General features: G+C 39.6%; 3 long non-coding RNA genes across 3 annotated transcripts; 2 read left to right on the forward strand and 1 right to left on the reverse strand.

Annotated features, from left to right (window-relative positions):
- Positions 1–22,844: 22,844 nt before the first annotated feature.
- On the reverse strand, positions 22,845–40,223 carry LOC121027294 (uncharacterized). The gene is made up of 4 exons (XR_005788646.1): positions 39,606–40,223; positions 29,948–30,094; positions 24,137–24,270; positions 22,845–23,827 (listed from the first exon to the last, which is right to left on the reverse strand). It is a non-coding gene; the product is annotated as an uncharacterized LOC121027294 (long non-coding RNA).
- LOC121027295 (uncharacterized) lies at positions 24,529–26,550 on the forward strand. The gene is made up of 2 exons (XR_005788647.1): positions 24,529–24,614; positions 26,262–26,550. It is a non-coding gene; the product is annotated as an uncharacterized LOC121027295 (long non-coding RNA).
- LOC121027293 (uncharacterized) lies at positions 39,186–74,946 on the forward strand. The gene is made up of 6 exons (XR_005788645.1): positions 39,186–39,349; positions 40,001–40,063; positions 43,499–43,508; positions 50,882–50,939; positions 51,079–51,187; positions 74,854–74,946. It is a non-coding gene; the product is annotated as an uncharacterized LOC121027293 (long non-coding RNA).
- Positions 74,947–144,179: the final 69,233 nt, after the last annotated feature.

Genomic DNA, 144,179 nt, shown 5'->3' on the forward strand with positions numbered 1-144,179 from the left:
AGAAATTGTGATGAGCCATGTAGAAGATGGTGGATGAACTGTGAGACAGGTTTGTGATGACAAGTAGGTTGTGCTGGAGATAAGTTGGGTTGATTGCCAGAAGGAAACTTTATTTATTTGTTTGTTTGTTTGTTTAGACTGGTATATATGTAACTTACATACAGTAAACTATATAAATCACACATGTACACATTTATTAATTCCTATAAATGAATATTATACTTGTTTGCTACAGAAGCCATAATAAAATACCACAGAACAGACTGGGTGGCTTAAGCAAGAGAAATTTATTTTCTCACAGTTCTGGAGGCTGGAAGTACAACATCAAGGTGCTGACAGGATAGCATTCCTCTGAGGCCTCTCTCCTGGCCTTCAGATAGCCACTCTCAGTTCCTCTTGACATGGTCTTCACTTTGTGTGCTTACACCCCTGGTGTCTCCTTGTCTTCATGTAAGGTCATCCATCATATTGGATTAGAGCCCCTTCCTAATGGTCTCTTTTAACTTAATCAACTCTTTTAAGACTTTATCTACAAATACAGGATTGCATGAGTCAATCGTGTAGGAAATGACATCTTCATATATTAAACTTTCTCATCAATAAGCATAGGATTTCTTCTATTGATTTGAATTTTCTTCAGATTCTTTCAGTCATATTTTGTAATTTTTAGGGAACAGGTCTTGCACATCTTTTGTTAGATTTATTTCTAAATATTTGCTGTGAGCTCCTGAAAATCAGGAAGACCATGTGATATATCATATTCCAAGTATCTGGCATAATGCCTGGCATATAATAGGCACCAAGTAAATATTTGTTGAACAAAATGAATGACCAAATGAGTAAGTCACACATAAGTAATGATAATTTAAAATTTTTATGTTCTTGTTTGGTAGTGTTTTATATATTTATACACACACACACACACACACACACACACACACACATATATATATAATTATACACACACATATATATATAATCTATTGTATATAGAGTGTATAGTTTGTGTGTGTGTGTATATATATATATATATATATATTTGTTTTTCTATATTGATCTTCTTTCCAGTGACCTTGTAAAATTAATTTATTATAATTTATTTGTAGATTTTTTCATTTTTTACGTGAGCAATCATCATATATAATGATAATTTTACTTCTTGCTCTCCAAACTTTATAGCTTTTATTTTGTTTTCTTGTCTTATTATAATGGCTAATTCCAGTGCAATGCTGAATTGAAAAGTCACCACCTATTATTTGGTATTTGTTTTGGAAATACTAGCCAATGCAATTGAATAAGAAAATAAAAATAAGGCAAGAAGGAAACAAACTTATAATTATTCGTAATTGATGTAATTGTAAACCTTAAAAATGCAAATACTCCATGCTCAGCATGAAGCCTGCTTGAGATTCTTTCTCTCTCTTCCTCTGCCCTTCTCCCCCACTGGTGTGCTCTCTCTTGCTCAGAATAAATAAATAAATTCATTAAAATTAAAATAAAAAAATACAAACAACTTAAAAATTATTTCAAGATATAAAAGAATTCATTAAAATGGTAATCACAAATTTAATATAAACGCCAAGTCAATTACTTTACTTTCAAATAATGATTGTCTCTCAGAAAATAGAATGGAAAGAAATGTTTCATTCACAATCACTATGAAGAGGTGAAATTCCAGGAATGAATGTGATAATAAAGCATAGAAATTTAAAAGTCCTCTGATATATATATATAAAAATTTAATAAATGTAAAGACATCCTTAATTTGGATAGAGGATTCAATATTTAGAATGACATCAGTTATCTTTGAATCAATCGAAGATATGAACAAGGCTTTTCGATTTTTTCTTATTAAAATTTTTTTTAATGTTTATTTATTTTTGAGAGAGAGAGAGAGAGAGAGAGAGAGAGCACGCACAAGTAAAGAGAGAGGGAGACACAGAATTTGAAGTGGGCTCCAGTCTCTGAGCTGTCAGCAGAGAGTCCGACATGGGGCTCGAACCCACAAACTGTGAGATCATGATCTGAGTCAAAGTTGGATGTTTAACTGACTGAGCCACCCAGACACCCCAGGACTTTTTTTTAAACTTAAACTAAATGATACTAAAATACATATAAAAAAATACATGTAAGAGGGGTGCCTGGGTGGCTCAGTTGGTTGAGCATCTGACTTTGGCTTGGGTCATGGTCTCATGGTTCATGAATTTGAGCCCTACATTGTTAGGTTCACTGCTGTCAGCTTGGAGCCTGCTTGGGATACTCTCCACCCCTCCTGCACATGCTCTCTCTCTCTCAGAAATAAACGTTAAAAAAATACACATCAGAAAAAATTCTAAAATAGAAGACTCATGAGGGAAATAATAGATAAAATATTTAAAACTGTGTTTCCCTGATCTTGGACTAGACAAACAGATCAATGAGACAAATGAGAAAATCCATAAATCATCCTCATTATCAGAATTTAATAAATGATAAAAGTTGCACTTTAGTAAATGAAGCAATATGAATTGTTGAATAAACAATGTTGGTAAGACTGGCCAAATGCTTAAAGAACATAAAGCTGAATTCTCTTCTTTTCCTTCCATACTAAAATATGAAAACAACAACAACAACATAAAATATATAGAAGAAAACATAGGATAATATTAGTTCACAAATAATTTTCGCATGGGAAAGACCTTTCTGAGTATTTTCAAAGACATCAAGGGGCACCTGGGTGGCTGAGTCGGTTGGGTGTCTGACTTCAGCTCAGGTCATGATTTCACAATTCGTGGGTTCAAGCCCCACATCGGGCTCTGTGATGACAGCTCAGAGCCTGGAACCTGCTTCGATTCTGTGTCTCCCTCTCTCTCTGCCCCTCCCCTGCTCACACTCTCTCTCTCAAAAATAAAAAAAAAACGTATGAAAAAGAAAAGAAAAACATCAAGCTTACAGGAAAAGTTAATATCTGAAATTATATTGTAATATTTTAAATTTGTATCAATTTTAAAACTCTATGCAGTACAAAAGGAAAGACAAAAACTGATTGAAAAAAATATTTCCCATACATATGACAAACCATCTTTAATATAGAAAACATTCTCACAAGTAAGTAAACAAAAGATAAGTAACTCAATAGAAAAAAATTGGTATGGGGTTCATGGAAAAAATATTTTAGACAATTAATGTGAGAAGAGATACCCAACCATATTAATGTTTTAAAGTGTACAAATTAAAACAAGAATAAACTGTCATATTTTCTGTACAATTAAAAAATTAAAAGATTAGGTAGGCTCAAGGCTGAAGGGAAATAGGTATTTCTGTGTATTAATTGTATAAGTTATTACAAACCTTTTATAGAGAATTTATAAATATCTTTCCAAGTTACTAATGAGCATATCCTTTGATGTCCATTTTGACATTTATCCTTCTCGTATACCTGCAAAAGTTTTCAGATGTATGTACAGGAATTTTACAATTTTGTTGTAGTATTGCTTTTAATAGTGTTATGGGCCGAACTGTCTCCCCCAAATTCATGTGTTGAAGCCCTGAACCCCAGAATGTGATTGTATTTGGAGATAGGATGTTTAAAGAAGTGGCTAAATTGAGATGAGGCACTTAAAGTGGCCTTAATCCAATCTGACTGATGTGCCGATAAGAAGAGATTAGAACAGAGAGGAAAGAGCACATGAAGACCAAGGGAGAGAACAGCCACCCACAACCTAAGGAGAGCTGCCTTAGAAGAACATGACCCTGTGAACACTTGGTCTCGGGCTTCTGACCCCAGCACTGTGGGAAAATAAATTTCTGTTGTTAAAGCCACCCGGTCTGTGGTATTGTGTTATGGTAGCCCTAGCAAAACAAATACAAATAGTAAAAGTGAAATATTTTCAATGGCTATAAAAGGAAGAAAATGTTACCAGTGGTTTTCTTCAGAAAGTAGGATTACAAAGTACTAGGCAGGGAAATTTTGCTTGACCTTGTACCTTTCCATTCTGTTAATTTTTAAAATATCGAACCTGTACTATTATTGTAATAAAATAGCCAATTTTTAAAAGCCATGGGAAGTTTGTGTTGTGTGTGTGCGTCAGTTTTTAAAGTCCCAGAAAATCGCCAAGAAATCTTTGAGAACATAAAAAGTTTCTCTCGTTTTACTTATTTTTGACTTACTATTTCTTCATGATCTAGCTTGAAAAATAAATGCAATTCACTTTGAATCTTGTCTGGTTCAATTGCAAGTAATTCAGCAGTATTGTTTTCTATTGTTTTTCTTTCATACATCTCTGGATTTATTTAATCTTCTTCCAAAACTTGAGAAATCGTAATTTTGGCACATAAGAATTGCATTGGGGTATTTAGAAAAATGCCTCAGCTTAAAGTTGAGTTTTTTTTTTCAAGAGGACATCAACCAACCTACTGTAACATGAAACAAGTAATAACCATGAAGTTATAATAACCCTCTCTTTTAATTACAATCTAGGCAAGAAGGGTTAGGGATAAGTATATAGTAGACAGCACTATTATTGGGCAATATTCTACTTTAAACATAAGTCCACGCCTCTACTTCATATCTCCTTAGAAACATGATTCTCAGGTAACTTAAGGAAATACAAAAAATAGTATAGTCGCTAATTATTATTTGGCCTTAGTATAACTTGAGGCTAACATTGTTTTTTCTTTATTTGGGGAGCACGTTATTGAAGTCTAAGTAACTGTCTCACTCTGGTTAAAAACATGATAGGATGCATTAGTTAATAAACGGAGAATGTGAAGTTTAATTAACAAACCTGAAATTGTTCAGATGTTCTTGAAGCAGAGAGATAACAGAGTAGGAGTGGATGAAATGTACTAACTGAATGGCAGGAATGTCCCTGGGGCTTAAACTCCTTAAGCCTTTTCACAATTGGCTTGCATAGGTAAACCGGCTTCAGGGATGTTATAATCCAAATGAACAAGTGTTTTTCTTATGTGCCTCCTATGGGTCTGGAGCTTCTGTTAGGTCCTGTGGGGGCTGCAAAAGAAGTAGATGAAATCTGAAAAAGCCAGGCGCTGTGGAGAACATTAGGGATCAGGTGCTAGCAGTAGCTTTGGCCTGCTGTGAGCACCAAGGAGGCCATCCTTACTGCAGCACCTAGCCTCAGGAGTAGAAATCGCAAAGTAAATGGACAAGAGAGGAAACATTACATGACTGGTTTGAAATTTTAAAAACCACTAACTTGAAGGCTCATGTTTAGGAAACATTAGTTACTTACGTGTAACGTACTCATTCCTTTTGTTCAACAAATATTTACTTGGTGCCTATTATATGCCAGGCATTATGCCAGATACTTGGAAAATGATACATCACATGGTTTTCCAGATTTTCTGGAGCTCACAGGTAAATGGCATTGACAGATAGTAAAGTAGTGACTAGGTTTTCCAAGTTTTGAAAGATAGCTGGAGAAGTCCTATATTCATGTGCAAACAGGGACTTTTTAAATCCAGAGTGGGTTGTTGAGAAACTGAGCTTCTCTGTGTTTACAAAAATGTTTAGCCCAAGGTTAATAGAAAGGAGAAGACAGTGAGAGCCATCTGGACTTGAGCCTCAATTCTGCACCTTCCTAGGTATGTGAATTTGATTAAAGTTTTAGAGTGTCTATGCTTGTTTCTTTATCTGAGGATAGCAAACTGAGGATCATAAAAGTGCCTAACTCACAGAGTCATTAAGAGGATTAAATTAGCTATAAATGTGAAGTTTAAGCACTATGTTATATTTACAGTTGTGTATTTCAGACTTAAAGAAATATTATTGGCTTTCACATTCAAAAAGCAAACTGTAAAGTGAATTAATTACAATTAGGGTGCCTGGCTAGGTCAGTCAGTAGAGCATCTGACTCTTGATCTCAGGGTCGTGAGTTTGAGCCCCATGTTGGGTGTAGAGATCACTTAAATAAATAAAACTCAAAAAAATAAAGTAAAAGAGGGGCACCTGGGAGACTCACTGAGTTAAGTATCCGACCCTTGATTTCAGCTCAGGTCATGATCTCACAGTTTGAGTTTGAGCCCGCATCAGACTCTGCACTGACAGTGCAGATTCTCTCACTCTTTGTCTCTCTCTCCCTCTCTTGTGCTTGCATGCTCTCTCTTTTACTGTCTCTCTCTCAAAATAACTAAACTTTAAAAAAAGAAAACAAAACACCAAGTTCTCCCTTTCTTTCTCTCTCTCTGTCTCAAAATAAATAAATATTAGTTTAAAAATGTTTAAAAGGGGCACCTGAGTGGCTCAGTTGGTTAAGCATTGGATTCTTGATTTTATCTCAGGTCATGATCTCAAGGTTAGTGAGATCCAGGCCTACGTCAGGTTCTGCAGTGACAGCCAGGAGCTTGCTTGGTATTCTCTCTCTCCCTCTCTTTCTGCTGCTCCCCCATTGTGATCTCTCTCACTCTCTCTCTCAAAATAAATAAACATTAATAAAATTAATAAATGTGTAGGCATCAGTAGAATCTAGATGCGGTCATTTAACCAGTTGCAATGCAATTTCATTCATCTACTCAAGAGGGAATACAGATACATTCTGTTTGGCATAACATGGGGAAAAGCTTCCAATAGTTAAGTTTCCAGGTATCACAAAGCCCAGAAAAAGACCAATATCAGGCCCTATACTAAGTACATTACTGATCCACAATGTCTTAACTATGAATGTGAAATCCAAAATGTTCTGAAAACCAAACTATCATGAGGTTATTTATAATATGTGTTTATCCCACTTAATGTGAATATATTTATGTTTTACTAAAGACAAGGCAGCATGTATAATAGATTTGAGTACTTTACAGAAATAATTCACTTGCTTCCTCCTAAAAAATATTACCCTAACTTCGGACTTAGCCATATGACTTGCTTTGGGAACATGACTGGAGGTGATGAGAGCAGGGCAAGGGCTCTAAGTCACTTGTGGGATTTGAGTTTGGCTTGTCCCTGTGTCTCTTGTTCCTATGATTTGACATGAGGAAGCCTTCCCCAGGAAATTGCTGATCCAAGAAGAGTGAGAAGAGTGAGAGTAGTGAGAGGATAGCCTCTCCAAACTGCAATCTGGAAAAGACACAGCCAATCCTGGCTGAGCCCAGATGACCAGCAGCCTGAAGCAGTCATCCCTTCTGACCCACAGATCTATAAGTAAGAAACACATACAATTGCTTTTGTAAGCCTTTGAGTTTGGGAGTGTTTTGTTAATGTGGAAATACTGAGGCAATAGCTGACTAACACAATGTATTTGATTTTGGACTGCTATCCCAACCTCTGTTGGAGGTATTGCATAATATACAGTATATAAACTATATTTCCTTTTGTAAACATGCTCTCTAAATTTTGAAACACACTTGGCCTTAGGGTTTTGAATAAGAAACTGTAGTTTTGCATTTTATATAATCATTATAACATGCAATGAGATATTCCCATTTTACAGATGAAGAAACGGAGTCTCAGATGGGTTATATTAACTTGTTAAAGGTTTTATCACTAATAATTGGCAGAGCCAAGATTTGATTCCAGGATTCTGACACAGATCTATATTCTTCAACATTAGGCTATTCTGCTTTACATAGGTGGTATTAGTATCCAGTAAAATATACAAAACACACACAAAAAATGATTTTTATTGCAGTTACCCCTGTTATTTTTCCTGCTAATAAGTTTCTAATAACTTCTAGCCTCAATTCTTAGGGAAAAAGTCATAAACATTTTGCATTTGTTGAGACAGTCAATAGAGGCTTTTCCCTTAACAGGTTGAAACATAAGCATTGAAATATAAGTTTGAAATAATCATTTTAATGGTGGAAATTAATTAAATCCCTGAAAGCTATCATGTTTTAACTATTTCTTGTCTAATTTTGCTGTACTTAACTGCTGATATTCAGAGTTCACAATAAACCAGTCATCTCTACCATGAGGGCAAATTTTGATTTCAGTCTCATTGACTGATTTCATAAATTATACTGAAGAAGATTGCTGTGATATTTCCTTTTGGGGATTTTAATTAAATAGTAGAGTTCCTCTGACTGATGTTAGTCATTAGTCAATCTTTTTTAGAAATTATCTGGTTGTTAAATATCAAAAGTAACAAATTGCCTTAATGGTTATATCACTATCAGAAATATGAACCTTCCTTGTTTAAAGAAAATGTGCCTAAGTCCTTGCTTCATTTCCTGGTCAGAATCAGGTGCCCAATTCTTTAACTAAAACTTCATAAAATGATGGGGTGTCTGGGTAGCTCAGTTGGTTGAATGTCTGGCTTGATTTCGTCTCAGGTCATGATCCCAGGGTCCTGGGATCAAGCCCCACGTCGAGCTCTGCACTGAGCACAGAGCCTGCTTGAGATCCTCTCTCTCTCCCTCCCTCTCTCTCTCTCTCTCCCTCTCCCTCTGCCCCTCCCCTGCTCTCTCACTCTCTCTCTCTAAAATAAAAATAAAATAAAGTTCATAAAATGAGTATAACCAAAATTAAATCAAATTATGAATTTTAGCTTCCACTAGAGTTGATTCAGGCTCTTTCTAGGTTGAATAATTTGGCTCTTGTTACCTTCCTGAGACTTACTGCATAAGAGGAATATTCAATTTTGTGAAAGTAGGCTGACTTCAGAATTATGATATCTTGCCAACACAGATAGATTTCATCAAAAAATTCTAAGATTAATTGAATTGAACAGCAGAGGACAATGGCAAAATGAACACATCCATTCTTACATTTCAGATTTCTTCGGAGCTTGGCAAAGCAGTGGGATCAACATTTTAGTACACACATCGGCATTGCAATGATAGAAGTGACTTTATAATATTTTATTTATTTTTCTAATTTAAAAATTCCAATTTTAGTAGTATACATTAGTCAAAAAAATGTTTAAAGTAAAAACAAAGCAATTGATCATCCACAATCTCACATCTAAAACATAACAAGTGAAGATTTCAGTGTATTGTAGAAAAGTATCAATAGGAGAATAACTCATAGTTCAAAATAAGCTTGACCTTGGGGTGCCAAGGTTGGGCGTCCAATTCTTGATTTTGGCTTAGGTCATAACCTCATGGTTTGTGAGATCGAGCCCCAAGTTGGGCTCTCCACTGACAGCGAGGGATTCTCCACTGACAGAGTTTGGGATTCTGTCTCTCCACTTGGCTGCCCCTCCCCCATGCATGCTTGCTCTCTCTCTCTCTCAAAAGAAGTAAAAATAAACTTTAAAAATAGAATCAAATAAGCTTGACCTTTATTCTTCATTTATGTAAGCTATGCTTAGACTTGGAAGATTTAGTGACTTAAATAATTTATTGTTTGCATTAGTCATTATAGAAATATGATGGAATTCTCTGATCTTGTTTTCCTCATAATTTGGTTTCTACATGTCTATATATCTGGTTTCTATACATATAAATGACAGAGAAGGAGTTTCTAAATTAACTGATTCCTCATGCTGTCTTTTCTTAGTGTCCTATGAATAGAGGATAAATTATTGGAGGCTAAGAAATGGGAAGAATTTCTAATGTTTGCTTGAAAAAGCTGGGAAATCTGGGGTGCTTGGGTGGCTCAGTTGGTTAAACATCTGACTTCGGCCTAGGTCATGACCTCACGGTTCATGGGTTCTAGCCCTGTGTCAGGCTCTGGGCTGACAGCTTGGAGCCTGGAGCCTGCTTCGGATTCTGTGTCTCCCTCTCTATCTCTGTCCCTTCCCTGCTCATGCTCCATGTATCGCGCTCTCTCTCTCTCTCTCTCTCTCTCTCTCTCTCTCTCTCAAAAACCTGAGAAATCTTAGTTTTATTAGTCACTGGCTTAAAATGTTTCAAAAACAACAATAACAATAAACCTAATAATGATTCACAAATCACTCTTTTCAAATACTTATCAATCAATATATACATATCTCTGTTTAGAGCTTTTCAAATTTAAACAGAAAATGTAGATTGAGGAATATCTCTGAGGGAATGAAAAGGATTAAATGTTTGTATTCTTTGGAAGACAAATGTGTCCCCTGTGTCTGTAAGGAACAAGGGTTAGTACATTAATGACACCCACTGGTTTTGTTTGTTGGGTTTCTTTGCAGGGAGAGGAGCAGTGGAGGAGGGTGATTCATTTGTTTCTTTTATAAGCGACCCCAAACTATTAACAACAGAGCACCAAGACTCAAGGACAATTCTATGCAGTTTAGTTAGCTTGTAAATGACATTTGTTTGGGGAGTTGAAAAACATATCTGCATTTGATTTAAAACTCTGTACCAAAATAAAATGAAGATGTTTTAAGTTTACTTAAACTACTCTCCTCCAGAATGAATTGGCTTTCAAACTGACATTTGCTTTTTTTTTTTATAAAACATTTTTTTTTAACGTTTATTTATTTTTGAGACAGAGAGAGACAGAGCATGAACAGGGGAGGGTCAGAGAGAGGGAGACACAGAATCTGAAACAGGCCCCAGGCTCTGAGCTGTCAGCCCAGAGCCCAATGCAGGGCTTGAACTCACTGACCGTGAGATCATGACCTGAGTCGAAGTCGGCGCTTAACCGACTGAGCCACCCAGGTGCCCCTGACATTTGCTTTTTTAATACAAAACTCACTATTAGCACTGGTATAGGTGCTGATTAATCAGAAAAGAGGCCAGCCTTCAACCACCACCTTTAGGCTGAACTAATGGTACCTGCTGACTGTTAGTCCTATAGGCTTCCTCGATCTCATTTCTCTTTTTGTCCAGAAAATCTTCATAAAACTTCAGAACTAAAAGTAAAAATAATAGAAGTAGAAGTCATAATAAAAACAACAACAAAAAGGACTAGGCTCTCTGAGATCAGGAATAATATTATAGAATTATTGTCTATTCATTAAAAAGACTCCTATTATTAATGCTAAAAATACCCAGGGCAATTCAAGTCTATAATCTGACGCCTGCTAAGTCCCTAAAGAATTGAGAATGTTAGGTTTTGGTCTAATAATTTTTGTTGTGTCCTCATTTCTCAAAATCTTTTTATAAATCACACTTATGTGTCTGTTGACACTAATGTCAATGGTATATGAGTTTGTTCACTCTTTTTGATACTAGGAATTACTTGAATCAAGAGAAAGGTAGTCTAGCCCATTGACAGCAGAGTCTTGAAGCTTCGTTTCCACAAAGGCTTATAAGGCAGTACTGTTCATACACAACATGTCACTAATTTTCTTAACCCTGTGAGATTGTCCCTAGTCACCATAAAGAAATTTAGGCTCATGGGGCACCTGGGTATCTCAGTTGGTTAAGTGTCCAACTTCCAGCTCAGGTTGTGATCTTGTGGTTTGTGGATTCAGGCCCTGCATCAGGCTCTGTGCTGATAGATCAGAGCCTGGAGCCTGCTTTGGATTCTATGTCTCCCTCTCTCTCTGCTCCTTCCTCCCTCATGCTCTCTCTGTCTGTCTCTCTCTCTCCTAGAAATAAATAAACATTAAACAATTAAAAAAAAAAAAGAAATTTAGGCTCAGAACTAAATGACTTGCTATAAGGCACACATATAGTAAATGGTGGTGCAAGATTGCCTGCCTTTCAGCACATGCTATCTCGTAGAGAGACAGAGTGGACTGGGGATACAGAGAAACTCCTGGGGCTGTCACTTCTGAATCGTTAGGAAATAACACAGAAAACTCATGCTCTTCCTGTCCCCACACTGCCACCTTAATATTTTCCACCCAGTATACTTGACTGTGGAAGTCAGTCTTCTTGGGGGAAATAAAGTAGTGTCATTAGGAATATACCAGCTTGGGTAGGGAGAGCTAGGTTATGGAGATGGAAGAATTGGTGCTAAGTAACCAGTCCTGGTGTCGGCAAGATGACAAGTATAGATGTGCCCCACCTCATAGCCAGTGCTGGAACTTATTCTCTGCTGCCTGGCCTCAGGGACCCCAAAGTTTCCCAGCCAAAGAACCACCTCAATTTCAGTGACTGAGAATGGTTCTGCTGATCTACTTTCCATTCCGTTTTCCTGGTTCTACAAAAAAAAAAAAAAAAAAAAAAAAAATTGTTGGGAACACTCTCACTTTAGAATAGACAAAAGAACCTTTGAAAATCTCTATAAGCAGAGCTGTACTAGTTGTTAACAGTGGTTACTCCTGGGAAGGGGAAGATTTTCACTTTTAACAAGTTGTATAGTATTTAAATTTTTACGACAGCATATTAGTTTGCATTAAATAACACAACTAAATACTTTAAAATCTATATAAGCTCTATCAACTGTGCAATGAAAAAAAATCAGTATTTTGCCTTTTGACATTTCTTACAAAAACTCTCATTGATGTCTATACTATTACTTTCCTCTTCACAACTTTATGTAAAAAAGCACTTTGAAAGACAGCACAAGATGATATTAACAGTCTACCATTCAAAGTTGACTGATACTAATTTGTGTCCTGGCTCCCTCTATAATTTGCTATGTAACCTTAGGCAAATCACTCAACCTCTCTGGACCTTGGTTTCCTATGATACAACTTGACTAAAGAATGCTTATAGGTTCTCCCTTATAACTCATTGATAGATTAGGTGATTATTTCTATTATGTTGCATGGTTGCTAATAGTTCCTTGGTATCCACTCTCTTTGCTGTTTACTAGAACTCCCAGCTACAAAAGATATTCCTCAAACTTCCTTGTAGTCAATGCGATATGAACAGAAGTGATGTTTGCAGCCTCTGGGTTGTACCTTTAGAAGCAAAAAGCATGTCTTTCTGCTGAATCTTGCCCTCTTTCTCTTTGCTCAGATGCTGACTAAGGATATGTATTAGCAGTTCATCTTCAACCATGGGGAGAGAACAACACCATCCTAAATGGCAGAGACAGAAGGAACTTCAGGCTTTAACATTAAGAAGCTACCTTTATTATCCCCTATTTAGTTAGGATGTTTTATGAGAGAGAAATACACTTATTTTTTTTTAACTTATTTATTTTTTGAGAGAGAGACTGAGAGATAGAGAGAGAGAGGGAGAGGGAGAGGGAGAGGGAGAGAGAGAAGGAGAGAGAGAATCCCAAGCAGGCTCCATGCCATCAGTGCAGAGCCTGATGTGGGGCTTGAACTCATACTGTGAGATCATGACCTGAGCCAAGATCAAGAGTGGGACACTACCAACTGAGCCACCCAGGCACCCCGAGAAATACACTTCTACCTTGTCTAAATTACTTTGGGTAAATTGGGCATTTTGTTTTGGCAGTTAAAGTTGGAATTTGGAATTGCAAGGAAAAACCAGGTTTATTATACTCTACCCAACTATGTTTCAATTTGTCTTTCTTTAATCCCTTAGTTTAACCATGTCTACTCTTCTTAGCGGCATTGATTCTCTGTGGATTTATTTTTATTTTTTTCAAAGAGAGAGAGAGAGAGAGAGAGAGAGAGAGAGAGAGAGAGAGTGGGGTAGGGGCAGAGAGAGAGAGGGAGACACAGAATCCAGAGCAGGCTCCAGGCTATGAGCTCTCAGCACAGAGCCTGACGGGAAGTTCAGACCCACGAATCATGAACCTAAGTTGGATGCTTAACCAACTGAGCCACCCAGGTGCCCCTTTCTCTCTGTGGATTTAAACAAACATGTGGTCCTATAGCAGGAAATCATAATCATAAACTCTAAGTATATCCTTGTTATGACAGATAGTTTTTTTTTTTATTGTTGGTTGGTGGCCAGGTAATTATTTGTGTATATGTTTTATCAGACACACAGGATAGAGAGTAGAGTGAAGGACCTGTATCTTGTTCTTTTTATCCACTATAGCAGTCTACACAGAGCCTAGCATATTGTAAATGTTCAACGAATAAATGCATAGTTCTTTTTAAGTTTATTTATTTAGTTTTGAGAGAGAGAGAGAGACTGCATGTGCACATGTGTGCAAGTAAGTGGGGGAGGGGCAGAGAGGGAGAGAGACAGAATCCCAAGAAGACTATGCACCATCAGCATGGAACCCAATGTGGGATTCGAACTCATGAACCATGAGATCATGACCTGAGTTGAAGTTGGATGCTTAACCCACTGAGCTCCCCCAGGTGCCCCAATAAATGCATAGTTAATGCTCTTGTGAAAGAGGGTGCATCTAGTAAAGTTGGATAAGAACCCTGACCTCTGGCTTTTATAGATCTTATGATTGAGGCTGATGCCACGTAGCTAGTCAATAGGGTGGTGGCTGCATCATTTAGTTCAGAGATGGGTATATGACAAGGCCAGGTCAATCAGAAGCAATTATTACAAGATTTTTGTTTAAAGTGTGGGCAAGAAAAACTTCCACTCTGTCGGGGTTATATCTTGGAGCTGCCAGGAAACAGTTTTCTCCCAGAAGTGGAGATTCTTCGTGGGAACAGAGACCACCTCATGGAACAGAGCTCACTCAGAGGCCAAATCAGGATAACATTGTCTCAGCGTCTGGATTCAGCCCTACCCATGAATTTTTCAATAAAATGAGCCAATACATTACTCTTTTTGTTTACTGCAGTTTCAGTTCATCCTGACTAATATATAACACGTAGGTTCTGGTACCAGATTGTTACTCTTGGGGAATCATTTCACCTTTCTGAATGTTGAGCATTGGATTTGATTTCTAAAGTGCTTTCAAGCTGTAATTTCCACGATTCTTTCTTTGTGTGTATATGATTCAGTTAGGGTAATGCTAGTTGCTTTAGCAGATAGATACTAGCATCTCAGTAACATAATACAAAAGATGTTCATTTCTCACTCATATGAAGTCCAAAAGAGGTATCTGACTGGCAAGTATCTCTCCTCCAAGTAAAGATTTAGGGCTTCTTTTATCTTGTGGGTCTGCTATTTTGACCTGTGGGCTCCCAGCTCACCATGCTTCTTGTCACTAAGCCAGGGAAATAGAAAACAAAGATGGTATGTTATGGAGGGATGGAAGGTTATTGGACAGGTCTACAATTAGCACTTATCACTTTTGCTCACACGCCATTAGCTAAAAGAGGATCACATTTAATTACAAACGAGGCTGGAAAAGCTTCCAGGAAGGAGAAAAAATAGATTTGGTGTATAGCTACTCAGTGTCTGCCACAGTAAGCCCTTGACCCATGCTTGGTAGCTGGGCTCTGTATCTGTAATTCAAGCTGGTTAACTATATGTCATATCCCAGAAATTAGTCCTGTTGGTCCTGAAAGGGAATGCAAGGAGAAATATAGCCATCAACAAGTTGAACAAACAGAAGTTTGTTAGTAGAAAATACTGAAAGGAGGTCTTTAGGTCTGATTGAGGTTCTAGGCTTGGTTGCTATGAAGTGGTAAGAGAGGGATGGTTGGACCTTCAGGCTGTGTTTACATTTGAAGGGTGGGGGGGACAAAGACATAAAAACACCAATCATCCATTCATCCAACAAAGCTTTATCGCACATCACAACTCTGCTGGGAAGCAGCACATTTAAAGGTTATTGATAGTGTTGGTGGCATTAGGTAGAGCACAGAAAGGGTGAATACCCAAGTGCAGCTCTCCTCCACAGTACCACCAGTGTTGCCTCCTAGTGGCTTCCTTGCTGGTTTCATGCCTTTCGCTCAGGCAGTAGGGAGTCTAGAGAAGTGACCTCCTGTCTCAAGACATGGTTTATAATTCCTTGAAATGACAAATTCATGCTCTCTTTCAGGGTGCCTCGGAGGCAGTGGGCTGCTTCAGGATGAAGATGAACATCTCTTTCCCAGCTACTGGCTGCCAGAAACTCACTGAAGTGGATGATGAACACAAACTTCCTACCTTTTATGAGAAATGTATGACCACAGAAGTTGCTGCTGACTCTCTGGGTGAAGAATGGAGGGTTATGTGGTCTGAGTCAGTGGTGGCAATGAAAAACAAGGCTTCTCCATGAAGCAGGGTGTCTTGACCCTTGGCTATGTCCACTTGCTGCTGACTTCTACAGAGCAAGGAGGACTGGAGGAAAAAATGCAAATCTGTTCAGGGTTGCATTGTGGATGCCCATCTCAATGTTCTCAACTTGGTCATTGTAAAAAAGGGGAGAAGGATATTCCTGGATTCACTGATACTACTGTGTCTTGTCACCTGGGGCTCAAAAGAGCTAGCAGAATCTGCAAACTTTTCAATCTCTCTAAAGAAGATGATGTCCACCAGTATGTTGTGAGGAAGCCGCTACACAGAGAAGGTAAGAAACCTAGAACCAAAGTGCCCAAGATTCAGTCTTGTTACCCCATGTGTCCCCCAACACAAGTGTTGGCATATTGCTCTAAAGAAACAGTGTACTAAGAAGAATAAGGAAGACGTTGCTGAGTATACTAAATTTTTGGTCAAGAGAATGAAGGAGGCCAAACAAACCCACAGGAACAGATTGCCAAGAGATGGAGGCTGTCTTCTCTGGGATTTTCTACCTCTGAATCAAGTCAAAAATGAGATTTTCTGGGGCACCACAGTGGTTAGGTTGGTCAAGCATCTGACTCTTGATTTTGGCTCAGGTCATGATCTCACGGTTCATGAGTTCAAGCCTCACATCAGGGTCTATGCTGACAGCACGGGATTCTCTCTCTCCCTGTCTCTCTTCCCCTCCCCTGCTTTTGCTCACATGCTCTCTCTCTCTCTCTCTCTCTCTCTCTCTCAAATAAATAAATAAATAATAAAAAATCTTAAAAATGAGATTTTCTAAGAGTAACAAATAAGTTAGACATTAAAAAATGACAAATTCATCTTATTTGGTACCTTGCAACTTAATTAAGGAGTATTCTCCACTATGGTGAAACAAACCAGAACCCACATTTGAAAGAAAAATTCTCTACCCGATGTGCAATATTTAAAAAGTCATATATAGAAATGCCTGACCTTGACCACTCAGCCCCTCATTTCTCACTTCACTGTCTTTATCTTATGCATTACCATATTTATGCTTCCATTTGAGTCTCTGTGGCTTAAGGCTGCATTTGATTTTTTTCTTAGCTCCCTTTCCTGCATAATGTTTTTTTTTTCATACTTCTCTAGGCTATGTGATTCTGAGTTAACGCCTTCCATATAACATTCCTCTCCAGACACAACCCAAACTCTCATCTTGGAGGGCAGTTCCTGCTCAGACTGCCAATATCACTGGGGTAAGTTCCACACACATTCCACACCACTCTAACAGCTTTTATCACTTGTCCAGTATGATAGTATTTGTATTTTTGTCCGCCCATCACTCTTACTCTCCCTGCTTCTTCTGGTAACAGAATCCTACATAGGAATTACCAAATGATGCAATAAGCTTTATGGTCACAATGGACCAGAGTTTACAATCTATTTTTTAATGTCTGCCAGAGCCATGTGAAAAAAGATAAGAAAGGATCTTATTTCTTTTCTGAATATCTCAACCAGTTGTATGCTTCCTTCATTTAAAAGAAAAGCATAAATGGAAATATATAACACACTGAGTGTTTCTCTTTTTTTGCTAGAGAAACATCTACAATGTTCTATGTGCATACTGTGACTTCAGGGCAAGTGATCCTCAAGTAGCTGGGTTTTTTTGTTTTTTTTTTCCTAAAAAAAGTCTGCATAGTTCACAACATTTTCTCTCTTTTTTTTAATGTTTATTTATTTTTGAGGGAGAGATAGAGCACAAGCGGGGGAGGGGCAGAGGGAGAGAGGGAGACACAGAATTCGAAGCAGGCTCCAGGTTCCGCGCTGTCAGCACAGAGCCTGACGCGGGGCTTGAACTCATGAACCGTGAGATCATGACCTGAGCCCATCTATTGTCCTGGCATAATTTTAACAATGCCACTTTCAATCTCAGAAGAGTTCCAAAGTAGTTACTTCAACTAGATTAGATACAAAAGGGATCTTGTGAAAATAGAAGATAATTAGAGGTGCCTGGTGGCTCACTCGGTTAAGTGTCTAACTCTTGGTTTCGGCTCAGGTCATGATTTCCCAGTTTTGTGGGTTAGAGCCCCGTGTCGGGCTCTGCAGTAATAGTGTGGAGCCTGCTTGGGATTTCCCTCTCACTCTCTCTCTCTGCCCCTCCCCGGCTTACTCTCCCCCCCCCCTCTCTCCCTTCCCCTCAATTAAATAAATAAATAAATATTAAAAACTACAGGATAATTAAATGTTGAAATGCGGTGGGGATATCAGAAAAGGTTATGTAATTTTCTTTACTGGACATTCCTAAAATTAATAGTCAGCTGAAGGTTCTAAGAAAATTTGTCTATCCAGAGGGTGGACAATGAATTCTGTTTCTGATGCTGTCAGAAACACATAAATTTCAATAGAGGTCCTGGGTAAATTGATAGTCATAGAGATATAAGTTCATATTAAATAATTCCAGAAGTTCCTAATTTATGCTAGAATTATCTTAACATTTGGCCTAATGTCTTCCTTAGTTATGTTCTTGATTTTTTTTTACATTTATTTTCTCAAACCGCAGGTAGGTATCAGAATCCACCCACTGTCTCTAAAAGTCTCTGAGTTGTTCTCACTTACCTGTCATATTTTCAGGACCCCCAGGAACAAGTCACAGAGGTTGTTCAGGCAAAACAATCCAGAAGTTAAAAACAACATGGAAGGCTTTCACCGCCCCTTGGCTTCTGATCCAACAGCTTTTCACTAAAACTGTCTTCACAGGTGTCAGAATAACACCTAGCTCATACATCCTACTTCTTGGTGCTTCATTTCATCCTATTGCTTGAATAGAAGCTCCTGCCTTCTTGGTTTTTGTGGTGCAGGCTGCTAACTGTTCCCCAATATCCAGTCTCTCTTTTCACCATGGTGATAGCGCCTTTCCCCTCTATTCCACACTTTGTTGCTGGTAATGTGGCTGCAGCTAGAGATTAAGCACATTTGCTAGCCGCCCAGGCTTTAACTTTTTAATGTAAACAGAAGGTGCGTATATTATTTCCACATTGTTTGCTGAAAGGAAACTTCTTGCCCTGGACTTGTTCTCTTTTTCCTTCCTGAGAACTGTAAACAAGATGTGCCAGCCACCCAGCTTTGACCATGCACATAATGACAGTGCTCTAGGGCTCTGCTGCCCAAAGCGTAGTCCTTGGACTAGCACCATCAGCATCACCTGGATCCTTTTTATTTCTTTATGATGATTTTTTTAAGTTTTTTTTTTTTTAATTTTAGTAACCCCCAACATGGGGTTCAAACTCATGATCCTGAGATCAAGAGTCACATGCTCTTCCAACTGAGCCAGCCGGGTACCCCCTCACCTGGATGCTTTTTAGAAATACAGAATCTTGGGCCCCATTCTAGGCCCACTGAATCTGCATTTAGCAAGATCCTCAGGTGATTTAAATGCACATTAACATTTGAAAAGTACTGCTTTAGTAGAGGATGATGAATCAACAGGATAGAAGGAAAGTAGGTCTCAATTATTTTGTTAGAGCACAGCTGTCTCCTAACCTGGTCTGCCTACCTGTAGACTATTATGAGAGAGCAGATAAAATTGTATCTTATTTAAGCCATTGAATTTGCGGGTCCCTTTTTGACCTCTACCCTAACTTAATATGGTTATTATTCCTTGTAAGAGCAAACCTCCTTTTTAAGCCTGGGCTGAAGTCTTATGGAGAAAGAGATAAGAAAGGATATTTCTTGGGGTGCCCAGGGGGCTCAGTTGTTTGAGCGTCTGGCTTCAGCTCGGGTCATGATGTCACCCTCCGTGAGTTCAAACCCTGCGTCGGGCTCCATGCTGACACCTCAGAGCCCAGAGCCTGCTTCAGATTCTGTGTCCCCCTCCCCTGCTCACGCTCTCTCCCTCTCTCTTGAAAAAAATGAATAAATGTTAAAAAAAAGTAAAAAAAAAAGAAAGGATATTTCTTTTCTGAATATCTGGAGTACTCACTCCACCCCTTAGGAGAGTACCTATATTTAACTCAATCTATGTTGATTTATCTGGGACTGGGAGAGTGGGGAGTGCTCTTACCCCATCCTCCAGAGTATCACTCTGCACATTGCAATGATCATTTTTGGTCTCCTTGAGGATGCTGAGTTAAGAAGTTCAATATAAATATTAAATGAACTGAATACACAATGTCTCCGGAGATGGTTTCATTATTTTTTTTCCAGAAGACCCAAATTCTAACTAGCAGCATTAATCAAATAGACCACATTCATCTTAAAGTACATTAGGGCAAGCATGCTCTCATTTTAATATATAGACTCTCAGACACTATTTAATTTAACAACCACCATTTCTTCTTACTTCTTCCTTTCCATCTCTAGTTTGGTAAATGTGTTCTCTAGACTTGCAATTCCCCTGCTTTAATCCAACAAATATTTACTTAATGCCTCTGAAGTGCTAAGCATTATATTAAATGCTGGAAAAACAGTAGTGAATTAGATAAAACAGATCTGGTCATGTATAGCTTACAGTCTAATTGGGCAGAAGACCAATGAACAAGTAATTACACAGCTGAAGAATGTTAAGAAATGGAAAGTACTTAAAATACTTGCAATAATGTTCATTGACTGAATAAATGAAGAGATAAATTAACCATTAACACCTTCACTCCATGCCTCTATGGAGATAAAGAGCACAGTTCCTTTATTTTTCCGTTTCTTGCCTCCCTCATTGCTTTGGGTTCATATTGGTCTTTGGGCCTGTGCAAGAGAAGTTGGATAATTAACCAGCTAAAAATAAGGGCTTACAGTTAATGGGCATGGAAAATGACTGGAAAGGAACTTGGCAAATGGAGATAGTTGATTGTGGCTTATTTTATTCTTTTCCTTGTCATTAAAATATTGACTGTACAATACATTAAAACTGGGAATAAAAAGGGCATGTTTGTGTGTGTGTTAATCTTCTTTATCATTTTATAAGGCAAGTGTGGTTGTATTTCCTGTGCAATACCAATATCTCATTGGGGGCTACTGAGACTGACTAATGTCATTTTCCTTCTTCTTTCCTTCCTTCTTGCCTAATGCAAGCAAGCAACTGTGACATCCGATTTCTAATATTTGGTCTATAAAGGGCCCATCTTTTCATTTCTCTATTGCCAAACAAAGGAGTTTTACATTGCCACCTACCTAATATGCACATCTGGTAGTCTTCTCTGAGGGCATTAAGGTCTTTTATACAACATCACTGATCTTCCTTGAAAATCCATGGATAATAGTGGGGTGCCTGGCTGGCTCAGTCAGTTAAGCATTCAACTCTTGATTTTGGCTCAGGTCATGATCTCACAGTGGTGGGGTTGAGCCCCACATCGGGCTCTGTGCTGATAGTGCAGAGCTTGCTTGGGATTCTCTCTCTCCCTCTCTCTTTGCCCCTCCCCTGTGTACTCTCTGTCTCTCAAAATAAAAATACAAACTTAAAAAAAAAAAGAAAACCCATGGATAGCAGATAGGACAGGTAGTGGAGTGGCAATTGACAAAATAAAGAGGAAGTTGCTCAGGACATGAGATAAAAACTGAGACAAAACTGTCTCTATTGGATAGCCCCTTCTGAGGCTAGAGTTCTGCCCAGGGAAAACCACCCTGTTGATCAATTGCAGACTAGGGAACATCCCCCAAATTAGTGGCTTAAAATAACAATAACCATATTTTTGCTAACGACTCTCCAATTTTGGCAGGACTTGGTGGTAGCAGCTTTATCTCTGCTCCATATGGTTTTTGCTGGGATGGCTCACCTGGGCTGGATGATTTCAGCTAGCTTCACTCACATGTCTGAAGCTCCAGCTGGGGTGGCTGGAATGGCCAGGGATGGCCAGGCCGATTTCTTTCCATATGGCTTCTCTTTCCTGTAGGGTACATGGACTTCTTTACATGGTGTCTCAGGACTCCCAGAGAGTGAGAATACAAGCTTCAATGCTTCACAAAACTTGGTGCAGTGTTATTTCTGTTCCATTCTCTTGGTCAAAGCAAGTCACAAGGCCCTCCCAGATTTAAGAGAAAGGAAAACAGACTGCTTCTAGATGAGAGACCCAGCAGATGTGTGGGAATAGGAAGTGTTGTTGCTGGCTGTGTTTGCAGATAATCTACAACACAGTGTCACCCTCAGTACTGAAAACCCACTGAGCATCTACAACCATTGTGAAGATTACAGTGGAGAGGGGAGATTAATGCCACCAATGGTGTGGTGTGTAAGTAGAAACATGAAGTTACGCTACTCACCTTTAAGATTACGATTATGACTGCAACAGCTAAAAGGTTTAAAATGTGTTAACCTTGAGGCACCTCGGTGGCTAGGTAGGTTGAGCATCCAACTTCGGCTCAGGTTATGATCTCATGATTTATGAGTTCGCGCCCCATATCGGGCTCACTGTTCTCAGTGCAGAGCCTGCTTCTGATCCTGTGTTCCCCTCTCTCTCTGCCCCTCCCCCGCTCGTGCTCTTCCTCTCAAAAAAAACTTGTGTTAACCTTAACAAGTTAATATCACATGCGATACTCACATCAACCTGTGTGGCTGGTGTCATTTCTTAACTTACAAATGAAAAAACTGAGGCTTTTTTCTTTATCATAGCTTCTCATCTAACCTATATTTTCTTAGTACTTATGTGTATGAATATGTTTTGGTTCATTTTATGTATTCTTATAAGCTGTCCTAACCATGAGATGGATATATAAATAAATCAATAGTTTGGTACATAAATGTGTTACTATTTATCTATTTTAAATCAGGTTCAGGTTTAATGACTTGATCAATATTGCATACGTAATGCGAGACAGAACCTAACTCAGTATGTATCTGGACCCAAAGACCTAAAATAAGAAAATCCTAAGTGTATTCTCCATTTTAGATTTTCTTAAACTCCTGGGTTACACAAGGCTCACATGATTATTAAACACAGAGAATATGGAATATAGTAAGTAATTTTATAAAGTAATATCTTCTTTCAACTTCAGTTTAATTGAATTATATTCAGTAGATATTTATTAAGTGATTGTGCAGGGATCTGTGTGCTTGGAGCACATCGGTGCACAAAACAGATATTTTTGCTCTTGAAGAACTGAGTTTCTAAAAACGGCATCTTGTAAATAGAAAAAAAATCATTTCGTTGTGTGAAAAAGGATTTGCAAATGCACTTGTGCAGGAGATTGAGTATGAGTTTACGATGATGATTTTATTGTATTATTTTTTTGTTAAAAAAATTATGTCAAAGGAAATTGAACTTTGGCCTGTGTTCCCAGGGATCAGTGTGAGCTTTACTCTCGGCAATAGTTCTCTCAGCCTTGAACTCCTCTGGACATTTGAGTCATAGCAATGATTTTTACACATACTGACAATTCATAACCTAAAGATTTCTTCATGTCTCCTACCACCACTCTGTCCATTTTGGCAGAGCCTGAGAAGAGAATCCCAATGTTTCATGATAACCTTGCATTTTATTCTTATCCTCCAAAGTTGAATGCAGATATAGGTTGAAGTTCAATGAACATTCAGTTGAGGATATAGATCTGCCATTTAGGTGATGTTTTTTATCATCTCACCATCTTATTTATCACTTTTTTTTTGTCACTGTTTTGCACTTGTTATAAAATTAGAAGGACAAATGCAATAAACTATGCATATAAGAGAATAAACAAAAATGGTCGTCATCCTGGCAAGAGACACCACCATTTGAGAGTTCAAGTTCTTGCTCATTGGGTGATGTGTAGAAGTCTGAAATTAGCTCAGAACTGTCATTTTCGGAGTGTCAATGTGTAGTGTATCCAGTTTCATACATTGAAAAAATACCAATTTGAAAATTTGAGAACCACCTTCATGAGAACTGCTTGTGATCCCAGAGTTCCTACAATTTGGCTAAGAAGGCCAGACAGATACTGTAAACTGAGAGGTAACAATGCAGGGCAGCATAGGACAAAGGCCAAATAAATGATATAAGGGCTAATGGATGGGGCAGGAAACAGGATATTTTGATGCAGATGTAGCACTAGGTGCTTGAAAACATTGTATCATCTAATCCTCCTTACAATGGTTTTACTGATTAGACTGTTGAGAGAAACACAAGAGACATTAGAAATGCTTATGGACACATGATTAGAAAAAAATAAATCCAGTCAATCTAACTTTAAAGCTCAAATTATTAACATTTGAATTGATCAACAACTCAAAATGCACTGAATTCCATTGAATTGAACATTTTCCAGGTCTAACTTTTTCATAAGGCTTTGAAGATACCATAAAGGAATGTACTTGGAATTAGAAACACCTGAGCTTGAACCCTGATTCTGCCATTTCCCAGCCCTTTGGGGAAGTAGGTTTTCATTTCTTTAAATAGAAAGGATGATTGATACTCACCACATATAGAGCCTATGGACTTAACGAGACACCTCGGTGAATGAGACGTGCAAAGTGCTTGGTAAAGAGAAGGTCCTGAGTAAATGAATACAAAGAGGAACCTGGCATGATTGTTATTCCCATTCCATCTGAGTCTGGAAACAATAGAAGAAAATGAACAGTTATCCCAGTCTGGTTCTTACATGTTCACAGGCTCAAGAAGGAGCTTGAAATATTTTTCTAAATGAGGTTTGGGAATTCTTTGTGGATTTTAATTACCCATCCTATTGCTGGACCTCATTAGCGGACATAATTGAAAACTGACTCTGTGTAATAAGGACGACTGGAATCCCCAGCTCCAAGGCAGTTACTTTGGTGTTCCACATTCCCCATTCTCTCAGAACACACCCGCAGCCACCCCTCAAACACATCACCTTAGAAGTGGGGGAGAAAAAACTGAAATTCTTCCAATGCTGTATTTCCTGTGATTTCAGCCCAGGTAGGAGCTTTTGTTTCATTTCATGTTTTGTAACAGGTGGATAAACAGTGGCAATATAAAAGGCCTTGAGAAATTCTTGATATCGGCTTCCTTTGAACCTGTATTCTTAGCAGAGGACATTATTGCCAAGGAGGTAAAAATTGGTTCTTGGAGAATGAGACAACCAGATACTACAATGGTTTGTGTCCCTGCCCGGTACATAAATAGGTAAACAGTATATCTGTAGTATTAAAAGTTTACAGGGGGGCACCTGGGTGACTCAGTTAAGAATCCGACTTCCACTTAGGTCATGATCTCACAGTTTGTGAGTTCAAGCCCCGCGTTGGGCTCTGTGCTGACAGCTCAGAGCCTGGAGCCTGCTTCACATTCTGTGTCTCCCTCTCTCTCTGCCCCTCCTCCACTAGCGCTCTGTCTCTCAAAAATAAAACAAAAACATTAAAAAAACTTAATTAAAATAAAGTTTACAGGGAGGGGGAAATTAGGAAATAAAAAAAGTCTAAAAAGTCTCCTTAAAGGATATGATAATGAAAAAAACAAATGTTCAGAAACACTGCCTTTGAGAAAACATAAAAATTCTCTAGCTCAGCTCTGATTCCAGGAAGAAGACAGGAGACAGGACTATGCTAGGTACTCTATTCAATGATGGCAATTTCCGTGGTTCCAGTTCATCATGATAGTAGTTAAAGAGGAGGGCTGTGGGAAGCCCTATTCAGTATATACAGCTGTGTGATCTTGAGCTAGCTAACTTTTCTGCACCTCATTTATTGGTTTCATTTGTAAAATGACTATTATAATACCTGACATGTAAGGTTGTTGTGAGGGATATAGGACCCAGGCTATATTTTTAAAAAGAGCCAGCAGATAGGTGAATGAATGAATGAATGAATGAATGAATCAGCAGAGGCTACTTCTGCCTTTATGAAAGAATTCTAGTGCCCTTTAGTCCAGATTCTCTAGATGAGCAAATCTAGGCAACATCCTCTTTGTTTAATTTTGAGAATTTTTTGAGCAAATCTAGGCAACATCCTCTTTGTTTAATTTTGAGAATTTTTTGAAAAATATAGAAAAGAACAGACATAATATATATTTCCACAACATGAAAATATATGTTAGCATTTTGTCATATTTCCTTTTGTCTTTTTTATATATAAAAATTTTCAATTACATAAAGAATACATATATATGTATATACATACACACACACACACACACACACACACACACACACACACACATATACACACACATGGTCCCTCTGGCCCTACCATTGTGAATCAAACTTTTAAAAAGTGCCTACTGCCTGCCAGGTATAATTTCTTTACAGGTTTTCTTTCTAAACAGGTAGCCTGAGAGTCTATCTTGCCAAGCATGATCTTCTACCTAGTTAGGTAAAGGTCTTCATTCAGGTTAAGACCCCAATGACATTTTCTTCATTAATTGAAACTGTTTCTTGTGTATCTACTGTGTGGGTGATGTTTTTGAACTGGGAGAACTGTAGCATCAGGCCCAGAAGTCAGCTTTTCAAAATGAAAATCCGGGTAGCCCTAAGACAGGGACCACGGGAACAAGCGCAAACTGAAAAACATTATGCACCTAGGGCACTGTCTGATGGCTGTTATTGTTTAAACCGCTTCTTTTACAAAGCAGAACCAGAAAGAGGCCAGAATGGGACCCTATACTCCAGCTGGACTTCATACAGAGGACCCAGATATTGACCAATCAGAACGAGGCCCTTCCAACCAATCAAGACAAGGTTTTTTTTCTTTTTCTTTCCCTCATTGGCATATTGTGCGGGAATGGGAACCTGAAAGGGAAGTTTCTTTACATAGGTAGGACATCCCTGCTGTTCTAGGAGGCCAGCATAACTATTTTGTTATTGTTGTGTGTCCCTTCAGCTCAAGTTCTAACGCCAATAAAACCTTGCATGTGCCTTTGATTTTGGGGTCCAGCCTCATTTCTAACGTTGTTGTTGGTGACAGTTGGAGTGAGAGGGTAAAATCAAGTCTTCCAGTTTGAGGTGGCAGTCCAGATGTTTCTCACAAATGCTAGTAAATAATCCACTTCCCATACTAATAACAAATCCAACGGTGGCATTTGCAGATGACTCAGACTTTGCCTTTACAGGGTAATCTCAGCAAAGGAAGATGTGAGCTGCTGGTTTAGGATCAGACCTGGGAACCACACTGGTTTGCACACTGGCCAGGAGACCTGGCAGTGGGGAATTCTGTGGTTAGCAATTGCCTGGGAGGCAAAGGAGTCAAAGTCGTGAGTCCTGAGTGAGGCAGCCCTTGGAAACGCTGTTGCTTGGGTTCCTCAGGCACTAGGCTGTGACCCAAGGGACTGGAATCTTTTGTAAATAGCAGAGGGCCGGACTGCCCTGTCCTCAGGTGTGGTTATTTACTAATCCAAACGTGGAGCCAAGGAGACAATTTGTTTAGATAACAGAGGTTTGCAAGATAATGGCCACTGCCTGGAAAGGCATGCTCTCTCCAGGGGGTAACTCTTAGATCTTGGAATTTGGCTAAAAGGAGGAAACAATATGTAGTGCTCTTGCAGAGGTCTGGAAAACAGAGCCGTGGAGTGCCCCACATGGTTTTAATTATGGCCTGAATGGTTTTTCTTTCTTTTTCTCTCTCTTTACTGTAAAAGCAAAAATAAATATTTTAAATGTTTTTGTATAATCCGCTAAACTGTTAAGTATTGATATTAACAATACCACCTACCATGTATGAAGTGCTTCTCAAGGCCAGGCTCACGGTAAGGCTACTCTCACAATAGCACCGAGAATGAGAAGGCGGTATCTCCCTTCTACAAATGAAACCATTTCACTAATTTACAACATTGGGACTACGTTTTCTGAGGCTTTCCTGTGTGCTAGGTCCTGTGCCAGTGCCTCGGAGTCTACAATCTACCACAACTGACAAGGGGAAACGCTGTAACTCAAAGACATTTTTATTTTGCTTGCTGGAAATTGGTGGAGGAAAAGAGAGGAAAGAGCCAGTACGTAGTACTGGCTTTTCAGCACATGTCAAAAGGCAGGGGACGGGGCTCGGCCTCGGTGAAGGTCTCACTAAGTTTGTTTCTATTTCCAAATGAATTCCTGGGGTGGGGAGGGGTTGAGAAGGGGAATATATGAAGCTAAATGTATTTGTAGAACCTGCAGAGAAAAAACTCCCAGTTTAGAACTTCTTTCTTTTCCTGGGTAAGTTTCCTAGTGCTTGGCGCTAACTTCTCATAGAACAAGACCTGCAAAGCATTTACTCCTTTGTCTCCAACAGAGTGTAAACAAATTGTAGTCAGACTCTTATAGGTGGGGGATCTCTTATTTATCTTCCCTCTCCCCCACTGCCAGAACTTGGGGCATTTTAAAAAGCTCATTTAATTTGATGAATATGAACACAAGAATGAATGCATGAGTGCATGGATTTCTCTTGTGCGATTCACCTGCACACATGAACATGGACTCACAGGCTCACACAGAGGCCAAAATCACATACTTCATATATATTCCCAGAGAAACCAGGTCACTGTTCTCATTACCATAGACCTCCCTTTGGTGGCGTAGCCGACTGGTGTGGTGACCTCTTCCATCCCTCCTTTCTCCAGCCCCACTGTACCAGCTCAACCCATTCTACCACCCCCACCACCATTCCAGTCCCCTCTCTTGGCTGACCCAGGAGACACTAAGGTAACTGATAAGCTAATATAACAGTATGCCCAGAACAAGAGCTCGGCAGTTTCCAGAAGTCCTGACATTTTGACTGTTTATGGCCTTGGAAGGGATTTTGCCTATCATCCATTGCCTATTAAGAAAAACTCTTATTTGGGGAATTTTCACTTGGGTAGGAGAGAGGGTGGTTGGATCCAGATGTGAGGACTGCTGAGCTTCCTCACTGTTCAGGTGCATGCTCAGGAGGCGGGAGGGATCAGAGGAACCAACTTTACAGCATGTCTTTGATGTCCTAGACTTTCTGCTAGATGCCTCAATGGGATGGCTCTTCTCATCACTGGGTTTTCCACGCAAGTGCTAGGATTCTTATTTTGCAAAGGAGAAAGCTGAGGCTGAGAATGAAAAGGGACTTGTCCAAGCTAATAGTTAAGAACTGGCCACCTTAGGAACTACTCCAATTCATAATGCTAGGGCCCTTAGGTAAGTTTTCTTCCTACCTGATCTCTATTATATACACAAAATACTGTCTTGGTATTACTTGTCACCCAAAGATAGGCTAGATCTAGTTTTTGTCTTTATTTAAAAAAATTTTTTTAAGTTTATTTATCTATCTATATATCTATGTCTATATCTATATCTATATCTATATCTATATCTATATCTATATCTATATCTATAGAGAGAGAAAGTGCAAGCAAGGGAGGGACAAAGAGAGAGGGAGAGAGAATCCCAAGCAGGCCCTGCACTGTCAGTGGAGAGCCCAGCCTGGGGCTTGAACTCAGGAATCTGATCATGACCTGAGCCAAAATCAAGAGCTGGACACCTAAGTGACTGAGCCAGCCAGGTGCCCCTCCTAGTCTTTGCCTTTAAAATACATAGATTATAGGGGCGCCTGGGTGGCGCAGTCGGTTAAGCGTCCGACTTCAGCCAGGTCACGATCCCGCGGTCCGTGAGTTCGAGCCCCGCGTCGGGCTCTGGGCTGATGGCTCAGAGCCTGGGGCCTGTTTCCGATTCTGTGTCTCCCTCTCTCTCTGCCCCTCCCCCGTTCATGCTCTGTCTCTCTCTGTCCCAAAAATAAATAAACGTTGAAAAAAATAAATAAATAAAATACATAGATTATAATATGAGGGAGTAATACAAGTGTATACATCATTATGGAAAATAAATGACTTTTAGGAAAGATAAATGGGCCCTTATGAGAATAGATAGGGGATAAGACAGTTCTATGACAATATCTGTTTAGATGTGGTTCTGATTTCTATTCACCAGTCATTAGAGTCATGTTTTCCACGGTGCCTGGTTGGCTCAGTCAGAAGAGCATGCAACTCTTGATCTCAGGGTCTTGAGTTTCAACCCCACGTGGCATGTAAAGATTACTTAAATACAACTTAAACAACAACAACAACAAAAAAGAGTCAAGCTTTCCTGGTTGCTCCCAAGGGTTAGGGGATTTATGACAACTGAGTCCTCTTGTGTTCTTTTGGGAGGCTCTGCTCTTAGTCACATAAGGGAGTTAAGGAAAAAGGCCTTCTCAAATGCCTTCAGTTCAACATAATTTTTATGCCATAGTGAAGTCTTCTAGGCCCCTTCAACGTCAAGAAAGGCGATAATGTCTTAATACTTAATTTTACTTTATGAAAACTATGCCAGGGACACACCTTACCTTAAATTAAGCAGGATGTTTTCACAGGGCACTTTTGGCTCCCTGGCATTTGGAGACCTGAAAAAGTTAACCACTAAGTTCATAGCTTCTTCTTCTCCTTCTGTTTATCATCTTCACCGTCATCATCTTGCTCACTCTTCTCTGAGCCTGAGGTCAGAAGAGAACTGAGTGTGAGAAACAGCATAAGGGCCAGCATTGGGTTTGCAGATGATTGCTGGCACATTACTTGATTTTTATTTATTTTTTATTTAAAAAAATTTTTTTTGAAGATTTTATTTTTAATTTTTTTTTTAAATTTTTTTTTTCTCCATGTTTTTATTTATTTTTGGGACAGAGAGAGACAGAGCATGAACGGGGGAGGGGCAGAGAGAGAGGGAGACACAGAATTGGAAACAGGCTCCAGGCTCTGAGCCATCAGCCCAGAGCCCGACGCGGGGCTCGAACTTGCGGACCGCGAGATCGTGACCTGGCTGAAGTCGGATGCTCAACCGACTGCGCCACCCAGGTGCCCCGAAGATTTTATTTTTTAAAGTAATCTCTATTCCCAACATGGGGCTCGAACTCATGACCCCAAGATCAGGAGTTGCATGCTCCACTGACTGAGACAGCCAGGTGCCCCTGTCTTCCAGAGATTCTGACCTAAATGTAACATCCCCAAACAGAGTGGCAGGACCATTTAAAATAAAATTCTGCAGCACCTGGGTGGCTCAGTTGGTTAAGCGACTGACTCTTGATCAGCTCGAGTCATGATCTCACTGTTGCATGATCGAGCCCTGTGTTGGGCTTTGCACTGAGTGTGGAGACTGCTTGGGATTCTCTCTCTCTGCCCCTTCCCTGCTCGTTCTCTGTCCTCTCTCTCTCTCTCAAAATAAATAAACTTAAAAAAAAGTTCTTAGAGGGATGTATCTAAGGTTTATAATCTAGATAGGTTTATAAAATAAATATAGGTGGTTGGATATAAGAATGAATCTCTGGGTTCTCATATCCAGGAGCCATGGTCCTGGCTTCCAAATCTCAGGCTCCAAAGTGGAATGATGAATTTTCTAAGAAGAAACACAGGTTTAGATTTAACTATTGGAAATGAGGGCAGAAATACATCAAAAGGGACCCCTGGAGTAAGAAGCATTAAAAATAAATTTTTTTCTGAAACTGTAAGAATCTTGGATTTTGACATGTTCTGCAACTGACACCCAATGAGCCCTTAGGGTAGGGAGGTAGTACTTTTTCCCCTCAAATGTCCTAGACTAATTTGGGGGAAAGAAAAATGTTTAATTATTAAATTAACATTTTTTTAGATTTAATAAACTCTAAAAGAATAATAACCATTATAATAAATATGATCATTGATATTTTCATTTCTGAAGCCTTTTCTTGGATATTTTATGTGAAAACAATAACATCAGCTTAGTATATCATATCCACGGATGACTTCTAAATTGGCAAGTCTAGGGGCGCCTGGGTGGTTCAGTCGGTTAAGCATCTGACTTCAGCTAAGGTCATGATCTCATGGTTCGTGGGTTCGAGCCCCGCATCGGGCTCTGTGCTGACAGCCTGGAGCATGGAGCCTGCTTTGGATTCTGCATCTCCCTCTCTCTCTGCCCTGACCCCACTCACGCTTTGTCTCTCTCTCAAAAATAAATAAATATTAAAAAAAATTAAAAAAAATAAAAAATAAAAAACAAATTGGCAAGTCTAAAGAAATAGGCCAGTGTTTGAAAACAGGTTTTGGAAATTAATCTTTCTCCCCCAATGACAGTGTTTAAACATGGATTTGTAACACAAGCTCTTTCTTGTAATAGTGCAAAGTGAAGAAAACAACAAAAATATTTTACAACAAAGTGAAAATTAAAAATGAAATAAAAATACACACTAGGACCACTGCTAGCCTCGAAGGAGCATTTGTGGAAATTTGAAGAAAGCCTGTTTCTTTAGGATGTACAGAGCAGGACCACAGAGCATACAGCTTGGCCAGGGAAGCACAGCTGGATTCCAGCCCCCCAAAAAACACCCTTTCCACTGGGTGCCCTTTGTTAAGGCACAACCTGCCCAACATGATGTGCCCACCCTGCAAAATAACATGAAAGTATACCGCCATTTGTGTACATATATACACACACACACACACACACTCACACACACACACACATATCCACACTTATACAGACTATGTCTGAAAAGATATGCAAGGAATTGGTAACATTGGGTGCCTCTGGGGAGAAGAACTGGTGAGGACGGTAGGAAGCAGACATGTTTCCTCAAATATCCTTTGGTGCCTTCTGAACTGCATGATTATTGTATGTATGCATTACTTATTAAAAATATAAAAAATTTAAAGGAGTTTTTATTTTGAAGTAGGGGATAAAGCAAGTACACAAATGAATCTTAGAAACCATGGGAGAGAGTAATGAGGCTGTGGCCATCAAGAGAAGAGTGGGCACTTCTATTTGGGAGGGTCAAGAAAGGGGAGTGACATTGGTCATCTGTTTTGGGGCCTGGATAAGATTTCAGTTAACAGACAGGAGGGAAATGGAAGGAGGTGTTTTAAGGGGAGAGAGAATGGTAAGGGTAAAAACCAGAGGTAGCAAGGAGACTCATCCCCAGAACTCAGTAGGCCAGTTTGTAGTGTAGTGGGTCTGTGTAGGGAGGGGTGGTGGATAAAACTGGCAGGAGTCTGGAATCATATGTGGAAGACTTTGGTTTCTAGGCTGAGACATATAAAACTTGCATAATAAATGAATTAAAGATTTGTAGTTAGAGATGATATCAGATCTCTTCCTAACAGGTATGTATGTATATATATATATATATATATATATATTTTTCTATGAATAGGGAATTTTTTTAAGTGTTTATTGATTAGCAAATGCTGGCAACATTGTATCAGTTATCTGAAGTTGTATTCTTTTTTTTTAATGCTTATTTTTGAGAGAGAGAGAGAGAGAGAGAGAGAGAGCAAGCATGAATGGGGGAGGGACAGAGAGAGAGAGGGAGACACAGAATCCAAAGCAGGCTCCAGGCTCTGAGCTGTCAGCACAGAGCCTGACATGGGGCTTGAACCCAAGAGAAGTGAGATCATGACCTGAGCCAAGTCAGACACTGAACTGACTGTGTCACCCAGGCGCCCCTGAGGTTGTATTCTTTAAAAAAACTTTTCCCCCAATTTTTCTACACTATGTATTTACTAAAGTATTATTAAATTTTAAGTCTACTAGAACCTAAAAAAGTTTTAATCCCATCTATGCTAAGTAAGAAAACTGCAGTATAACAATAAATGAGATCAAGAAAGGGGAGGAAAAAACCCACCCAATAATGACCCCAAAAAACCAAAATCAGAAAACATGATTTTCTAGATTACAGGTCAGGTTTTGAGTGAGTATGAGGCAAATAAAAATAGAATTCCAATTCTGAGATTATGACTTTCTGTATTGCAGGAGTGTCTCTCTCTTTTTAAACCTTTAAACATATTAATTTAAAATTTTGTGTGCATAAATGCTTTTTGTAGGTTAAGTCCAGAAAATGAACTGCAGATATCATATCCAAATTCTGGAGGAATGGAAAATGTATTTAAATTAAAATAAGAAGCTTAAATTGGATAGATGTGAATGAAATGCTTCATCGAAGGTATCCATAGAAACCACTTAAAATAAAGAGAAATGTTAATTCTCTTTGTAAATTGAGCTCCCGGAATCAAAATGAGAGTGAGACATTTAGTATAGGTATGAATACACTTTGGTCTTATCTACATGAAACACACTAATTGACAATTATATTTTTTGGCCATGGTCTCAACTGATAGTGACAACTTATGGCTATAAAACTGATGGGATTCAGCTAGTAAAATAGCTAAGATACATTGGCCTAACTTGTTGATTTAGTCAGCCATGTGATCCGAGAACCATGGCTTTAAGTGTCCCAACCTTTCAAAAGTTTTTCAACAGACAAGAAATTAAACTTTACCACTTTATAGTGATTATATAAGCCATGTGGGGACACCATTAAAAGTAATTTGTAAAAGAACAAATTTTCCTATGCAAACTTCCCAAGCCAAGTCTCCATTTTTCACATTCCCATTTTAGGTGTGTGTACTAGCAGACATGTTTTACATTGCTGCAGTCACAATGTTTGGAATTCAAAATTATATCCCTGTTATACACACACACACACACACACACACACACACACACACACACACACAACATTTTCTGGTTACTAGATTCTTAATTCCTTTTATTATTTTCTATTTATTTATCTATTCAATTTTAGAGAGAGCGAGAGAGCACAAGAGGGGACACGGGCAAAGGGAGAGAGAAAGAGAATACTAAGCAGGCTCCACACTCAGCACAGAGCCTGACTTGGGACTTGATCCCATGACCCTGGTATCATGACCTGAGCCGAAATCAAGACTTGAACACTCAACTGACTGAGCTACTCAGGTGCCCTCTTCTTAATTTCTTAATTTTCCCTTGTCACAATCAGAAATGATGTCCCTGAGTTGATCATTTGAGAAGTGCTAACTGTTCATTATTACTAAATATAATAATTCATTATTGCTAACTGAATGGCTCTTTCTTACTCTTCCCCATTATGGGTAATTCTATAATGAACTACTTTTGACTTCGCTCATTTCATATTCCAGCTGATGTACACTAGGCCTGCTGTTTTTAATGGCCTCAGACATTCCCAACCATTTTTGCTACAGGACATCTTTCTACTCTTAAGAATTACTGAGGTTCTAAAGAGCTTTTGTTTATGTGAATTCTATCTACCAGTGTTTACTGCATGAGAAGTTAAATTGGTACATTTAAAAATACTTGTCTTAAAATAACAATGACGCATTCATTATATGTTAACGTAAATAACTTCATTTTTATGAAAAAATGACTGTGTTTTCCCAAATAAATTCAGTGAGAAGAATGGCATTGTTTAGCATTCTGCAAATCTTTTTAATATTTGTGTCAATGGAAGACAGCTGGATTCTCATGTCTACTTCTGCATTCCATCTGTTGTAGTATCTCACTTCATGTAGCCTCTGGGAAACTTAGTGAAAAAGGCATGAACATCTTAGTATTATCATGAAAATAGTTTTGGGGCACCTGGGTGGCTTAGTTGGTTAAGTGTCCAACTTCATGATCTCACGGTTCCTGAGTTCGAGCCCCATGTCAAACTCTGTGCTGACAGCCCAGAGCCTGCTTTGGGTTCTATGTCTCATTCTCTCTCTCTGTCTTTCCCCTGCTCGCACTCTGTCTCTCTCTCAAAAATAAATAATAAAAACACTAAAAACAAAGTTTGAAAATAGTTTTGACCTGAAAGGATGTTGGTTATCCCCAGGGACTTCAACCACACTTTGAAAACCTACTGGTGCATACCCTAGCAAATACACAAAATTCTTACATGGCTATGGGGTGATATACTTTGTAGTCCTCGAAGACACTTCCCAAAGAAAAGTCTTCATTTATTTTGCTGTTTAAAGAAATTGATAACAGTGATTGTTTATTGTCAAGATCTCTTCCTATTTTCCTTTCTCTGCAGGTCGGTGAGTACTCACTGAATGCTAGTGAATTAAGTTTCAAATTTAATAGGCGTTAATATTAACTTTTCCAGTTAGAATTGAAGTGTTTCAGAGTTGGAAATGCTCAGAGAGAAACACAGTATCTATCATCTGCTCACATACGAGATGGGGACTTCTGGTTGTATGTAAAACAATTTTAGGTGAGATAACTTGGGGTAGTACCATTGTTAAGTACTACCTCAAGTACTTACTGATGTTAAGTAACGTTGAGTAAGGTAGTGAGAAAGGTGTTTCCAGTTGGAGTCTCTTCCCACCTGGTTACATTGAGGAGAAAGTCTCAGAGTGTATTTGTTAATATGTCTTCAATATACTTTAACTAACTGCAATGTCTTTAACTAACTTGCATATTTTCCAATTTAACATAAGGTTAGCCTAAGTCTTAGAGCTAGCCTACGGCTGGCAAGAGTGTCTAGCTATAATTTAACGTTATTATTTTTAATCATCTCATTTTTATTATTACCATCTATTTAGAGCAAGTCATGTTGGTTTTTAAGTTTAACTTACTTAAAAATATTTAGTTTTTAAAAGTACATTGATTTAAGGAAGAATAGTTATTAAATAATAATATGAGTGGTATGAGTAATAAAGTGAATGACTGAGGTTTGGAAAAAAACTGATTTAATTCTATCTTCAATTTGCTGGTAGTGAAATCAAGGCATAGAGAAAATGGATTTGATGGAAGTGGCCACAGAGACGTTGGCCTCTTTACTGTCCGTCAAGAACTCTTTCTACTACAGCCTAGGAGTGCTAACGTCTAACATTTAACATTTCACCATTAGGGCCTGCCCCGGAGGCCAGACAAATCCAGGTTAAAACCCCTGCACCATTCCAGGCTGGCAGTGTCATCTTGGACAGAAAGCTTAGCTTCTAACTCCTATGTTTCTCTACTTAGGAAGTCAACATAATTCCTATTTCACCTTAATACTTTGCCAATATTAAATGAGATAATATTTTCAATGATTTAAAATGGCTCCTGGCAACTTAGTCGACAAAGCTATTTTTATTAGCCGAAGTTACTCTCAGTGAACTGCAGAGCATTTGGAGCAAAAGAATCTTCTTAGCCAGGGCTTGGCTCCAGTGTGTGTGAACTGCATCTGCCACTTGGATCCTTAATTAATTAAAGACTGGAAATCATTGCATTTCTCCGGAGGAGATGAACACGTCAATGGTTGCAGGGAATGAAAGGTAAAAAGGGTTAACTGGAAAACTTGTGCAACCAAGGGTTAAAATAGCCTTGAAGCAAAAGCAGAAGAGTTCTGGCCTCCGGCTTATGATGCAAAGCCAAGTGTGTTTGCCTTTGTGAGACCAGGAATGCTTCTGGTGAGCCTTGTTTGTTGTGGAAACTGACATGATCAAAGTGGAAAGAATTAAAACGATCCATCAGAATAATAGCCAAGGCTGTATATGGACTCCCCAGACAGAGACTTGAACCTGAAAGTTCCCACTGAGGACAGACAAGCCGGCTGACAGCAAGCAGCTGTAAAGGACGGGAAAGTGTCTCTCTAGGCAGACGTGTGCAGCTGGGCAATAAAAACCCTGAGTCTGAAACTAGATGAGAGTTCATTCAGATTTGGGGAGATGAAATGGTGAGGAGTGTGGACTCGTGTTCTTTAGGAACCTTGGCAACACCTAGGCTGTGGTTTTCAGGTGTCAGCTTGTTGAGTGGAGTTACTAAGTGAAGCAGGCACTTTGTATTAAAGCATTTGGGGTAAGAAAACTGCTAATTGTGATGGAGATTCTGTGCCAATGGCACAGCTCTAAGTGTTGGAGGCATTATGTCATGCTTTTCCCCAGAGCAGTCTCCAAATGTTGAAAAATTCTCATTATGATTAAGTAGAATTAAGAGTCCCTAAGTGGCTGGCATGATTTTGTATTGTTTGCTCACTTAGTCCTTTATCCCAGGATGAGGATTAGTTAAACTCTTTGATATTCTATCAAGTATGAAATGACCTTGGAGCCCCAACTGTTGCTAAGTTAGGATGCCTACTGGAGGCATCCAAGGAATTACAAGACAGAAGGGTGGGATAAGATCTTAAAGAAGCCCGGTGCTACTTACATATTTTAGAGGTGGGGAAACTGAGGCCTGGAGAGGAGAAACAACTTGCTCAATATTACACAGAGTCTTCTGCTTTTCAGGCCAAGGTTTGTCTGTTGCTATGTTAAGGAACCCCCAGAAAATGGACTATTGGCTTAGGATAACACCCACAAGAGGTAGTGTCACATTGTGGGCATATGTAATTTGAGATACTGAAAGGTTATCACACTGTTTTTATTTTCAAAAATAATAATGATCTTGCTTTTTGTCTGGGTTTTTCTTTGTATATATTGGCATAGCATTTTAATCTCTCTCCCTCCCAGGGCACATTTTACCAGGACTCTCCTGGACAGAGGCAGGTAGATGCAGAGTGAGGCTTTTACAAAGATCACTAACATGCCAATACTGGGCCCAATGAGATAATTTAATAATCATAATACCTTACACTGAGCGCTTTACAAATCACTTCTTAATCTCTTCTTTCATTAGTCCATACACAATCCTAAGAGGGAGGCAGAGCAGTTATTACCACCATCCATCTTATGGATGCACTAAGCAGGAGCCTGGCCGCTTCCCTGGGGTCACAGGCCCCAGAATAGGTGAACAGAGTCCAGCTGGGGGCTCCAGCCTCCCAGGACTGTCAGGTTGGGCACCTCTCCCAGTGAGCAGTGGCCTGGACGCCTGGATTCCCTAGGGTGCACGCTCTGAGCTCTTGACTTGATGGGAGTTTCAGGAAATTCTTTTTTGCAGAATTCATTTTTTTTTTTTTTTCTCCCAGAGGGAGGGACTAGAAGTGAAGAGAGGTGCTCAGAAGGAGCTAGAGCAGGTTGGTGGTGGAAAGGGCAGGGGGGTGGGTTGAGGGGGTGGGTGAGTGGAGAAGGCAGCCTGGAAGTCTTGGCATTTAAAAAAATAAGAACCAGGAAAAGGTTTGAGTCTGTAGACTTCAGATGGGAAATCCCAGGAAGAGGCTCCTCCTTGTCCTTTCTGTGGGCTCCCAGCATTTGCTAACTTGAGGAAAAGGTTTGACGTTTGCATTTCTTGTTATCTGCCCTCCTCCAGGAGGGTACCCGAGGAGTTTGGGTTCACAGACTTCTAGGCACTGGGCCCCATTCGGCAGGGAGGTGGGGGAGAGCCCACAGGCCTCCTGTGGAGTAGCCTGGGGATGGGAGGAGAAAGTCGGCCTGGAATCAAAGCAGTAAGAGAAACCCGGGGGAGGGGGGGGGGGGCGGCGGGAGCGGCTATTGGGCTGCCTCTCTGCTCTCAGCCAAGGCTTTGCCCAAGCTAATTTCCTGCCAGGCCCTAACACAGGTACCACCCCTTTCCCACCCTTCTTCCAGATCCACTCCATCTCTAACATCGCTAAGGGAGGGAACCCAGAAAAAGAAAGCTGGGCCTTCTAGGTTTCTGTTTGCTTTGCAACCACTTATGGAACAAGAATTAGGGCCCACAAATGTGGCCCCTCAGGAATGACCCCCACCCCCACCTCCCAACTCTAGTTGAGTTACCAAATGAGGCCAATTCATTCTCTGGAATGTTGCAGCCCAGGCAATGATGATTGATACTGACAGGGAAGCTTTCATGTAGCAATATCCCCGGCCACCGGCTGTGAGGCAAAGAGAAAGAACTCTCTGGAATTCACAACATTCCCCCTCCAATTAATCCCCAGCCACCCCGCTGTGTGTGAATGGGTTGTGCTGGGGATTCGTAGCTCTGATGCGGGGGATTTGCTGATTCCTTTGAGCCCCCTGAGGAGAGGTGATATGGAGAGCAAATAATCAGCATGCAGCACGGAGGCGAGGTAATGAATTGGCTCGGCTGGGCCTGTCTTCACTATTTGTACACTTTTAGGCACCTCGGAAACTGGGTTTGCAGACAAAAACCTGTGCTGAGGGGCCCTCAACCCCCGACCTTTTGTGGGCCTGGACCCCTGCGGCCTCTCCTACTAGCTTAAGATTGGAGCCGTGTCTCAGAAAGGAGGAGCCAGAGGTAAAGTGCCCAGTGCCCGGATTCTGACTCTCCCCACCCCCACCCCACCGGCGCCGTCAGACACTCACCCCAGTCAGGACCAGTTTCGCTCTGTTTGCATTCGACTGAGTTGCAGTTTTCAGTCTAAGTCCACTGCCTTTCAGAATGCGGTTTACTTTTCACTCAGGGCTCCAGGTGCATCTCTGCGAAGCCTTCGCCGCCGGCAAGATTAAGCTGTGGCTTTTCCGTGTTTGCAGAGCATTGTGACAGGCCCACGGTATTTTGTTTTGCTGGATGAGGGGTCTGTCTCGGTCCGCTTCGGTGCCTCCCATGGTACTCAAAAATAATAATAGTACCTGACTAAAATAGTAACTAACGTTTGTTGAGCACTTACTATGCAGGCACTAAGAGTTTACATGCATTATCACATTAAATCCTCACAGGGATCTCTGAAGTTGGTGCCATTCTCTGCTTTATTTTATAGAGAGGACAAAGAGGCTTAGAAATTCCTAACCAGCACGGGGTCACAGACTGGAAGTGGTAACTGGTAAGTAGGAGGAGTCAGATTCCCACAAGGGTCTGTCCCTCCGTACAACCTCCGGTTCCCACCAACCCCTTGCTTCTGTTTAGGCTCTCTAGGCTCTCTGTTGCTTCTCGCCTGGAGAGCCTGCCACATATCTTCCAGCTTCCAACCAGCAGAGCTTCAACTCCCCCATCCACACTGCAGCCAGGAGGAGGGCTCTAGGAGAGACACCCCAATGGGTCACTCCCCTCTTAAACTCTTCAGAGTTTCCCCAAACCACCTAGGAGAAAGTTCAAATGCCTCAGCTTAGCACACAAGCCCCTTTGTGATTGGGCACCTGGAAAGAATTAAATAAAGACTGAGGAGATAATCCTAATAACCCCTTGAAGGAGTCTGCTGGGTGGGGCTGTGAAGGGAATATGGGTCCCTTTTTCTGAGGCTCCAGAGTCTCCTTCTGGGCCTGGCTCCCCAGGGCAGTTTCCACTCTGACCCTGCCCTCATCTTGTCATTCTTTACAGTTGCTACTGTTTACTTGCCTTCCTGTGTCCCTCCTCCTCCATTCAGGATCGAAGGTTTTGGATGCAGATTTTACTTTTGGTTCCATGATATCTGAAGGGAATTCACGCTGAACACTTTTATTTTTAAGGATTTTTGTTGTCAGGAACCACAGGGCACTAGACAAAAACTATGACAATGTCCCTAACTATTTGAAGCTCATTGTCAACCACTCTGAGGTTTCATATTTTACGGGCCAAGAAATTGCATTTTTGTACACTGAATTTGGGTTTTCCTCGATTGACTGGCAAATGAACCACTCAGGCTCTCCCACGGGTCCTGCCTGCCAGTCCCTGTGCGGTGTTAGCCACAGCATCTTTGTTTTCACAGCAGTGCTACTATAATTATTTAAGCATTTCATTATAAGCTGTCCTTATTTTATACAAACATGTGTAAAACTGAAATAGTCAATAGTCTATCAACCGTACTTATTGAGATGCTGTTATAAGTGGCGGAATGTGGCAAACAGAACAGCTAAGATCCCTGCATTATGTAATTTACGTCAGGAGGGCTGAGAAAGATCATGTACAAACAAATAAATATGCAAGATCATGGTTAGCAGCATAAGGAAATAAAACAGGGTAATGTGATAGAGAAGTGGTGATGCTGCTTTAGATTAGTGACAGGACGGGCTTTCTTTTTTTTTTTTTAATGTTTATTTATTTATTGAGAGAGAGAGAGAGAGAGAGAGAGAGAGAGAAGAGGGGCAGAGAGAGGGAGAGAGAATCCCAAGCAGGCTCCACACTGTTAACCCAGAGCCTGACCATCAGTTGCAGAGCTTGACCTGGGGCTCAGTCCCACTAACCATGAGATTGTGACCTCAGCCAAGAGTCAGATGCTCAACGGACTGAACCACCAAGGTGCCCCTAGAGGATGGGCTTTCAGAGCAGGTGATATGTGAATGGTAACCTGACTGGTAAGAAGGAACCATCCATGCAAATAATAGGAAGTAAGGCATTCCAGGCAAGTGCCAAGGACCCAAGATGGGAAGAAGCTTCTCTTTGAAGGCACAATAAAGAGGCTGGAAGCGATGGAGTATGTTGAATGAGCAGAAAGTGGGATGGGAGATTAGGCAGGAGATGTGAGCCAGCAGATCTTTAAGATCTTGTAGGCCAGTGGCTTTCAAACGTATTTCCCAGAGAAAATACATTTGACATTGCATTCCACTACACACACACACACACACACACACACATCTGAAAGAGAAGTTTCATGAGATAATATTTATTCTTACTACATACAATAAACTCTGATATTTTCTATTTTATTTTATTTTAAAATGCTGATCCTTCCCCAGAACATTGGTTTCACACCTTACTAAATGGCTTGGTTTGGACTGCTCTGTTCTAGACCATAGCAAGGAGTTTGGATTTTATTCTTGGTATAATTGGAAACCTCTGGGAAGTTGTGAGCGGAGAGTAATATGGTCTGATTTATGTTTTTAGCTTTGCTGTCTAGAGAGCAAATTATGTGAGGGTGGGTGAGAACAACAGCAGGGAGATGAGTTAGGAAGCTATTGCATTGCATCTAGTGAAGAAATAATGGTGGCTTAGACTAGAGTGGTAGCAGAGGAGACTGAGAGAAGTGGATGAATATTATAACATTTGGAGGTAAAGCCAACATTGGATGTGTGTGGAATGTGAAGAACAGAGAGGAGGCAAGGATAACTCCAAGAGCTGTTTGTTTTTAGCAATATGTGGTGCAGTCATTTCCTGAGATGAAAAATTGCAGAGTGATCAAATTTCGGGGAATGAGAACATTGCTTTGGATATTTCAAGTTTAGGATTCATACTATACATCTTATTGGAGATGTTAGGTAGGGATTTAGAAATACCAGTAAAGGTGCTTTGGTGAAATATCAGGGTTAGCAATGAAGCTTTAAGAGTCAAGGGCATATGGATATGATTTAAAGCCATAGGTCTACAGGAATTTACCTAGAGAGAATGTGTGGCTAGAAAGGAGCAGTAAATCATTAGATTTAGTAAATCTAAGTCATTAGATATACTGAAAATCTCAGGTAGTCATCCATTGGACATAAGGAGGACAACTGTTAAATTACAGAGGAAAAACCAAATCTAAGAATATATGTGAAATGTTAGCAGTATATCATCTAAAGTGTCCTTAGGAATTTTCTAATACATTTAATTTTCTGTGGATTGACCTCCTCTCACATTGTTTGCATGACTTCTTGTTGAACTTTTACTCATATAACTTTAGTGTGCTTTTCTAGAAGTTCTTTACAAAAGTGGAAGACTATCTGTATACAAGATCTTATTCTTTGACTTTGTTTAAAACATTGCTCTTATTCTCTCACATCTATGTAGATATTCTAGCTGAAGAAGTTTATATTCTCATTCAACCTAACTTTCTTTCTGGGGCTGGAACACATCTATTTTCACCTTTCTTGCTAAGGAGACCCCATTCTTTGTCTACTATTTCCCATCTCTTTCTGTCACATAGGGTGTCAGGATGACTTAATTGTGTAAGCCATTCCAAGAAAAAAAAAAAAAGATTCTTCCCTCCTTTCCTTTCCTTTCCTTTCCTTTCCTTTCCTTTCCTTCCCTTCCCTTCCCTTCCCTTCCCTTCCCTTCCCTTCCCTTCCCTTCCCTTCCCTTCCCTTCCTTTCCTTTCTCCTCTCCCTTTCCTTCCTTCCTTCCTTCCTTCCTTCCTTCCTTCCTTCCTTCCTTCCTTCCTTCTTTCCCTCTTCTTTTTTTTTCCTTTCTCTTTTTCTCAAGGGCAGTAGTTTTCAAGCTTCAAATGAAATCTTAAGTTAAAGCTCCAGAGAGGAAATGAGCAATGGAATAATGGTACCTTCTTCTTTCCTTTGTGGAGACCTTATCAGCAACTTTATGAAATCTAGGTTTCTTCAAATCATTACTGAAGTGGATTCATTTCCTCTTTGAGGAGTCTTCAGGTAAGAGGAATCTCTAATGTCTATGAGCCAGTTGTTTACCCAGAGAAGGTAAGTAAAGATGGTTTCCTGTGACAGCATCACTGATAGTATTTCACCCTCGAGGAATAGTGGAGAGCCAGAGAGCTTATACAGATTGCATCTTAAAAAGAGAATCATATTTTGCGAGTTGGTCAGAAAATACGGTATGCCCAATGATTTAAATAATTTAATACAAATACGACGGTGTGATTTCTTTTTTCCAAAAGGCAATACAGTATAGTTTTGATAATGCTCCCTCTGGAATCAGAAACCTTGAGTTCAGTCTCTGCTTTATCTCTTATCAGCTGTAAGCCTGGCATCAGAGCAAATAATGTAACATCTCTGAGCTTCAGGTTCTTTGTCTATCGGTTGGGCAAAGAATCTTCCTCATTTGTTGCAAAGATTAACCAAGAAAAGAACACACAGAGCACCTAGTACCAGCAGTACTTGTCATACAGTAGGCTCTTAACATAAGACAAATAGTTATTATGATTATATTGTTGCATTGCCTACTTTGGTGACAAACATGAAGACCTGGATCAGATATGACCTCCAACCCTGTAAATGCTGATGAGACATCTGGCTGATATTGAGATGGAGCATGACATGTGTCTAAGGGCTAAGTGAAATGGATTTTGTAATATATGGTCATACCTTGGATGACTTCTCAGAAACTCAAGTCTGTTATATACCTAAGGAAATGAAAAAGCCAAAAACTTCTGGCACCTGGCCTAACGGCCTGGGCTCTTTTGAGTCAATATGGTTTGTCCTCTTTGTTCTTATTTAATAGGAGTTAGGTCCTGACCACAGCTCATTTCTACATGACTTCATCACTGGGATGCCTCCCTAAGTTTTCAGAATAGCAGACCACAGAGGATAAACATAACTAAGACATAATTTCTATGGAAATGGAGGCCTGCAAAATGAAAACTGAGATTCATTTATTCGTTCTTTCATTCATTCCATAAATATCTACTGAACTTTGTGTACTGAGGACACATATGTATAGAGACTGTATCGTGATAGTGACAAGACAGACAAAACCTTGCCCTCATGTGAGGTCAGGCAATAAATAAATACATAAACAAAAAAAGATAATTACAGGTTGTGGTAAGCGTGGTGGGGAAAGTAAGCATGGTGCTGTGACAGAGACTCTAATAGTTAGGAAGGGCTTCCCATAGGAGACGGGGTTCAAGATGAGACCAAAAAATCAGCCACATGAATAGTCAAAAGAGAAGCTCTCTGGACAGAGGCAGCACCAAGGGTGCTGAGGTGTGAAAGAACTGGAAAGTTTAAGAGCTTCTAGAAAGCCAGCATGACTGGAGTATAATGAAGGAAAGAAGGGGAAACTTGAAAATTTGCTGCATCTATGGGAAGTCACTGGGGGCTTTGAAATAAGGGGAGTGACATAAGCTGGTTTTTATTTTCAAAAAAATCAATGTAAAAAAGAGCTGATGGGAGAAGGCTAAGAGTTGGCACAGTAGGAGAGCTAGGAGGTGACATGGATGAAAATGGATAGTGGCTTAGGGCAGAGAGGACTAGAGAGTCTCAGGATTTAGTTTGGAGACAGAGCAATATCATTTGCTGATAGTGAGAGAAAGGAAAAAATCATAATTTCTGGCTTAACAACTGGTGGTCTGTCATTTTCAGAGAAAGGGAAGACTGTGATATGATCAGTTTAGGAGTTGAGTGAAGAGGGACTCATATGTTTTCATTTCAGAAACGTTTAGTTTGAGATGTTGGTGAAACCAGCAGGCAGATATGCCAGAAAGTCATTGGATGTGGAAGAAACTCTAGAGCTCAGATGGACTGCTAAGCTGGAGACAGAAGTTTAAGGATCTTTAGAAACTGTTTATATTTGAATCCAAGGGTATGGGTAAAACCATCTAGGGAGAGGAAGAATGAAGAAGGGCCCAGAATCTGCCCTTGGGGACTCCAAAATTAAGATGATTATAGAGGAAAAGGAATTAGTAGTAGAAACTAAAAAGCCATGGCCTTGAGGTAGGAGGAAAATCTTAAGTGATGTCTCTAGGGGGAAAAATAAAAAAGCTTGGACAGGTAAGTGTGGTAAGAGTGAAGAAGTGGTCAACTGTGTCAAAATCCATTTGTAAACCCAAACTTCTCTATATGACACTCAACAGCACCCACTGGGGCAAGGTTGATCCTGGCTAAATCTCCCAAAAGTATCAGAAGGGCAATTTATTTAACCTTTTTTTTTTTGAAGTCAATATAAGAACTTTATTATTTTTTAATTTCAGCTTTATTGAGGTATAATTGAATTACTTGAATTTTCTGAGTGTTTCTTCATTTATAAAATAGGGGAAATACATGCATCTCATAGGCATTTGTAAATAGTGAATAAGATAATTTATATAAATATTCATAGAACATTAGGTATACAGTCTTCAATAGATGGCAGTTGTTATTATTAAATAGCATTATGTGTAGAAACCAGAAGACCCACATTCTTTTTTTTTTTTAATTTTTTTTTAATGTTTATTTATTTTTGAGACAGAGAGAGACAGAGCATGAATGGGGGAGGGGCAGAGAGAGAGGGAGACACAGAATCGGAAGCAGGCTCCAGGCTCTGAGCCATCAGACCAGAGCCTGATGCGGGGCTTGAACTCACGAACCGTGAGATCGTGACCTGAGCTGAAGTCGGACGCTCAACCGACTGAGCCACCCAGGCGCCCCTAGAAGACCCACATTCTAATGATTTTAATGTAGACTCTGCATTTAACAGTGGTTTTATTGGGTAATAGTAGTAATTTGAATTTCAGTTTCCTTACTAGTCAATTGGGGACAATAGTTCTTGTCCTGCCTTCTTTTCTTATAGGGCTGTCAGAAGGATTCAATGGTGTAGTGACTATGGGAGGGCTTTATAAGCCATCCAGTACTGAGGAGATATGAGGACTTTCTATTTGTTCAGTAGAATTTCTATTTGTCTAGCTTTCAAATCAGCCCACTGTCTACACTTTAGGAGTGCTGGGAATAGGTTTGAGGGAAGCAATAGACAAAACTGGAAAATGACATTTTTTAACTCAACCCAAACTTATCAGATTTAAGGTTCAGCTTGGGCACACTCTGTTTCCTTCATTTTCTTTTGAAGGGATCCACAAGAATCAAGATATTAATGCAAGTGCAGAGCCAGAATCTCTCTGATATTCCTTTGATGGAAGCAGAATGTTCCTACCTCAGGCCCTTTGTACTTGATGGTTTCCTCTGCCTGAAACATAATCACTTATATATCTATATTGGCTCATTCCTTATTCTTTCAGTTCTGCTCAAAATTCAGCTTATCTGAACCTTTTCCAGACCAGCTGCTTTAAATTAGCACACACACTCAGCCCCCCATCCCCCCACTTCATTTTCCTTCTGACACGGTCCACTCACTAGAATAGAAATTCCACAAGGAAAGAGATTTGTTGGTTCTTTGAGCCCTTTATTTCTAATATCTGGTGCTTATTAGGCACTGAAAAAAATGTTTGCTGAATGAATGAATAAATTGATCAGAACCTGATGACTCCATAAAGGAGCAAAGACATTAGGAGTTTAAAAAGACGTGGAGACAACCCTTAATTCTATCGTTCACCACAATGGTAAACTGATCAGTGTCAGTTTCTTTGGTCTATTATGTGAGGATACCTGACTATATTCCTTAGAAAGCTGTGAGGATTAAAGGAGACATGGAATTTAACTGTAATCAGAGTAGAGAATTAACATTTATTGAGCATCCACTACAGGCTGGATCCTTTACATAAAATCATTCTCATAATACTATTGTAAGGCAAGTATCATTTTTTTCCCTATTTAACTGAGATCAGTCTGAAGCTCAGAGAGTTGTTACCCAAACAGTAAATGGTGGAGTTACTGTTTTCATCTAGCACCTTTCATACCCTTTTCACCATGGGCTACTTTTCACATGTCAGTTGTTATTTTCAGGAGCCAAATGTGGAAGCCAATGCTGCATATTGAGTTGTCATCAAATCTTGATAAAAGGACAGCAGTGTGAAAGAAGAGATTTTGGCAAGTGAAACTTGTCTCCTTGTTGTGGTTAAATCTTGCAAAGGAAACTGCAGCCAGCTCTCCTGAAAGTGCTGTAGTCAATTTGTAGGGTCAATAACAGTTTCCTCAGTCTCTGCCTGACCAGGGGGCTTGACTTGTTTCAGAGCCTCTCTGGAGCGTTTGGTGGCTCATTTCACCTCTGCTCTTCAGCAAATGTGGGATCTACTGAAGAAAGGCTCTACACTCTGCAGACTCCCTTCATGTGCTACAAAATAGAGACAGAAGGGCCAGGTCAAAGCAAAATCCTGGCTTTCTTCTTTCGAAGCCTGTTCTGGCCCTTTCTTTAAAAAGATTTTTTTATATATATTTATTTTTGAGAGGGAGAGATAGAGAGTGAGCAAGAGCGAGCACGCAAGCTGGAGAGGGGCAGAGAGAAAAAGGGAGAGAGATATCCCAAGAAGGCTCTGCACTTTTAGCACAGAGCCTCAACGCCAGGCTTGAACTCAGAACTGTGAGACCATGATGCAAGGTGGAACCAAGAGTCAGACATTTAACTGACTGAGCCACCCAGGTGTTCCTGTTCTGGCCCTTTCTTTATTTAAAAACAGTTTTTAATGCTTATTTATTTTTGAGAGAGAGAGAGAGAGAGAGAGAGAGAGCACAAACAGGAGAGGGGCAGAGAGATAGAAAGAGAGGGAGATGTGGAATCTGAAGCAAGCTCCAGGCTCCCAGCTGTCAGCACAGAGCCTGATGCAGGACTCAAACTCATGAACCATAAGATCATGACCTGAGCCAAAGTCAGAGGCTTAACTGACTGAGCCACCCAGGAGACCCTGTTCTGGCCCTTTCTAATGTATGTTGTAACTGCTGCCCAGGTCTCAGAGAATTTCTTTTTTAGATTTTCTACGTCTCAAATATATTTTTAGTGAATGGTGTCTTCTGCCCTTCAGGGTTTCTGGGCCACTTAGGCCCAGGTGAGTCACCTGTCTCAAAGGAACGCTGCTGATTCTGACAGAAAGCCCCATGAATGTAGATTTCTGTCTCACTGGTCTTCTTCTTCTTCTTTTTTAAGTTTATTTTACTTATTTTGAGAAAGATAGTGCACAGGAGAGGCAGATAGAGAGAGAGAGAGAGAGAGAGAGAGAGAGAGAGAGAGGGACTCCCACACTGGCTCTGCTCTGTCAGCACAGAGCCCGACGCAGGGCTTGAACTCACGAACCTCAAGATGATGACCTGAGCCCAAACGAGGAGTGGATCACCTAACCAACTGAGCCACCCAAGTGCCCCTTATTTTTCTTTTGGTTGTACTGGTGGGGAAAGGTGGTTTTTGAACACAATAAATTGCTTTAACAAGCCAGGTTTCCCATTTGTTTCTCAGTTTAGGTGAGGTGGCAAGTCTGGTTACATAAATAGGTTTCTTAGAACAGTAATTCTCACACTTTTCATGTTCCTGGTATTTTTAGTTGCAGGGCTTAAAAGGATTAAAAGATTCATCCAACAGCAGTAAACAAGTTAGCAGTCATTATCGATCAGTCTGAACTACAGAGAATAATATTGTCTTACATTTTAATTTTTTTTCACTATTCCCTTGATCTTCCAGCATTGCTGTTGCTGTTTGCTAGAAAATTTGAATATCCTAACTACTCTTTTTTATATACACAGAGGACAATGTTCTCAAGTGTTCCAGCAAACACTTCTTTCTTTGGTACCTGCTTGAATCTGTGATACAAATCTTTCTGGTTCAGAGCAAGTTTTGCTCTGACTACATCATGTTACATAAGCCACTGAATGCAATGCTTAATCAGTGGCTAAACAGAATATCTTTAGTGATAGCCAAAGTGTATTGAGCATGTTGATAAAAAAATTAGTTACACATACAGATTGTTGGATACATAGGTGTTCTGTGTCACACTATTGGTAAACTATTGATCTGGACAAATGCAGTCTAAGCTTCTGACTTTCTCTGTTCTCTTTTATTTTCCTCTTTCATATATAACTGTATTTAACTTCTGCTTTTGCCAAGATAGTTTGTGGGAGGTTTTTTTTTTTCTTCCCCAAATACCAGCCTTCTTTTTCTCTGAGTCAAATAAGGTCACGAAACAGAGTATCTTAACACAACTCTGGTCCTGAATAAAAGAATCCAGTTTGTAGAAATTACATTAGTGGGAAAAAAATATGAGTTTGATATTCAGCCACTTGGTAATTGGGTGGTGTTGGTCTGCACTCCTATTCCTTCCTCTGTAAAATAGAGATAATAATACCTCCTACTTGTGAGAAGTGGATAATGTATGGAGTATATGTGGCACAGTGCTTAGTCAGTATTCATTTCCTTTTCTTTAAGGCCTTCTCCTCTTCTGGGGACCTCTATGTGTTTGCTGGTGCTGCCATCTGAAAAATTTGGGTGAGATCTGAAGGATAGATGAGTTGGAATTGACAGACAATGAGTAAGCAAGAGTTGAGGCTGCTTCCCTGAAGTGGACAGATGCATATTAACATTATTCTTCGTAGGATGTTTAAACATAGCCCCGTTTTCTTGCATCTGGTGTGTGTGTGTGTGTGTGTGTGTGTGTGTGTGTGTGTGTGTGTGTGTATGTATGTACTGTGTACACATACACACACACACACACACCCAGAAAATCTCAGTAATTCCATTCTCCCTTGGCTTGGGTTCTCCTAATCCTAGACAGCAGGGCTGAAGAAGGAGGAGAGGAAGATAGGGATATTGGGGGAAGAGCTGATGAAAAGGTGCATTATTAAGCTGGTTGTATGTGGTATCAAGTGTGTCTGTTACCTAATCTCATGGGACTTTCTGAGAGACCATAAAAACAATTGCTTCTTAAGTCAGTCCTTCCTGGGCAGAAAAGAGGGAGATTTTATCCATGTGCTTCCATTTCTTAGTGGTCAGAAGTTTGCTTCCTAGGACATTAATTCTTTTGCACTTCCAGGTTGTGCTATGTGGTACCTAGCAGGTCCCACGTCATCTCATCCTTCAGCATCAACTGGAGTAGGAGGCAAGATGTTCATTGTGTGGACATGTGTAAAATTCTGTTAGGTGGTGCCCACATTAGGTTTGTCAGAGTCCAACCAGAGTTTGTCAATATGTCGGCTATTGGTGCTGGAATAGTTTGGTAACTACAGAGGTCGAGAGAATCTGAAGCAACCATAAGTGGTATATGAAACAATCCACCCCCTTGCACTATTCACATCAACCTATGTGCTGTCATGATACCTGTCTACCACATACAGTGATCTCTCTCTTTCTTTTGTTTGGTGAGAACAGCATGCTGTCAGCTTCAATTGATTCCAAGAGTATAATAAATATCATCTCCCTTCTTCTCCATCTATTCTAGAATTCCATCACCTTCAGTTGCTTGCCTGCTGGAATGACATGGATTCTCATCCCTGAGGGTATGTATTCATAGTTGCCTTGCCTTTGTCAAGCTATGGTTGCTACAATTGATTATATGTTCAGCAAAAAACCACCAAGAGATCCCATAGTGAATTCTTGGGTTCCTGACACATCCTTTTTTTTATCCCTATTACGTAGAAGTAATTCTGGATTCCTTCTCATGATAATGAAGATCAGTTACCCTTGAGAAGACAATAACTCCTTTCTTGCCTATTGTTTCCTGGTATAAGGAGCTCAAAGTGGAGAGGTAGGTCACACCTTTAAGTTCAGCAGGAACCTTTCTGTGTCATGCAATAGAAGCATTCTCCCATCCCACCCTACCCATCTGGTCCCCAGGAACCACAATCTCTAACCTTGTAGAACCTATGATTGGAAAGTACAAATTCTATGAGTTTTAGAAATATGGTAAAAGAACCCATTTTATTTTCACCCTGTGCTTCTCATACCCATGTATTCATGCTATTTATAATTTTTTTTAATGTTTATTTATTTTTGAGACAGAGAGAGACAGAGCATGAACGGGGGAGGGTCAGAGAGAGGGAGACACAGAATCTGAAACAGGCTCCAGGCTCTGAGCTGTCAGCACAGAGCCCGACGTGGGCTCGAACTCACGGACCGCGAAATCATGACCTGAGCCGAAGTTGGCCGCTTAACTGACTGAGCCACCCAGGCGCCCCAATATTCATGCTATTTAAAATAAAGCATCACTGTGTATATGCCATTAATCAGCACATACTCTCCATCCTAGAGGATAGCAACCAATCCTGACCTGGCAACCTTAGCTACATGGGGCTCTCCAGTGTTCTATCAGACAGCTTCTCCTGGTGAAGGTCTATGTAGTTAGATGAGTGATTCATGTAACTGCATCCACTGCAACACTTCTTTTGGCATAAATAGTGATCTTGCTCCAAAAAGTGGTGTATAGAACAAGATGCTAATAGATCAGGTATCCTGTGAGTTGGTGGATGGTGATGCTGAGGGAAGTGCAAGGGAAAGCAAATTGACATCCAAACTAGATTTCTATTTCAGTGAGACAAAATCACTATCCTTTTCATGGTAGAGGTGGCCCATTGTATTTGTCTACTGCCAACCTTTAGGTTGCCTCAAGGGATGGTGCCATAATGTCCGCTCAGTGTTAGTCTCTTTTCCTGGAAAACTGGATATTCACCATGGCAGCAGCTGTATCTGTCTTGATGAGAGGATGTCCATGCTGTTAGGACCATCTAGTATCTTTAGTCCTACTGTGTGGCCATTCTGTTGATTGGCCCATTTCATGAATTTTGAGATTGCTAAGGCATGGGGCAAATGATGATATCTATAGGAAGTCATCCTGTTCCCTTAACTGTTGAGAGCCTCCTCTGCAGTGAACACTCTCTAATGAGCATTGTGGTGAGACACAAAGGTCTGCATGCTTCATCCTCACTTCTATTAATTCATTTGCATACATCTTCCCCAGAACTAGTTGTGATAAATCTTCCAGTATTGTTCGTTTGAGGCCCCTTGACAGCTAGCCAAGTCATGTAAACTCTTACCAGGAGTCTAAGTATCTCATGTTACATCTCCCTCCATTAGAATTCGGTGACCAAGTGTACTGCTAGCAGCTCTTTCCCCTGGGAGTATTTCTCTTCACTGTTGTCCTCTAGAAATACCTCTGAGTGGAACTGTAATGGTAGTTGGCCATTTTCAGTCAGCACCAGCATATTATACTAACCCATCTGTGAACTAAGCCCAGATTCTTTCCTCTTTGACAACTGGTTGTAGGGAATCCCACTATGAGCTATAGGTTTGAGTTTTAGGAGAGATAATTATACAATAAAGATAGGTGAGTGGGAGTCTGAGTCACTTGCAATTTACTTGTACCTTGTTGAATTAGTTGGACCCAATCCCCAATGTACTGTTTCCATAGATTGTGTTGCACTTGCTGGAACTTACAACACAGTGGATCAAACAATATCCAGCATATGATGGGAAACTCTGGTCACATAGTCCTTGATATCAGTACTTAGTCCCTCCTAGGGTCTGGGTAGAATGTCGGGTGTTGATTTTCAAACAGATGGTTGTTCAGTGCTACAAATGACATGGCTTTACCCTCAAGTTCTAGGAGATTATGTTGCGACTCTCCTATTGGGACTTGCCTGGTCCTCCACCCAGCATTCTCACCTGCCACTGCTACCTTCAGTTTATAGTCAGAGTGGGAGAGCAAGTGGGCCCAGAGTCTCAACTTACTGCAAACTCCTCTCTTGCTTTGGGTCCTATATGAAGCCGGCAGCTGAGTCATCTTATAAATGGCTCCCCATTTATATCATACATAAAAAATGTTCCCCATTATCTTATGTTTCTTCAGAACCTAAAGAGGCCAACTCAGTGCTTGAAGGCGCAACTCTTTCTTTGTTTCTAATTTATTTTTATTTTATTTTATTTTATTTTTAATTTTTTAATGTTTATTTATTTTTGAGAGAGAGACACACAGAGTGTAAGCAGGGGAGGGGCAGAGAGAGAGGGAGACACAGAATCCGAAGCAGGCTCCAGGCTCTGAGCTGTCAGCACAGAGCCTGACGTGAAGCTCGAACCCACGAACCATGAGATCATGACCTAAGCCAAAGTCGGACACTTAACCGACTGAGCCACCCAGACACCCCTCTAATGTTTTTTAAAAGATTTTTATTTTTAGGTAATCTCTACACACAATGTGGGGCTCAAACTTACAACCCCGAGATCAAGAGTTGCATGCTCCACTAACTGAGCCAGCCAAGCTCCCTGGCGCAAGTCTTTCTTAATGGGAGGAGGTACAAGATGCAACAGCTTGTTTTTATCTTAGAGATGTGCTTTCCAAAAGAGTAGCTGCTAAACCCATGTGGCTTTTTAATTTAAATGAATTAAAATAAAAAATACATAAAAATTCAGTGTTACAGTTTCATTAGCCACATTTCAAGTGCTCAATAGCTACATGTAGTTAGTGGCTATTCTACCAGACGGCAAAGATACAGAAACATCACTGTGTTGGCAGAAGTTCTACGGCACAGCACTGCCTTTGAGGCCATGTCTGTGCATGGCAGGTTAAGATTTGAACACAGGCCTGACATGATGTTAAAGGCCCATGCTTTTAAGACTTCAGTAGGTTGCAGAGGGGCTGAGTCTAAGCAGATGCTTCCCTGCAACTGTGTTCAACGGCAACATGAGCTCTCCAATTAGATTTTTGGGCAACTGAGTTTTGGTTCATGCGAACATTCTCTTTGCATTTCAACAAATGAAAAAGGCACTTTATGTAAAGGCCAGGTCTGCTGTGGCAGCTCCCCACTTCTAACCTCTATTTCTGGGCAATAGTCAACTCAGAAAGCAGTTTTCTTTTTAAAGGAAGTTTTCATAACAGCTCGGAAATATTAAGCCTCTCCAAAGAGAAGGGCTGACTAGAATTGTTGGCAGACAGCAGAATCTCTCTGAATGCCGCACTTCTGCATTTCCATCTGCACTCCATGAAAGGCAAGGATCATTGTCCCCACAGAATGCAGCTAAATGGCAGCTGGAGCATGAATGGACAGGAAAAACACTCTCCTCCCTCTAATAACACCACTTAGGGCAGACAGGCGAGGTTCTCTTCTGAATGTGCTAAAGAGATGCTGTTATGATAAGAGTAATTATTGTACATTAGTTAAAATCCCATTTAGGGAGCATTATATTGCTGCTATTTTAAAAGAGGTTTGCTAACCTTCCAAGTTGTAGGGAGAGATTAATTAGTGTCAATGGAAGGATCTCCAAGATAAAAACAAATTAAGCCTCCTCATCCAGCCTTGCCTGCATGTCCTTGAGTTGCTGCTTCCTTTGTGACAGAGATAGTATTTGGTCTGATCTATTCTGGTTGGAAAGAAAGGAAGGGGACACACACTTGCTGAACGGAATCTGATGTGTCAGACACCATGATAGGTACTTTAAAAGAAGAAGGCACCTTTGAACTAGGCTTTCCCATTGTTCCCACCCAGCCCACTGGAGAACATTGCTAAACTGAGGCATTTGTACCCTACGTACTACTGTGTTTGTAGCATAAATGGAATCATCTATTTTGGATGGCCCCTCCCAAGCCATTCCGTGTTTCCATGAATACTGAAGACATTTCCTTTGTGATTGATGGCTCAGAGAATATTTTAAAAATATGGCAGGACCAATACCTACCTGAAATAAGTATCATTAACTTTTATACTTTGTCCAGTCTCACTGGCTATAATATCTCATCATCCTTCCCATCAAATATTTTGAACTTGTAGCCCAGATTTGCTGAGACAGACCTCATTTCATGTACTGCAACTATTGCCAGGTAAGACAAATTACTACATGTGTACTAACAAGGATTTTGATTTTTTTTAAGTTTATTTTGAGAGAGAGAGAGAGAGAGAGAGAGAGAGCGCATGTGAGTGGGGGAAGGGCAGAGAGAGAGGGAGAGAGAGAGAATCCCAAGCAGGCTTTGGGCTGTCAGCTCAGAGCCCAGTGCAGGGCTCAGTCTCATGAACCCTGAGATCATGACCTGAACCAAAATCAAGAGTTGGATGCTTTACCGACTGAGCCACCCAGGCACGACCATTTTGAGTTTTTTAATTGTTTTGAGATTTATTATGTAAATAATCTCATGGCGTGTGCCTAATTTTAGTTTCAGAAAACTGATGCACCTATCACCCAATCTTGACTTTTCCATGTACTTCAGTTAGTTTTACTAACTGTGTAACTTTAGGCCAATTATGCAGCCTCTCTGAGACTCAGTATTTTGATTAAAAAAAAAAAAAGGATAATAAGTCACCTTGTGAGGGTTCCTCTGAGGAACAAATGAAATGATGTATAAAAGCATTTTTGACTTTCCTTTCAGATTAAGATTGGGATAACAGGGACCAGATTTACCCTCCTGGCCAAAACAAACCAAAACTGGCTAAAATATGTGACGCAATAGTTTTTAAGACACTGGACAACAGGCAACGAAAGGCAGTAATTCTTGAGATGGGAAACACATGAGGCAAGCCATGTAATTGTCCCATCTTCCTGCCTTTAAAGAGTTTCCAGGCAGTGGAGCAGGGAGGCAAAGTAAGTTTCAGAGAAAAGAATATTACCATGAATAATCAATGTCATTTCATTATGATAAAGGGGTCATTGCATCAGGAGTACATTATAATCTTAAACACATGTGCACCTAATGATAGAGCTTCAAAATACATGTGGCAAAAACTGATAGAAGTGCAAGGAGAAATAGATCAGTCTACAGACAGCTTTCTTAAACAGCTTTCAGTCTTAACTGCGATGAAACATTCGTCAATAATGTGACAGATTAGAAAACTCAACATGTTTTGCAAGTTATGTCATAGAAAATAACAAACGCAAACACAAATGAAGAACAGCTCAGCCGCACTTATGAGAGAGGAGGTTTGGATAATGGAGCATTAGGAAGCTGTGAAGGGCTGGATAGGGAGCAGCAGGTGAGGTGCTGAAAGTGCCCGTGGATGACTGGCAAACTAGGGCGACCATGTGTAAGATGGCAGGATAAGGTGTTAGGGGTGTCACAGCAGAAGTCCTCATACTTACCATTTTGTGAGAATGCCTTCCTTCAGGGTTGAACCAGATGTTCACTAAAATGCAATTTCACTTGGATAAAAATCTAAAAGGATGATGTATTGGTCAGGGTAGGCTGTTGCCCAAATTCAGTAGTTTAACACAATAGGTATTTTCTTTTCCCTTTCATGTGACCACCCAATAGCATTCTGCTCTACATAGTCATTCGGGAGCAAACTTCTTTTTGTCTTAGTTCTGTATTCCTTCACTACCTTCCAGATTCTGTCTATTTAGCTAGTGGTTGGGGAAGTGGTTGGGGAAGGAGGACCAGGAATACGTGAAGGAGGTTTTTGTATTTCAGCCTGGAACTGGCTCATGGCACATAGGTTCACATCCCATTGGTAGACGTTCAGACACATGGCCTCAGCTAACTGCAGGATGTGGTCCAGCTCTGTGTCCAGAAGAAAAGAAGAACCCTGGCATTTGTAAACACCAGTAATCTCTGTATCAGATGTCCTGAACTCATCTATTTATTGATGCTCTGAGAACCGCATGACTTTGTTGGGCACAAATCCTAATTCCCAGTTTCTTTTATTTTTTTAAAGTTTATTTATTTATTTAGGGTGGGGCGAAGGGGGGCAGAGAGAGAGGAAGAGAGAATCCCAGGCAGATTCTGTGCTGTTAGCACAGAGCCTAACGCAGCGACTTTATCTCACAAACAGTGAGATCATGACCTGAGCCAAAATCAAGAGTCAGACACGAAACCAACTGAACTGTCCAGGCACCCCACTACCCCAGTTTATTTTCTAAGTGAATTCAGTGGTTTTTATTATAGTAAATACTCATGGAAAGAATTTGAACGAACTGGAGTCAAGCATGAATATTTTCTAACATAACTGAATGAAAATAAACCATTATACAAAGATATAAAAAGGCTTAATACATCATCAAATTTCAGAATGTTAGAGGAGAGCAAAAGAGTCTTAAAAACAATCCATTTCGGTCTCCTAATTTTGCAGTTAAGTAAATTGAGACCAATAGAGGCTAAATGATGTGTTAAAATCTATGTAGACAATTAGTAAGAGATCTGGGGTCAAAACCTAATTGGTGTGGCCTCATGCTTTAAACTACCAACAAGAATTTAACACATCAAGATAAAAAGTCTCTGTGTGATACTTTCATAAGGCACAGAATAGTTAAACAGTTTTGAATTTAGTAAGTCTTTTGATTACATGGTTGCATAAAGGAATCTTTTATTTTTGATAGGCATTTTGCTATTTCAATTGATGAGATGGTAAGGGTCTACCAGAGAAGTACTTGTTGCCCACAGACTGACAATGACTTGAATTGGTATAACACTCAGAGTGGGTTTTCTTTAGGCAATAGTTGACCAATTTTCTTGGTTTTCATAGTTATAAATTTAGATCAAATCAGAAATCTGATAAGGTACAGCCCTGTGCTCTTCGGATAGTTGCATTTTTCAGTTCTACACATAGACTCGCTTTGCAGTAAATGTCCTTTTTGTTTGTTTGTTTGTTTATTTATTTATTTATTTATTTATTTTTTTGCGAGAGGGATAGGGAGTGAACAGAAGAGGGGCAGAGAGAGAGGGAGACAGAGAGTACCAAGCAGGCTCCACACTGTCAGTGCAGAGCCCAGTGCGGCGCTCAAACTCATGAACATGAGATCACGACCTGAGCCGAAGCCAAGAGTCAGATGCTTAACCAACTGCAGCACCCAGGTGCCCCTCAACAAATGTTCTTTTTCTTAATCTGATCTAAATGCTGCCATTTCCCCCTTCTTCATCTTTTGTATACACTGCAATACCTCACTTACTTGCATTTGTCACTAGGGATTCTGCATGAATGGATTTTCCAGACAAATTAAAGTTTACCCACATTACCAGAACACAATAATTTTACAAGGAGATCTCTCTAGACTGTATCATGTACATATCTATCACCTTTAAAAAAGCTTTGATGTCTTCCCTTTAATGTAGAACTAAGAGCGGGGGTCTGAAGCCATACTGCTTAGGTTTAAGACCTGGCTCTGACTCTTACCAGCTGTGTGACCTCTAGCATGTTACTCAATTTCTCCATGTCTGAGTTCCTCATTTGTAAAATGAGAATAATATTAGGACATTCATCTTAAAGTGGTTGTGAAGATTAAGAGTTGATATATGTAAGACACTTAAACCAGTGTCTGCGATATAATCTGTACTAAGTAAATATTAGCTCAAAGCATCTATGCTGTGGAGGAGGGAGAGGGAGAGCAGAATTAATTACTGGAAAAGACAAATACATTTTCTAACTTATGACAAGTTATAGGAAGGCAAAGTACTAAGTGCCATTAGAGTGTTAACAGGGAAACCAGATTTAGCCTGGCATTGTATTATAGAATTCTTTACATTTTAGTTTTTCCTGCTGATGTGTGAATTTTTTGAAAGCGAGAAGCATGTCTTAATCTTCCTTATGTAACTGTCAGTAAGCACAGAATCTGGTGCATAGCAGGGGCTGGAGACTACTATGGAAAGAGAGATTAAAGGAAAGAAAGAAAGAAAAAAATCGTGATTCTACAGGTATCACGATGAGAATATAAAGATGTTGGAGGCAAGTATTCCACAGAGGGTAGACAATTATGCTCCCTGGTGACCCCCACTCACAGAGGGGCAGCACCTCCTGAGTGAGGGTCACTGTCCTGGTGATTCCAGGCATCTGCAGCTTAATGAGGATGTATCCATTTATGCATTAAGGCTTATTCACTTTATTCAAAGCAATCCCTCAGGTCTTCCCGGAGGACTGGTTTGCTTATTTTATACAGGATTCTTAGAATACTGCTGACATGTTTGATAATCAGGGAGCCTTGGTTGGGGGCGGTGCTTATCTTGGGGAAAGGCAGTAAGCTATGTTTGAAGGCAGGTTTTCCTCCTCTCTTGAGAATTAAACAGTTTGAAAACAGGCTGCTTTCAGTCTTGCCTGGAATCAAGGGTGAAGGAAAAATACGGGGATTCAGTATCAAAGGGGCCCTGCCATTCTCCTGGTCTGAAGGTGAATTGATGCCACAGATCACCTGCTAAGAGTGAGCTATGGAGGATAAAAGGGAGGAGCAGGTGGCCAGGTGCCTTGCCCCAGGTCACACAGTGGCTGAGCCTGAAGACCTCAGACCTGTAGGCTCCCAGTCTACTCCCACAGGGTGCAGTCACCCTGCACCACAATGAATGGGATTTTGAACAAATGAAACAACTTTTTAAAATCTATAAATAAGGAGAGAGAAGGGAGAGACTGAATTGTTTGAACCTTCAGTTTTAAATTGTGTTAACCTAGATGGAAACCTATTTCATTTTATTAAAAGATTTTATTTTTAAGAAGTCTCTACACCCAAGCTCGAGCTTACAACCCTGAGATCAAGAGTCACATGCTCTGCTGACTGAGCCAGCCAGGTGCCCTGAAACCCAATTTCAAAAAAAAAAAAAAAAAAAGCAATTAAAATAGTGAATAATGACAGTAATACCAACAAACCCTTATACGTTATTTATTATTTTCTGGGCATCATTCTGAGTTTTATATGTATAGCTCATCAAATTTCTGTAACAACCCCATGCATGACCTAGCTTCTATTATTATCCCTATTTTACAGATGAGAAAACTGAGGCATAAGAGGTTGCAGCTTGCCCCCGGTCATACATTTGGTAGGCTGAAGAACTAGTAAAGATTTAGAGGAAGCAGGGTCATTATTAAATGCCTACTATGTGTTAGGTGCTTCCCATCTTGGTCAGGGTGCACCTCTCTGTCCCTTTAAATTGGTCCCATTCTCACCCATGGTAGGGACAGATCTTTCAATGTTATTATACATCCAAGCTATGCTAAGGAGACAATCAGGATCAGCAAGAGTCTTGTTTCATTTCAGGAGCTCTACTCAGAAGGTACCTGGAATATGGCTTGTCTCAGGCTCAGCCACGAGGGACAGACCCTGCCTGTGGCTGGGACCCAGGGCAGAGGCTAGAAAGGAAAAAGGAAGTAAAGAGGAAATAGAGATTGCAGATTCTTTGTGGACTGAAAGACAACCTGTTAGGAACAGTAGCAAAAAACGTTTGCAACATCCTCTGAATTCCAAGTGTGTTTGTGATCCAGCTACAAGAAAACCAGGCTCTTTCTGGTAATGGTCGATATCTGCATTCCTTCCCAGATGCTGTATGGCATAAAGGTAAAACCTCATCTCGTCCAACTGTCAAAGTTGTCCTCTAAGCTAAATAGTTTATTCCCATTTAAAGAACTAAGCAGGCTGAGATCTAGATAGCTACCCAACATCAGACAGCTAGTATGAGGCTAAGCAGGCCTGAGACCCAGGTATGCAGTTTTAAAACTGATACACTTTCCTATGATCCAGATACTGCTTAAATATCCAGCCCAGTCCATAAATGCTTCCCCTTTTCTCATAAGCTAGCTGAGTTAGGGTACTAGCTGTTTAAGTCTAAGTCCTGTGTCCCTCTTCTGCACCCCCTCCCCAGCCTCCGAACCCCAGCAGCTCAGGATCCTGACGCTGCCCAGAGCCAGTAAAATCAGGGCCAGGTTGGGAAGTCCAAGGAGAGTAAATGGGTTGTGCCAGGAGGTGTCAGTGGAGGAACACAGGGGTGTCAGTGGGCTCCCAGGGGCCCTTTCCATCACCCAGGTGCTCAGTAACAGACTATCGATAACATCTTAAAAGAGAGAGCATCTAACAGCCCACCGACCCTGATGGCCAGCACCAGGAGCATTAGCACATTTTGTTCTTCTAGGAAGAAAAGAACCGCAACTGTGTCCTTGAGTCTGTTAAACAATGTTAACTAGAGGGAGGGGTCAGGAGAGAGGTACGTGTGGTGGTTTATGGGCAGGAGATGAGAGAAACCACACGGCTCATTTGCCCGGCGCTAATGGATCTGAAGTGAGGAGCCTTGATGCCAAGGGGACTGCTGTCTTGAAATGAGAAGAACTGAGAACAAGGGAAGTCCATTAGTGTCATGTTTGTATTTCTCCTCCTCTGAAGCTGGATTCCAGGCACACGGGGAGAAAAGACCAACAATTTCCACCCTCAATAGTTTTGCCCATTAGTGTCAAATTATCCCAGGAGGGAGGAGGAAAAGAAAAAACTCCAGCCGTGTAAACAGAAAATTTGGAAACTTACTAGGAGGCCTCTCTCAGGCCCAGGCCATAGTCTGATGTCTTGGGGAGATGATTCGTTGGTAATTGGGGCAGGGGCTTGTTCCTTCCACCCTCTCCACCTACAGATTCTCAGCAAGAGATCGCCTTAACCTATAACAGGGCGCGAATCGAGTTCCACTGCCTAAGTTAAGCCATCATTAAATTTGCCAAAACAAAATGGTTTTGATCTATGGAAACCAAACATAAAGAAGTAAAATAGAAATATCTAATATTTATTAGCACTTACTTTGGGCTGGGTATTGTTTTAAGTGCTTTATAAATTCTAACCTGTTTAACTTTTATTGTAGTGCCAAGAGCTGGAAACTGTTCTTATCTTCATTTTTAGTCAAGAACACTGAGGCCCAGTAGTGTTTCATCATCTATTACCTCTTAACAAACTACTCCAACACTTATTGGCCTAGAACAACAATAATACTGTTACCTCTTGCTTCTTTAGGTCATGGATTTGGACAGGGCATAGCAGAGTCAGGCTCGTTACGGTGGGGATGACTTATTGTCTGGGTGCTGCTCAGGCATCTCTTTCTCTGCATGGTCTCTCTGCATGGCCAGCTTGAGTTTCCTCATAGCACGGTGGACTCAGGGTAGGTGGGCCTCTTGCATGGTGCCCCAGGACTCTCAGAACAAGGATTTCAGAGGCCTGAGCTGAAGCTGCAAGTCTTCTTATGATATAGCCTCAGAACCCCCAGAAGGTGACTTTACCACAGGCAAGTCTTTAAGGCCAGCCAAGATTCAAGGAGAAAGGAATAGGAGGGACATCAAGGAATTTAGAATCATTTAAGATTTACCATAGGAAGTAATTAATCAAGTCATATAGACACTAAGTTGGAAGACAGCATTTTAATCCTGACACTTACCCACTACACCAAGTTTAGTAATCTGGAAATTGAATTTATATATCATTAAGACAAATCCAGTGGATGATGGAGTTCTTTCTGGCATTCATTTGTAATTTGTAATTCATTTGTCATTCAATTGTAATTCATTTGGAATACAGATTACATTTTCTTCTAAAGATGTGATGTTTCTTTCTCCCCCTCTTCCTTAGACCTTTGTTAAACACCAACTTTGTGCCAGGTGCTGTCCTAGGTGTTAGGTGTATAAAACAAACAAACTACTGTCCTGCTTTTAAGACTCTTGTGGACTGACAAGGAAGGGACAAATATGTATTTAATCATTGTTCACTGGGATCAGCACGGCATGATAGGAACTAATGTGGAAACTGAAGGGGAGACATCTAATTCTCAAGTTTGGGAAGGCTTTCCAAAAGGAGATGAAGTTTTGTTATATCTTAGAGGATTAAGAGGAGATTTCCAGGTGTTATAAACTGAATGTTTGTGTCCTCCCCAAATCCACATGTTGAAGCCCTAACTCCCAATGTGGCTGTATTTGGAGGTAGGGCTTTTACCAAAATACTTGAGGTTAGATAACACCATCAAAGTGGAGTCCTGATCTAAAAGGATTAGTGTCCCTATGAGGAGAGACACCAGAGAGCTAACTCCCTTTTCTCCTGCCACCCCATGCACTAAGGAAAGACCATGTGAGGACATAAGGAGAAGGTGGCCTTCTGCAAGCCAGGAAGAGAGTCCTCACCAGAAACTGAATTGGCCAGAACCTTGATCTTGGGCTTCTAGAAACTGTGAGAAAATAAATTTGTGTTAAGTTACTCAGTCTGTGCAATTTTATGATGGCAGCCTGAGCTGATTAAGACACCAGCTAAAAAGGGAAGGAAGAGTATTCCAAGGAGAAGCCACAGTGTATTTAAGTGAAAGGAGACTTAAAAGAGCATGGCGTATTTAGAGAACCAGCAGTAGTTCATCAGGCCTGAAGTATAAGGTGTTGTGGCGAAGCAGTGGGAAATAGGCCAGAAAGATGCCCAAATCTGCGTGCTTGGACCTCCCTAAATTGCTGAATTAACCGGTCTTGGGGCTGCCTGACTTCTGGATTTCTCCTTATGTGAGATAAGCTTCCACATTCTTTGGACCATTGCAACGTAAGTTTTCTGTTCTTTGTATTCCAAGGCACTGAATCATTTAGGATGAATCTTGACTGCATGTTACAAAAATCCGAGAATAATCATGACTTAAACAATACAGAATTGTCATTCTCTCTTGACAAAAATGTACCGGTGTTGGCAGTCCAGGGTAGGCATACACAGTGGCAAAGGCCTGGCCTCCCTCTGTCATGTTGTTAGGCCATCCTCAATGGATGACTTAGGGATCGTGTTATAAGAACCAGCTATCGTGTCTATGTTCCAACCAGGAAGACAGAAGGATACTGATCACACGTGTTCCCTTTTTAGAGAAACCACATTCAACACTTCTACTTGCCTGCCACTGGTCAGAACTTAATCACACAGGAGCTCATATGTGGAAGCTGGAAAGTCTGTCTTCACTTTGGAAGGTTATGCCTCCAGATAAAATTTACAGGCTAACTAAAAAAAGAAGAGTAGATATACTGAGGAGCACTTACCGGAATTTGCCACAGAGAGACTTCCTCTAACTCATCTAGATGATGATGCAGTTGTATGAAGGGTGGTGAGGGGAAAGGGGAAATGAATTCTCAGAGGGGATTTTGTGTGTTACTGTTAGGGTAATTCTGGTGTAATAGAACTTTTGCCATGGTACCACTTTCCTGGAGTTTTATAGGATTTTCATACAGCTGTCTTTGTAGATAAGGAAGAGACATAAAATAGAATATTTTTTATCAGTGGGATATATGTTCTTGTTATTTCTTAGTATTTCACAGTCTTTAGGGTGCTTCTGTATCATATAGTCCACTTGGACGGTAAAAATAAAAGCCATATTAAAGAGTCATTCTCATTTCAAGAGGAACTGTGGCTTTGACTACTGCAGCTACTGGAATCGAGACTGTAATACTCAGGTAGAAGACACCAAGTTCAGATATTTAGAATAGATGCTAGAGAGCTTCCAACTCAGGGCTGGATGGACTGAATTTATATTGGAGCTTGAGAACCTATACACTGTACAAAAACAGTATGATAAGATAATTTATAAGCAATTAAGAATGTGTACTTATCAATGAGGTTCTGTCACTTTCTATTCTCCTTTTCCCTGAGGAACTGATAAACGTCTTTAGACAGTATATTGCTGTTCTGGGGATGCCATAAATAAATACCATAAACTAGGTGGCTTAAGCAACAGAAATTTAGGGTAGAGGTCCGAAATCAAGGAGTTGGAAGGGTTAGTTCCTTCTGAAGGATTTAAGGGAGATCCAAGTCTCTCTAAATTCTGAGAGAGTTCCAAGTCTCTCTAAATTCTGGTAGTTTGCGGGCCATCTTTGGCTGGTGGATGTCATTCCCTCTGTATCTTCACATCATTTTCCTTCTATGTGTGCCTGTCTCAGTGTCCAAATTTCCTCTTTTTATAAGACTGCCTGTTGTATTGGATTATATAAGCACACCCTAATGATCTTATGTTAACTTGAATACTTCTGTGAAGACCTTATTATTTTTTAAGGTTTCTTTTGAGAGAGAGAGAGAGAGAGAGAGAGAGAGAGAGAGAGAGAGAGAGAGAGAACAGGGGAGGAGCAAGAGAGAGGGAGAGAGAAAATCTCAAGCAGGCTTTGCACTGTCAGCACAGAGCCTGGTGCAGGGCTCGAACTCACAAACCATGAGATCATGACCTGAGCCGAAATCCAGAGTCAGACACTCAAGCAACTGAGCCACCTAGGTACCCCAGACCTTATTTTAAAATAAGGTCACATTCTGAGGTACTGAGGGACTGGGAGTTAGTACCAACATATCTTTTTGTGGGGAAGCACAATTCAATTCGTAGCAGACAGGTATTGTTGAGGAGGTTAGGTTTGATTTTGATACAGTTTAGTTTTATCTTCTTCCAGCTTCCTCTGATTTTCCTCTGGTGTCCCACACTCTTTGTTCCCAAGTTACTCTGTGCATATTTGTTAGGGCACTTAGTAGGAATTACTTATGGTATTACTCAGGATTCCCACGGAGTATCAAATTCTATCATCAGTATTGCTGAGGAGACTGGAATCCCCCCAAACCTGCTGCAAAATGCTGGCTGCCTGCCTTTGTGCTGTGGGAATGGTTGCGGGGTGTTTCATCTCTGTTTCCCTCATTTCATCTCTATACTCTGGGTGCTGAGTTTATATACGGTACTTGCCTCCTCTGTTCTCTCCCATCCCCTCCCCCCCATACATGTTAACTTTCTTTTTTTCTCTATTTGCTGCAATGAAGGGAAACTTTAAGCAAGGAAAATTATTTTCTGACTGGAACCTAACCTCTTTTTCCCTAAGCCGTGGCACCTTCTGTGGGACACCATTAAATATACCCTCAGAGTACTCAGGGGGCAGTTTCTATTTACTGCTTCTTTCTCAACACAGTGTACTCTGTGTTCCTGACTTATTTTGGAAATGTCAGTGATGTTTCCTGCCACATACAGTATCCCTTGGCCCATCTACAGCCCCTTAATCAGAAGAGTAGTGCTTGACTGTTCTTTGAGCAGGAGTGGCCATGGATTGAGCCAGTGTGGGCTTGTTTAGAGACAATCTTGTGTGGGGTCCTCTGTTTCATGGAGGCCATAATGATTTGCTAACTTACCCAGATTGGTTTGCTTCAGGATTCCTCTAGATTATACAGTGAGCACTAACCAGATAGGTGGAGAGAAATAGATGCAATGAGAAAGAATTCGAAAGAATTGTCTGGTTCTCAGAGGGGTCTTAAGTCCTGTCACCTTCTTGTTCCTCCTCCGGACAACATAAATCCTGAAAATAAATGTTCTCTCTTTTTTAAAGATGGCCCTTGCAACCCAAAACCTACCTATCGACTTTCCTTTTCCCCCTCCTCCCTTACTCCTTCCCTTCTGTCCTTCCTCCTTTCCTTCCTAACCAATAATCTCTTGAAGCCCAGAGACTTTGAGAGATTTGCCCAGTGCTGCACGGCTATTAAATGGTAGAGCTGGGACTTAAACCTGATTTTTTTGGTAACAAACGTCACACATAAAGTACTACCTAAGCGTTAGCGAAAATGTGCTTAGAAGCAAGGCACAAGGATGACATTATGTGCTAGAAGGCTACAGTGGTGCTGGAGACGGCATAATAATAGCAGTTCCCCAGGGATTTCCTTCCTTTTATCTCACTGATTTCGTTGTGTTTTCAAAGCAAATCTGGAGTAGAGGCATGGAGGGCAACTTTATCTTCAGTTTTAAATGCAGAAATTGACCTTCTAGACATTAATTTACTTGAGTAAGGCCATGGAATCGGGAAATAGTGTGGCAGAAATTAGCACTGTCCTTTTAATTTTTAAAAATTTTATTTATTTATTTATTTATTTATTTATTTATTTATTTATTTATTTATTTATGAGGAGGTTCCATGCCCTATATGGGGGCTTGAACTCACAACCCTGAGATTAAGAGTCACATCCTCTATTGACTGAGTCAGCCAGGCACCCTGGGACTGTCTTTTTAAATAAACAGCCCAGTGAGTGGCACATTCGATAAGTGTTTTTAAGAAAGAAGAACATAGGGGCACCTGGGTGGCTCAGTCGGTTAAGCATTTGTCTCTTGATCTTGGCTCACTGTTCACCGGATTGAGCCTTGCATTGGGCCCTGCACTTACAGTGCGGAGCCTGCTTGGAATTCTCTCTCCCCCTCTCTGCCCCTCCCCACTCACACACTCTCTTTCTCTCTCAAAATAAACATGAAAGAGAGAGAGAGAGAGAGAGAGAAAGCAAAGAAAGAAAGAACAAACAGACATAAGGCAAGGAAGGAAGGAAGAGAAGGGAGAGTCTCTTCATAACTTCAAGCTATGGTCAACATGAGCAGACCCGGCTCTTGTTATCATTCCTTCAACCTAGGCACCACCTAAGCCATGCTAGCAGTCCCCAAGCTTATTTCTTGTAAGCCCTGTTGGGGACACCTAAGGCCTCAGTAATTCTGCACTCAGTGAGTCATCCTCTCCTCCATCTGTTTATGTAACAAGTCTAACCACAGCCATTGTTGCTGATTACATGCTGGAAATGACCTAACAATGTTGTATTTAATGATCTCCAATCATTTCCATCTGGTCCGTGGGTGGCTGCATAGTCATTATTCATCAATGAAACTTTGCAAACACAAACACATATGTATGTATATAATAAAACCTCGATAATTTGCACTAATTGGAGGGCAGGCCTATCTGAATTAACAAAAAGTAAGAAATGCTGTTTTATTACTTTCAAGCTCATGATGTAATTAACCACCTAATGAGAATGAGGCATGGTGGAAAGGGCACTGTAATGGGAGTTTTGTGAACTGGATGCTGTAAAGGAGAGAGATGAGATGAACAGAGCAGATACTTAGTCTGGATCACACAAGTGCAACACGGGAGCATGGTGGCCACGTTTTACGGTCTGGCCCTTAGATCTGTAGGTTCAGAAATGTGAAATTGTTGGTATTGCTAGAAATGACCACTTAGAGAGTCTAGAAGACACATCCCACACAACAAGTAAATGAATCATGTTAAACAAAGTCATATATGACCTCAACATAAAACTTAATGCTAATTTGTTACTTTTGTTTGAAAGCGATCTTTCAGTTGGACCAAATATGTATGCTGGCTGATTGGTACATTGTCTCTTATGTGGGAAAGTCCTCACGATAATCCAATGCTGACTCATTAGGTTGCATTTTGTTGTAAGTAACAGGAACTGCATTTCAAAATGCGTGACATGAACGGGAACGGTGGCAGTGGTGGTGGGGGTTGATGGTTTCTATGTTTGGAAATCCAAAGCAGAATGTAATGGGGAGTTCTACTGACTTAGGTACTCAGCCATTTTATCAAGTTCTGGTTTTACTTGTTTGTTTGTTGCGTGTGTGTATATGTGTGCATGCTCCTGTGCCTTACCCCTGCCTCCTACAGTGTTGTATTCACTCTGAGGCTGATTTCCTCTTAGGGTAGCCAAATGAATGCATTGGTTTTACATCTGCATACCACATGGTCCTGAATAGAGTGGGTCTGAGGAGGGTAAGGGAGGAAGATAAGGGGAAAGGAGGGGAGAGGAAGCCAGAGGAGAGGAGAGAGAAGGGGAGGGGAGGGAAAGAGGGGAGAACTAGAGGTTGAGAAGGCAAGGATATTGTCCTAACATTTATTACTCTCAGGTGCTTAGCAAGCACAGAATCAGAAAAGAAAGCATTCCCTGGATGAATGTAACAACCAATATCATCCAGCTCATGGCATCACCTCTCTTGGACAGAATTGGAGGCAACATGGCCAGTTTATGTTCTTTTCTGGCCCTTTGTTTAGTTCCTCTGCAGATCCCCTTCCATTGTCATCTTTCTTTAGGAAGATTAAAATAAAATTCATTAGGCCACAGCTCTTTTCCCACCATCAATTGTATTCTGGTTATACCTTCCTGAGACTTCACCTCAATTATTTTACCTAGACTTTGAAAATATCCATGTTTATTAGGCTCTCAGGATGGTTGGCTTTTTCTAATTTTGTGTAGATTCCAACAGGGCCCTCTGTTAGAGAGGATACTAGTCAACAAGTTCGGGGTGGGGGGAGCATTAAGTTCATTTAGCAAGTTTTTCCTGTGTGGCAGCCACTGAAATAAATGTAAACTTAAAGCAACATCCATATATTATCTCATGTAATCCACAGAAGGTATTAGTTCCATTTAGAAAGGCTAAGGATCTGACCCAGTAACCAACAGCTCTGAAGGATACAGCCGGTTCTTCCTCCATGTCCTCCAATTCTCTGAGAAGTAGAGGTTTTAGTTCTAGCTCTGCCATTATCATCTATGGTTGTGGCCTTGGTGTCTTCACCTGTGAAATGGCAGGAGGGAACTACATAATCTTCAAGATGGTGTCTAATTGTAAGATGTGCTGCATTACATATGGAACTATGGTCTTACTTAGTCTGCTTTACCTAAATAGATCAACTCAAGAGTGGTTAGCAATGTGTAATGTGAAAATAAACACGGCAAAGGGACTTGAAAACTCTTTATTCTTTTTTACTGGTTAGATATTGCCCTCAAAAAATCCTAAAAGGCCACATGATGAGCTCCAGCCCCACTGTGGTGGAATGTGGGTACCAGAATCAGGTTGACTTCCCCTGGGGATAGGCAAGATCTTCTCCCATTAACAGTAGTGTCTTCTTGGGGTGCCTGTCTGGCTCAGTTGTTAGAGCATGCAACTCCTGCTCTGTGTTGTAAGTTCAAGCCCCATGTTGGGTGTAGAGATTACTTAAAGGTAAAACCTTAAAAAAAATAGTGTCTTGTCTTTCTTTAATGCCTCTTATGTCTTTCATGGATCAAGAAGGCCTCGATACCATCTGAGTAGTTCCTGAACTGAAGCACAATTAATGAACTTTTATTATATACGTTTGTCTGAAAAACAAACAAACCAAAGGGTGAATATTCTCAACAAGAAAGAAACTAAACAAATTCACCTGGGTGTGGTTACATTTACACTTGTGTAGCAGTGGTTGTTACTCTGTTTCTTTTCCTAGTACCCTCTACTTTGATTGTCAGAGATTATGCACGTCAGTGGCAACTAAGCCTTGATCCCCACAGTGCAGTGTAAGCAGAAGATAGTTCTGATATATTCAGGGAAATTTTTAAAATGCTACTTGCATGTGTGAACCAATTGGTTTAATTAAGAAAATGGTGCTTGATTTGCCTTCTGTGATCAGTCTTCTTTGCTATAAAACTGTTCCAGTAATGTAATGAGCACCACAACTTGGAGTCCATCCAGGGGTGTAATCTCAGGTTGGCCACTTACTGGTTGAGTGACCTTTCATCTCAGAGATTGCCATTGCTTGTTTTCTATCGTTGAGGTCTTTTTCATATCCTTAATTTCTTATCATGCTTATGCTTTGCTCCACCATTTTGAACATATGGAGTATATTTATAGAAGCTGTCTTAACCTCCTTGTTTATTATTTACATCATCTGTGGTATTTCTATATCTGTTTTTATTGACTGATTTTTTTCCCCTCAGGTTTTGGGTCATATTTTCCTGCTTCTTTGAATGCGTGTTAATTTTTTGTTGGGTGGAAGACATTGTGAATTGTATGTTGCTGGTTGCAGATTTGTTTTTCAATCCTTTAGATATTTTTTAGGCTTTTTTTTCTTTTCTTTTTTTTTTTGTGGGAGTGCAAAATTCCAAGTTACTTGGAAACAAATTGATCCTTTTGACTTACTTTTAATTTTTCTTAGGTGGGTCCAGAACAGCCTTTAGTGTAGGGCTGATACAACCCTACTACTAAGGTGATATTTTTTTGAGGAGGCAAATATTAGGAGATCTTTTTACTCTGGCTGGAAGGAACATAAAATATTCCCAACCCTGGGTGAGCCTGGGAAGTGCTCCTCTTTGATCATTCTGTCTCTGGGTCAGCAGTTTCCTTACACACATGTGCTGATTAGTACTCAGCTAAAGATGCAAGGGGAATCCTCTGTATCTCTCTGGAGTTTCTTTCTGTGCAGCTCTCTCTTCTTCAGTTCCTTGCCTCAGAAACTTTAGCTGCTTTGGCCTCCAGGAACTCCATTCATGCTCTGTGTCCTCAAACCTCTTTCCTTTGGTATAGCCTGGAAATTCTGCAGACAGTAAGCAGGGGCATCCTTGGGCTTACCTCTTGATTTCCCTTCTCTTTGGGGTCATTGTCCTGCTCTGCCAGTTACTGAATGTCTGAAAACCATTATTTCATGGATTGTGTTCAGTGTTTTAGTTGTTTAAGGTGGGAAGGTAAATCTCATCTCACCATGGCTGGAAGCAGAAGTCCACATTCTGCTTTATGAACCACAGCCCCACTGCTCACCAACTGAGTGGGCCTAAGCAAGTTACTGAACCTCCCAATTCATCAATTCCCTTAGATCTAAAGTGAAAATTCTGGTGATATCAGCATATAGTGTGCTTGTGAGAGTTAAGTAAACTAATTCATGTGGTATTTTTAGTATATTGCTTGATGTATAGCAATTATAGTTGATGCTTGAACAAAATGGGTTTGAACTGCGCAGGTCCACTTAAAAGTGGATTTCTTTTTAATAAATATACATATAGTACTATAAATGTATTTTCTCTTCCTTATAATTTTCCTAATGACATTTTCTTTACTCTAGCTTACTTTACTGAAAAGGATACAGTATTAATCTATGGAACATACAAAATATGTGTTAATTGACCATTAATGTTGTAGGTAAAGCTTCCAGTCAACACTAGGCTATTACCAGTTAAGTTTTAGGGGAGTTAAAAGTTATATGTGGATTTTCAAACCCACAGAGGGTTGGCATCCCTAACTCCTACGTTGTTCAAGGGTCAACTATCATCATAAAGTTCTAGCAATGATGATGATAATGATGCTCAGAAAACATCTGTTTAAGCTGGACTCAAAACCACACGTTTCCATATGCCACAAATTTCACGTGTATAAAATGACCACAATCTATTTTTATTGCCGAGTCCGATCTGGGTTTTATAAGTTCTCCTCTCTGCTCTTTAGAGTACCCCTTGGCAAACTGTGTCTTGTGAACCAAATCTAGGCTTCTGCCTATTTTTGTAAATGAAGTTTCAGGGGAACACAGCTGCATCCATTTGCTTATGTATTCTCTGTGGCTGCTTTTGCGCTACAATGCCAGCATTGAGTAGTCGTGACAGAGATCATGTGGCCCACAAAGCCTAAAAAGTTTGTTATCTGGCCCCTTACAGAAAAAGTTTGCCAACCCTTCTCTAGAGGTTGGGTCAGAAAAATCTGAACGGTGTTAGCAGATTCCTGCCTCCTTAAATGCATGCCTCTGGCTTGGAAGGATGGGAGTGAGGAAAGAGGCTGCATATATCAGGTCATACAAGGGCCCTGTCTGGAAGAGGTGGGAGTTCCTAAACCAAGCCTTCTGTGGGCCGTAACTCATCTTGACCACCTGGCCCTTCTCCATGGCTTATCCCTACTTCTTGCTCCTTGCTGGCAATTTCTAAGTGCTAGGAGAACTGAAATGTCACAGACAAAAAAAAAAAAAAAAAGGTCACAATAAAATTTGAGAAATGATGTGGGCTTGCACCTTTTATTTTGGTTCATTAAAACTATTTTTTATTCTATAAAAGAAAGGACATTTAATCCCTTATGGTAGTTCCCATGTGGAGTAAATTTGGCTTTATAAAAAACTCAGGAGAACGTTCTTATTTTTCTCTTTTCACTGCTGATTAGCTATCATTTGCTCACAGACAGATGTTTAGGACAACCTGCTCTATGTGTTCCTTTTAGCCCCTGGTCTGTCTCCCTCTGTAGTTCCTGACATATCAGTTCAGCATCTGGCTCTGTGCTTACTGCACTCCTTAGTTTTAGATCCTTCTATGACACTTCCTGTGGTCCTCTGTTCCATCAGTGATACTCGTTAGGCTGTGTCTGTTTTACTCACTTCTTCATGAAGAGTAACTTGATCACACGCATGCAGAACGGCTTCCTTCCACATGCCTTACATATTTATTGAATTGATTTCATTTTAATTTTGGGCTGACTTTCCTTTGGAAAATGTCTCTCTTAAAAAAAAAAAAATTATTTATTGTGAGAGAGAGTGAGCAGGGGAGGGGCAGAGAGAGAAGGAAGCAGAGACAGGGAATTCCAAGCAGGCTCCACACTGTTGGCCCAGAGCCCCATGTGGGGCTCGATCCCACAAACCATGAGATTATGATTGGAGCTAGAACCAATACTTGGATGCTTAACTGACTGAGCCACCCAGATGCCTCTGGAAACTTTCTCTTATTAAATGCTATCTTGTCAGGTAGCTGTGGTCTTTCTGATTTATTACACCTTCTCTTCTCCTGATTGAACTCAGGGACAAGAAGGCTTTTTTCAAACTGTCCCCAGACCCATCCCCATGGTAGAGGAAAATTGAAGGAAGGAGAACAAATGGCATCTCCTGGGAAATCCAGGGGCGTAGATCAAAGATGCCCACCCAATATGGGAAATTTCTTTGAGGTCTCATGGTTTAACTTGAAAATTTATATGAATGTTATATTCTAGTCCATAATATATCCATTTGTTTAGTAGAAAAATATTTTTTTTAAGTTTCTTAACAACATGAAAGGATGCTCCGTTTCACGAATCTTTAGGGAAATGCAAATCAGCACATTAGGTAAATGCAACAGCCATAATGAGATACCACTACCCACCATTAGGGTGGCTATTATTAAAAAAAAAAAAAAAGGAACGTAAAATTATGAAGCCACTGTGGAAAACAGTATGGCCATTCCTCAAAAAATTCAATGTAGAATTACCATATGACCTAGCAATTCTGCTTCTGGGTATGAAACGAAAAGACTGAAAGCAGGGACTTGAACCAATATTTGCATACCAGTGTTCACCTTATTCGCAATAGCCAGAAAGTGGAAGTAATCCAAATATCTATTGATGAATAAATGGATAAACAAAATGTGATATATCTCTAGAATGGAACACTACTCAGCCTTAAAAAAGAGAGATATTCTGATACATGCTACAACGTGGATGAACATTGACAGCATCATGCTAAGTGAAATAAGAAGTAAGCCAGACAAAAAAGGACAAATATTGTATGATTCCACTTATATGAAGTGTCTAGCTAGAATAGTCAAATTCGTAGAGACAAAGCAGAATGGTAGTTTCTAGGGACAGGGTAAAGGGATCGTGGGGGTTGTAATTTAATGGGTACGGATTTTGAGTGTGGAATGATAAGAGGGGTCTAGAGATGGATGGTGGCATGGCAGGTGGTTGCACAACAGTGGGAATTACATCATCCTATAGAACTGTATACTTAAAAATGGTTAAAATGGTTGATTTTATGTTACATGTATTTTACCACAATAAAAAAAAAAAAAACAAGTGACAGCAGTAATAATGGTTCATTTTAGAAAACTGAGAAATGACAGAGGGTACACACTGGAAGTCAATACTAACTGTTTGATATATGTGTTTTGATTTTATCCTTTCTATGCATGTGTATAAATTTTTAATGATTATGGAACCATGCTGTTTTGTATTTTTATAAACAGGGATGAGATGTAACATTATTGAGCCTCTATATGTGCCATTGTCCTGACTCTATTTGATTTCATTCTCAGAAAGCACTGTGAAATAAAAGGTTTTCTATCTCCATTTTGTAGATGAGGGAACTTAGAAGACTTTTTTGGGTTCATATAAATGACAAGAACAGGATTTGAAGCAAGTCTGTGTATTCATAAAGCCCATATTCTTTCTAGGGTTCTGCATGCCTGCAGCCCTGGGAGACAGAGCAAGTTCAGAAACCTGGTTTATGCTAGTTTTACAAAGGAGAAAACAGGATTGGAGAAATTAAAGTGAGTTACCTACACATTTGGACATTATAAGTCCAAATCTCACCTTTTCATAAGTATCTTATAAGGCATGCGAAGTGGTTTCTGAGGGACTCAGCGTCAAATTCTTCCAAGGGTGCCCTGGTGTTGGCCTGGGTCACCTGTAGGTCTCTACAAGGGCATCTGTCATGTAGTAGATGGGCTGGAGAGATGTCATTTGACTCTTGGAGTCCTAGTTGCTCCTCTGGGCTTGAGACAAATCAGTGTCTTCTTTGCAGAAAGACGCTAGAGACTTTGCTTTCCCATCTCCTTTTATAGCCTGATAAGACTCCATTTCAAAGTCTTGGCTACTGCTGGGCTGGAATATTCTGTTTGTTTTGGTCCCGAATTCTGAAGGCAAGTTCTTCCTGGAGATGGGGATGGAAATAGGGAGTGGCCAAGCAACCATGTGGCAATCCTGCCGGCTAGTGGCGACACAAAGTATGGGCCTAAACTAAGGACCCTGCAGCTTGGGATGAACTACCAGGTTGACTCAGAGTCAGAGGACACAGGTTTTATCACCTTGATTTACACATGATGGGAGGGAAGGATGCCTAGAGAGAAGAAGTGAATTGTTCAAGGTGTTGATGGTGTTGGGATTAGAATCTGGTCTCTCTTGGATCCCAACTCATCTGAGACATTTATTAAGCATGTTCAGCAACAGTGACAAACAGGCTACCATGTGTAAGATTATTTCTATTTTCCACAACAATTCTCCAAAGAAGATATTTTTTTATGTCTCTTTTATTGATGATAAGCATAGGCCAAAGAGATTACTTGTTCAAGGCTATTTGATAGCGAAATTAGGGTCCACCAAGAATGACTGGGGTCTGTTGAGGCTAAAGTATCAAGCCCTCACAGTATATTATCAGGTGCCAATTATTTTACTCCCGGTCCCAGTTTCTTCCAAATTCTAGATAAGTAAGTGTTGTTTGTTTGTTTGTTTTTTTGATAAATACATACAGAAAAAACCAACTATTTCTTTTCCCTAACTAAAACCAGTGTAAGTTAAAAAAAAAAAAAAAAGCCATCATGGAGAAAGTAGTACTGAGGATGGATCTTGAAGTACCGATAGACTTTCAAAAGGCAAGTGATCTGATAATAAAAGACATCCAGGAAGAGTGAACCGCATGAAAGAAAAAGTATGAGAACAATTTGGGAAATAGCAGATAATCCATTTTGGCTAGAATTAAGGTATAGGCTGTAATTTGGGGAACCATGAGACATAGGAGCTAGTTTGGGACCTGAGTGCAAAGGGCTTGGAAGAGGAATTTGTTTATTTTCTTTGAACAGTTGGAAGTGAAGGAAAGTTTTGATGGATAGGAGCATGGCATGTGTGAAGTTACACTTTAGGAAGATTTTTTTGGAGAGCTGTATATGGGACAGTTTATACAGTGGCACAACCCTAAAGGAGAAGCAATAGGAAAGGAGGTAATATGTTCTATCAAGAAGGGTGCTGATAGGTATCTGGGGAGAGAGAGGGCCAGGACGTGGCTATCCTGTTTGTTACAGAATAATAAAAATAGCAAAGGTTTTAAAAATATGCCTTATTGGAAGTATATATAAAATTGACCAAAATATCAACTGTCCATATAAAATTATCATTTTCAAAAATTTAGGTGTGGTGGGTGTGCTGATGGGGATTTGGGGGAAAGTTAGGGGCCCCCACCCCAAGCTACCTTTTAGCACTGCTTAGTGACTGTAATTGATTACCTACAAGTGAGGTCAGTCTTTAACCACTTACCATCTTCTCTCTTTAGAACTGTGATGCAGTATAGTTTCCTGGGATTTGACCAACTCTGTTCCTTGAGGTTTGGGGTTAAAGGAGGGTGAAAAGAGATTCTGGAGTCTTCTAGAGACACCAATTTATGGTCAAAATATATTGACCATACAGGTCTTGGAAAGTATCTGGGGGTGACGTGGGGATCTATATACATAAAGTTCTGTGTGCCAAAGCTGGGCACTTTGCAAAATCTCCTTCTTGTAATCTTCATAAAAGCCTTGCAGAGTATGTATTGTTATTCTCCTGTTTAAAGATGAGGAAACTAGTACTCCAAGAGGTGAGGTGATTTTCCTGATATCACAACTACATAGAAGAGCTGAGATTGATTTCAAGTCTGTGGAGCTCCAAATCTTGTGTCCTTTCTACTTTGCTTGAGAGATGGGGTGCTAGGAAGTGGGGGAAAAAAGGAGATGAAGATTAAATCCAAAGTTTTGAAATTGAATAAGGCTAAAAGATTAGGAATAAGGCAGAAGGATGGACAGGCTTGTTGAAGAAAAATTAAGTTTGGGATATATTGATCTCCTGCCTAGATGGGGTATCAAGCACATAGTTATTAATGTGAAAATGGGGTTTGGAAGGTATGGAGCGAAGGGTAGATTTGGGAGTTATTGAAGAAGACACTTAGGGGCAGGGCATAGAATAATGGTTCTCAATCTTTTCGGGGGTTAGGATTGGAAATAAATTCTGAACTCTTCTTAGTAGTTTTGTTTATTATAGTACTATTGGAGAAGAAATGCTGAAACTATTGAGGATGTACTATTGGACTCAACAATTGAATAAATATGATGTTGGAAATCAGGATTCTCTTTGTGGAAGAAGGGACATACAACTGTGGAATATAGAAAAGCAAGAAAAAACACTGTAGGCATGAGTTACTGGAAATTTCAGTGTGGACCCTTGAGTTCTTAAAAAAAATGGATGTATGCATATCTTTATATGTCCATGTATTTTAATATATTTATGTACATATGCATATTTGTATGCCTGGGTATGCATAGGTTTCTTGGCTCTGGTTGAAAAAGCCAGGAAGTAAAGACCCTCTCTCCCCCAATGGTAGGAGTGAGCACACATATCACCCAAATCTTGATTTCTAATATGATTCCCCACCAAAAGGAAGTAGGGCTCCTTAGAAAAATGGCTGATTGCAGAATTGGAGCAAGTTAGGATCAAGATGGTTCTGGAATATCTTATTATACCAGGTAGTAAGGAAATGCTACCAAAAAAAGAATCATAAGGATGCAGGAGCTAGCTTTGAAGGGCTCCTGCTGGCCAAATCTGGGATAATTTAAACAATAAAATAATTAAGTACATTAATGAATTCTAAACTATTGAAAAGCATAGAAATTCATGAGTCCATACTGATGGAAGATATATGGAGGAGAAAGAAGGATTCTTGCTTATAGTAGAATGCCAAGGACTGACTATTCTGTAGTAAATCGTAAATTTTATAACCATCATAGTCAAGATTGGATGAGGCAAGCATCATCAACAGATGCTAAATTCAGAAGGAAATTTTGCTTAGCAGTAGGATATTTGTATGGATTTTTAGTGTCTTCTCGCATATTGCTTATTATAAGGAGGAATTTAAATAGCAGTAAGTACATAGCAGAGAAGTGAGATAACACCTTGACCAGATGATCAAAATTATTTCCAGTGAGGGACAGACGGAAGTGATTGGGCTCCAATTGTGATACCCTCAGAAGGACATGACATAGCCTATGCATGCTCTGGCTGAGAATATATTTAATCACATGGACACATTAGACAATCATAAAATGAGAGAAAAAAGGGAGATGGGACTATATTCTTCAGTAATGTTAAGTTCATGAAAAGCAAAGACTGTGGAACTATTCTAGACCAAGGGAGACTGAGGCAACATTACAACTAAAAACAGTACCTGACCCTAGACTGGGTCCTCTATTGGAGAAATGGTATAAAAGACATTAGTAGATTAACTAATAATATTGGAATTGGACAGTATAATTGATTGACAATATAATTGATTATTTGATAGGCTATCCCTATTCTTGGGAAATACACTTTGAATTATTTAGGGGTAAAGAGTCACGAACTACAACCATATATAACGGTAAAATGTTAGCAATGGGCAGATCTCTATAATGAGTGCATGGGTATTCATTTGTACTATTTTTATTTTTGCAACTTAAAAAAATTTTTTTAAACATTTATTTATTTATTATTGAGAGATAGAGAGGGACAGAGCATGAGTAGGGGAGGGGCAGAGAGAGAGAGGGAAACACAGAATCTGAAGCAGGGTCCAGGCTCTGAGCTGTCAGCACAGAGCCCGACATGGGGCTCGAACCCACAAACAGCGAGATTATGACCTGAGCCGAAGTTGGACGCTTAACCAACTGAGCCACCCAAATGCCCCATTATTTTTTCCACCTTTTGGAAGCATGGAATTACTTCCAAATAAAAAGCCTATTTGAAAATGGCTTTAAATTTAACATTTAAAGTGTTAAAATGAACAGAAGAGGATCTAGAACAAGTATTATCTAACAGGTAGAATAAATGGGTGAAAATTATTATGGCAGTTAGACAAATCCTTCTATACAAAATTGGCTTGATTTATTAAGTGGACATATGTAAAACAAGCTTGTAGTATTGTGCAATAGTTGTTTAAAGACACAGCTTAACTGTCTTCTTGTTATGGTCTATCTGTTTCTAATGCCACAGTAAAAGTTATAAATATCCCAAAATGAATCAACTTGAAAACAATTCAAAAGTTCTCATTCTTAAAAAAATAACTCTGTTTATTCAATCACAATATGGCATTTATTTGGCAAAGGAAATAAGATTAATTTGGGGATAAATAACAAAACTGATTTCTTAACAAGTCTAATGCAATCTGTTTTCAACTAAGAAGTACCTAAGGGGGTGCCTAGGTGGCTCAGTCAGTTAAGCATCCAACTTTGGCTCAGGTCATGATGTCACAGTTTGTGGGTTTGAGCCCCATGTCAGGCTCTGTGCTGACAGCTCAGAGCCTGGAGCCTGCTTTGGATTCTCTGTCCCCCGCCCCTCTCTCTCTCTGCCCCTCCCCCACTTGTTCTCTCTCTCTCTCTCTCTCTCTCTCTCTCTGTCTGTCTCTCTGTCTCTCAAAAATAAATAAACATTAAAAAAATACCTGAGAAACTCACAACTAACTGTCTTGTTAAACAGGATGTGTAATTAATGTTTACTGTCAAAGGACATTCTCCAACTGCTGTTTGCATGGCATTAAATCTTTGGTAAGGTATTTATTTTCCCTTTCAGTTGTGTATTGTTTATTTTGAACATTGTTCATCATGTCAGACACCTTTTGTGTGCTTCCTGCTTGTCTCTGAGGCCTACGGCCACTTGTTCCAGACGTAGGCACTGAATACCTAGCTGTGCATGAACTGGGACCAGTTCCACAGAATAATCTGACATCATCTTTCCTTTTTCCGTTTCTGTGTATCTCTCACCTTCTGTTCTGTAGTCACTGGCATGAGACACTGAAAATATGCTCAGTGTCCACAAACATGCAACTCAGACATATGGAGTGAATTAGTGCCCACTGGGTGAAACTTTGACAATGGAAGATTGAACCAGTCTGGCTAGTCAGTTCTATGAAGCAGCTTTTATATGGCTTTGTAGTGGAAGGTACCATAAGATCTAGGAATCAGTGTGTTCAAGAGGTGACCTGTGCAGTAATGTGTCTTCTTGGATTGGCTCTTTTTCCCAGCCTTCTTCTCCTTTTCCCTCATTCTTGCTTCCTGGGAGTACATTCTATAATAAAGTAGTAGCACATAAGCTTTGCCTCAGGCTCTGCTTTCTGGGGAATCCAGGCTAATACAATTATTAGTTGCTCAATGAATATTGAAAAGTATGGGAAAATCGAAAGTACTGTACTTGGTTTGTATTTTTATTTTGAGACTTAGCACCCTCTAGTGGAAACTATTCTTCATTTTCAGTCATTCCAAGACAGCCCCCAAAAGGGTTTTTTTGTGTACCAGTTAGTTTTCCCAGATAGAAATAGGTTTGGCTGATACAACAGGAAATAAAGAAGCTGCACTCCCTCCTGCTTTTGTCCATTTTAGGTTATATTTCTATTGCTATCTGGAGGAATACTTAAAAAATTGAAAAAGTAAGACAGACTGAACCCATATCGTGTAATGTGAATCAAACATAAATAGAAAGAAAATCAATTTTGATTATGCCACAGCAAGATACCTGATGGATTTTCCAGAGAATCTTTATTAAAAAATGGATTTTCTTGGTTGTATCTTATGTCGCTTTTGCCCCTTGCAGTCTGTGTTCCTGTATCAAGCCAGTTGTCACTGAAAGCCCATAGTCTTGACCTCTGCCAAAGCTCAGAGCTGATTTTAACTGCACCTTGTTTATCAGTGAGGTTTAGATTTTCTTAAATGTCCACCATATCCTGACTGTTATTAACCTCAGAAATCATATTTACCTATAAGAGATAGTTATCTTTTGGTTTCACTACTTATGTCCACTACCCTTTTTGTGGCAATAATGCCTGATTTTGTTTTGGGATATATAACCCTCCTCCATTTTTTAGCCATGAACTTCTTTTTGAGGATGACTTAGCAGGATCCAATGAGCACATATTATCATCTTAGCAATAGTGATTGGTTCAGGGTTAGATCTCTGCCCAAATCAAGACCATAAAGGATAAAGAGACTTGATTTTGGAATTTTTTGTTTAACTTTTTGCAAAGAGAATTTCCTCTTGCACTGAATGAAGTCTTGTGATGATGTGCACCTGAAGCCGCCGGGAGCCACCATGCAATGTTTGAAAATATAGCCAATCTAGAGGAAGTAGAATTGAGAGATGGATCCTGGTGATATCACTGTATTCTTAAATGAGGGCACTGGTAATGCTAGCGGTACTTATTAAATTATGTTTAATGTTTGTTTATTTTTGAGAGAGAGAGAGAGAGAGAGAGAGAGAGAGAGAGAGAGAGAGAGACAGACAGAACGCAAGCAGGGTAGGGGCAAAGGGAGAGGGAGACACAGAATCTGAAACAGGGTCTAGGCTCTGAGCTGTCAGCATGGAGCCCAGCGCCGGGCTTGAACTCATGAGCCATGAGATCATGACTTGGGCTGAAGTCAGTTGCTTTATGGACTGAGCCACCCACCCAGGTGCCCCCTAGCCAGCCGTACTTATAAATTTTACAATTACATGAGCTACCACATTTTTTTCTTTCTTCAAGTGAGGTTGACTTTGGTTTTTTAGTCACTATCAACTGAAAGATTCCTAACTGGTAAACTGTTTAATTCTGAACTCATAGCCTTATCCTCCATCTTGGTTCTCTTTTGTTATTTATTATTTTAGTGAATATCATTATCATTCCATCTATCTGGGCCTCTAGCTAGAAACCTATGAGTCATCTTGACACCTCTCACTCTCTCTCTCTCTCTCTCTCTCCCTTTTCCTTTTTTTTTTTTTTTTTTTTTTTGGTTATTTACTTATTTTTGAGAAAGAGAGTATGTGAGCCAGCAGGGGAGGGCCAGAGAGAGAGAGGGAGAGAGGGAATCTTGAGCAGGCTTCTTGCTCTCAGCACAGAACCTGAAGTGGGGCTCAATCCCACGAACTATGAGATCATAACCTGAGCTGAAATCAAGAGTTGGATGCTCGATGACTGAGCCACTCAGGTGCCCCAACACCCTTTTCTTTCTTAAGCCCCATATCTGGTCCACCAGTGAGTTTTGGATATTTTGCCAAGTAAATATTTCTTGAATCCATCTACTTCTCTTTGTCCAAGATGGTCTCATCTTTCACTTAAGCTCTAAAACAAAACAAAGCAAAACAAAATGAAACAAATAAACAAAATATCCTAAGTATGTCTGAGTATCCCCTCATGCATCCTCTAATCTGTTCTCTATTCTTTATCCAGAGAGATTTTTTTTCAAAGTACAAATTTGATAATATCATCCTTCTTCTATCCCATTCTTCTGATTAAAACCTTACCGTTACTCTTAGGATAATGAAACTTATGTGAGAATGTCTGATTTTCAACTACCTTTCTAGTCTACTTTTATAACCCTGCCTCAGTCACTCAGAGCCCCTGTACATGTAAATTCTTCTGCCTGGATTGTGTGCTTCCCTCCCCTTGTAAGATCTTAACTTTGAACTATTTCTTCAAATAAACCTTCTCTGGCCCCTTTGATTAGGTTAAGTAATGCTATAATAGCCTCTCATGTCTTGATTTGAGATCTATCCTGAATTAGGGATGATTTCTCTTTCTTGGCCGCGTTTAAAATTTTTTAAAACAAGAATGAGATGCTAAGACAAAAACTGATAAAAAAAATTACACATCCTTTAATCAACTACTAAAAGCAACATCCCAGCTATACTTAAATTATTACTTGCACTGCCATCTGGCAGAATGTGGTCTTGATACCAGAGAAGGTGTTCTTAGGACAGGTATGTGGTTGAATGGTGAGAGGAGGCAGTGAGTGGGAGGAAATGAATATATAAAAGGATTGATATAGAGTAGATGTACCAGGTTTCCTAGTTCTTTCTTAAAACATGGTGAATGAAGAGGTTGTGACTGGTCTTACTCCCCTAGTAAAATCTTTATAATTGGAGCAAAATCTTTATAAGTTCACTCTAATGTCCAAGTTTGAAGCCCAATCCATCATCCCAGATTAGACATCATAGATCTTGTGGCAGCTAATGGTGTATGTTGCTCATATCTTTCTTGATGTGAGAATATGCTGCAAAGAGAATAGTTAGCTGACAGCCTCCAGATGCCGTACCTTTGGGATCTGTTGAGGTGTCTGTGTCAAGGAGCCTACATGCTCTTTGGGCTGCTCGAAGCCAACAACAACATGGCAGAAGTACTACAGCTGGGCCATTCCTACCCAACAGAGGGCTTCTCGAATGGGTAAACTTGGCTCTGGGGTGCCCCACTGGTCTGCTCAAGACTTTCTGAGATCTGTACTGTACTGAGATCTATAACTACCTACCCAATCCTCCTTCTTTCCTCTCCTTTTACAACAGTCAGGTGGCATCATGGTCGGAAGGCTTTTTCCATTTACTATTCCTTCCCCTTTATTCTTCCTAGTTGTCCCCCCCCCCCCCCAATTAATTGTCTGTTTCCTGGAGGATCTGAACTGACACACACATTTGGTTGGGAGATAATAGTGGAAAAAAGAGGTGTGAAATATTATCCTCCTTCCTTTCATCGTTTCTGGAAGAAGTAGTGTTGGGGGACAGATCCTTTCATGATCACCTAGATGTTGGTGTTGGCTAATGAACTGCACACTCCTCAATTGGTCATCGCCATTGATCAAGCTCATTCCAAATCTCCTGTTGAGGGAGAACTTTAGGTCTGTACAGGTCTGGATGGTGATAGACTTGTCTCTGAGCAGCTATCTAGGCATCTGCGGTTTCCATTAAGTAATTGGCGGCATCTTCCATTTGACAGCCATCTTACCTACATCTCTGGTGAACGTGATCCATTAGGTAAAAACCTTCCCTTCCTGTCCATATTTTGATATCCTTGTCTTCCTGTTCTTGAGGTCAGTGGGGGTGGTTGTGATCCCGTTGTTCACATCTCTCAGGAAACATGGTGTATGTGCGGTGGGAAGAAGTTGGGGTCTGAGCCTTGCCCTCTTCTGCCTGACCTCGCCAGTACTCATCCCTTCCTCCTCATATTCCTTTACCCAAGTTCTGGTAGCAAGCCCTAAGGCTCAGCTGACAAGAAATTGGCAAGCAAGGTACAAGTCCCCACTTCTTGCAGCCCCACAATAATATAGCTGTCTGTCTCATGGAGCCCCCAAACAAGCAGTGAGGGAGTAAAGGTTCATGTAGCAAATTCTAACATCTAGGAACTTGGATCTGACTTCAGCTTATTTTATCTTTATCTCTTTTCCCCTAGTAAGGAAGGCTACAAGAATTGGGAAAATGAACCATTCTAATTTCCTCAGACTTTTGTGGTCTCACACAATAAGTTCTTTACTGAGTTTAATATTGGCATTTTTGAGTGGATATGAGGAAAGCCACGAAAATGAAGTAAAATCGATGTCTTAAGTGGCTGTCACATATATCTTGCAAATCAGTTATAGTGCCCACTTTATTGAGTTATGAGGACTAAATAAGATAATACACATACTGTGTTTAGAATGGTGCCTGGACATTGTAAACAGTAAGTGATATCAACCATTATTTTGCGTGATGAAAAATTTATCTGAAAATAAAAAACACTTTTACTCTCTAAAAATTTTACAATTCTTTTCTGTTTCTATTTCTTGAGTTTTCCAAAGAAAAGAAAATGAAAATTTGTAAGACACACCCATTTTGTTCCAAATGGAAAAAAGAAAGTATTATGTTGTATTTATAATAACAAAATCATGAAATTCTGATTTACCGGGAAATCTTTGTTTGTTTGAAGCTAGAGGTGTGATAAAATGACATGAATAACCTTTTATAATAGCAGGGGCAGAATCCAAAGGAAAGGGCACTGTGGTAAGCCTCCTTCAACATCATCTGCTTTCTAATGCTGTGCTTCCTTTGGGATTTCTTCTCCGCCTGTACATCAAGGTATCTCTTACTCAGAAGTGAATGACTTTCACTGTGTGAAAATAACAAAGTTTTTGCCACATGTAGTGCCTTCTGAAAGAGTCATTTTCACTCCATCTGTTAAGATCTGTATCAGCATGTGTACGTTGTTTAGCAGACTATTGCCTTAACCACTCGGTCACTTTATCCTTTATGAGTATATGATTTAAATTGGGCCACTGTGACTCACTGGGTTGTGTTTCCCAGGCTTTTATATTATCACAATGCCCAAGTGCTAGAGCATGTTTTTCCTCAGTTATCATATTGGCGTGAGTTTAAAAATGAGTGACCATTAAAATATCATTTTAGTATAGTTTCATTTCTTGATTGCTGCCAGTATTTGTACTTCTAGATAAGGGGTTGCCAATTGTAGCCCACCAGCTGTTTTTGTAAGTAAAATTTTATTGCAACATAGCCATGCTCATTTGCGTATGCATTGTCTGTGGCTGCTTTTGCATTACAACGGTAGAGTTTAGTAGTTTCAATACAGATCATATGGCCTTCAAATTTAAAATACTTGCTATCTGGACCTGTACAGAAGAAGCTTGCCCCCTTCTGTTCTTCCATGTGATTATTTCTGCATAAGGATGTTCACAACTGGGACACAAAAGATGGGCTTCTCACACTTTCTCTTAGGGGCAGATCTTTGGCCATTTCTGACAAGGAGGAAGGGTGGATATAATTATTTTCTAGATTGTTTTAATTGAGCAGGGTTTATATGAGCAGGGAGAATGAGCAACAATCAATGCTGCTTTCAGAAAACCTATCATCCCCTGTGCCATGGTCCCATTATAAGTTTATCCTTAGGCCTGTGGCTTTTAGGACCCAACTCCCCACTTCTTTTGGGATTGTATTAATATGACACTATTGATTTCAGTGAGAAGGGAGAAGAGGATGGTCAGACTTTCCCTTTCATCTATCTTTTGCCTCAAGTTGGCAGACTTTCCTCTCCGCTTTGGAACTCAGCAATTACCCATGCTCTTTTAATATTAATAATCTGCATAGCAGGGGGCAGTTTTTGAAGTCACCTGAATTTTGCAGTTGATAGAGCTCATATTCCCTTCAGAGTTTTCTTACCAATTCATTGAGTAAGGCAGACTTTCTCACTATCTCCTTCAGTTGTCTTATCCTCTACTTCATAGTTTCCTTTGTCTTTCTGGGTAGTGATTTGTAAATTTTTGTTTTAATATCTATCTTCCAATTCACTAACTCTCTCCACTGCTGAGTCTAATCTGCTGCTTTTTGATTTTGATTTTTTTTTCTGTTTCTAGAATTTGTATGTGGTTCTATTTTAAATCTCGCTGTCCAATTCTTATAGTCTCTTGTGCCTTTGCAGTATTTCAATGCTTGTTTTTGTTTTTTGAAACATATTAAACATACTCATTTAATATTTGGGGCCTGGTTATTCCAACACCTAGTCTTTATTGTCTTATTCTATGTATTCTGCCTGCTAACTTTTTTTTTTTTTAATTTTTTTTTTCAACGTTTATTTATTTTTGGGACAGAGAGAGACAGAGCATGAATGGGGGAGGGGCAGAGAGAGAGGGAGACACAGAATCGGAAACAGGCTCCAGGCTCCGAGCCATCAGCCCAGAGCCTGACGCGGGGCTCGAACTCACGGACCGCGAGATCGTGACCTGGCTGAAGTCGGACGCTTAACCGACTGCGCCACCCAGGCGCCCTGCCTGCTAACTTTTATTCATCATGGTTTGTTTCCTTCTCAGTTCAACAATTCAAAAAATATGGTTTTTTTAATTAGTGTTTACTTTTGAGAGAGAGAGAGAGAGAGAGAGAGAGAGAGAGAGAGACCGCGAGTGGGGAAGGGGCAGAGAGTGAGGTAGAGAATCTGAAGAAAGTTCTGTGCTGTCAGTGCAAAGCCTGATGTTGGGTTCAAACCCATGAACCGTGAGATCATAACTGAGCCGAAGTGGGCACTCAACCGACTGAGACACCCAGGTGCCTCTCAGTTCCATAATTTTTTATTGTGAACTTATATATCTTAGAATTTTATCTCTGAGAATTTTCTTCGAGTCTGTGCCTAAAATTAATTTCTCTACAGTGGATTTAATTTTTCTGCCAGGTTTCTGGGAGCACTATCAACCAAGGGTCAATTTACCTTTGGCTTAGGGTTTCAAATACATGCAGTGTAGATTTTCACCTTTAAACCATGAGAATGTACGTTTTATGAGGAATTCCCAGAGGAAGCATTACTTTTTCTTTTATTTTCATATTTTTCCTTTTCACACAAAGCTAAGGCTGAGAAAGGCAAGTATCACCAAGAGTCTCACTATAGGGAGAGAGAGACTCCCTATTTCTAGTTCACTCATTGAGGGTATTACCCTTTGGTGGTCCTGACTTTATGGGAGAGTCTTTGATTCAACCTCCCACTCTACTTAGGCCTCTGACTGTGTCTCCTGCTTGCAGAAACTCATTAAAATTCAGATTTTAGGCCGCCAGGAATCAGCAAGTACCCCAAGGAAAAGGTTTGGCTCTTGCATTAACTTAACTTTTTGTGCATTATTGGACTCCTTTGAGTAATTCTATTCCTTCCCATCAGCTCTCTTATACATTAAAAAAATTTTTTTTTGCAATAAGAAAATGTTTTTTCCTTAGCATTTTCTGGTGCGTTTTATTACAAGCGGTCTCATTTAATGTTTATAAAGCCATATTGCCAGAAATGCCCATTCATTTAGACAGATCCTTTTTATCTTTTCTTGTATGCTTATGTCTTTAACTCCCACATATCTTGCATTTTTCCTTTATTCCTCATGTTTCCCATTCTCATCTTCATTCAAATTCAAGTCCTCTATACATTTGGACTATTGGAAGGGCCTCCGATACAAACTCCTCCCCCCCACCCTGCCACCACCATCTCATTTTCCAGTTCACCTTGCTTGTGATAGCCAGCCATTTACTTAGATAAATGAAACTCAGAACAGTCAGCAACAGCATTTTGTATCAGCATCTTGGAAAAGAGCTCAGAAAAAAAAATGGTATATTGTTGGAGGAAACCTGTAAGTAAATAAATATATGTAACAATCAGATGAACGAAGCAGGTCCAAGAGGCTGTCTCTGGGATCAGAGAGAAAGGGAGAGCTCAAAGCTGACTGGATAGAGGAGTGGGATTCTGAATGGCTTTACAGAAAAGGTGGTCTCTCAGTCAAGTCTTGAAGTTGTTATTATCTAGGAGAAAAGAGGATAAGAGAAGGTATTCTGGAAGCAGAAACAATATGTTCACACACTACTCTTACGGTTTATTTGGAGACAAGAAAGTTGAATAAGATCTAGAACAGAGGATATCCCCATTGCAGAAGACGTAGTTGCGATTTGGATTTCTGCCCTGCAGAAACATGTAATAATAACAATCCCTCTCCAATTCTTTCCTGTATTTTATCATAGCTCACCAACCCAACAGGCTGGCAATGAGGTAGTCCTATGTTCTAGTAAGTTACTTTATTTGTCACCTAATCCGTGCCATATCTGAGGTTTACATTTTCTTAACTTCATTTTTCCAAATGGGTTTGGAGTCTCTTCTTTAATGCTTTTATGTGCACATAGTGTGTAGGCAGTTATTTAGACCAGGCTTAGGAGTCAGATTGCCCACATTCAAATCCTAGCTCACTACTGTGGCGGGCCATGGCCACAGTAATGGCAATGGCATGGCATGGAGGCTCACATGGGCACCTTGCCCAAGCAAGAACCAAAAAATGGAGATAATTAGATTAGATAACAGTGGCTTAACCAAAAATTATGAAGCTGAAGCCTTGACACTAGGGTCTAAACGTCCTTCCACCTTGAAAAGGATTAAAGGGCAAGTAAAGTATTGCAGATTCTTCCAACCTGGAGGATCTCCCAACTACATGAGTTGCTGAAATGATTTCACTTTAGGCTGGTTCCTTGAGCAAAACTGCTGTTGCTAGAGAGCTTTATCTCTTTTCATTTGTCTTTTATTTATTTTTTTAAAGTTTATTTACTTTGAGAGAGAGATCATGCATGAGCCGGGGAGGGGCAGAGAGAGAGGTAGAGAGAGAATCCCAAGCATGCTCTGTGCTGTCAGCATGGAGCTGGATGGACATGGGGCTCAGTCTCATGAACCGTGAGATCATGACCTGAGCCGAAATCAAGAGTCAGATGCCTAACTTACTGAGCTGCACAGGGATTCCCCCATCTTGCTTTTATGTGTGTTTTGGTTTTGTTTGTTTGTTTGTTTGTTTGTTTTCGCATGGCTTACTGGTTGAAGCAAGAGTAAAACAACAGGAAAGTTAACCTTAACTCACTCAGAGTTATCAGTTTTGCCAGTCTGAACTCAGACCAACCTCTGCGTAGCTTAATCACTTACAAACTCTGATTTTCTCATATGTGAAATGGGACTGATTTGAGGATTAAACGAGATAATGGTGAGAAGAAAAGCTAATAAAAACAAGATAAAAGGGACCAGCCAGATGCCCAAGGCTGGATACTCCCCTTGCATACTTTTGGCTTCTGTCATCTTGTTTGCCTCCTGCCTCCATCAACTACCTGTGTAGCACCACTGATAAGGGCCCCCTCCCCTTTTTCTTTTGTCTCTCAACCCCCTACCATCCCAGCCATAAAAGGCCGATGCCAAGGTTCGGGGCTCAACCTTTGGAGGTGACTCTGCTGGGCCGGCACTGGTGCACAGTAAATAGTCTTTTCTGATTCCCCGAGTACGTGTGGCTTGTCTCTTCCTGGGCGCCAAGTATTTGCTGTAACAATGGTAGCAAAGTCCTTAACAGTGTCTGGCTCACAGGAAGTAGGAGCAAAGGTCGGTATTATTACTAAGTCGCTGTCTCACACATTTACCCACTCTTTTGGTGCCACTGCTTTCTTATCCTGAATCAGATGGTGGTATCTATGCACTCTACCTCTTGGCTTTCATCCAAAACTTTTATAGAGTGAGTCAAATTCTTCCTTCACAGATGTTCTCTTTTCATGTTACCTTTAAATCATTTAGCTTGCCTACCCCATCTTAGCTCATGGCCCTCCAGCTTTCCATCTTATTAAATCTAAAATCTTAGAGTCATATCGACTCCTTTCTTTTTCTGATATCCCAGGTCCAGTCTGTTGTTCTCCCTGTTACCCCTTGTCCAAGCTGCTATAATGTCTCTCCTGGCTTATTGCAGTAGCCTACTAATTGTTCTCCCTGTTTCTGTCCTTATCCCCATTTAACTTATACTCAGTGCAGCAACCAAAGTAATCTGATAAAATAAAAATTGGTCCAATCAGTTACTCCTTTCTTCAAACCCTCAAATGACTTTCCGTCTCAGAGTAAATGACAAAGTTATCTTAATATGAGCTAGGAGACCCTATATAATTGAACTCCTATATCTATTATCTCATCATCTCCTACTCTCCTTGTTGCTCACCCATATACACAATGACTTCCCCAAATTGGTATTTGTGCTATGGTATGAATTTCTGAGTTCCAATGCATGGCTTTACATTATGTATACACAAATATCTTTTGCTTAGATGTGGCTTTTTTTGGTAAAATTGTTGTTGTTGTTGTTGTTTTAAGTAGGCCCCACACCCAATGTGGGGCTTGAATTCATGACCCTGAGATCAATAGTCACGTGCTCTACTGACTGAGCCAGCCAGGCACCCCTAGATGTGGCTTTTCCATAGCATCTCAAGCTCTGGTACTCTCACCCAGCTAGAGACCATTCCAAGTACGTGTTGTGTTTACATTTGATCAACACATCAGTTGTGTCCTCATTCATATAAGTCATAATAAAAATGTTGAACGGATCAGACTGGAGAACAAAGACCTTTTGTTCATCACTAGAGGCTTTTAGATAACGCTACTAAGATGAGTCATCCAGTTGCAAATACATATATCTTTTCACTTTACATTTCTCAATCTTGTTCCTTAGCAAGATGAGGAAATGCAGAAAAGGTAAGTGAATTTCTCAAGGACACATAGCTTGTATGCAGCAGATGTGGATCTAGACTGTTAGTCCAAGGTCTTTCCTAATATTGCATAATACTTCTAGCATTTTTGTATTTTTCACCACACCAAACACTATTTTGCAAATTTTCAATACACATATGTTTATTGTTGATTAATATGCCTTGCCTTTGCCTTCCTGTAAATTAAGTCCTTCATTTAGACCTATGGTTCTCCACTGGGGGCAATTTTGCTTCCAGGAGACATCTGCCATTATCTGGAGACAATTTTTGACTGTCACAAATGGGGAATGCTACTGGAGTCTGCTGGTTAGAGGTCAGAGGTTCTGCTAAACATCCTATGATACACAGCACAGCATCCTACAATGAAGAATTACCTGGTCCAAAATGTGCTGAGATTGAGAAACCCTGATTTAGAACTTAGCTTATTGATTTATAAGCAGTTAAGAGAAAGTCTAAAAGTACACCAAAGCAAGCTGATTATTTTTTTCTCTCTGGTTTCCTTGTTAATGGACCCAGCTTTTAAATAAAACAAAAGAGCACTCGAGCTGAAAAAAAACAGATACACAAATAAAACCTTGTAGCCCAGCTCCTTTTAGTACCTGAGGTCCTTGTACTTGTACTGAGAGGTGATAGCCAAGCAACAGCCACCCTCCTCAGCTGGGATAAAGAAAGTTGTACTCATTACATATTCATGTTTGCAGTGGCATTCTTCACTTAAGAGATTCAGGGCACATCATTAATTAAAGCAATGAATTCCCCAGAAACAACACTAATTAAATCTAAAAATCAAAACAGAATAAAAAGGCAGACCTCATTTTTCCATCCCATCTGAGCAACTGAGAAAAACCATCCAGCTTCAGTAAGCCTAGTGAGGGATGGTGGGATTTATCAAGAAGGCAGACCAGAGGGCTTCACTTACACTCTCTTTTCTCTCCTTTCTTGCTCCTGGTTCCAAAAACGAGCCATAGACAGAGCTGCCAAAAAGCAATAGCTGGTTGGTAGTGGCGGTACCAGCATTTACATGGTGTGGGTTTTATCTTCCTTGAGGAAGCAGTGGGATTCTGTAGCAGCTGGAGGGTTAGGGTTTCAGGAGTCAGAGATCCACTGTTTTAACGAGGACAACCTTGATCCTCTGCTTTTCTCTTCCGTATCTGATATTTGGGCCGTCTCGTTTAACTCACACACATTTACTGATTACTTCCAGGTCTATATTTTTCATTCCAGGAACTGTGCTGAATGCTTTGTACGCCTTGTCTTTTTAAAATTCTTTAACAGCTCTATGTACTCTTATTCACATTTTCTAGATTATGAAATTCAGGTTTGGAGAAGTAGTTTGCCCAAGAGCACATGTATAGTAAGTGCAAAAGCTGGGGCTCAAACCGGTCTTTTATCCCCACTTCATTCTCAACTCCATTGTCTGGTTCAGGTTCCCATTGTTTCTCATCTGGGTTCTTATCCCAGTCTGGACTCCCTGGTCTTGCTTCCTTCCATGCCGTCCTCCACTCTGCGACCAGAATAATCTTTCTAAAATGCAGATCTAATAACCCTAATGACCACAGTCCTCTATTAGTCTTACTAAATGATTTATGGTTCTCTGAATTCATCAGATTCTGTATCTTCACACATGTTGTTTACCCAACTGACATTTAGTTTCCTTAAAAATCCAGCTAAAGGGTCTGCTATATTGAGTAGAAAGGTAGTCATACCTTTCTTAAAACAGAGACCATGTTACCTGCCTTATTAACATCTGTGAAAACAAAAAGAGAGGGGTGCTTGGGTGGCTCCGTTGGTTGAGCATCTGACTTCTGCTCAGGTCATGATCTGACGGTTTGTGAGTTAGAGACCCACATTGGGCTCACTGCTGTCAGTGCAGAGCCTGCTTCAGATTCTCTATCCCTCCCCCTCTCTGCCCCTCCCCCGCTTGTGCTCCCTCTCTCTCTCTCAAAAAATAAATAAAAAACACATTAAAAAATAAAAAATAAATAAAAATAAAACAAAAAGAGGAAAAAAAAACCTTTCTGGGTAATCCTAACATGTTTGTGAAATAATTTCCCATCCACAATATTAGAATACTTTGTTTGGTTTTGTTGATTAGGTCATTTAAATGGATTGATTTTATCCAACTGTCTTATGGTTGGATGATGATGAAGTTCACCACTCTTCTCTTTTCTTTGTCTCTAAAATGACAAAAATTTAATTTTTTAAGTGTTCTGAAGCCACCCCAAGCATATTTCATGGATCTTCTTTGCCCTGAAAATTAAATACGTGTTCAGAGTACACATGTTTGTGGGTGTTCCAGTTGGTGCTTCTTTCTGTCCCCTGACACTTTGACTCATTTGGTCCAATCTTTCAGGAGATGCTGCATCCCGGGAAGTACAGTCCTTCAGAGTCTGTTTCACGTGCTTCTCTTGAAGGGCATAAATGGGACTAGAGATTGTATCCAGTGGCAAATCATGAACATCCCTGGCTACCTCTGGTAGCACCCAGTAACTTTTCCCTGTCTGTCATTCCATCCCTACCGTCTTTCTCAATCTCCTCCTACTCTTCCTCTCCATCCACCTGCTCTGTCACTCTGCAGCTCTCTCTGCTCTTACTCTAAATAACCACCCAGTCAGCTTTTGTATTTTTGACACCTCCCCCATTCTGGGGACTCCATTACATGAACTCTAAGTATTAGTCTGGCGATATGAGAGCAGGGAGAGAGGGGACCAAGTGGACAGAACCAGGTCACTTATGCTGTAATAGTTTAGTCCCACTGCAGTGACAATTTTTTGGTAGGATGGGGTCCCTACTTCCACTTGTAATTATGATTTTAGTGGTGTGAGGAACCTTAGGTCAGATAGTCTACCTTTCTCATTATGTAGGTGAGGAAACAATGGATGCCCAAATAGATATGACTTGCCCATGGTTACTCCACTTGTGAATGCCATAGTTAAGCCAGACCTTCTGACTCAGGGGTCAGGGTATCATCTTAGTAATGCTTAGTAATGACCATATTCCAGAGTTATTCGGTGCTGTTTAAACTCTTCACTTATTGAAATAAGTCATACAGAGAAGGACAGATGCCATATGTTTTCACTCTTATGTGGATCCTGAGAAACTTAACAGAAGACCGTGGGGGAGGGGAAGGAAAAAAAAAGTTAGAGAAGGAGAGAGCCAAACCATAAGAGACTCTTAAAAACTGAGAACAAACTGAGGGTTGATGGGGGATGGGAGGGAGGGAAGAGTGGGTGATGGGCATTAAGGAGGGCACCTGTTGGGATGAGCACTGGGTGTTGTATGGAAACCAATTTGACAATAAATTTCATATTAAAAAAAATAAACTCTTCGCTTAGTACTAAGCACAGTGCCTCTTGAAAGATACGTGTTCGGTGAATGTGGGAACAAACATAAAGAGATGCAATTTAACTATTACAATTAAAGTAGAGGATCCTTCTCCCAACCACACTATGACCGAAGAACCAGAGGGAGTAGCAAAATAAATTTGGTCTGCCAGTCTGCTTGTGCTGTTTTAGTTATGATATTTTGTTATAGATTACTTAGGGGTCTAGTATTCTATTTTAATGACATCATGAGCCTTTAAAATGAAGGCCAACACATCCCACCCCACCCCAAATGGCTTTTTGAGTTTTTATTAGCTATGTTTTATAATAGTAATAAAAATAGTAACAAGAATACTAATAGCTATCATTACTGATTTCATTCTATGTGCCAGCCCCCACTAAACACTTATATTCTTTCACTTAATTTAATGTTCAAATAACTCTGTGAGATACCAGTATATATATTATACATATACATATATATACACATTATGTATAATATATATATACACACAATATATATATGCATTATATATACATACATATATATACATACATATATATACACTATATAATATATATATATTATATGTATACTATATACAATATAATCTTATAGATTAAGAAATGGAGGCTCAGAGGAACAAGATAATTTATTGTCATTTGGCAAATAGTAGAGTCAAAGTGTAAACCCAAGCCATCTGGTCTCCAAGAACCTATGCTTTTACTCACTGCCATATAAAGCAGAAGGTGACAACTCCTACCTCATCCTGCATTGTCCTATATATAGCTCATTCTTTCCTTCAAGTAACTTTTAGAACTATGCACTGGTACCAGTGATAAGAATACAAAGTTGAAAAAAACGCTTTTCTACCTTCAAGGAGACTATACTCTAGCAGGGAAAACAGACAAGCAAATTAACAATTGCAAATCCACAATTGTGCTGCAAGAAACCATTTTCCTAGAGGTGTAAATGTGATACCTGGGGTGCCATCGGTGCCATCGGGGGGCATCAAAACCAGCAAGAGTAGGGATGGTCAGGGAATGCTTGCAGGACCAGCAGGGTATGGAGCTGAAAGTTTAAGCAGGAACAGATGTCATTTAGAGAAACAATATGTGTGAGGATGTGGAACATGATGAACTCAAGGAGTGGTGAGTAATTCTGGTAATTACTGGAGTAATTCTGGAGGGAGGGGACCATGTGGGGCTCGGCAGAGAGGTTATCTGCAGCCAGGTCTTACAGGGCGTTTGGACCATGTTGAGTGGTTTGGAATTGATCCTCAGTGCCATGAGAAGTCACTGCTGAGTTTTTATCACTGAAATTATGTAGTCAGAGATGGTTTGGGGCATGTACTTGTATTGGGTGGGGTGTGGAGGATAGAAAGGCAAGGTGGGGCATTGGATGGGAGCATGAGAGATTGTGGGCAGGGTGCTAGAGGGGAAGCTGCTGTATACAATCCAGGTACAAAGGGAGGAGAGCAGACAGGCCCCTTGAAGGGAAAATTGGAAAGGAGGAAATGGGTTCCCAAAATTTACAGCAGATCTTCAGCTCCCTGGGGACTCAGTAGATGTCCCTTGTTTGCTCCCTTGACGTTTGACTCTACCCCTTGCTCAGGGAGAATTTGCTACATGTGCTGGCTGTTGGAAAAGAAGGAAAAGGTCAAATGTGAAATGAATCACAAAGAACTGTGATGAAGAAGGAGAATCAACCAAGGGACCTGAGGGAGGTCAAGAAGGAAGAGATGTTACACCTTAAGTCTTGTATCCCCTTTCCTCTGCCTTCTCTCTTACTCTTTCTCTGCCTCTGCCTCTGTGACTTTAGCACACAGTGCCTTATGGCTAAGAATCCTAGGAGGGTGCAGAACTGAAACTACAGCACAGATTAACTCTAGAATATGGTCATTACTAAACTTAGGGGCCTTTCCTAAAAGAACTGCTTCGTGGCTCAAACACACTGCGTTGGGGGAGGGCTGCATTCAGGGAACCTCAGTGTTTGCTTCTACAATATTCCTTGAAAAAACCTAAGAACTGCTTAAGAATAGTATCTATGTTTTTCCATTGATATGTTGCTATGAGTTTGAACCCAGGCCTGTAAAGTTGCTGGGATGCTAATGACCTTTTGTTTATAATAGATCTAAAAGAAGATTCTCAAATTATGCAATCCTCGTTGCCAAAAGCTTTTGGGTGGCCTTTTGAGCAAAATGAAGAAAAATAGCACATAAATTCACATCCATTTTCCAATGTAAATGGCCATTTTATTAAAAAAGGAGTCTATAACAGGGCAATCATAATTTAAATTAATGAGTCCTCAAATAATACTTATTATTGCCAATTATTTTTCATATAATATAAAATCTCTGGGTTCATAAATAACATTCTTTCCCTATTCAGGAAAAGCCGTGCTCAGCAATGTGTTATTCATGACTTAATTATTCTATAGATGCTTCATTCATATGCATGCAGATATATCTGGCAGCATTGCATTTTAATGAAGATGCTGAAAGGCAGCAGGCTATAATTTTTAACAGAGAATTCTGTCAGGGTTGAACAATAGCAGCTCCTGGAGAGGACTAGGAAATAGCATAGCCCAGAAAGAAAATTAAAAACCTATTTAAATATTTTAATTATAATCTTCATTAGTGAAATTTTGAAATCCTTTTGCACATCCAGAGTGTCTGTAGTTTAGAAGCTGTTTTTGCTGGAGGAGAGTAATTTTGAGGAAGGGGAATATTTTCAAAGTTCCATGGGTTGAAGTACGACCCCTACTGAGGGAGCAGGGGAATAGGCCTCTGTTCCTGTGCCCTGCACTTCCTAACCTGACTTCTTTTTATTGAAGTAGTGAGGTCAAAATGACCGATTAGGTCAACCTTGCAAGGTACAATGAGAGCAAGAAGAGAGGGAAGGTTCATTTCAGATTTTATTTTTTGTATGTGTGTGCTGCATGCACACATATGAGGTGTAGGATTTTAGCACTGGCTGGACGCACCTCACATATCTATCCCGTGACACTCCAGAAAGCTCAGCTTGACTAGAAACAATAAAGAACAATTTTGACTGCAGAGATTGCCTCAATTCTGTTATGGGAGAAATTTCAGAGAAATGACAGAATTGTCAAAAGCACATGAAATCAGCTAAGTAAATTGTGAAACAGGTCATAATTATACTTTTTCGGTTATAGAAATCTGTCTCTACTATGCTTAGGTATTTGAGGACAACTGGGAATTTGCAAGTGCCGTGGCATTTTGGGTATTTGGGAAGGTGTGGCATTTTCTGGAAGGGGATGTATAAGCAGTCCATGCACTACCTTGGGTTTCCTCCTACTTGGTTGAAACGGCTCTTGTTCTCTTCACCAGTGTTGTTTGCGTCTTTAAATCCAATGCACACTTTACTGTGTTCCTCTAAGTCTGCCTCTCAGTAGAATTGAACACAGATGGCAACTTCCTGTCTTCAAATACACTTCCCTGGTGACTCCTGAGACGCGATACACGTGTGCTTTCAGACTTCTTGTCTTTTCCTTCCTTGTTTAGTTTTTTTTAATGTTGACCTTCCTTTGATAAACAGAATTTTAATTTTTGTGTGTACTTGAATTTTCAATCTTTTCCTGTATTTTAAATCTTTGAGTAAGGAATTCCTTAACCCACGTTCATGAAGTACTTCTAAAATTTGTTATAAACATGTAAGGGCTTCTATTTGCTGGTCATATTTTAAGTAGAGATCCGGTCTTTTTTTTTTTTTTTTCCTGTGTGTCTGACCATTTGTCCTAGAATTACTCATTGAATAGACCTCCCCCTCCTTCATCAATGATCTGCGAAGTCAGCTCTGTCATATATCAAAATTTATACAATTTTATTCAAAATTTATAAAACTATAGATCTGTGTATTAGTTAGGTAACAAATTACCACAAATGTTTTGGTGTAAAACAACACAATTTATTACCTCACAGTTCTATGGAGCAGAAGTCCAGCTCAGCTGGGTTTTCCTAAATGTCGAAAGTGTTGTCTGGGCCAGGCCCTTATCTGAAGGTTCGCGAGAATAATCTGCTTTCAAGCTTATTCAGATAGTTGGCAGAATTCAATTCTTTGAGGCTATAGCATTAATGTCCTCATTTCTTTGGCTATGAACCTGGTCCACTCTTAGCAACTCAAGGCCACCCATAGTCTTTGGCATGTGACCCTCCATGTTCAAAGCCAGCAGAGGCATGTCAATTTCTCATTATGTTTCTAATCTCTGAGTTCATTTTCTTCAGCCAGCCAGAGAAAATTCTCTGCTTTTAAAGGGCTCATTTGATTTGATTATATTTGTTCACATCATCTCCATCTTTCTATATAACATAATCATATATGAGGGATATTTCATCATATTTGACCTCATTCAAAGTGAAGGATATTACAGAAGGGCGAGGATCATCGGGAGTCATTCTTGGAATTCTGCCTACCACAATCTGTGAGCTTTCTAACCTGTACCATTGGTTTGTCCTTGTGGCAATATCCACACTATCTAATCAAGTTCTATCAAGAATTCTTTTGGGGTGCCTGAATGGCTCAGTCAGTTAAGCTTCTGGCGTCGGCTCAGGTCATGACCTCATGGTTCGTGGGTCTGAGCCCCACCATTGGGCTCTGTGCTAACAGCTCAGAGCCTGGAGCCTGTTTCAGTTTCTGTGTCTCCCTCTCTCTCTCTCCCCTCCCCCACTCACACTTTGTCTCTCTCTCTCTCTCCCCAAAATAAATAAAACATTAAAAAAAATTTAAAAAAAGAATCCCTCTAGCATTTTAACTGGAATTGCATTGGATCTATATAGTTTTATCTTATTTATTTATTTATTTATTTATTTATTTATTTATTTATTTAGTAGCCTTCACACCCAGCATGGAGCCCAATGCAGGGCTTGAACTCATGATCCTGAGAGCGACCTGAGCTGAGGTTGAGTTGAACACTTAACCGACAAAGCCAATAAGGCACCCCAGTTTTATCTTTCAGATATTGATTTTTAATTTAAAATATCATATGCCTCCTCATTCATAATTTTGTCCATAAACTTTGCATATCTTTTCTTTGTTCACATGTCATAATGAAATGTTACAATGACCCCTGACCCAAAGCCAAATTTTTTTTTGTTTTGTTTTTTTCAAAGCCAAATTTTTGACTTGAAGTGCGACTTCTAGAATGGTTGAGTGAGGAAGTCAATCATTTTATTCTCCCCCAAAAGCAAATATAAAACCAGACAAAACTGTCAAAAACAACCATTTTAGGATTTTGAAAATTGACCAAAGGCATCCATCTAGTTGAGAAGTATTTATTCAAGAAAAACCCCTAAACATCAGTAAGAATGGTGGGAGTCGTGGCATTTTATCCTGGGGCTTCTGCCATTCTACGCTCCAGCTCTGCTGTTCAGTGATTTTACTGGGGGCATGGCAAGCTGTGAGGACTGACAGCCTCTTCCTCAGAGGGGACTGGCTCGCTTTGGAGTGGAACACAGATACCCAAGGGTATTGTCATAAATGATAGGAAAATCCAGGAATAATAGCAAACAATTTAAGAAGGACAATATTGCAGCTAGCCTGAGGTCACAATACTGCTTGGATAAGCACTAGACTGACAGACCAGCCAGAAAATTCAAAGGGAAATCCAGAGATTGAGATAGTGATAGTGGGCCTTCATAAGTGTTCACTTAGCCATGGTGATTTGGAAGACTGTATGCATGCTCCAGGATATACTCACACAGAGGAAAGATCAGATAGGGCCTTGGCTATCTACTTGCCTCTGATGAATGGGAAGCCTTGAGTATGTGGGAAGAATAAGCTAGAGCAGACCTGTAAACTGCCTGAACTTTGATTACACTCCTTAAATACACACAGCCCCATTGGCAAAGAGTGGAAGCCTTACAAGATGTTAATGCATAACCTCTAATCAATCACTGGCTGACCATTCAGCTGTGCTGACCCCTAGGGAGCCAGGCTTAAAAAATAAAACAAAAATACTTAAAAAAAAAAAAAAAAGAGCAAACATCGATTGCTGCACACTATTGGGAAGACAGACTCTACAGAGTTAATCCTGGCAAGTCATTAAACAAAAAAATCAGCAACAACAACTACCCCTGGAGGGCATAAGAATCCAGAGTTGCTACCATATATTATGTAGAATTTCCAATTTAAAAAAATATATGCAAAAAAAGAGCAAAATCAACAAATATAAACCCAGGAAAGTGTGCCCATACACAGGAAGAAAAATGAATGGGTTCAGGACATGCTACCCCAAAATATGCCAACTTGGCATTTTGATTATTTTGAACTAAAGGCACTTAAAAATAGCAGGTGCAAGAAAGGCAGTCTGATTCCCCCTTTTCCTCCTGACGGCAGAAGTTGAAGGACCATGGGAGAGCTGCCCTCCCTATGCCAGGAGGAAAGAAACATCCTTATCACCAGAAGTGGAAGTCAGGGTCACGAGAATTCTGTACAAGCCCACCTTGTTAAAATAACTCTTATCTTCTTTTAGTCTCCTTATTTATTTTACTTTTCCACAATTGCCATTCTTGTTCAACCCAGTATATAAGTATTTAGGTTTTGCTACTTCTTTGGGTCTTCTTTTCCTTGTGAAGGTGCCCATGTCATATAAGCTAACATTAAATAAATTTGTATGGTTTTCTACTGTTAATTGGTCATATGTAAATTTAATTCTTAGGCAGGCCTACCCAGAAACCTTAAGAGGGTAGAGATAAAGCTTTTGCCTCCCCAACAGTTTCTGGAGATGAGAATGGGATTGTACTGGCTGGGACACTGTTCACTCCAGGGACTGCAGCTGACAGAGCCCGGGACATTGACAAAGTCTGCAGCAGGTAAAGAGTTCTTACATGTCAGTCTCCCAGATCTCTGCCTGTACGTTCCAGTTAGATGAGAGTGGGAAGAGTCTCCTCTTGTCCTTTTCTCTTTCCAAGTTCACATTGGCAGGGGAAAACATTCGTGTAAGCTAGTTCTTGGGGTATAGCAACTCCAGTACTTTCCAAATACTCTTGTTTTTGATTGATTTCCTTCCTCCCAGAGATGGTCATTGTTTTTCTTTGTTTCTGTCTTTTGTGTCACTTGTCATAAGGAGGAGAATTATAGGCTAAAATACAAACATAGGTCCAAGAAGCCTGTTGTTTGAGCTGGCCTCATAGACTGCTAAGTTTATAGTTCTCATCAAGTCAGTATCTGTTTGGACAAACTTTGCTGTGGGTCACAAACCAAAAACCCAACAACTGGCTGATCTTCTCCTTTCATCTTATTTTATGTCCTGAGATCTTAGCTTGTGACTACTGAGAATATCCTCTTTGGTCTCTGCCAGTGTTGGTGGGGGGCGGTTAGGGCACAGGTGGTGGGGTTTTTATCAGGTGGCCAGCCAACAGGCTGGAAACCTAAGACAAGAAGTGACAAGCAGCATTCTCTTTGTCTAACCATGCCAGTTCTCAGGGGAACTGGTCTTAATAAAAGGCCCCAGTCACCTTAACCTTCATTGCCTCGTTAGTGTGAGGGAAGTCCCATCCAAGTATTGCCTATCCTGTGTCACAAATGAGTAGGTCTGGGACTGGGGCAATTTCATGTTCTTATGGGACATTGGAGACACGGTTTTCACAAACACTTATTATCATTTGTGACAATGAAGATCTTTGCTGAAGATCTTTGCTTACTTAGGGTCACTCTGGAAGTGAACTTTTTGGATTGTGGGGCTGCATCTTACATCCATGCTTGGAAAGTGACCTCTGGATCTTTCCATAAAAAGGCTCATTGGATTGAGTGACTACTGAAATAAATATAACATTGAAGATCCTACTTGTCAATGGGCAGATAATGGATTGTTTGAATTGGAGAAACTTCTATATTTGAAAAAATTTTAGAGAGCTCTCATACTAAACAAATGTCTTATCAGTATTCTGGGAAGATCAAATTAAAAAGAGGACACAACTGGGGCACCTGGGTGGCTTAGTCCATTAAGTGTCCAACTTTGGCTCAGGTCATGATCTGGCGGTTCATGGGCTGGAACCCTGCACTGACAGTTCAGAGCCTGCTTGGGATATTCTTTCCCTCCTCACCCCCTCTCTGCCTCCTCCCCGCTTGCACTTTCTCTCTCTTTTTCAAAATAATAAATAAATACACTTAAAAAAATAGTGGACACAATGGCATGTAATGGCTAGCCTTATCAAGCTTAAAACAAAAATTTTAATCCATACCCACTTAAATCTTCCTTCTCCACCCACTTATACTCCCTGTACCCCCAACTTCTTGTCCCTGAACCTTCAGATGATCTACTGAATCTCTGAGTCCCTCCCTCAAACCCTTCTTCTCAAAATCTGACCTTATCTCCTTAGCAAATTCTGTTAACTCTCAAAACTCCTTCAACTTGCCCTCAAAATCTCTTAAACACCTATCTTGCCTTTCCCTGCAAGATATACAGAGAGCACTCTGGCCTGATCTCCAGGCCTGGAATATACAGGTTACTTATGTAAATGCTGACAGCCAGGAAATAAATTTGCCATAATTTACACCTCCTCCTACTACCCCCGGCTCAGTAAAACAAACTCAGTCAACTCTAGGGCTTTCTATGCAGTGCCCCACCCTGTGGGTGTATCCTGGACCCCTCCCACAGAGAATCCATGTACCTTGGACAGCAGGTCCAAAGAATTCCAAAGTATGCTGTTTTGCCTCTAATTCCAGAAGATCCTACTAAACTTAAATTTTTAATTAAAAAAAAAATTTTTTTTTAAGTTTATTTATTTATTTTGAGAGACAGAGACAGCATGAGTCGGGGAGGGCGGGGAGAGAGAGAGAATTCCAAGCAGGCTCCTCACTGCCAGTGCAGAACCCAATGTGGGACTTCAGCCCATGAACCGCAAGATCATGACCTGAGCCAAAATCAAGAATCAGATGCATAACTGACTGAACCACTCAGGCATCCCTAATTTTTTTTAGATTTATTTATTTTGAGACCGAGAGAGAGGGAGAGAGTGCACACACTTGAGAGCAAGAGTGGGGGAGGGGCAGAGAAAGAGGGAGAGAGAGAATCTGAAGCAGGCTCTACACTGCCAGTGCAGAGCCTGAAGTGGGGCTCAAACTCATGTACTTGTGAGATCATGACCTGAGCCAAAATCAGGAGTTAGACACTTAAACAACAGAGCCACCCAGGTGCCCTGATCCTGCCACATTTAGAGATGAGTTAGAAAGATGTGTGGCCTTTCACACCTCCATTCAGGGAACCTTGACTGGCTATTCAGGGTTATTCTTCCCACCCATGGTTACATGGTAGTTGTGAGATAGGCTAGATGGTCCCAGGAAGAAAATCACCCCCAACAGAGGAAACAGGTAGCCAGAACTTCTCCCAGACCCTCCTGCAAGTGGCTCATCCAGGCCAATAGTCAGAGCTTGATAGTGTGGATAATAGAGGTCTTTTCCTCTAAGGTAGTTGGTTTTAAAGTTTAAAGATGCACTCAAAAGGAAGGGGAACATCCTAAGACCTTTGTGGTACACTTTCTACAAACATTACATTAAACCCTGAAACACCAGAATATAGAAATCTTTGAATTTCTGCCTTAGTCTCTCTGATATAAAGAGACAAACCCAAAATAGTGTCACTGGCTGGGCAGGTATCAGTATTATTATTGATATAGCTACATAAGTCTTTGAAAATGGCTTATAGGAAAATAAGACAAAAATATTAAAATCAACAGTCATTGCTTTGCATATTGAGTCTTTACAAGAGCAAAAATGATGACTCTAAGAGTAACTCAGAGTCCACTCATTTTTCTCATCAATCACAGGGCCTTCCCTATTTGCCTCCAGACTTCTGCAGATATTGTGAAAAACTAGGGCCTCAGAAAAACAATTATCCTGAACTTAAGTAAAAGGAAGTTCAGACAATTTCCCTAAACACTAGCACCCTCAGAAGGTCCATTTTTCTCTGCCTGTAGGATGATACCCCACTAATTGATGAGATAAACTAATTCTCAGTCACACCTCAGAACCTACTATTAAATTTAAAATTGAGGATTGGAAGCTGTATATTGTTTTTAAAGTTTATTTATTTATTTTGACAGAGAGAGTATGCGCGAGAGCACTGGTACGGGCAGAGAGAGAGAGGGATAGAAAGAATCCCAAGCAGGGTCCTCACTGTCAGGTCACAGAGCCCAATGTGGGGCTCGATCCCACAAACCACGAGATCATGGCCTGAGCTGAGATCAAGAGTTGGATATTCAACCTACTGAGCCACTCAGGCACCCCTGGAAACTGTACTTCTTAAGTAACACCGGTGCAGTTCTCTCTACCACTCACTCAGGATTATCGCTGTCATCTCTGATTCTATTTAAGCTGCTGGAGTGTCTGGACAATATATTCCATTACCCATATCTCAGGCCACCCCAATATCCTTAGTCCCTCTTAATACCCCTCATGCCTTTCTTATTTCTGAATCCTCACCAGTGATCTTTTAGTTAGGGAGGTGGTGTGTAACTTAATGCCACCATACAATGCTGTAAGGAAGGCATTTTTATTTCCATGCCCTTGGACTAAACCTCAAGCTTGCTACTTTCCTTAATGAAAACCTGTCTCAAATTAAAATCCTCTGAAGAAGATGCTACCTTAAAATTTGCACCACTACTCTCTGGGCCTCACATGCAAATGAGACTGGATTGCACTGAGTGAGTGTAGATCCTGTGCAAGTTTCCTGGAAAAAGAACAAATTTTTCCTATTAGTAGCCCAGTATACCCCTCAGGAGAGGCAGAATTAGGAATTGAACCTATAATAGACTTTTTTTTTATAGCAGGGTATTCTTATCTTTACTTCCTCACCCTGTAACATCCTAATCTTGCCAAAAAAAGGGGGGGGGATTTTATTCAAATGGGAATGAAATCTGTCCATTTGTACAAGATCTAAGGGTATAAACTCCTTTGTAATTCCTCGCCACCCGTAGTTTCTAATCCAGCTACCATTCTTACCTTGATTCCTGCTGACGCAGCCTGGTTTACAGTAATTGATGTCTGCTGAGCCCTCTTTTCAATTCCATTGCATTCTGACTTGCAATTTCTCTTTGCATTTATTTTTAGAGGGAGACAGTTGACATGGAGACTCACATCCCTGAGGGATATTTTGAGTCTCCCTCAATATTCTTCCAAGTCCTTAAAGCCAACTTAGATTCTGTAGCCTTTACCTGAGGCTCCACACTTGTTCAGTATGTTGATGACCTTTTACTCTGTAACTAAACTGCACACAGTGCTCTTATAGATTCTCTCATTCTCCTAAAGGCACTAAAAGCAGCCATAAAGCCTCCCAGAGTCTAAACTTCAATGGGTACAAACAACTGTGACCTACTTAGGACATGAGATATCTCAGGCACTCAAAAGCTAACTCCAAAATGCCTTGACTCAATTTTGTCCATTCCTCTCCCTAAAAAAATGCAACCACATATATTTCTAGGGGCAGCGGGCTATTGTCACCAATGGATTCTTAACTTTGTTGCTTTTGCTAAACTCCTGCATGCTCTCCCCACCATACCACCTCAAAGCCCATTTCCTGGGGCTCCCCCACTCCCTGCAGAGGCATTAATTTTTTTCGAAGCTCTGAAATGAATATTGTCACACCCCCAGATCTCAACTTTCCTAATTTTGACAAACCTTTTCGGCTATATTGCCATGAAAATAATGGGATTGCTATAGAACCACCTTTTACCTTTCAGATATGTCCTAAAGCATATTTCTCATATCGGTTGGACCCTGTAGCAGCAGGCATGGTCCTGTATCTGTGTGTGGTATCTGTGGTAGCTGCGACAGCTGCCCTAATTGACGAGGCCAGTACTCTTATATTAGGCTCCCCTGTTCACTTCTATGCTTCCCATGCTGTGTCTGCTCTCTCACAAGTGCATAAGACACAGCATCTCTACATGGCCACAGACCACCTATGAACAAGCCCTACTAACAGTCTTTCCATCATCTTACATCGTTGTAACACTTTAAATCTGACTATTCTATTGCTCCCTGATGATTCCATGTGACTGCCTTGTGACTATAGAATTGGTCCCAAAGCCACTAGAAAGCTTCTTAGATGCCCCTTTAGACAACCCAGACTTACTTCCATTTTGCGGTGACTCTTGTCAATGACATTTCTGGGGAAACATAATAACTGGTTATGCCTTAGGTTCCCCACATGAAACACAAGGCATACTCTTTGCCCACTGTAAAATCAGACTGAATTGCTAAACTTACAGATCTTACTAAAGCTTGCACACTGATGAAAGGAAAAACTACTATTTACATTGACTCCAGACATGCTTTTGGAGTCAGCCATGCTGTTGGCACAATGTAGAAACCTCACAGATTGTTAACCTCTGTTGGTAGTCCTATTGCCAATGGGCATATGATTGGTCCTACTATAGGCTATATACCTCCCTACTAAAATTGTTCATTGTCCACCTCATACTAAGGAGACCAATACCGTATCTCTAGGAAATAATAGGGCTGACAAAGGTGCTAAACATACAGCCTGAAATAGACCCCCTATTTTATCACTACCCAATTTATAAACTTGCCTTATCTTTGATTGATATTATTGATTATCAAATGTCCCCAAGTCTGACAAAGACAATGAATACAAAAGCGTGCCCAGTAATTAACCAGATTATACATTGTGCTAAGCGAACTTCTGTGGTCCTTTTTCTTTTGACCTTTCGGCTTGCACTTATCTCCCATCAATGGGGACATATGTGCAGATGGGGATAGTAATGGAATTAAAAGATAATTGGTTCTGTTCTGGCATCCACACAATTTCTGACCAAATTATTTCCCAGTGTACTGCTTGTAAATGTCACCAAAGTTTTAGAAGAAACCAACTTGCTTTAGGAAGTCTTCCAAGGCCCACATTGCCCCTTGCAGTACTCCAAATGGATTTTACAGATTTGCCTCCAGCTTTAGGCCATTCCCACTGCATGGTACTTGTCTATGTGTTTAGTGGATGGACCGAATGCTATTGAACTAGATGTGCTGATGCCACAACAGTAGTAAAGAAATTAATAACTTAGATTTTTCCTTGTTTTGGCATTATTTTATGGATTGAATCAGATCAAAGAACTCATTTGACAGCAGAAATAAGTTGCTGCTTGCAAAACCTCTGAGGTACTCATTTCATACCTCAATCATAGGACAAGTGGAACATAAAACTCAAGACATAAAAAGGATTTTAGGAAAAGTCTGTCAAGAAAATGGACTTAAATATTATCTCTTACCCTTATAAAAATCTAGAATACTCCAAATAGGGGACATGGTTTATCCCCTTTTGAAAAGTAAAGTTCGGTTGCCCTATGCCTACTGGCATCTCCAAACCTTCCATTCCCAGACTGAGTGAACATTATGGGGACTTTAGTGAGCAATGTGAGATTATGATTAGCTATATACAAGAATTAGTTAGGATACTTGGAACAGATCATCAATAGGTAAAAAAAAAAAAAAAAGTCACAACCTCCAAACATCCCTTACCATCCGTTTCCACCGGGAAGGTGGAAAGAGCAAGGTTTTTAGAAGATAGTACACACTGCCATCTCACTGAGAATGACCTTATCAAGTAAAGTAACCATTTACACTGCCATCAAAACAAAAGAAAAATCCTCCTGAATTCCTATAAGCTATGCCAAACTAAACCCAGATCAGCACTCCCAAGACAACTGGAAGACCATTCCTACAGGTAACCTTACAGTAAGGATTTCTAGGATCAATTCCCAAGCCCAAGAAGCATATGATATCATGAAGTAAACAGCTCTCCCCAAGAACATGGATTAGAAACTATACTTTCATCTATTTTCTCCTTCTACGAAGTCTCCTAGTCTACAAAAACAAAAAATAAAACAAAGTAAAACAACACTGTTACTTTAAGTGAAGCCTCCTCTTTCTTTGACCATTTACTTAAAGGCTTACTAAAGATTGCTTATCTCAGTCTTATTCTCCCTCTGATCCTCCACTATGGCCTTTTTCTCAAATTGTGTCTTGCTCTTATTAACCCTTACTGTGTTTTTCAACAGGTCAAGCATAGACCTGACATTCCCTTACTCTGGTTTTCCAAACACTGGCCACATTAACTAACTAGTCTGGCTATTGGTCATGTCAACCTCTAGATCATGCAAAAGAACCTGAAATGAGTTTTGTTCCTGCCCATATGAACTACCTCTGGCAAATGGATATATGACACGGTATGGTATCCACATCCACGAAAACAATATCACTTTGTTTCCCCTTCTGCTAATCGGACATGAGAAAACATTTAAAGATTCTCAAGGACTGTTCTTTGCTCAGGTAAAGTCATTAGAAGGGAATTTTTCCCTCTGTGTTGAAAACAGGAATGGTGCTGGATCCTTCCTAGGTGACATACCAAGGCAATATTACAGTAAAACTCTGGTTTGGCTCCCTAGGTGACGTCTTCAAGCCTCACAAAGGTCATAGATGGCCCTGGCACTGACTCTTATAGTACAAACTCATGTCAAATCACTAGATGTTACAGCTAGCTCACAGGCCACCCTTATGCAGTCTGGGGTGGCTTAGTTGCTCCCCTAATTATGCTCCCCAACACCCAAGATTACATATGGCTAGACCAGAATTATGGACTAGGTCACAGTATTTTAGCCAGGTAACAAAACCAAGTCTCATAATGCCAAACCTGAACTATAAGTCTTCTATATCAGATACTTCACAATCTATTCTGTTCCTATGGAGGGATATAAATGCATGGAAAATGGGAGGTATCAGATGACAGATGACAGATGACAAAACACACCAAACACCAACCTGATGCATCAAAAATTTCATTCCGATCTTATTTGATGAGGTATATGAAGGATTCAAAAATGGGCAGGACAATATGGACTTGGATACCTGATGCCTTCTGTCACCAGGTGCTCTACTTCAAATGTAAGCCAAATCGCAAACTTGGGCACCTTTGTTTATAAAATACTGCCGCAAAAACATACTAAGTGTACTAGGCACAATGTCCTAGAAGACCCACAATTCTAAATTCTTTTCAGCATCGAGACCCCTTTTCCCAGGCTTTGGTAGTGCTGAGCTGGAAAAGGCAGTTTGTAATCTTTCCATAATAATAGAAACGGAGTTCAAACTTCAATGTGCAAACATTGGAAGCACTTCAAATGGAAGTTAATAGTCTAGCCTCTGTTTTATTCCACAAATGTGTCCTGGACACACTGATGGCCCAGTTAGGAGGAGCTGGTGCAATTACTGGTGGGGAACGCTGTTCTTGTGTAAATCACATGGGAAAATAGTGTCTAATCTGCACCTTTAAAGGACAAGATAAACACTCTCCATCAGATGTATGAGGCTCAACTATTTTTTTTTTTAAATTTTTTTTTTCAACGTTTATTTATTTTTGGGACAGAGAGAGACATAGCATGAACGGGGGAGGGGCAGAGAGAGAGGGAGACACAGAATCGGAAACAGGCTCCAGGCTCTGAGCCATCAGCCCAGAGCCCGACGCGGGGTTCGAACTCACGGACCGCGAGATCGTGACCTGGCTGAAGTCGGACGCTTAACCGACTGCGCCACCCAGGCGCCCCTCAACTATTTTTTTTTTTAATTGGATTGGACTATTCCCAAGGATGGGAGACTGGTTTAATGGAATATGGAGAAATGTGCTTAGATTTTTTTCTTTTCTGCTTATTCATTCTTGTTCCAATCTATGTTCTACTCTTCCTTTAAAGATTCCTTGCCAGTCAGTTACTAACTCATTTCTTCTCTGCACAGTCAACAGCTCAGCTTTTAATATGTGAAACTTTGGGGAATTTCTCAGATGGGGGAAATAAAGGGTTTAGGACATGCCACCCCAAAAGAAGTTGTCTTGGCATATTGATTATTTTTGAGTTAAAGGAACTTAAAAAATAGTGAGTGTAAGAAGGGAACTCTGTTTTCCCTTTTTCCTTCTGGAAGCAGAAAGTAGAGCTGCCTTCCCTATATCAGGAGGAAAGAAACATCCTTGTCACCAGAAGTGGGAGTCAAGACCAGGAGAATCCTCTACAAAGCAACCTTGTTAAAATAACTCTCAATATTCCTTTGTTCTCGTCATTTATTTTAATTGCTTTTCCACAATTGCCACTCTTCATTCAATGCAGTCAGTATATAAGCATTTAGGTTTTATCACTGCTTTGGGTTTTTATTTCACTATGTAGTCTCCCGTGTCATGTAAAACTAATATTAAATAAATTTGTATTTCTCTGGTTAATGTGTGTTATATCAATTTAATTCTCAGGCCCAACTGGAGACTCTAAGAGAGTAGAGGTAAAATTTTTTGTTTCTCCTACAAAAGCAGTCAATAGAAACTTTCTCTGGGGGGGCCATATATTGAACTTAGCAGAGGAAGACTTCAAAGCAATTATTATGAGCATGTTTAAAGGAACCAGTACCTTAAAAAATAAAGAGAAATATAATAGTGATTAATCAAATAGAGGATATCAATAAAGAAATACAGATTATTTAAACAATCAAACAAATTCTGGAATTGAAAAGTACAATAATTGAAATGAAAATTTCACTAAAGGGGCTCAATAACAAATTTCAGCTGGCAGAATAAAATGAATCAGTGAAAGTGAAGATACATCAAGAATTATGAGAAATTACAGAAAGAAAAATGAACAGAGTCTCAGAGACCTGAGGAGTACCAACAAGTGATCCAACATAAGTGTTTCAGAAGTAGAGGAGAGAAAGAGGAAGAAAAATATTTAAGAAATAATGCCAGAAAATAACTAATATATATATAATATATACATATTATATAGATGTATATAGTAAAAGACATCTGTATTACTTTGCTCAAGCTGCTGTAATAAAATACCCTTTACCGAACAGCTTAAACAACAGATACTTATTTCTCACAGTTTTGGAGAATAAGTCCAAGATCAAGGTACTTGCAGATTGAGTTCTTGATGAGAACCTTCTTCCTGGCTAACAGATGGCTGCTTGTCCTCACATGGCAGAGAGAAAGCATTCTGGTCTCTTTTCCTCTTCTTATAAGGGTATGAATCCCAATATGGAGGCCCTTCCTCATGACCTCATTTAAACCTAATTACCTTACAAAGGCCCCACCTCTAAATACCATCATAGTGAGGATTAGAGCTTCAACATATGAACATTAGGGGGACACAAACATTTAGTTCATAACAGCATCCTACAAATGAATTTAAGTGATGCACTAGAAAATATTAAATACAATAAAAGCAATAAAAGCAGAACAGAAATACAAAAAATGCATGATATAAATCCGAATAAAATTTCAACAAATATGTTGAAAGTAAAAGCATTTGACAAACATATATTGGAAACTGACAACACCTGTTGCTGGTAAGGATGCGATAGGAACTCTCATTTATTGCTGGTGGGTACATAGAAACGGACTCATTGGAAGACAGTTTGGCAGTTTCTTATTAAGCTAAACATAATCTTATCTTATGAGCCAGAAATGTGCTCCTAGATATTTATCCAACTGATCTGAAGCCTTATATCACAAAAAACCTGCACATGAATGTTTATAGTAGCTGTATTTACAATGGCCAAAAGCTGAAAACAACCAAAATGTCCTTTAATAGGTGAATAGGTAAACTGTGGAGTGAAATATTATTCAGTGATAAAAAGACATGAAGCCATAAAATGGCATGATAAATTTTAAATGCATATACTAAGTGAAATAAACCATTTTTAAAAGGCTGCATACTCTATGATTCTAATATATGACAATCTGGAAAAGAGAAAACTAGACACAGTAAAAAAGATCAGAGTTGACAGGAGATAGGAGTGCAGGGGAAGTCTCAGTAGATGAAGTACAGGAAATTTTTTAGGGTGTTGAAAGAATTTTGTGTGATAATATAATTGTGGATATAGGACACTATGCATTTGTCAAAACTTTAGAGCCAAGAGAGTGAACTTCAATTATGCAAATATTAAAAAATCATTTAGGAGGTAGAGGAATCCGAGGATTGAATCCAGTATGTGACAACACTGTCTCTGTTGTATGTCTTAAAAATGTGTAAAACAACCTCACTGAAGGGGCTTGGGTAAGAGGTGCTGACCTAAGTAACTTTGGAAATGAATGAAGTCTATAAATAGTGACAAAAGAAACTATGCATATGCACTGTCACTAGTTGATAAAGTTATTTCCCATGGGCATACAGCTTAACAATTCTGATACTGCTATTCTGGAATTGAACAGGTAAGTAAACTGATGTCATGATGGGAGTCAGCTGTTAGGTGATGTCTCACTGTTACAATGATAAGTCATGTCCACAGTATGTATCCTTGATAAACAAAAGGAGAGGGCTAGAAGGATTCAAGTGGAAATGGACTAGAGTTTGAGACATTAGTATGAACTCATGTTAGGCTTAATATCAATATAGATGTTTATATACAGAGATGTGTATGTGTGCAGGTTAGTACATACATGTATATTTCCTTGCTCTGTCATCTGAGCAGGCCAGTAGCAATTAGCACACTTAGTGCCCAGATTTTGGTTTCTTTTTTTTTTTTTTTAATTTTTTTTTTTCAACGTTTATTTATTTTCTTTGGGACAGAGAGAGACAGAGCATGAACGGGGGAGGGGCAGAGAGAGAGGGAGACACAGAATCGGAAACAGGCTCCAGGCTCTGAGCCATCAGCCAGAGCCTGACGCGGGGCTCAAACTCACGGACCGCGAGATCGTGACCTGGCTGAAGTCGGACGCTTAACCGACTGCTCCACCCAGGCGCCCCAGAGATTTTGGTTTCTAATGACATTCACCAATAAAAGGAACCAGGGCTTCTTGGAGAACTAGTTGATTCTAGGACTAGGACAGGAAATATACAAAATAAGCCTGGATCATCCTACAGTGTCAGAAAGTAAGGAAGTGTTCAAAAGCAAGCTAACAAACAGACACCCACAGTGTTGGACATACATCTGAGGGACACAGGAACTAAATGAAAGAACTCCCAGTGGCCAAAGCTGGAATAATTTAAGCAACAAAATTTGTAAGATACTATTGGGCCATAATCCAAATTATAAAATGGGTATCCATGAGTCCATACTGATACAAATAAGTGATTGAATAAATATTAACTGGGGTGAAGAGACAGCCCTCCCATGCAGAAGAATTCCAAGTTTGGGCTGTATATAGTGACTTTCTTACAAAGAGTACGGTATGAAAAGGAAGGAAAAATGAGTAACTTTACAGGAGAGAAACCTGACAAACACCTCAGTCAGCTAAGCAAGCTCAACATCAACAGTTATAAGTCATATTGATAGTATATATACTTGATAAGATGTGATGAAAATGGCACTTTACCTTTGTGGTTTTCCTCTCAAATGCATAACCCCAGTCTAATCACAAGGAAAACATAATAATGGAGGGACATTACACAAAGTACCTGGCCAGGATGCCTCAGATATGTTGAAGTCATCAAAAACAAGGAAAGTGTGAGAAACTCTCATGTCAAGGGGAGAATGAGTAGACATGATAAGCAAATGTAATATGGCCTCCTGGATGGGATCCTGAATCAGAAAAGGACAAAGAAAAACTGAGGAAATCTGATTAAAGAATGGACTTTAATTAATAATAGTGTATCAGTATTAGTTTATTAATTTTAATAAATGTACCATACCAATGTAAGATGTTAATAATAGGGGAAAATTAATGTGAGTTGTGTGGAAACTCTGTATTTTACAATTTTTGTAAATTTTCTGTAAATCTAGAACTGTGTACCTGTGTGTGTATGTATCATGAAAGCAGTAACCATAAAAATGTTATAGTGGCATGGGATACCCGGGTGGCTCAGTTGGTTAAGCATATGACTATTTTAGCACAAGTCCTGATCTCGCAGTTTGTGAGTTCAAGACCCATGTTGGGCTCTGCACAGACATTGTGGACCCTGCTTGGGATTCTCTCTCCCTATCTCTCTGCTCCTCCCCTGCTCTCTCTCTCACTCTCTCTCAAAATAAATAAATAAACTTAAAAAAATTAAAAAAAAATACATATATTTTTTTAAAAAGTTATAGTGGCTCTAATAATGTCAAGTAAAATAGAATTTAAGGCAAAAATATAATAGATAAAATGTGGTATGTCCATAATGCCCATATAATGAAATATTATTCAGCAATAAAACGGTATGAACTATTGATACCCACTACAACATGGATGAACCTCAAAAACATTATGCTGATTGGAAAAAGCCAGATGCAAAAGATCTATTGTTATAGATTCCATTTATACCAAATGTCCAGAAAAGGCAAACCTATAGAGATAGCAAGTAGATTAGTGGTTGCCTCAAGCTGGAAGTGGAAAAGTGGTTTGGCTGCAAATAGGCATGAGGGATCTTTTTGGGGTGATGGAAATGTTCTAAAATGGGACTGTGGCGATGACTCTAAATTTAATTTTACTGAAGATCATTGAACAGTACGTTTAATCTGAGGCAAATTTTAGGGGGGGGGCAGTGAAACTTCTGATGTGTAAATTATATGTCAATAAAGCTGTTTAAAACATAAAAAAATTAAATTTAGATAAGTTAATGATTAACAAGCAGATTAATATCAATATTGGCCATCCTATAAGAATGCACATGATAGCCCTGGCACAGAAGCAGGCCAAGGAGTCAATTTAATCATAGGTCATGCTGCATTATGCTTAGGCAAGGTGCTGGCTTTGTTTAGTTTTGCCTTTAAAATGTTGTAATGAAATTTTGCCCTACTTTCTAAGAACTTAAATTACATTTCTTTTTTTCTTTTTTCTTTGTAGTTGGAGAATTTGTGGCACATTGACTGAACAAAACACAGTCTTGTTCTTATGACTCCTTGCCGGTGTGATGTGGAATTACACTCTCCTGAGGACATGGTCAGCACTTAAAGGCCCTTCCTTCTCAATGTCCAGAGAAAGCTGTTTCCAAGCTCTTCCTCACCAGCCATGGTGGCCTCCTGGTCTTTTCTGGGAATCTGGGAGGCAGACACAATAGCTAGACAACCTCAAGGATGGCTAGAATTCTGTTCCTTCTGGCTTACCAAAGGGCAAACCCAGGGTCAGTAGGTCCTTCCCAGTGTTGGATGGTCACTTTCAACCAGCCCACAGATACACTGTGGAAGCAAACCTCAAGAGCAGCAAAGCCTGTACAAAGAGGTAATTCATACACAAGGGTAGTTCTGTGGTAGTTGGTAGACCCCCAATGGGACATATAAGTTCATAACCAGCCTGAATTGAGTTATGAGAAAGTTAAAATCATCACCATCATCATTAGTGATACAAAGATGGTAGGAAAGAAGAGAGCTGTTCTGAGTTATTCTTGTTTCCCAGCATTTTGTGAGGTGTCCTATCTCTAGGCCTTTGTATATACTTCTCTCTCCTGTCATGTCTCTCTTCCACCTAGGAAAATCTTTTAACACTGTCAAGATTCAACTCAAATGTTCTTTCTTCCAAGAAGCTTTCTTTGACTCCCTTCACTTTAGTGAAGGAGGTACACTCTCCTTTGTATGCCTTGGGGCTTGGTGCCTGTCCAAGGTTTTTGTCTCCCTCTATTATACTCTATTATACTCTAATTGATACTCTATTATATCATGTACCTTCCTGTTCTCAGCCTTAGATGAAGAGTATCTTGAGGAGCTCAGTTGAACTGTTGATTCATCTCTACATCCCAGGACATAGTACAGTGACCGTCATGGAGAAGGAGAAGTGGCTCATAATAAATATTCCATTAATGAGCAAGGAATGAGTAAAAGAAGAATGAAGAGAGACCAGCCTCCAGAGGAAACTTTGAAGTTTCCTCTCACCCTATTCCTGTATCCCCCAGTTGGCCTGGGTTGCCACACCCTTTGTGGGATCTGTGCTATTCCTAGCCCATTTTTCAAAAACATTTTTATTATAGGTTGAAACATGCAACTTTGAAAATTGTCTTTCAAGTTCATGGCCTTCAACCCTAGAATTAGGTTGCAAATATGTGTCTTTGGTTGCTAGTAATGAAAAAAAGATTGAATGGGGAGAACTTTCCATGGGAAGGACATATAATAATGTTACAAAGAGCAGTCTTTATAACATTGCAAGGGAATATCATATTTTTTTCCAAATGCTTTACAAGGATGTTGGGGAAGAGGATGACCTTAGGCCTCACCAATTCTTTCTCTATGGTTCTACGTATTGACTTGCAAAGAGGCCACACTGCATTGCTCTTCGCCAAGATAAGCATTTAGAAATGCATTTATTCATGTCCTGCCTCCCATATTTGTGAAACAAACTCATTTCATACTTCCTTCTTATCTCTGAGCAATGAATTTACTGAGATAAACAGATACATAGCATGTCCTGAAACCTCCCACAATGCACCTCTTTCACAAACTTGATCTCCCTTTCTCCTAACATACAAACCTCTTCTAGAAATATACTTGTTCCACTGTTAGTGTTCCCTGGAAAGCAGTCCTACCTCAAATTCAACACACACCCAGATATTTTTGGAAAATTTTTGTTGTCTTGTACCTGATTAGCTTTGGTAGTATTGAAGGGTGTTAAAATTTAGCCTCCCTTAGTGCATCAATTCAGGATAAATCCACATTTCGTGCTCTCACATAAAAACTTAATGCAGTGTAGACCCTTGTGTGTGTGACTGTTTCTTCCATGACCTTGAAGGTAGAGAGTGGGTCTAGTTCCCTTCCTGATACCCACGGCCTAATTCTGGGCCTGACATCGAAAAGGTACTTGATAAAATGTGACTTTTAACTTTGAGCCCTTAGAAGCACAACATGACTGTGTTTAGCACCTGAAGGGCCAGTGTTAGCAGAAGGATGAAAAATTGGGGATGTTTGGGCAGCATTTGAGAATTAATGGTGGCCAGGAAGATCTCTTAAATGAGGAAAGGCAAGGAAGCTAGTGGAAGACAGTTAAATGGGGCAGAGGAACTCGAAAAGGGGAATAGACAAAGAACCACTGTCAGGCTGGGCTCTTCCTCCTTACCTGTCCTCAGCTCCAGGACCCATTGAACTTCTTTGGGTTTTTCTTTGTTGTCCCACCTGCTCCAATTCTGGCCAGGAGAGTTGCAGTGCAGGATGAGTAATTGTAAGCAGGTGGAGAACAGTAACTGAATGTAAAGTTTAGGAATTTATTTAGTCAAGAATTTTGAAGTTATGTTAAAATGTCAGGCTGCACTATAATATTTCACTGCTCAAGGAGTAGACCTTCTAAACGACTAATCATCTTTCCCCTGTAAAATGTAGTATGCTCCAGTGGAAACAGCCCATGAACAACAGCCTGGTGTTCCATTTCTCCAAGGTCTGCCAGAATTGCTGCTGGGTTGATTTGGAGGATTGGCTGGGTTGGGCTAAGGTTAAGCCAAGAAGATTTTTTTCAAAGTGGCATTTGGGGGTAACTACGGTATGTTGCCAAACAACAGATGATGAAGACAAAGAGATGTGATCGTAAAGGTATGTGACCTCAAAGGTATCTAACTTTGGTCTTTTGCCAGATTCTTATTTGTCAAAATAGCCCAGAGAATGTCAACCAAAGGTCATGTTGGAAGAAAAATTACAATTTGCCAAATTTTTTTTTAACTTCAGTTTTTTAAGAAGTAGGAAATAAACAGTGGTTAGACTGCAGGTGTCTTTTTGTTTAATTGTGAAGACACTTTTAGAATATCTTAAATGCCTTCCAAAATGTGGTATTTAATATTTAAAGTATAAATATTTAAGCAAAATAAGAAACTTGCCTATTGGGCAAAATGAGAAATTTTGAACTCTTCATTTGAGTTCAGAGTGTACCATCTGTAACTCTGTACCCGAGTTCTTGGCATGTAGTGGGAGTTCATAAACATTTGGCGAGTGAGTGGGGAAGCTAAAAACCAACTGCATTATGCAATCCTGCTCTGCTATTTCAGTTGGAAGCAGCTAGTTGGTTATACCTAATGGGGCCTTAGCATTGTGATTCTTTTGCTATAAAAGTAGATAGAGTGAGAAGACAGGCACAACTTTAAACTACCTATTCTCAACAGCAAGAAGACTATTTTATTAGAAATGTGTGTGTGTACTTGTGTTTGTAGGAAAAGCTTACAATGCAACAGAACCAGCTTTCTGAAAATTGGCCATGCAATCTTTGTAATCAGTACTTCATGTGCTTGTCGTCGTTACAAATGGGTGAGCAGATAACTCTAAGATTTTATAAGGCCACAGTGATTTAATTAAACTAATGGTGGTATCATTTTGCATTTTTCTTGATTGCAAAGTCATATATTTTTTAATTGTACAAAATAAAAAAGCAGAAAGAAATGAAAACTCAGAGTCACTACTATTGATACGTTTTTAGAGTATTTTTAGTGCAAAGATATGTAATAGGCAGAATTCCAAGATGGGGTTATTCTTGTGATTACGTGATGTGACCTGGAAAAAGGAATTTTATAGAGGTAGTTAAGTTACTAATCAGTTGACCTTAAAATAAGGACATTATTCAGGTGTGGGCCTAACCTAATGATAGGAATCCTTTAAAAGCAAAGTTTTCTTTCCCTAGTTGAAGAAGTAAAAGTCAGAGATTCAAAACATGAGAGGAATTCAACATTCCAGCCAACATTGCTGGCTTGAAGATGGAGAGATCCACAAGTTGAAGAATTTGAGTGATGGGGTGCCTGGGTGACTCAGTCAGTTTAGCATCCAACTCTTGATTTCAGCTCAGGTCATGATCTCATGGTTCCTGAGATTGAGCCCCACATTGGGCTCTGCACTGACAACTCGGAACCTACTTGAGATTTTCTTCTTCCCTCTCTCTGCCCCCACTTGCACGCACATACTCTCCCTCTCTCTCTCTCAAAATAAATAATTAAAAAAAAAAAAAAAAGAATGTCAGTGATATGTAGGAGTTGGAAGTTACTCCTAGCCAACAGCCAGAAAGTGAATGGAGACCTCAGTCTTACAGCCAGAAAGAACTGGATTCTTCTAACAATGTGAATGAACTTGAAAACAAATTCTCATACAGAGCCTCCAGCTTAGCCAACATCTTGATTTCAGTATTTGAGATCCTAAGCAGAGGACGTAGCTAAAGCACAGGTCATAGCTAAGACAGGTCTAACTCAGACTACAGACCCACAGAAACTGTGTGATGGTAAGGGTGGGTTCTTTACAGCTGCTAAGTTTGTGGTAATTATGTCACAATAAAAGAGTAATATAGATTTTCCAGTACCTGAAAGTGAGGTCTGCCCCACAATAATAAATATCTGAAGTCTGGAAGTGGCTTTGGAATCAGGCAATAGCTGGAGGCTGTAAGAATTTTGAGGAATATGATAGGAGAGACCTAAAATTGCCTTGAACAGACTGTTAGCAGAAACATGGACACTGAAGATGCAGCTGATGAAAGTTCAGAAGGAATTGAGCATTATAGTGAAAACTTAAATTGTTTTGGAGAAATCATAAATCACCATGAACAGACTGTTATTAGGAACTTGGGCTTTGAGAACACTGCTGGTGAGGACTCAGAAGGAAGTACAAAGCATGTTATTGGAACTGGAGGAAGGAGGAAAATCCTTATGTGGTGGCAGAAAGCTTAGAAAAAATTGTAGCCTCTAGTTTTGTCAAAAGCAGAATTTTGTGACAACTTGGATATAATAGCTAAGGAAATTTCCAAGCAAAGGGTTGAAGGAGCTTGTTTGTTTCTTCTTGCTGCTTATACTAAAATCTAAGAAAAAAGAAGTAATTTAATTTTTGTTAAGCTTTTATTTTAATTCTAGTAAGCTCACATATGTGTTATATTAGTTTCAGGTGTACAATATAGTGATTCAACAGTTCCATACATCACACTTTGCTCATCACAACAGGTGCACTCCTTAATTGAAAAAAGAAATATTTTGAAGGGAAAAAAATCCTGGTAAACATAAAAGTCTGGATAATTGTGAAAAGTTTCAACCATTCCAGATGGTAAAAGATTCTAAATGTCAGAAGTGGCTTCTGAAAACATGGGATAGAGGGTTGTGTGATTATTCATCTTTTTGTCAAAACAACAGAAAGGCCAGTAGGTCAAACTATTCAGTCATACATAAGACTCTTCTAGGAGATTAAGGGTGTGATACAGGGCTCCCATAAATCAAACCAGAGGGTGTCTGAGAAACCTAGGGGTATTGTCCCTCAGCCATCTGAGCAGAAACCAGAGATGGAGAAGAGATACCTCAAAAAGATTTGTGGGTGTTGCTTTTGTTTAATGGCGTGAAACTGTGAAATTCATGCAAGGATAAATAATATAATGGGTTGAATAATTCCTCCCTAAAATCATGTTTACCTAAAATCTGTGAATGTGACCTTATTTGGAAATATAATCAAGCTAAGATGAGGTCACGATTAGCATAGACCCTAATCTAATGACTGGTGTCCTCATAAGAAGAAGAAAAGTTGGACAGTATTCTAAGTATTCTGGTAGCATTCTAAGTTAGTCCTTGATCTCTGCCCTCTGGTGTTACTTTCTGATTTTATTACATAGGAATAGGGATTTTACAGATGAAATTAAGGTTACTAATCAGTTGACCTTAAGAGAGTGAGGGTATCCAGGTACGCCTGTCCTAATCACATAAACCTTTTAAGATGAAAGTTTTTCTCTGAGTGGTCGGAGAAGCAGAAGTCAGAGATTCAAAGCATGAGAAGAATTCAACTTACCATTGGTGGCTTGAAGATGGAGGGAGCCACATGTTGAGGATTGTGAGAAACCTCTGGAGTTGACAGTGACCCCTGGCCAACAGCCCCCAATAAGAAGATGGAGACTTTAGTGCTACAACCACAAGAACTAGATTCTGCCAACAACCTGAATGGGCTAGGAAACAGATTCTTCCCTAGAACCTCCTCATGAGAAGACAGCTCAGCTAATATCTTGATTTCATACAATCTCTGAGAACCTCAACAGAGGGCCACCTAAAGTGTATTGGACACCTGACCCCTGGAAATTGTGAGATATAAATTTGTGTTGTTTACAGTTATGTTTGTGGTAATTTGTTACACACCAGTAGAATAATGTGAGTGTATGTGTGTATAAACACACATACACACACACACACACACTGTTAAGCAAAAGAGATCACATTTTTAGTAAACCATATAAAATCAGCCTAGCCAGAGGTTTTTTTTTTTTTTTTTTAAGTTTGTTTATTTTTGACAGAGAGAGAGGCAGAGAATGAGCAGGGAAGAGGCAGAGAGAGATGGAGACACAGACTCGGAAGCAGGCTCCAGGCTCTGAGTTGGTCAGCACAGAGCCTGATGCGGGGCTCGAACTCACAAACTGCGAGATCATGACCTGAGCTGAAGTCAGATGCTCAACCAACTGAGCCACCCAGGTGCCCCCAGCCTAGCCAGAGGTTTATAGGACAATCTCATAGGTCACTGATTAAATGAATTTTCATAGGTCACATACGATTCTAAAAATTTTTTAAAAGCCCATAATAAAGAGGGGGTAACTCTAGTTTTAAGCTCCTTAATGCTTTATCCCTCTGGGAAATTCTGTGAGGAGTATATATACCTGGATAGTATGTATTCTCAGAGAGTTGAGATCTCAGACCAAATCACTTCTACAAATGATCACTGGGCACCTTATATGCACTACTTGACATTGGATTAACACTGAGGATTGAATAATAAATATTTCTGGCTCTTCAGGGACTTTATGTTGGATGAGGGAAATAAGGAAATATATAATGGTAATATGATGTATTAACTATTATGATTGGGTAATACAGGAATGCATATGAGGATTACTTAATCCCAATCTGCAGATCTGAGGAGCAACGAAGTAACAACTAAATTGGATTATAGTGTTTATGCATATACAGGTAGGCAGATATGAGTGTGGTGTGTGTGTGTGTGTGTGTGTGTGTGTGTGTGTGTGTGTGAGCACAGGAAATACATATAAAATATACTTGAAGGTATGAGAGCAATTGATAGACCTACAAGTATTTCAGTGTATCTGGAGCTAGAATGCAAGGGGCAAGTGGCTAGAGAGAGATGAAGAGGTAAATACAGACCGCTTACAAAGGGTCTTGTATACTAATGTGAACTTTGTCTTGAAAATGGTGGGAAAAATAATTTAAAGTATTAAGCATAGGATGTTACCAGGTTTTCCCTTTAGAAAAAACTGTTTGCGGTATAGAGATGAATTACAGGGAGCAGACCAAATTGCAGGGCGATCAGACCAGACTGTTCCAGACTAAAGGTATCTGAACTGAGTGATGGTGGTAATGAAAAGGAGTGCATGGCCTTGAGAGATAATAGAGACTAAATGATCAGCATGTGTTTGCTTGGAACTGGGCTATGAAGAAGGGGAAGAAGAAAGGTTCACGTGCAGGTTTTGGACTTCTGAGGTTAGGTGACGCTGCACCAGTCAACAAGTTGGAGCAGTATTGAGGAGGAGATGAGCTCAGTTTTGGACATGCTGAATTTGAAGAGTATGTGAGATAGCCAAAGGGAAATGTCAAGTAGGAACTTGCTTGTATTGTTCTACAGGACACAGGAGACAAATCTCAGCTGGATAGAGGTTTGGACGGGTGGGTGCAATGAAATTACCATTGGGGAAGGGAGTTGAAATTGTTGGCCAGAGAATGGCTGAAGTGATAAGAAGCTATGCTATTTATCTGTAAAACCAGGATAATAATTTATCTGTAGTAATACATTAGGAGACAGTCAGGCTGGAGGCTTGGCAAACTCTGACACATAAACATATAGATGTTATCAGAGCAAAGGATACATGCTAAGCAAAGGATTTTCAGGTATCTCACCCAAGATCTGTGAGGTGAGTGTAGCTTCTCAGGTTTCCTTAGCTCTTCACAGAACAACTGCCTACATTGATGGTGGTCATGTTTCACTTCACCAGGATGAGGTCCTACCAGGTTGCAGGAAGCCCTGCATAGGGGCTTACCAAGTCTCTTATATTCTGAAATATGTCACACCCAGACTTCAGTATAATTACTTTATAAGGCTGAGGAAACCTCCTTTTACAAACCTGTATCTAGTCGGATAGGTTCCAGGTACAGTTCCTCACTAAGCCACCAGTGCCATCTTGCCACGTTGTCCTAGATTTTAGAATGATGGCTAGGCATCTAGTGTGTGTAGTTGCACTACAATATAATGAACAGTGTCTACATATTCAGTTCAAGAACTTGAATGAATGGGCTTAGCATGGAGGGCTTGACTGAGGCCCTCAACATCTAGTTCACAGAGTAGCCCTGAGAATTAAATGATGGGAAGGCAAGGAGATGCTTAGGACTCAAAAAAGTCACTACTCTTGTAAATTGCTCTTACTTACTTATTGCTATTACTACTGCTGTGGCAACTATTATTGGAAAGGAAGTGATGACAAGAGGGGCTGACATTGGGAGACAGAGGAGGGTGTGTGGAAGTCATGACGAGTTTGAATAATAGAATGGTAGTATCTGAATGAGAGAGGCAGAAGGTTGCAGTGAGTGGAGTGTTTGAATTCAAGCTTTATGAGAGGGAAGGGTTCCAAGTAATGGTAAGACTATAGCAATCTCCGGTGGACGTGGGAGTATGAGATATGAGAGGTGGGAGAGGGACATGTGAGATGAAGGTTATTAGCACTAAGAAGGTCAAAGAAGCCAGGGGCTGGGGAGTCCAGTAGGTCATCCATGGGATTGTGGAGCTCTCCCGGGATGACAGTGTGACTTGTATTAGAGGAGATAAATGTAAGTGCTAACATCTTTGATATAAGAAGGAAACACCTGAGCTATGTTGGTAGGATCCCCGTGCCTGAGTGTCTCTGGATCATGTGGTTTTAGCAGAGCTATTATGCACACTACTTATACCCTTGGCAGAGTTCTCGCTATCCTCTAACTTCAGGACGTGACTCAATTGGGCTGATTTCCAGAGAGCTGCTGCGATAGTGTAGGGCCTGAGCTGGCTGGCTGGAACACATCCGATGTGCTGCACCCGTTCTTCCAGTCCCCGTCAAACTGCCCCGCTTCCAGGAAGAAAGACCCCTTAGAGCTACTTGCCTGAATATCACGAGATCTGTTCTCATTCTAATTTAGAATGCAGGGGCTTGTGTGATGACTCATACATTTGAAAAGCCCAAATTAAGTAGTGGTGATCTCAACCATGATTCACTGATGAAAACTGGAAAGTGATTCATCTCCTTTATGTGCTTGTCCTTGGGAGTCACAAGGCTTAAAGGTCTTTCTTCTGGAGAACACATCGCACTCAAGGAAAGACACTGGGCCCTCCTGTGGTGGTATTTTAGTAATGACACGGAGTCATTCACTACATTTTCTTACAAGTCCATTTGTTTTGGTTCATTTTATTCCCATCTCTAATCTGTAAGATGTTCTTGAGCTGTGGTGACTCATTGCTAATAAATTAGGGAAGGCAATGATGCTTTTAGGCCAAAGGTGGCGGGTCCATTTAATAAATCATTGGTGCAGTCACAACTTGGAAATGTGGAGAGACCGTTGTATCTTATGTGTTATCTATTTGTTATCAAGGGGTAACATTTTTTTTTCTTAGAAGAATAACTAGGCTTAAATAAATTTATAAGATCTTAAGAGAAAATATTAATAAAAATACTTAAAAGTAAAAATGACTTCTATTATAACAAATAAACCAAGAGATTAATCACTCTTGTGTACCAGAAATAGCATTTTATGGAATTAAAGTTAATACCCAAAAGATCCATCTGAAAAAGAAAAGACCATATGATTTGACCACAGTAAATAATTATTTGTGCACCTACTGTGTGCCCAATCACTGTGCTAAGACTAGGTAGGAACTCTTCCTATGTGCTTCCTCAGCACCTTGTACTAACACTCACTGTAGCTTTTGTAAATGATCAATTCCAATGCCATTTGATACACCTGTGATTTCCACCCAGGTCTGTGAATGCTTATAGATAAAATTTATACTGGATTATTCTGTGCCAGGCACTGGGTCTAAGTATTGAATATGTATTAACTTATTTAATCTTTGCAGCAACACTAGGAAGTAAATAGGTGTTATTATACCTATTTAAAAATTTTTTTAATGTTTATTTACTTTTGAGAGAGACAGAGAGACAGAGCGTGAGTGGGTAAGAGGCAGAGAGAGAGGGAGACACAGAATCTGAAGCAGGCTCCAGGCTCTGAGCTGTCAGTACAGAGCCTGACGTGGGGCTTGAACCTACGAACTGTGAGATCATGACCTGAGCGAAGTTGGGCACTTAACCAACTGAGCCACCCAGGTGCCCCTATTATCCCTATTTTTATATACAAATAAATTGAAACACAGAGACATCAAATTGTTGCCTGTGGTCACCCAGCATAAGATAGGGGGAGCCAGGGTTCAAACCCAGGTAGAATTGCTGGAGTCCATGTTCTTCATCACTCTCCTCTGTGCCTCTCTCTAAATCTTTTTCTTGCCCATCGTCACATCCTTGGGTGTACTGAGTGTCATGTCTGGCCACTCAGTTTCATGTTTGCCCCACTTTGGACTATTCTCTACACAGCTACCAGAATAATGTTTTAAAACCATTAGATCAAGTTACTATCTTCGTCAAAACCCCAAGTGACTCCCCATCTCACTTAGAAAAAAATCCAAACTCCTACAAGGTCCTACATATTCTGGCTACTGCCTACACAACCTCATGTTTACCATTTCCAGCCTTGCTCACTCTCTTCCACCTACATCATTCTTTTTGCTGCCCCTGGAATACAGTGATACCTTCCTGCCTTGGGAGCTGGAACATTGCTCTTCTCTCTGCCGGTGGCTTTTTCTTTCTTCATTGATATCTCTTCTCAAGTATCATCTTCTTGAAGGGGCTTTTTACGACCCTCCTATCTATTATAGCCCACCCACTGTCAGCCACTGACTTGCTCTTACCCCACTTTATAGCACTTAACCATTAGCTCAAATTTTTTTTAATGTGCTCTTTTTTTTTTAAAGTTTATTCTGAGAAAGAGGGGGGGGCGGCAGGGGCAGAAAGAGAGGAGACAGAGAATCCCAAGCAGGCTCTGCGCTGACCACATGGAGCACAACACAGAGCTCAAATTCATGAACCATGAGATCATGACCTGAGCCGAAATCAAGAATGGGATGTAGAAGAACCATCCTTTCCCCTACCCTCATGTGCTGCCTGGACTCTGTGGTACTTGGAGTTTGACAAAATAGCCTTGAAGGGGCTGAGGGGAAGACAAATTCTCATAGGGGATTCCAAGTTTCTGGTAAGACTAGGAAGGCAGAGGAACATTGTTTAACTAGGTTGGGAGTATAAAAAGGATTGTTGGAGGAACTCAAGAATTCTGCAGAGCCCTGAGAAGTAGGACAGCTATGGGAAGAAGAATCACAAGTGAGGAAGGAGTGTAGGATAGTATGGAAAAGATAGCATGTAAGGGAATAGTGGATTAAAGAAGCTTGTGTTTTGGCTGATTACCAAAGACAGCAGAGATGAGGGGCACAGTTACATTGACTGTTCTTGAGGACTTATTGTTAATCTGAAGCTATCTCCTGGTATTCATTGAGGTATTCATTGAGGATTTTCCAGTCACATTCTAGTCAATGTGAATACACAGGAGAGTAAAATGGCTCTGGCCCCTTTTCTGGTGTATGCTATAGTCTAGCAGAACAGATGGATTTAAACATAGATATTTATATAATGGCAAATGTAATAGACCCAATGAAGAAAATATGTAGATATAGTGAGAATTTATAATTAAGAAATCTACTTTAATCTACAGATTCAGGGAAATCTATTCCTAAAAGATGAGCAATAATAAACCAGATTATAAGTGTAGACAAGCACAAAGTCTTTGAGGCAAGAAGGAGAAGGTGCCTGGCACTGTATTATATACATAGTGTTCTCTAAAATGTAGCACTAGGTAAAGCATTAGTATTCTGTTATGTATTATAACATGGAAAAGTGTTTTGTGTCATATATGGAATTAAGTTAAGTCCCTAGTGCAAACATTTAAAGTGATTTCAAGTGCTGTTGTCATTTATACATTTTCAATAGTTTGGCTTTGACATTTTCCTTCAACACCATAGGTCTATCTTTCTGACTGATACAGAAAATTTAAAGAATTATTTAACTTTTAATTGAATTTAATCAGCAATCTACTGCCTGCAAAATATTGTAGAAAACACAAGGATAGTCAATGAGCTCAATTATTAAGAATGCAATATACAAAAATAATAAGAGGGGGAGGCTGGGTGGCTCAGTCAGTTAAGCGTCAGTCTGACTTCAGCTCAGGTCATGATCTCACAGTTCATGAATTCGAGCCCCGCGCTGGGCTCTGTGCTGACAGCTCAGAGCCTGGAGCCTGCTTCACATTCTGTGTCTTCCTTTCTCTCTGTCCCTTCCCACTTGTGCTCTCTCTCTGTCTCTCTCTGTCTCTCTCTCTCAAAAATAAGTAAACATTAAAAAATTTTAAAAAAAAATAAGAGAAGACTGATAATACAATATAACAATATAATAGGTGTTACAAAAGAGTAACGTCTATAAATGAGAGGTATAAACAAGAGGTACTCTGGAGTTATAGGATGGTGATAAAAGTGTCTCCTGGAGTTGTCTGAGAATGCTTTATAATGGATTTGGAGCTGAGATAGCCTTTGAAATATCTCTGAAGAGAGTCCATGGTCAGATATTTTGATTTTGAAGTAAACTTTTTAAAAAATTTTTTATGTATTTTTGAGAGAGCAAGAGAGTCGGGGAGGGACAGAGAGAGAGAGAGAGAGAGAGAGAGAGAGAGAGAGAGAGGATCCCGAGAGAGTTCTGCACTGAGAGTGGAGAACCTGACATGGGGCTCGAACCCATGAGCTGTGAGATTATGACCTAAGTTGAAGTCAGATACCTAACTCGCAGAGCCACCCAGGCACCCCTAAAGTAAACTTCTTAGAGTTTGTATTAGTTAAGATAATTTCATTTGCAAAAAACCCCAGAAAATATAACCCAAAGTGGCTTAAGTGAGAAAGGAAATGTATTGGCTCACAAAATGAAAAATTCCACTGGTAATGTAGACAACAAGCATTTGATCAAGGACCTGGTTGTATTTCTCTTCTATTTTGGTTTTAGTCTTTGTTCTCAGGCTGTTTGCCTGGATGGTTGCTAGACCATTTCCTGTAACCAGGGCTACATGCCTTTTTGTTCACCTCAGAGCGAGAGCAAGTCTCTTCCACAAGGGTCCTGAGCTTTGCTCTAACAAGGTCATCTTATGTCATAGCACTATGGCCACAGAGATATTATTATTAGTAGTAGTAATACTATTATTATTATTATTATTATTATTATTATTAATTTCAGTGGACTCCACACCCAATGTAAGGCTGGAACTCACAACCCTGAGATCAAGAGTCGGATGCTTTACTGACTGAGCCACCTAGACATCCCAGCCATGGAGATATTCTATAACTAGTTGTCTCAGATTTGGGTCACATCCTCATTTCTGTACTAAACAGCAAGGCAAGGAGGATTAAAAATTGTATATTAAAAATCATGGAAGCTTGTTGACTCTGTGACAAGTTCATTGCAAAATGACCTATAATTTCAATCAATAGCAATCTACAAACCAGTAATTTTGAGATTGGCTGTTTGTCCAGGCTTTTGCTATTTTTGTTATTCTCAGATTTAGTTCTATTCAACAGATATGTATTTAGTGTCCATCATGGCATTGTGCTAGGTGCTGGAGGATATGTTATCAAAATGAATCAGCTTTTATCCCTACCTAAAAGAGGTGTATAGTATGGGTAGGGGAGAGCAATTAATGTAAGAGTAATGATCATGGGGAGCAGAGAGTGCTGTGAGGGCAAAGAGAGGAGCCACCCAGGTCAGGTGCTGGACTATTCTCAGAAGGAAGACCCAGGATTAGAATAAAAAGTTTGAGCATGTGTAGTAGATTTTCCTGCTCATTATTAGTATGGCTTTTCTCCTTAAAATAGAAGCAAAAAGCATGTGGATATATTAAAATAATTTTTAATGTTTATTTTTGAGAAAGACAGAGTGTGAACAGGGGAAGGGAAGAGAGAGAGGGAGAGAGAGAGGGAGACATAGAATTTGAAGCAGGCTCCAGGCTCTGCGCTGTCAGCACAGAGCCAGACATGAAGCTCAAACCCACGGACCCACGAGATCATGACCTGAGCTGAAGTTAGACGCTTAATGGACTGAGCCACCCCAGTGCCCTCGGATATATTAAAGATTCAACTAACAAAATATTCTTGTCTTGAAACAATTTCTGATTCAGAAATAGCTTTAGTTTTAGTTAGAGATAGCTACCCAGTTTCTTCTGTTTCCCTAAACAAAATGTGTCATTATTTCCAGTGTTTTGGTATGATAAGCAATGCTTCAATATACAAATTTCTTGCAGAAATAGGGTGAATATTTTTGGAGAATAGACTTCTGGAAGTGGAAGGACTGGGTTCATTCATGTATGTGCATTTCACATTTTATTAGAAAGAAGTGCTTCACAAAAAATGGGTATGCAAATGACCAATTATGCATATGAAATGGTGCTTAATATCATTACCTACCTGGGAAATGCAAATTAAAGCCACAAGGAGATACCATCACATCCTCATGAGAATGGCTGAAATTAAAAGACTGGCAATAACAAATGTTGGGAAGCATATGGTGCAAGTGGAACTCTCATATCTTGTTTGTGAGAATATAAATTAATACAACGCTTTGGAAAATGGTTTGGGAATATCCATTAAAGCTAAAGATCTTCCACCTCTATGACACAGCAATCATGCAGCAATGAGGATATATGCCCACCAAAAGACATATGCAAGAACATTCACAATAGCTTTATTCCTATCAACCTTGAATTAGAAATAATCTAAATGTTTATCATCTGGAAATTGACAAAGAATTTGAACTACTGATACACTCAGCTATATGGATGAATTTTTTAGACATTTAATTGAAAGAAATCAGACACAAATGAATACTAACTATATGATTTCTTTTACATGAAATTCAAGAATAGGTGAAACTAATCTGTGATGACAGGAGTTACCATATCTTAATGCTGGTGGTAATTACGTGATATTATACATGTGTAAAAAATCAGTGAATTGCATAAGTAATATTAGTGCACTTTATATGCTTGAGAGCATATATGTTATATCTCCATGAAAAATAAAATTAAAGTAAAAGAAAAAAACCAAATTTTACTAGATAGTTTGTGACTGTCCACCAAAATATTGTACAAATACACACCCCATGGTTAGTAAAGAAGAGTGCCAACTTCTTCCCATCTTCACCAACACTGAACATTTTTAGTTCTTTTTTTTTCTAAGCTTCCAAGTGAAGAACAACCCCTACTGGTATATTAATTATTATTTTTGTATTATTACCATTATTAAAAATCATTTCCATATTTTTATTAGACATCTTTACTTTTTTAATCCTATGAAGTATATGTTACATTTTTGCCAGTTTATCTATTAGTTAATTTTGGTTGTTATTCATTGATTCATAGGAGCTTTTTATATATTTGGGATATTAACTGCTGGTTTGTTATATTCTACAAATATTTTCTATCATACTATGTGGATTTTAACTTGTTCGTAGAGTTTTTCTTCTATGGAAGTGTTGCTTTTTACACACTCAAATCTTTGTCCTTTTTCTGGTCGTTGACTTCTAGAGTTTGTCATATGTAAGAAAGCCCCTATTCCAATATGGAATTCATTTTTGTGTTTTATGGGAGATAGAAATCTGACATCATTTTTTTTCTCAAAAGATAAGAACTTTTCCCACTGATTTGAAATACCACTCTTATTTTATATTAACCTATCATACATGCATGGATCTATCTCTGGACCAACTATTTAGCTCCCCTATTCATTTGTTTATCAATCATTGAATACTACACAGTTTTTTTTTTTTAATTTTTTTTTTTAACGTTTATTTATTTTTGAGACAGAGACAGAGCATGAACAGGGGAGAAGCAGAGAGAGAGAGGGAGACACAGAATCTGAAACAGGCTCCAGGCTCTGAGCTGTCAGCACAGAGCCCGACGCGGGGCTCGAACTCACGGACCGTGAGATCATGACCTGAGCCGAAGTCGGACGCTTAACCGACCAAGCCACCCAGGCGCCCCGAATACTACACAGTTTTAATTACTATGGATTTGTTGTATGTTTTGATATCTGATAGGACAAGTACTCTCCTTCCTGCAGAGTGTGATAGGGGGCTTGATCTCACGATCATGACCTAGCCAAGATCAAGAGTTGGACTTTTAACCAGTTGAGCCACTCAGGCACCCCTCTTTCAACATTCTTTATTGTATTTCCTAGCACAGTCAGGCAATATTAACTACTAATGGTAATAGTATTCCTGACTTAGATTTTATTAGAATGCTTCTACAGTTAATGTATCCTGCTAGTTTGTAATAGATGACTTTTATTAAGTTAAAGATGTTTCCACATATTGTTGATTTACTAGGAGTTTTCATTACAGTTACTTTAATGTTTAATTATTTTTGAGAGAGGGAGAGACAGAGTATGAGCAGGGGAGGAACAGAGAGAGAGGGAGACACAGAATCCGAAGCAGGCTCCAGGCTGTGAGCTGTCAGCACAGAGCCTGATGCAGGGTCTCAAACTCATGAGCTGTGAAATCATGACCCGAGTTGAAGTCGGTCTACCAACTGAGCCACCCAGGTGCCACTCATCACAGTTGCTTTAAAATGTATATAAATACAGGGGCACCTGGGTGGCTCAGTCAGTTAAGCATCACTCGGACTCTTGATTTTGGCTCGTCATGATCCCAGGGTCTTGGGATCAAGCCTTGCATAGGGATCCATGCTGAGAGTGGAGCCTGGATGGGATTCTCTTTGTCTCCCTCTATCCCTTTCCCCTGCTGTGCACTCTCTCTCTCTTTCAAAAGAATGTATTTGAGTACATTTAATTTTGAGATTATTTTAAACAAAGGAAAAATGTAAGTTACTAATCACTTTTCTTTAAATTTATGACTATTCCCATTTTTAAAACCTCTATTTTAGTAATATGTTAAAAGTATTTTAATATTTTAAAATTTAGAATATAATTTTATAGCTTATAGTTTTAGAGTGCTGAGTCAAAAGTTTGAAGATGTATAAGACATGATTAATAGTATGTGTTTCAACTTGTGATATTTTAAATTTTTTTATGTTAGAGAAAGAGAGAGAGCACAAATGGGGGAGAAGGGTGGAGGGAGGGAGGGAGGGAGGGAGAGAGAGAGAGAGAGAGAGAGAGAGAGAGAGAGAGAGAATCCCTAGCAGGCTCCATACTCAGTGAGGAACCTGATGTGGGGCTTGATCCCATGACTCCGAACTGATATCGAGAATTGATGCTCAACTTACTGAGCCACCCAGGTGCATCCAAATTGTAAATTTTTTAATAGAAATTGATTTTTATTTTATAAGTCTTTAGTGAAGTCTTCTGTGGAACTTATTAGTTTATGTCTGATTCTCTTCTCAGGCAGACATTTTTCCAGATGAGAAGTATAGTGGTAGAATGATATACAACATAACATCATAATCTTCAATAAAAATCCCATAGGAAACTTCCAAATTAAAAGTTTTTTTATGTAGGATTTAGAAAATGATATTTTTAATAATCTAATGTATTGCATTCCATTTATAGAACTGTTACCTAAAAATAAATTTAAATGTCTGAATTTTTTTCTTTCCTTTGAAAACGTACGTATTTTTCTTAAAGAAGTATCACAGTAACTTTGAAAACAAAATCAAAATTCAAATAAAGGGAAAACAATGACACATAATACTGACAAAACATCACTATTATTCTGACACATTTCTTTCTGGTCTTCTCTTCATATACATATGTGTACATATTTATAATCAGAATATGCATGTGGTCTTTGTAAATTGTATGCTATACTTTACATCAGTATCATCTGCATTTTCCTAAATTGCTAGGTTATCTTCATAGTCATTACCAATGGCTGTATAACATTAAATTTTATAAATGTATTATAATTTTCTTAATCATTTCTTTTATTGAAAATTTAGGTTATCACTAATATTCTACTATAATAAACTTATTTGGTAATTATTTATTTATTTATTTATTTATTTATTTAAAAAAATTTTTTTTCAACGTTTATTTATTTTTGGGACAGAGAGAGACAGAGCATGAACGGGGGAGGGGCAGAGAGAGAGGAAGACACAGAATCGGAAACAGGCTCCAGGCTCTGAGCCATCAGCCCAGAGCCCGACGCGGGGCTCGAACTCACGGACCACGAGATCGTGACCTGGCTGAAGTCGGACGCTTAACCGACTGCGCCACCCAGGCGCCCCATGGTAATTTTTTTAATGTTTATTTATTTTTGAGAGACAGAGTGCAGGCAGGGAAGGAGCCGAAAGAGAGAGCAAGAGGGAGACACAGAGTATGAAGCAGGCTCCGAGCTCTGGGCTGTCAGCACAGAGTCCAGTGTGGGGCTCGAACCCATGAACCATGAAATCATGACCTGAGCTGAAGTCCTACGCTTAACTGTCTGAACCACCCAGGTGCCCCTCATATGGCAAATTTTTTAAAGACTAGATTACTTAACAGTGGAATTACTGAATAAAAGGGTTATTAATTTTCTTATTTCTCTTGATACATTTTTGCAAATTATTCCCAGAAGGAAATACAGAACCTGCTTGGGATTCTCCTTCCTCTTTTTTCTCTGTCCCTCTCCTGCTCACATGCCTGCTCACTCGCTTTTGCTCTCTCTCTCTCTCTCAAAATAAATGAATATTGAAATAAAAAAAACTGATCCTTCTTCAAAATGCTCAGATTATAATTGCTCAGTCTTCACAAGAATAGCCTTTGAAAAGTTGATACCTGCTGTCAACTTATTTTAATGAAGGGTATGCCTATTTATAATTCTTCCAGAAATATAGGAGAGGACCAGTTTCATTACATTCTTGCCAGCATTGGGAATTATCATGTTTTTAGAAGTTTTATATTACTGTTTCATAAGATGAATCTTCGGACCTTGACCTAGAAGGTAAATATGACAATATAATCTTAAGACCAGACAATATATTTTGTTTGTTTCTCTCATTCACTTTAGCAGTTGCATATGGTTTTTGTGTAGCAGGAGCTGCTTTCATTTCTAGCCTGACTGAGGAATGTAGAATTGTAAACAAAATTGTTCCTATAAGGGCCAGCTTTAGTAATAGCTGCTACAAAAGAAGATAACTCTTTGGAAGAACTGGGAGGAGCCATTCTGCATTCCTGGTAGGAAAGGAGATGAAAAACAGCTTAATTGCTCTCAAAAGGTGGTATTCAAAACCCAGGGTAAATTGCAGGCTATTCTTGTGGACACTGAGCAATTGTAATCTTAGCATTATGAAGAAGGATCAGGGTTTTTTAATGTTCATTTATTTATTTTGAAAGAGGGGGGCATGTAAGCAGGAGAGGGGCAGAGAAAGAGGGAGAAAGAGAATCCCAAGCAGACTCTGTGCTGTCACTTCAGAGCCCTGGGCAGGGCAGGATCCCAGAAGCTGTGAGATCATGACTTCAGCCAAAATCAAGAGTCAGACACTCAACCAGCTGAGCCACCCAGGCATTGTGCAATGGCCATAACTTGGGTGATCATCCTGGCTTAGGGATGTGAACCTGAGCATCTCAAACAAAATCCAGAAGATTGAAATCATACAAAGAACAGACCAATGGTCTAAGCAGTCGTTCCAAGATGTTAGAAAAATGCCAACAAACTGAAATCACAATAAGCCAGAGAAAGAAAATAAATAATAAAAGCAGAAAATACTGAAATGGAAAACAAGTTATAATTAAAAAATCAATAGAGTAAAAATATAGTCTCTTTGAAAAAATAATAATATTGGTAAATATCAGGTATTAGTTGTCAAGACAAAAGGTGAGATGCTATAAAAAATGAGAAAGCATGAAAAAGGGGATATTAAAAAGATCACAGAGATGCATTATGAACAAATTCATGTCAGTAAATTTGAAAATTTTAATACAATAGACAAATTTCTAGGAAAATAAAACTTACCAAAAGTAATGGAAGAAATACAAAATCAAGGAATTCTATAAATGGCAAAGAAATTTTTAACCTTTCTGTAGAGGAAACTTCAAGTTCAAATAGCATCACCAATGAGTTTTTCAAAATATGTAAAGGAAGAAATAATGCATGTCACACAAGCTTTTCTAGAATATGGAGGAAAAAAGAACACTTCCCAACTTTTTTTGGGTAAGATTTGTATAACTTTAATAACAAAACCTGACAAGAGCTTGATAAACAAACAAACAAAAACCCCTTAAGTCAATCTTTTTTTATTGATCTAGATATAAAAATCCTAAATAAAATATTGTGACACCAAATCCAGGAATTTATAAAAAGAATAGTAAAACCAGCCAATACAATATTTGAAATATTTCCAATAATGAGTTTATTTACAATAATGCAAATTTGTGCAATCAATGGAATTCACATCAACATAATATAGAAGATACATCATAGGTTGATAGACACAGAAAAATCATTTGATAACAGTCAATATCCATTTATAATAAAAACTCTCAGGAAACCTGAAATAGAAGGGAACATCCTTAAGCTGATAGACTATTTACCAAAACAAACAAACAAAAGAAAATCCTGTTGAAAGCCACCACTCTGAGGCTGTAAATAAGAATGTTTCATATTACTTTAGCCTTATACTGGTGGTTCTATCCAGCATAATAAAGCAAGAAAAGAGGCACCTGGGTGGCTTAGTTGGTTAAGCATCCAACTTCGGCTCAGGTCATGATCTCTCAGTTTGTGGGTTCAAGCCCTATGTCAGGCTCTGTGCTGACGGCTCAGAGCCTAGAGCTTGCTACGGATTCTGTGTCTCCTTCTCTCTTTGCCCCTCCCCCATTCATAGTCTGTCTCTCAAAAATGAATAAACATTAAAATATTTTAAAAAATAAGCAAGGAAAAATATAAAGATTGGAAAGAAAGAAATAGGTTGTTTTTAAAAAGTATTTTAAGGCAGTTTATTAAGTTATTTTAAATAAGGAATAATTAAAATTCAAAGAAATAAAAAGAAGATGGCAGAGAGGTAGGGTAGGAACATAAAATAGAATGAGCAATGAGTCCATAATAGACGTTTACCACAACATCTTAAATATTTCCAATAACTGAGACACAAACCTGATTCTAACCTTTCTAACAACGAGCAGCAAAAGGAATTCAAATTAATTTTACAAGTCACATAAGTTAAAAACAGTCCAGTTGTGGGGCGCCTGGGTGGCTCAGTCGGTTAAGCGTCTAACTTCATTCAACTCAGATCACGATCTTACAGTTTGAGCCCTGGGTTGGGCTCTGTACTGACAGCTCAGAGACTGGAGCCTGCTTCAGATTCTGTATCTCCCTCTCTATCTGCCCCTCCCCCACTCATTCTCTGTCTCTTTCTGTCTCTCAAAAATTAATAAATATTTTTTTTTAATTTTTTTTTAAATTTTTTTTTATTTATTTTTGGGACAGAGAGAGACAGAGTATGAACGGGGGAGGGGCAGAGAGAGAGGGAGACACAGAATCGGAAACAGGCTCCAGGCTCTGAGCCATCAGCCCAGAGCCTGACGCAGGGCTCGAACTCCTGGACCGCGAGATCGTGACCTGGCTGAAGTCGGACGCTTAACCGACTGCGCCACCCAGGCGCCCCAGAAATTAATAAATATTAAAAAAAGTCCAGCTGTTCAAGAGAAACACAATTCTTTCATTTATTTTTAAATGTTTTATTTATTTATTTGTTTATTTATTAAATTTATTTTTGAGAGAAAGAAAGAGCTGAGTAGGGAGGGGCAGAGAGAGAGGAAGACACAGAATCCAAAGCAGGCTCCAGGCTCTGAGCTGTCAGCACAGAACCCAACGCAGGGCCCAACCCACAAATCGTGAGATAATGACCTGAGCCAAAGTTGGATGCTTAACCAAATGAGCCACCCAGGCACCCCAAGAGAAAGACAATTCTTTCTGATGCCAAGATCAGGTAGGATTTTTTTCTTGATGTAAAATATGTACCCAATGTGTACTGTGTATATGAGAATGTAATTATTTTCTAATCTACAGGCTTAAATTTTTATCTATAATTTGATGTCTTGAATTGTAGTTTTTCCTGTTCATACCTTAATTTTGTTGCATTTAGAGTTAGTGGTGGTATTGACTATTTTGCACCTATGGAAGAGGAAGCCTACAACTAGTTTAAAATATTTTTCTTACATTAAATTATGGATATCTACCTGAAGATCCTGTGGAATGTGATGATTGTTTATATAGCCCCAAAGAGCTAAATGGACTGGTATGTCAAAATTTTGAGTCTTATCTAGATCTTAAATTGGTAAAGGAAAAAGAGTAAACTTATTTCTAGATGATTGCTTGGACAAGTGAGTAATCATTTTCACTAAAAATTATGGTGCATTTATTCCAAGCATTTAGATTAGTTTTAAAATGTGGCACCAAAAGTTAAAGCTTAGTGATAGTGAATAATTATCCCTTTTATAAATTTTTGTATTTAATCAGGTAGAGAGTGACTTGAGCTAGAAGTCTGACATATTTTCAAGCTTACTCCAATTTCATGGGATTTTATAGCTCCTGTGGAAATGCGATTTTTATCTTTAAACTCTGTTAGTATATTTCAAACACATGGACGCAAGAAAATGTTAGAAATGTTTGAAAATCTATGATTGCCTAGTTCCAGGATTCTGTGGAAGTGGAGAGATAATTAATGGTAGAAAGAAATCTTTGAGATGAAGAAGTTCAGAAAGGTTTATCAAGCAGGGGTAAATGCTTATGAAACTGAAAAACCACAGGAGTCACAAACAGGTTTTACCATTCATGATCCTGATTTTGAATCTCCTTTCAGCTGCTTAAGACTGTTGACCTTTACTAAATTATGTACTCACTAGGTTTGTTTATCTATAAAATGCTTACAATGATAACATCTATTTCATAAGGTCATTATAAGAATTTAATCCAATATTCATGTACATTGTCTGGCACCACGTTAAAAAATAATAGCTATTATAATTGGTGGTTATGTAGGTACCAAAATTTGAAGGCACAGGATTGCTATTTTTTGATAGTGTAAGAAAGCAAGGGATCTGGCCATTAGCTTATTGCTTTACCAAGATTTGTATCCTTTGGAGTGACTAAAGTATATTTGTTAGGTAAATGAATGAATATGAGGATACAATGAGTTTTTAAATTGTTTGTTAATTCATCTATTAATTTATTCAGCAAGTGATCACTGAGTACTTACTATGTGACACATGAACTTACTTGGCAGTGGAAAAGGCAGATGTTAACTAAATTAAATTACCCATAAATTTAAAACTATAAATTTCTGCAAAAATCATAAAGACATTTAAATTAGTTGAGTTATGAAGGCATAAGATCATATCTCTTTTTGTAGATGTTGAGCTGGTTAACAGATAGAAGTTGATTCCATGAATTCAAGCCAGAATGCGGAATAACACTTGTAACAGGTTTTGCTCATCTGCGAGGGTAAGATACACTTTTCAGGAGCACTTTTTTTCTTCTGAAGCTAAGCTACAAGAGGACAAAGTACTCTTTCTCCTAAGGCTGATATTTTCAATGATAATCTGAACTAGTTCCTCTAAACCTCATTTTATCAACCATGTAAGAGGACTAAGGGTTTTTATGGTTGAAAGAGAATTTCAAGTTAAGTTCCATTAGAGAGAATGCTATGATGTGAATATTAGTCCCATTCCCAGGGTTTGAGAGTGTTCTGCAGTGGGAAACTTCTTTCAGCATCTAAATCTTCAACAGCTCAAAGTAAAAATTAGGCTGCACTGAGTGCTATGCCAGTTGCTTTAAAATACTGCACTTTCCTGTGTCAGGCAGATTCACTTTCTCTAGAAGAAGGTCGTTGTTTAGTGCTTAAGTTAAAATTTTTCATGGTAATTAAGAGGCAAATTATACTGAATCATGTATCATCATCATAGATATTTAAAGAATATCCGGTGGGTATGTTTGAATACGCTGGACACATCATGAATTTTGAGTTTCTAGAGAGGTGTAAGAACAACTGGTTTAATAAATCTAGTGTTATTAGTTAAATGTTTCATTGGCTATATTATTTTGGAGGGCCCCCCAAAGCCTGTTGGATAAGGAATTAATGATTTTCCCCGATCCAGTGTTCTAGGAAATAATTGAAGCAGATGCCATTAAAATAAACTGCAAACAAACTTTCAGATGACTATGTAAATTGCCCCAACTGAGATGGTAACACAAAAACATATATTGACTTCTTCCTGTGTGTCAGAACCTGTTCTAAATGTTATATATACGTTACTTTATTTAATAATCAGAATAATCCTATGAAGTAGATACTACAGTCACCCTCATTTCAGGGATGAGACCAAGGCAAAGAATAGTTAAGTAATTTGCCAAGTCAATAGTAGTGAGTACTGAGGTTAGACTTCTAACCTAGTCAGTCTGACTTCAGAGACTGTGCTCTTAACCAGTATGAGGCAGAGGGAGTAGTAGTAGTATAATATAGTAGAAAGAGGAGGAGGGAGGGGAGGAAGAGGAGAATAACTAGAGGTAGAATTAGTACAGTAGTGGCAGCTGCTGAATACTGGTGGGTGAGAATGAAGACTGCAGACAGCCTGCCTTGATCCAAACCTAGCTTCCATCTTAACAAGAAGTGAGACCTTAGGCAAGTCACACAACATCTTTGTGCCTCCACTTCCTCATCTGTGAAATAGGCGTTGGGGAAAGATTAAATGATATAATACATGTACTTAGAATAGAGCCTGATACATGATAAGTGTTCAATAAATGTTAGCTGTTAGTATTTATATCACTGCCAGTGTTATATACCCTCACAAGGATTAGGAAAAACATGCGCAAAGAATCCTTTTTTATTTTTCTTTTCTCTTTGCTCATTTTTAAAATTCTATCATATGATCCTTTCTTAGTTTAGCATGCTTCTCTTTCTCCTCATCCTAGGATGAAATTTTTTAGGACAATCTGATTTCCTGGTTTCTAGAGATTTATGCCTCACTGGTCTAGATATATTATAAATTTCTCCAGAGTGTGGTCAGCAACACATTGGAAATATTGAGTTTGGTAGATGATGAGACAAACCAGTCTTGGTGTATTTCAGAATCTGGAAACTAGAAATCTATCCTGAGGAGACAGGCACACTTCTTTTAGGGGTATAAAGGAAGAGTTTTCTCAGCTAGTTAGAGCAAGCTTGCCATCCTCAAGGACACATAAAAATCAGAGTAAGGCAAAGAGAGTAGCTTCAGTGCTGTGCTTTGACCCTTGAGAAGAAAGGGTGGGTTAGAGAAAGGAGATTTTGATGAAAGCAGGTAATATGCTTGTTGAGACTAGGTTGTCTTGTTTATAAACAAGCTTAATAAGACATGCTAGCCACATTTAAAACGCTCAGTAGCCATATGTGGCCAGTGGTTACACTATTGGACAACACAAGATAGAACATTTCCATCATCACAGAAGGCTCTACTGGTCTAGACAGTAATTAAAACATAGTGGTTGCTCAATTAATATTAGCTGAGTGAAAGGGTTGAATAAACAAAGAATATTTACTTTGCTACCTTGCAGAGTTTTTTTTGAGAATCAAAACCTTTTTTCAGATGGCGAATGATCTGGGCACATTGAAGAGCTGTCATTTCCATCATGGCTTCCAAACAAATACTTCAGTGGATGACCTTTTGTTTATTGTTGTTTATGTTTTAGGATTGGTGTTTCCTCATGGCCACTATTCCTGCAATTAAACGAAAGTTCCTTTTCTGACTACAGGAGATAGGGTGAACTTGACATAACTGTATGGCCCTATTTGCTCTTCCTTTTCCCAGCGGGCTCCCTCAACCTTTTGATTCTCTGCTCAAAATGCTTTGGGACCACTCCTAGGAACATTTTGTGAAGTGAGTCTGTGTTAAGGAAATAACATGAAGTGTGTGTGTGTGTGTGTGTGTGTGTGTGTGTGTGTGTGTGTGAGAGAGAGAGAGAGAGAGAGAGAGAGAGAGAGAGAGAGATGGTTGTGAGCAGAGCTGGCAGTCAAGGGATTTGTAATCTGCTTGCGGTGGTTTCCCAAGCAACCTGTGTGGATAACAAAAAGTTGCTTTTAATAAGAGGAGTAAACTTGACTTTACTTCTTTGGTACTTTCCGGTAGTTTTTTTTTTAATTAAGTTTTTGGTATTTAAAGTTTACTGCTAATTGAGACATTTATTACTCTGAAATTTAAGTTATATTATTTGAGTTAGCGCCTTACGTTTACATCCTTCTCTTCAATTTACCAAAGATGTTTATATGTGTTATCTTATATGTCTTACAACAGTCTTTGAGGGCTGATAGGGCAGATATAATTCTTCCAACTTTGTGGACAAACTTCATATCAGAGCATTTTGTGTGACTCATTTCAGATTACATAGCTTATAAGAAGCAAAATAGGGCTAGTACCCAGGGCTCCTGACCCTTACTCCTTTACAGTCTGTTGCCTAATTAACCTCATGGGAAGATGAAATCATTGGTAGGTTTTGCAGATGTAGACATTAAGATGATTCCATTGCAGTTTCTTCTGCACCTTCTTCATTTGTTGAAGAATCAACAATGAGTTTCCATATCCTATCAGATCAAACCCCAAATCCTAACCCAAGGCCCTTTGAATGTGTCTAACTAAACAGATCTACTACTTTTCCCTGTCATGAACTCCATTTGTGCTTGTCGATATCCATAAGAGGATACTGAGACTGGGTTTCTTTCTTATAAAAATGCCAATTAAAAATTCAGCTCCTCAAACACTAGCTACACTCAAAGCTCTTTTGTCACCAGTGACATAATCATATGAAATTATTGACAGTCAAAATTTCAAACCAATAAAGGATAATCTTCCCTTAGATGGTCATATATTCCTAGAAATTTCTGTGTATATTAAAATCAAGAAAAAATATACTAGACTTCTTATAAGATTGAGTTATGTTCTGGTCTCTAACGTCATTAATGAGTTTTTAACTCACCTAAGTGTCAAGATTTTGATCGTGAAGAGTACAGAGTTATTCTTCTTTGATCAAATTGTCCCTTAAATTGCTAGAAAACTGGATTGGCTTAAATGTCATCAGTGTGTCCCCTTTTCCATCTTCATGATGACCCAGTTGTGCCTCACATATTTCCATAATCCCGCTGGGGTTGTTTCACCCCCATGGGGACCACCTGCTCTAAAATATTTGGGGCTCATATTTCATGGGAGGTTAGACATTGACTGGTTCTAGTGAAAAATGTAACAGTTCTGGAATGGTTCTACCATGAAGGCTATAGCTATAACCACGATGAGAAAGGGCTAATATCATACTGATAGTCAATTTGCTTCTTAGGATGTTTAAACCTTAACCTTTTATTTTCTTAGATGCTATTGCTAGTATTCTAACACCACTTGCTTAGGAACCAAGGGTTCCTTTAAGCATTGAAAATATACAGAAATATTTACTATTAGCAACTCTCATGACAAGAGAATAGCAGATAGAGACTGAGTCTATGTTTAGAGAAGGAAGTGGATAGACTTGTAAGTGGCTTACACAGTTGGCCCTTGGAAATAGTCAAGTGGATATTTAAGGTCAAGAAACTTATATTTGAAATTTTATGGAGATTTTTCTTCATAGATACAAGTAGCAATTTGGTCCTCATTCACTTGTTAATTTATTCACTCATTCAATGAATATTTAAGTCCTTATTAAGGACCGTGCACTGTGCTAGCTGCAGACACACAAAGATAAACAAAACACAGATCCTATTCTCAAAAAGTTTAAAATCTAGTGGAGAAGACAGAGAAACAATTAATCATAAAACAGTAGGTAAGTGCTTTAGCAGAAAGGTGTATGGTACATGTGGGGACAAAGAAAAGACTCATCTAATAAGAGGTTGTGTGTGTGTGTGTGTGTGTGTATGCCTTGTTGAGTAAGTCACAAATGACTTATTGGAGAAGTTGATGTTTTTGCTAAATTTTAAAGGATGAGTAGAAGTAATGAGGGAAATGCATAGGGATAGGTGAAATTTAGCTTCCCAGGCAAGGGGGGCAGCATGAGCAAAAGCAAAGAGGCAAGAGAAGACATGATCAACAAGGGAAACTATAAGAATTATAATGTCACTGAAGTTAAATTTTGGAAATGAAGTATGGAGGTAGGCTGTGAGTGAGATTCTGAATATTTGAAATTCTTGTACTTGATCCTCAATGCAGTGAGAAACCATGAAGAGTTTTAATTGTGGAATGACATAGCTAGACCTAACATTTCATTGTGTTATGAGAACAAAAGACCACTTGGAAGGGGATCAAGACTAGTGTGAAGTTAAAATATTTTAATTTGTTGCAAAGTAAATATGGACAAGTGTTTTGTACCAGAAGTTCAAGTGAAAAGAGTATCCACTTGTACATTGTTCTCTTACTTTCTTGAACGTAACCTGAATAAAAAATTAGTTGTTCATGACAATGTTCTCCGGCCCATAAATTTCAATCTTTCTGCTTCCTATCATGATTTCTTTTAGATCTGAAGCTTAGTTTTTGGTAAATAGGAAAAAGGGCTCATTATTGTAACTGTAACATTCTTTTAAAATTAAATCCTTATGGTAGTTTATAAATGATTTTGGCTTAGCCAAGCAAAAATGGAGAAAAAGGCTTTATTTTTCCAAAATAGTACTTAGTCTTCTTAGAAT

This window comes from Herpailurus yagouaroundi, unplaced genomic scaffold (genome assembly GCF_014898765.1).
Source record: "Herpailurus yagouaroundi ecotype Mexico unplaced genomic scaffold, PumYag 77, whole genome shotgun sequence".
NCBI classification, from domain to species: Eukaryota; Metazoa; Chordata; class Mammalia; order Carnivora; family Felidae; genus Herpailurus; species Herpailurus yagouaroundi.